The 107,856-nt window shown below is 49.8% G+C and overlaps 4 protein-coding genes, 1 long non-coding RNA gene and 1 pseudogene across 13 annotated transcripts; 2 read left to right on the forward strand and 4 right to left on the reverse strand.

Annotated features, from left to right (window-relative positions):
* Positions 1 to 1,234: 1,234 nt before the first annotated feature.
* On the forward strand, positions 1,235 to 42,367 carry CDIP1 (cell death inducing p53 target 1). 7 transcript variants are annotated; one of them, XM_075564332.1, is made up of 7 exons: positions 1,235 to 1,419; positions 27,689 to 27,756; positions 28,153 to 28,257; positions 28,453 to 28,608; positions 28,909 to 29,182; positions 29,700 to 29,886; positions 30,098 to 30,326. In XM_075564332.1, the coding sequence occupies exons 3-7, from the start codon at positions 28,173 to 28,175 to the stop codon at positions 30,263 to 30,265; spliced, it is 870 nt and encodes a 289-aa protein (XP_075420447.1). In that variant the 5' UTR covers positions 1,235 to 1,419; positions 27,689 to 27,756; positions 28,153 to 28,172; the 3' UTR covers positions 30,266 to 30,326. The 7 variants fall into 7 exon arrangements, with proteins under 7 accessions (XP_075420447.1, XP_075420451.1, XP_075420450.1 ...); XM_075564335.1 differs by lacking the exons at positions 1,235 to 1,419; positions 30,098 to 30,326 and adding exons at positions 1,573 to 1,696; positions 40,937 to 42,367; XM_075564331.1 differs by lacking the exon at positions 1,235 to 1,419 and adding an exon at positions 1,573 to 1,696.
* Positions 30,968 to 54,618, reverse strand: HMOX2 (heme oxygenase 2). Its single transcript, XM_075564329.1, has 6 exons — positions 54,512 to 54,618; positions 34,023 to 34,142; positions 33,076 to 33,193; positions 32,330 to 32,821; positions 31,591 to 31,714; positions 30,968 to 31,508 (listed from the first exon to the last, which is right to left on the reverse strand). The coding sequence occupies exons 2-6, from the start codon at positions 34,106 to 34,108 to the stop codon at positions 31,384 to 31,386; spliced, it is 945 nt and encodes a 314-aa protein (XP_075420444.1). The 5' UTR covers positions 34,109 to 34,142; positions 54,512 to 54,618; the 3' UTR covers positions 30,968 to 31,383.
* Positions 54,619 to 55,217: 599 nt separating this feature from the next.
* Positions 55,218 to 59,196, reverse strand: LOC142462450 (uncharacterized). The gene is made up of 3 exons (XR_012787256.1): positions 59,022 to 59,196; positions 57,880 to 57,961; positions 55,218 to 57,552 (listed from the first exon to the last, which is right to left on the reverse strand). It is a non-coding gene; the product is annotated as an uncharacterized LOC142462450 (long non-coding RNA).
* Positions 58,645 to 67,128, forward strand: NMRAL1 (NmrA like redox sensor 1). The gene is made up of 5 exons (XM_075564330.1): positions 58,645 to 58,867; positions 61,014 to 61,252; positions 63,450 to 63,699; positions 65,787 to 65,977; positions 66,855 to 67,128. Exons 1-5 carry the CDS (start codon positions 58,828 to 58,830, stop codon positions 67,032 to 67,034), a joined length of 900 nt encoding a protein of 299 aa, XP_075420445.1. The 5' UTR covers positions 58,645 to 58,827; the 3' UTR covers positions 67,035 to 67,128.
* A 3,122-nt stretch (positions 67,129 to 70,250) lies between these two features.
* DNAJA3 (DnaJ heat shock protein family (Hsp40) member A3) lies at positions 70,251 to 91,306 on the reverse strand. Of its 3 annotated transcripts, XM_075564339.1 has the most exons (12): positions 91,065 to 91,306; positions 88,103 to 88,236; positions 87,324 to 87,407; positions 85,299 to 85,499; positions 84,423 to 84,575; positions 81,564 to 81,711; positions 80,859 to 80,923; positions 79,332 to 79,460; positions 78,718 to 78,833; positions 77,727 to 77,824; positions 71,774 to 71,878; positions 70,251 to 71,269 (listed from the first exon to the last, which is right to left on the reverse strand). In XM_075564339.1, exons 1-11 carry the CDS (start codon positions 91,273 to 91,275, stop codon positions 71,787 to 71,789), a joined length of 1,431 nt encoding a protein of 476 aa, XP_075420454.1. In that variant the 5' UTR covers positions 91,276 to 91,306; the 3' UTR covers positions 70,251 to 71,269; positions 71,774 to 71,786. The 3 variants fall into 3 exon arrangements, with proteins under 3 accessions (XP_075420454.1, XP_075420456.1, XP_075420455.1); XM_075564341.1 differs by lacking the exon at positions 71,774 to 71,878; XM_075564340.1 differs by lacking the exon at positions 70,251 to 71,269 and having other exon boundaries at positions 71,773 to 71,878.
* Positions 91,307 to 97,765: 6,459 nt separating this feature from the next.
* On the reverse strand, positions 97,766 to 98,598 carry LOC142422786 (KRR1 small subunit processome component homolog pseudogene; annotated as a pseudogene).
* Between the last annotated feature and the right edge of the window lie 9,258 nt (positions 98,599 to 107,856).

The raw sequence follows: 107,856 nt of genomic DNA on the forward strand, positions 1-107,856 counted from the left end.
ATTGTCATATGGTTAATGCTAGTCCACGGTGACCTTATTTATAGAGAACAAAATGTTCCCATGCCATCCTCATAATCTTTGCTGTGTTTGAGCCCATTTTTGGCAGCCACTGAAAAACTTAAACATGTGGTTGGTACTGTTGCCATAGCAATCCTTTAAACGGCTAGTCCAATCATGTAATCAATAGCTTTAGATTCCACCTATAATAAAATTCAAAGTCCTTACAAAATTGGAAGGAGGCCTGGTGGCATAGTGATTACACTGGGGCTGCTACCTGCCAGGTCAGCCAGTGGAAAGCAACAATCTCTCTGTGAGAGAAAGATGAGCTTTTCTATTCCCCTAAAGAACTAGTCTCGGAAACCCACAGGGCAGTTCTACCCTGTCCTCTAGGGTCCCTATGAGTCAGCATTGACTGGATGGCAGTGAGTTCGGGGTATTTTTACAGGATTGGAACCCTGCCCTTGCTCTAACCACGTGTACTTTTCGTGGGGTTTGAGGGCAGGGGCAGTATTTATGTGGTTAATAAACCCAAAACCCAAACTCACTGCCATTGAGTCCATGCTGACTCAGTGACACCTTTTGGATTTCGAAACTGTAACTTCACAGGAGTAGTAAGTTCAGCCTTGCTCTCTTGGAGCTGCTGGTGGTTTCGAACTGCCTACCATGTGGATTACAGCCCAAAAGGTAACCACCATCTCTGTGTGGTTAATAGCTGTATGTAATTCATGGTAAGGAGCTTTAGTGGCAGGTGGTTAAGTGTTGGCCTGTGATCCCAAGGTCAACAATTAGAAACCACCAACGGCTCTGTGCGACAAAGACTGGAGCTTTCTACTCCTATAAACAGATATAGTCTCAGAAATTCAAGGGGCAGTTCTGTCCTGTCTACAGGGTCACTCGAAGTCAGCATCAACTCGTGGCAGTCAGCTTTGGAATGCATGTTAAAGCCAATAAACATGTTGGATAAATGAACAAATGGGAGGAAGACCTTCTTGGTTCTAAGCCTGGTCAATGGCGCTGGCACAGGAAGGGCAGGAGAGCTACCATGAGCTTTTTCCATTTTCCGGTCACCGTTCACGGACTACAAGCCCTGGGGCATCCCACGTGTTCGCAATGGGCTGGCAAGGTGAGGAGGCATGGAAGCCTCTTCTAAGGCTGACGTCATAAGGAGAGTCACGTGTAGTCGCCAGGCCCCGCCTCCATGCTGACCTCATGGCCACGCCCCCGCCGTGACGCCTCCGGCCTCATCCCTTCTCCAAAGTCTACCTGCCTCATCTGACAGAAGCGCGCTCACGAGCTCCTGAGGAGGCTGCTCCCGCCGTTGTGGCGACGGTTGCGGGTGTTGTGCAGACGGTGAGCCGTCGAGGCTCCTTCGGAGACGCCTCCTCGCGGGACCTCCTCCACCGTCTCCCGGAGCGCACGGTACGGGTCGTGCGCGCGCGCTCCCCAGGGTTTGACCTCGGCCAGCGCCGCCCGCTCCCCGCCCCCGCCCGCGGGGCGCGGCATGAATGCCGGGAGCTGTAGTCCCGTTGCTCCTTGGGGCGCGCACCGGGCACGGAGACGGACTACATTTCCCAGCGACGCCTGGGCGCGCGGCTTGCGCGCAACGCCCCACGGGGCTGAGGGGCTCATCCCCCTAGAGCCCAGCGCCCGGCCTGTCCCTGCGTGCTGTTGGCCGAGGGCTCCGCGGCGTCTCGAGGTAAGATGGCCTGGGGCGAATGGCGGGGACGGTTGTCTCTTCCCCGGAGCGCATATGGGATCCAGGCGGCCGTTGAGTTTTCCCGTCGCGACCGTCCGCGGGGCTGTGGAATGTCGCGTTCTCTCACTGCACGGAGGCTGCTGGCGCAGCCGCGGCCAGGGTCCGGGCGTCGCTCTGCGTGGTGGACCGCTGGTGTCGCCCGTCTTCTCCCCAGGGCCTGTTTATCGCACCTCCCTGCGTTTCTGTGATAGGGACGGCGGTGGAAAAATACGTCTTATGTCGTTGGCTTTTCAACGAAAGACGGCGAATGACGAGGCGGGTGACCGTTACCTCAAGGGACAGGTGTCAGGAGGAGGGTCCCCGGGACGGATGCCCCAGTGGAGCTGTGTAGATGACCTTGGCAGCCCAGGAGCCCCCGCCCGTGGTCGCTTCCCCCTCCCCTTCCTGCCTGCACCTGTGAATTGGGAAAGTGGTCCCACACCGCTGTGGGCCTGACCTCGTGCCATCGAGGACCTTGGTGTATTTGAATTCGCAGCGTTATTACTAGATCGGACTAGGGCACCGGACTTCTTCAAGATGTGCATTTGTGTTGCTTTTCAGTCAAAATGCACCCTCAACAAGTGACAAGATGGACTCACTGGCTGACAAGTTTCTTCAAGGCCTTCTCTTAACAACTGCCTGAGATCCTGGTTACAAGGACGTGGCCCACCCCCAGGGGTCTGATTCAGCAGTTACCTGATGTGTCCCAGGAATGTGTATCTAATAAGCTCCCCAGATAATTCTCAGGCCCACTTGGGGTTGAAAACTGTCCTAGAGTGAGGACCGTGGAGAGTCTGGGTGCAGAGGGAGTTTCCTGATGTTTATTTCAGTTTTGCACTTGTTTGGGACTTGCTTGGGGCCTGCCTCCAGGCTGGGAAGGGCAGTACCTGAGCAAGTGTGACTGCTACCTGTGCACTTTGCTTTTCCCTTGAGGCTGACCTAAAAGCTGGGTAGAGAACAGGGTGGCAACTGTGCCTTGCCCTCTGGCCATTTCTGAACAGATTGCTCTTGGTCATTTAGCATCTCATAAGGTATCTTTTTTGTTGTTCTTGTTCCCCCACCATTTATTGATGAACTGTCAAAAGAATTTTTTTCCGTCAAAAGAATCTTACAGTAATTCCCATATATACCCATGTAGAATTAACATTTGGTGGTTCTTTTTCACTTATCTATCCACCCAATGATCTCTTATTTATGCATAATGCTTAAATCACTGCCTAAACCTCTGTATCATTATCTAGAATCTTAGGATTCCTCCTGCTTATTGTTATTTTAAGTAACAGAAGCTCTGAGGTATTGAGTGTCTTGGACTTTAAGCTGTATGGGATAGGCCTCTGCTCTGGAACCAAGTTAAGAGGCAGGGAAGTATTGTTAAAAAGATTTAAAGAGAACAGATCCTGCTGTCTGAACCATTATAAGTGCAGAAAGAGGGAATGTGTGAGAAAGACTTCTTTTCACACACATAACACATGAGTGATGAAACTACATGAAACCATCGATTTATCGTGCTCATGCAGAGACCATGCCCATTTCAGGACAGTCCCAGAAGTTAATCTCATTAGGTTTCATTTGCCCCTCCTCCTATATTGCAGGTAAATCATGTTGTGTTCATTTTCCCTTGTTCTGCTCACGTTTTTTATAGTCTCCTGCTTGATAGTATAGAAATAGTCTGAACGTGTTCATTTTGATCATAATTTTCTAATAAAAGTCTAAGCCAGGGTCAGGAAGTCATGGACCAAGTTTGGCGGTCCCCCAGTAATTGAAATAAGAGCAACCAAGACTGCCACCCAAGACTGCCGCATTAGTGCCACATTGAATGTGAAAGCCTTATTGGATTGTCTTGGGTGAAATAATTAGGTTATGTTAAGTCTATTTCATAGTGTAAATCCTGTCTGCGTGTCAATTGAACACACAGCAATATGCAAGAAAAAATTGGTGTAATGACCTTATAAGAAAACCGCATAGGGATTTGCAAGGCTGGCAAAAAATGTACAGAGGGATGGACAAGTTGTTTGGGTGGGTGGTGGAGAGCGCCCTTGTTCTAAAGGCTGAAGGAGTGCTGGATGGACTGGGCTGCCCCGCTGGCAGTCTGACGTCGGTCTTGCAGATGCTCTCTGCGCCTTGTGGCTCCGTGGGTGTTTGTGGGAGTGCTTAGAGAAGCAAGTTGTGCAGCCCACTTGAAGAACTGGGTGCTGATAAACTAGAGAGTATATCTGGGGGTTTGGTGGTCAGTTTCCTTGATTCTTGGTCACGACCGCTATGTGCCAACCTTGTTCACTTGCTGTGTGACCATAACACTGTTCAAAGCCCATGGATGTATTTTTCCGTCTCGAGGACAGGGATAACAGTGATTCAAGGAGTGGTTTCTTAGTGACATCTCTGCCCTCCCATGGAGTCAGGGAGCACACAGCGCAAGCTCTGTACAGAGCTTTGATCCCCAGTGGGAGAAGTGAAGTGTCTAGTCAGGCCTGCAGCCGTGGGGTGAGGTCATGATATACCCCCGTACAAGTGACCTGGAAATGAAAGGGCACCAAGTAACTGCAGACTGGCTTGTAAGGTGAAGAATTACACCAAGGCCTCCCAAACCCACCCCACTGCCAGCAAGTCATTCTGACTCATGGCAACCCTGTATGGACAGAGTAAAACTATGCCAAAAGATTTCCGAGACTATGAATCTCTATGAAAGCAGACAATCTCAACATTAGCTTGTGTTTAAGGCTCAAAGGGTAGGATTTGCCCCCAAACAAAGATCAGAAAACAGGAAGGAATAGGAGAGGGGCAAACAACCAGCCAATAGGAAAGTTGAAATGATAGTGGGGTGCAGAGTGGGAATTGCAACCAATGAGCTGAAACAAAATGTCTATAGACTGCTAAATGGAAAGGTAACATGTTCTGTAAACTTTCTGCCAAACAATAAAAGGTGAAAAAAGAAAAAATAACCCAAACAGAACCCTGCCTTTTACTGCTGCAGCAGCAGCCATTAGGTGCTATCAAGTTGGTTCTGAGTCATAGTGACCCTGGGCGTAGACACACCACCCTCAAAGGTTAAGCCTCTCCTGGGTCAGACATGGTTTCTTGAGAAGGTACAGTGCCATGGAGTACTGCAGAGGAAAAGGTGCCGGGGGTAGGGGGTTGGGGGGTAGGTGGGGCCGGGATAAGGGTGTGCAATATGGTTGTGCCAACTGCCTCTTGCTCTTCTGGGAATGGTGATACCCTGGGCCCAGTAATGCCTGGACTCCAACTCACAGAGCAGTTGTCCTCTCAGAGCTACACTCCCTGTGCCTATCACAATGAAGCGCACCCCCAGGACTAGAAAGACCTGTATAGACTCTAAATACTGAAAAAATTAAGGTCCCCTAAGGTTAGTGCTCAGCTTCTAACTGAGCGGTTCTCAATTTGTGGGTCGTGACCCTTGGGGGGGGGGTGTCAAATGACCCTTTCACAGGAGTTGCCAGATTCATAACAGTAGCAAAATTACAGTTATGAAGTAGCAATGAAAATAATTTTATGGTTGGGGGGTAGTCACCACAACATGAGGGTCAAGGGATTAGGAAGTTTGAGAACCACTGCTGTAACCAGAAAGTCAGCGGTACAAATCTACCAATTGCTCCCTGCAAGAAGAGGCCTAGTGATCCGCTCCCCTAGAGACGACAGCCTGGGAAACCTATGGGGCAGGCCTACTCTGTCCCGCAGGGTCGCTATGAATTAGAATCGACTTGATGGTACACAACACGGATATTCAAAGTATATGCAATGCCAGACCACAAACACACACACCCACACTCAAATCTGATAACTCTTCAGTTCTTTCCATAAAAGCAGTTTCATGGTGGTGCTTTTTGTAATATCAAACTGTTTATCCAGAAAATATTTCTTGGCATCTTTTTCAAGTGTCTGGGTAAAGACCAGGGAAGGCAGACATAGGTAGACAAAAGTTGCGTTGGGTGAGGCCTAGAAAGAATGTTTTCGTAATTCTAATGAACATTCCCATCACTTATCTGTCAATTTGTCATATTTTGATGGCTTGTGTATTGCTGTATTGTGGTGGCTTATGTGTTGCTGGAAGCTATGCCACCAGTATTTCAAATACCAGCAGGGTTACTTGTAGCAGACGGGTTTCAGCAGAGCTTCCTGACTAAGACAGACTAGTAAGAAGGACTGGCCATCTTTTAAAAAACAAATACAAAAGGCCAGTTAGTCTTTTGAATAGGAGCAGAACACTGCCTGAGAAAGTGCTAGAAGATGAGCCCCTTGGGTTGGAGAGGACTCAAAAATACGACCTTCCCAAACCTTAATGTGGTGGAGGCAAGCTCTCTACAGCCATTCACTGATGGGGTCTGACTCAAAATGAGAAGAAACAACTGCTATCTAGTAATAGTCACGTCACATATGAATCTAAGAAATTGGAAGGCATCAAAAGTGAACTGGAATTCATAAAGATAGTTATCCTATAAATTAGTGAGCTGAAATGGGACAATACTGGCCACTTAAAATCAGACAATCATGACCTATGTCAGGAATGGCTTTGCATTTGTTACTGGAAAAAACCCCAAACTCCAAGAACTGTTCTGAAGTACAATGTGGTCAGTGATAGGATAATAGCCGCCTCCTACATGGAAGACTAGTTCACGTAACTATTCAGATTTATATACCAATCACTGATGCCAAAAATTAATTGAAGTTTTTCACCAATTTTGCGTCTGAAATTGAAGCATTGATAATTACTACATCAAAAAAAATTGCCAGTCAGTCCATTTCAACTCATGATCACCCTATAATTACTGATGGTTGAATTTGAAAATTGGAAATGAAGAGTTAACAGAAAATATGAACTTCAGGGAGTAGGGAGGGAGAGGGAAAATGAGGACCTGATACCAGGGGCTTAAGTAGAGAGCAAATGTTTTGAAAATGATGAGCGAAAAAAAAAAGAAGAAGAAAAGAAAATGATGAACGCAATGAATATATAAATGTGCTTTACAGAATTGATGTATGTATGGACTGTGATAAGAGTTGTATGAGCCCCTAATAAAAAATTAAAGTAATAAACAGAATTATATGAAAATATAAAGCTAAAAAAATTTTTTTTAATCCCAGCCCCAGTCACTAAAAAAAAAGAAGAGAAAAGATGAACTTCATAATAGAAATAATGCTGGAGATCACGTGATAGAATTTTGCAAGACCAACAGCTTATTCATTACAATGAACCTTTTCCCAAATAATATAAGATCAACCATCCATGTAGACCTTGTCAGATGGAGCACGGAACTACAGACTTACTTAACCACCACCAGGTTTATTCTGACTCACCAAATTCCTGTAGGACAGGGTAGACCTGACCCTGTGGGATTCCTGTGGGAAATTCATTAGAAAGCCTCATCTTTTCTCCCATGGTTATTTCAAATTACTGACCTTAAAGTTAGCAGCCCAATTCATAACCACTACACCACCAGGGCTCCACAGATGGAGGTAACAGAAATCAAATCAACTATATTTGTGGAAAGAGATGATAGAGAAGTTCAATATGTCACAATAGGCCTGGGGCTGACTGAGACTGACCACTTGTTCATAATGCAAGTTCAAGTTGAAGCTGAATAAAATTAAAACAAGTCCACAAAAGCCAAAGTATATCCCACCTGAAATTTGAGAACATGTCAAGAATAGAGTCGACAGATTCAACAGTAATAACTGAAGACCATGTGGGTATGGGGTGACATCTAGGACATCACACATGAGGGAAGCAAAAGGTTAAGACTGCAAAGTAAGAAAAGACCAAGTAGATGTCAGAAGAGACTTTTAAACTTGCTCTTGAACATAATGGGTTATGAAGAAGTATTAAAATGAAATGTTGAGCGACCTAAAGTTAGAAAACCAAAAGATTAACACACCAGTTCTTAAGTTGAAAGATCCGAATAAAAAAATTAAGCCTCTGGGTTCGAGCGCTGCCTGGTCGCCTGGGGCTGCTTGGCAAGCCCTCCACCTAGTGCTGGGTGACAGGCAGGGTTAGTTTTCTATCAAAATAAAGTATGGAGGCAAGATTCCGTGTACAGGGTAGTGGACCGTGCATAACTGAAGATGGGAAAGTGGAGAGAATGTGGCTGCTAGATGGAGAACCAGAGCAGGCAGGAAATTGGGAGCAGAGCTCTTATCTTCTCTTGGCTGTGGATACCAAGCTGAGTTAACTCCAAGGACATCCTCAGCCAATGGCAGCAAGGGGATCAAACTGCCTGCCCTTGTATGCCCTTCCAACCCCAAACATCAGAATAACAGCCCTGAGGTTATGGGGAAAGGTGGAGCTGTTAGCAAGATGACTGTATAACCCCACTCAAGGGGTGTGAAAAACAGAATTGTATGTGAAAGATGATAGTGTAGGATATAAGTTATGGTCCAGATAGATAGATAGATAAATGTATGTTCCTGGGGGGTTGCTTGGGGGAGGGAGGAGATAAAGAGGACCCCCGTATCAAGGAGTGCAAGAAGAAAGAACATGTTTTGAAACTGATTGTGGTAGCAATTGTACAGTACTGCTTGATGTGATTGAACTATAAAAGGTTATGTCGTCTGTAAGAGCTCCCAATAAAATGATTTTTAAAAAAAAGCAAGCCTCAAGTTAGAATGTTGAAGGATTCTGTGGGCAAAATAATGAATCAGAAGCATCAGAAGACCACAGAAGACTACGTAGAGTGAGTGTACCAAAAAGAATTGGTTGGACTTTCCGTTTCAGGAGCAGCATATAATCAAGGCCTGATGGTAATGAAGGAAGAAGTGCCAGCTTCACTGAAGGCTTTGGTGAGAAACAAGGCTCCCAGAATTGACAGAATGCCCACTGAGATGTTTAAGAACATGAATGCACGGATGGAAAGCACCCACTTATCTGTGCAAAGAGATGTGAAAGATAGCTACCCAGCTTAACCAACTGAAAGATACCCATTTGTGCCCATTCCACAGTAGAATGCAGAAATTATCAAACAATATTAATATCACATATACCTAAAATTGCGCTCAAGCTCATTCAATAACAGTTGTGTGTGCTTTGTATCAACTTGGCAACATTTTTCACCGCTAGTCCAGTGTGTTGATCTTGCAGCAGCCCATTAGGAGAGCGCAGGCAGCAGCATGTCGCAGCCCAGAAGGTTACTGAATGGCTTGTCCAAGGACTTAAAACAACAGCACCACTTGGCTATAACGCCACTAGGGCAACTGGGTTAGGAATGTCGTAGAAGTCCAGTTAGGTTACCGCCAGCCCTCGCAGGCTCGCTGAGGATGCCTTCTCTCGGGAAGGGGCTGAGATGTGAATTTCAGGAGGCCTAAAAGAAGGGCCTGTGTGTGGAATGCCTGGGAGGGGGGCTGGTTCAGTAGGACTGGAGTGTGGTAAAGAGAGCTGAGGGAACATGGCACCAAGTCTGGACTTCACCCTCTCTGCAGACCTAGCTGGACTAGATACAAGATTGTGCATCCAGGAGTGGAGACTTGCTACTGGCCACAGTTTTAGAGGAGAGAAAAATCTGGACATGAGCCCCAAGAGTAAAGAGCTCAGCTCCTGCCCTGCAGTGCCAGCATCCAGCCAGGCTCTGCTGCTCACCCACACCACACAATGCCTGGTGCTGTGGGGACACCAGCCCAGAGCCCTCCCCTGCCTTACAGGAGCCACACCCCTAGGCCTCAATCCCATCTTTCTCTTGTGTTCCATGGCTGTGAGGGACTCTTCTGCCCCAGGGCTGGGTTTCCTGCAGGATTCAACCAAGGCCCCTTCCTGAAGCCTCTGCGGTGCCAGACACCTGGACACTCTCTAGACTAGGCTCCTGATGGCTTTGCCAGCCATCTTCTGTAAATTCTTCTCTAATCTGATCTTAGCTCCTAGCGAGCTGAGGCACCCTGACAGCAGAACCTGTGAAGTGAGTGACCTCTGAGGTGGTGTCCATGTAGAGGACCCAATGACATAGTGACTGAACTGAAAAACAAACCAACAAGGACATCACTGGACAGCTATCTTTCACATCTCTTTGCACAGAAAAGTGGGTGCTTTCCATCTGTGCATTCATGTTCTTAAACATCTCAGTGGGTCTTTCTGGAGGGCCCTGCATGACTCCCATAGACTGTCCCCCCAGTGGCCTCTGTTCAGCAGCCAGACTTGCATTGCTGGCACCGGAGCTCCCTTCTGTCACCCAGTGTGGTTGAGCTCAGGTTGCTTGTCTTCACCTGCTCTGTCTGGGGCCCCAGTGAACCTGACCTAGAAGAGACAGTACCTGCATAGGGGTGGTTGGCTGGGCCTCTGGAGCTCTCTACCCCTCATAGCTGCCCATTTGATACCAAGGCTTATGGGGACCTGTGTGAGGCCCCAGGCACAGCTGGGAAGTTGGAGAGTGGCAGGGCAGCCATGTAGCCCAAACTTTCCGCGGGCTGGCCATTCATCTCACTCAGAGTCAAAATGGATATCCCTCTGCAGCCATCTGCCCTATTGAGTCTCTCTGCCCTTGGCTCCCTTGTCACCTGATGCTCCAGGCAGGCTTCTGCTCCAGGCCTTGCTACCTCGTCTCCACCGACAGCCACTTGGCACACTCCCTCAGCTCCCTGTAGAGGGCAACCTTTGTACACACTTGCTGTTTCAGCACAGCTTGTTGGCTTGCACAGCCCTCCAGCTCCTGCTGTGTCTCGTGGCTTCACACCACCATCCTTCTTCTCTCACAGGTTCTCTGTCTGTAGATCCAGCTGCTCGCTGAACTTGACATATGACCTCAGGACCATTGCTGGCTGCCATCCAGGGCAGAGGTGGGCAGGCTGAGTCCCTTTCCTGTGAAGCGCTGTACCCCACTAAGACTGACCTGGGGGGCGGTGCACTGCTGGCCTGTGGCTATAATCAAGTGGGCCTTTGGCAATCTGTCTAGTGCCACAATTTATACATTTTTGTATCTTTTGTGATCTCACAGATTAAAATAGCCCCAAGTGTACTGCCATCTAGTGTAGAAAAAACAAACTCACTGCCATCCAGCCAATGGTGACTCATAGTGACCCCCTGTCAGTTTCCGAGACTACAACTTTATGGGAGTAGATAGCCCAGTCTTTCTCCCTTGGAGTTGCTGGTGGTTTTAAACTGCCAACCCTGTGGACTGCAGCCAAATGTGTAACCACTGTACTACCAGGACTCCTCGGTGCAGAAAGGCCTTGGAAAAAAATATGTGTGAGATGTGTTTTGTTCAGGAATGAGTTAGGGTGCTGTGTTAGACAGGGTTCTCTAGAGAGACAAAACCAGATTGCTAGTAATTATATATATATATTTATATAGATATATTTATATAGATATATAACATAAGAAATGAACTGTTAAATGATATACAGATAGATATATAATACACGAAATGAACAGTTAAATTATAAAGCAGTACAAATGGCTTAGTGCAACATACTCCCCTGAGAGAGTTGTGAGACACTAGCAGTCTAGACACTGCCAGTTCAGTGGAATCCATGCTGTGTTTCCAGGTGGAAGAATTCCTTCTTTCAGGACCAGGACCTCCAGGCCTGAGGAGCACAGGGTTGCTGGGACAGAAAGCAAAAATGCTGCAAGTGGATCACTAGGAGTAATAGTGAGTGGTGCCACTCCAGCTTCCACCCTTGGTTCCTGGACCCATGAATTCTGGCTATTGGAGACACAGCACCATATATTGGCCGCTGGTTTAGAGCATATACAGCTTCCTGGAGAACATTGCCCCAGCCCCGCAAGTTGTTGCCACCTAGTTGGCACCATAATTGTGTCTTTAGGAGCCCATTCCATCGTTTTATCAAGCCAGCAGCTTCAGGATGATGAGGAACATGATACGACCAGTGGATTCCATGGGAATGGGCCCATTGCCGCACTGTATTTGCTGTGAAGAGAGTTCCTTGATCTGAAGCAATGCTATGTGGGATGCCATGCCGTTGGATGAGGCATTCTGTAAGTCCACGGATAGAAGTTTTGGCAGGAGCACCACGTGCAGGGAAGGCAAATCTATATCCAGAGTAGGTGTCTATTCCAGTAAGAACAAAACGCTGTCCCCTCCATGATGGAAGTGGTCCTATGCAATCCACCTGCCACCAAGTTGCTGGTTGATCTCCCCGAGGAATGGTCCCATATCTTGGACTTAATGTTGGTTTCTGCTGCTGGCAAATGGGGCACTCAGCAGTGGCAGTGGCCAAGTCAGCCTTGGTGAGTGGAAGTCCATGTTGCTGTGCTCATGCATAACCTCCATCCCTGCCACCATGCCCACTTTGTTCATATGCCCATTGGGTGATAACAGTGGCAGAGGAAAGAGAAGGACCAGTCTCCACAGCGCGTGTCATCTTATCCACTTGATTGTTAAAGTCTCCTCTTCAGAGGTAATCCTTTGGTGAGCGTTCACGTGAGACTCAATTACCTTTACTTTCTTGGCCCATTCAGAGAAGTCTATCCACATACCTCTTCCCCACACCTCCTTGTCACCAATTTTCCAATCATGGTTCTTCCAATTCCCTGACCATCCACCCAAGCTATTAGCCACAGCCCATGAATCAGTATATAATCTCACATCTGGCCGTTTTTCCTTATATGCAAACTGAACCGTCAGGTGCGCTGCTCGAAATTCTGCCCATTGGGAAGATTTCCCTTCACCACTGTCCTTTAGGGAGATCCCAGAAAGGGGCTGTAGTGCTGCTGCTGTCCACTTACGAGTGGCACCTGCATATCGTGCAGAGCCACCAGTAAACTAAGCATAACTTTTTTAGTCTTCAGTTAAAGTATGGTAAGGAACTCCCCAGGAGGCCATAGGTGCAGACTGGGAGAAAGGAGGCAATGTGACAGGAGTGGAGACTGTGGGCATTTGGGCCACTTCTTCATGCAGCTTACTTGTTCCTTCAGGTCCTGCTTTGGCCCGATCTCGTATATGCCACTTCCATTTAACAATGGAGTGTTGCTGCGCATGTCCACCTTTATGATTACATGGGTCAGACAATACCCAGTTCATGATAGGTAATTCAGGCCTCATGGTGACTTGGTGGCCCATGGTGAGGCGTTCAGTCTCCACCAAAGCCCAGTAACAGGCCAAGAGTTGTTTTTCAAAGAGGGAGTAGTTGTCCACAGAGGATGGCAGGACTTTACTCCAAAATCCCAACGGTCTGTGCTGTGATTCACCAATAGGGGTCTGCCAAAGACTCCGTACTGCATCTTTATCTACAACTGACACCTCTAGCACCACTGGGTCAGCTGGATCATATGGTCCCAGTGGCAAAGCAGCTTTCACAGCAGCCTGAACCTGTTTAAGAGCCTCTTCTTGTTCTGGGCCCCACTCAAAATTGGAGGCTTTTCGTGTCACTTGATAAATAGGTCGAAGTAGAACACCCAAGTGAGGGATATGTTGCCTCCAACATCCGAAGAGACCCACTAGGCGTTGTGCCTCTTTTTTAGTCGTTGGGGGTGCTAAATGCAATAGCTTATCCTTCACTTTAATAGGGATATGTCGACATGCCCCACACCACTGGACCCCTAGAAATTTTACTGATGTGGAGGGTGCCTGAATCTTCATTGGGTTAATTTCCCAACCCCTTGTACGTAGATATTGTACCAATGAATCTAGCGTCTTTGATACATCCTCCTTAGTGGGTCCAATCAGCATAGTGTCATCAATATAATGGACCAGTGTGACTTTTTGTGGAATAGACAGGTGATCAAGGTCCCTTCAGACTAAATTATGGCACAGGGCAGAAGAGTTGATGTACCCCTGGGGGAGCTGTGAAAGTATTTTGATGCCCCTACCAGGTGAAGGCAAACTGCTTCTGGTGGTCCTTTGAGACTGGTATTGAGAAGACAGCATTAGCCAGATCATAGCTGCATACCAAGTACTGGGAGAAGTATTAATTTGCTCAAGCAATGTAATCACATCTGGAACAGCAGCTGCAATTGGAGTCACCACCTGGTTAAGTTTACGATAATCCACTGACTGTCATTCTCCAGGATCCATCTGTCTTCTGTATCATCAGCCCATATGTTCCCATCCCATGTTTCAGGGTCCCAACTTTTCCCAATTAATGCCCTTACTTTGGTTTCAGACACTGCTCTAGATCTGCAATTCAGCTGCCCTTGTAATTCAGCCACTCGTATATTGAGACTCTGGACCTGGTTCTCAGCAATGTCAGCTCTTTTACTAGAGGAGAGAAGGCTCTTCTTTGTAGCACACATGGACGTTTTCAAATCCGTTAGTCTGCACCTGAGGCGCGCTTTTGAGGCTCTGAGATCATCCCTCTCCTTAATCACACTTTCCATTGTAAGAAGGACCAGCCAACCAGCTTCTCTATACTTTCCTCCTGGAAAATATCAAACATACGATCACTCACAGCCTCTCCTTTAACCAGCACCTCATCTATCGGTGGTTCTACTTTAGATATTATCTTTACTATTTCGCACCATGGATGAGGAAGAGTAGCAGACTTATCCATGCTTTGGGGTGTAGCAGGGTCCTCCTTCAAAGGAACCCGGCGTCCCCCTCATTCAAGGGATTGTAGGTCTGTAAACTGGCTCAGGTCTTGGAATTGATTGAGCGATCGTGACTGTCTATTCTGCTGTTCACCTGATCTACCATTCTTCCGCCTGTATAGATCACAAGTCAACACTTTACATTAAATGAAGTCTCTTCATGGAAACACACATAAAACAAGGGAGCTTCAAAAAGTTTGATTACGTTGTGATGTAACTTCAGACTTTTTATTTCCCCACAGACTTTTTGAAGTCCCTTGTATTAGTATTCATAAATTGGTGAGATGATTGTGACCAGAGCCTCGTAGAAACCTAGCCCAGTGTTCTGTCTTGGCCAATTCCATGTTCCTGGCAACCTTGCAGACAGAGCACATTGCTTTTAGCTGCTGTTGCCTTGGCTTCTCTCATGGTGACCCATGCACAATGGGGTAAAATCATGCCCCCTCTCCACTGCCCTCCCTGTGATGGGTTGCAGATGGGGCCATTGGGTCCCAGAGGGTTCTCACTGGCAGATGTTGAGGAGCTCATCAGGTTGTTCTTGCCTCATGGCATTCAGCCTTGGACTGTTGTGAAGTTGGAGGTGGCCAGGTACCCTCGCCACCACAGTTACTAAGGCCTGCTGTCCAGCAGATGCAGGGACTTGCTGATTCACTCGCTCTGAATTCCCTTGCCCTCCATCCTTCCTTCACCTCTGTGTCAACAGCTCAACAGGCGGGGGGGGGGGGGCAAGCTCTGTGTGCCTCTGTTTCTGGAAGGGGCCCAGAGGGCTGCCACTGAGGATTCTGGGCCTAGGCGGGCAGCCAGGGCCAGCTTCAGAGCTCTAGTCTCTGCTTCATCCTAAGTCTACAATGGGGATCTTCTCCCTTGCCCATCTCAGGTAGGTGACGACCTCCTGCCAGCTGTCCTGGGAGGACTCCCTGGACAGGCGTGCCCCCCACGCTGTATACCTGGAACCTCATACTGGCTTACAAAGAAAGGACAGGCAGGCAGTCTTGAGGGTTTCTCCTTGGGGCATGTTTTTCCTGTGGGCAAAACCAGATTAGAGCCAGTGCCGCCTTTCTGGATGAAAAAGAAAGATGCATAAATTTAGCACAATTATAATGAACATTTTCAGCAAGGAGTTGATTAGGAACTGCCCATCCAAGGAAAACCAGAAACTTCATCTATAAAATGCTTCTGTGTGTGTGTTTACACGTTTTAAAAAAATCACTCTTGCTCTCCCTACCCACAGAAGCCCTGCTAACGTGTGTGCTGCACGGGGATCTGCCTTTCCAGGTAGACCCACACCACCCTTTTCCTCTCTGGACACAGTCCAGAGAGGAAAGGCCTATGGCTTCATCAGAGCACTGTGTGCGCTGCTTCTTGCTAGCACGCCAGGAACTGACTGTGGCTCACAGGTCAGTGTCTCCAGCAGAGCTGTTCCCAAGGGAAGTCTGTGTTTCCCTGTCAAATGGTAAATGCTTTGATGGAACGGGTGTGCTGTCTTCCCTGGCACCTGGAACTCTAGCCAGACCACCCTGGGCTGGCCAGGTGTCCTGCTCTGGAAGCCTGAACCTAGTTTCCCCTCTCAGATTAGTGCCCCTGGCCAGCATCACTCCAGGATGCCAGGACCCGTTGTGCTGCCCATGAAGAGAGGCCACATCCCCTGACAGGTGGACAGAAGTTCTGAGAAAGAACCAGAGGCTCCAGGAACGTCTGGGCAGCTGAGCTCTTGGGGATCCGTGTGACTGTCCCTGACCTGCAGGGCTTGTGGGCTCTGAGTCTCCTCCCACAACCAGCCTTTGTGGCAATCCTACCTCACCCCACAGCAACTTTTATTGTTTCTAGGAAGTGTGGGTCTATGCCCTGAACTTCTCCTGCAGTCCTTTGGGGCTGGCCTTGTGCTAAGGATAAAGCCCCCCAGGGAAGCCTGGGTCCTGTGGGCCCTGAAGGAAGACCATACCTACCTTCTGTCCTGGTGTGGCCCTGCAAGCCAGGCATCGCCCACCCAGGCAGTCAGCCTGTGCTTCCATCTGCTGCAGGTGGGACGAACAGGGCTGGCTCTGCCAACATTCACCCAGCAGACTGCAGGCCCATATTCAAGCAGGGGTCTGCTTGGCTGATGGGATTTAGAGCAAGGGCTCCAGTTTTGCCTCTCATTCTCGCCCTGATTCCTAGGTCAGTGAGACACTGGAGAGAGTCCTAGAGGGGAGTTCTCAGAATCCGAGGGTGAGAGCTGCCCTCAGAGAAGGCTGTGGGTCACCCCAATTATTAGGATGAGATCTGGCATGCTTACTAGTAGACCTAGGATAGCTGGCTACACCCCGGGAGGTGCTGATCCCTTTCAGGCAGGTGACCCTGGGGGAGAGCCCCTGTGACCATACTCACTGCTGCTTTAGCTCTTCCAGCCCATGGGCGTGCTTGGAGCACTGCTGTCCCAGCCACACGTCCAGTAGAGATGTGAATAAAATCATGGTCAGACAACTGCCTCGGACCAGCAGGTGATGGATCTAGGGGGGCCTCTGGTGCCCACCCCACAAAGACTATGTAGTAAGCCCACCCTGGGGGACTTGGGAAAACAGGACAGCTTCATGGTGGTCCGTAGAGCGGACATATTTTGTGGCAATCCTACCTCACCCCACAGCAACTTTTATCATTTCTAAGAAGTGTGGGTCTGTGCCCTGTATTTCTCCTGCAGCCCTTTGGGGCTGGCCTTGTGCTGAGGATGAAGATCCTGCCCACCCCCCACCCCCGAAGCCTGGGTCATGTGGGCCCTACAGGAAGGCCATACCTATCTTCTGCCCTGGTGTGGCCCTGCAAGCCTGGTCCTGCCCTGACACTCTCTCTTGAGGGGACCTGGGGACCCAGCCAGGCCTACATCCTGTTAGATCTCTCTGGAGTTGTACCTAGGTCCTTGGCTCTGTGCAAGAAAGAATTGACACTGAAGCCTGGCTTGTGATCCAAGTGAGTTTTATGAGAGTTAGAAGAAGTTCCAGGTTTTACACGGCACCCATAGAATTCCTTCTGCAGCGTGGCAGAACCTGCTCTGGGCTCCTGCCTTTACTAGGATTACACGGGGAGACATGGTGGACGACCCCCAGATCGACCCCATTGGCTGAATTGAATTCACCTGGTTCAGGTGGGCCAATCCAGGTCTAGCGCCCACCCATGCCCAACGATGGAAACCTGAGCCTCTGAGTATGTGCAGTGCGCTGCTCTTTGTTCTCCTGCTTGGCTCTCTGGGCTTGCATTAACGGACATTCTCATCCCTGCGTTTTATCTGCCTAACAATCCCAAATTCATTCCAAAACTGGGAGCAGTGCCTATTGGCTCCTATGGCAAAATGGAGAGGCCTGTTGTGGGTCTGTCGCCTGGAGCCTGCCTCCTGGGGACAGACAGACGGAAGAGCCCTGGCTATCGGGGTGAGCACACTGGTCCTCACTGTGGCCCATAGCAGGCTGGCTGGCCCCAGACACTGCTCCTTCCCAGGAGACAGAAAGCCACTTGGACCCAGAGGACAGGCTTTGTAACAGCCTCAGGTCTAGACTAGGCCTGGAGAGAGGACTGCTAGGCTCCCTCTGCTGTGAGAACCTGCTGGGGCTTCTCCCAGAGCAGGGGTGTGTGTGTGGTGGTTGTGGGGGGGTGATCTCTTGTTAGGCTTTCCCATCCCCTTCAGGGTAAGCCTGTTGCAGCCATGGGCAGGGTCACTGACCCTCTGGGAGCTGCCTTGGCACCAGCTGGCTAGGACTGCCGTTCTGTGTGTGCTGTAGTGCATAGGGAACTGTTGGGTCAGTGGAGTGCCAGGCCTGAGAGCAGATGGTGCATGAATTCCTGCCAGCCGGGGAGCCCTGGAATCAGCACTACCCTCAGGGTGCAGCCGCCAGAGCTCTTTCCCCATTCCTTCAAAAAAGCATAGTCACTGTATTTTTACACCATAAACTAGCCTCTGGTTGTACCAGCGCCACTACTTACAGCCCCAGGGCCAGGGACACAGGTGGAGGTGGGGGTAGGACAGTTAATCTGAGGCCAGAACTCCTGAAGGAGTCTCTTTGAAATGTTGACTGACACCCAGGTTGGAAGACTCTCTGGACCTGGGTGCTGCTGGGAGCTGGCTGTCCCCCACTCCCACCTGGGGAGGCAGACCTCTCTGGGAAGGTGGGGGCCCCTACTGCCCTGGGTCACTTCCGCCAGCTCAGAGACACCAGGGCCACCTCCTGTCTCGTCCTTCAGATGAAAACTCCCAAGGACCATAGCTCCTCGGTAGAATGGGGACAGCCGCAGCCCCCACTCCAAGCATCCAGCCAAATACCCAGCTCCCTCCCCCCTCCCCCCCCCACGCACACGTATAGCGTGGCCTCTGGAGCTGTAGTGGATGCCTTAGCTGTAACTTAGCCCTCTCACCACCTTTTAAAGTAGATGGCACCATTCCTCACCCCAACAGGAGGGCTCAGACATTGCCCTCTTCAGCAAAGAACGTTGAGGACATCATCCATGCTTCCAGCTCAGCTTGCAAGGGCAGGACTTCAGGCCAGCTCCTTGTGCCCCCGTATGCTTCATTTCCAGGAACTGCCATCCTGTCTCCTTTAGTTCTCCCATCTGCACCTCAGTGGCAAGACCCCACATTGGGAGACTTGGGGACAGGCTTTCTTATGTATAATGCAGATGGGGCTGGGGAGGGTGGGCAGCAAAGCGGTTTGCCACACGATTCTTGACTGCAGTGTCCCCAACAAACCGTTACTTCTCTCACTCTTGAGAACCCCAGGTCCTCCCAGCTCGTCAGGGAAAACAAACATCCCTCCCCACCAACAAGCGCTGAGCCTTCTGGCTGAGGTAGCTTTTTGGCATGGCTGGGGGAGGCAGGGTGTACACACCTCCATGGTACTTGGGGCTCCTCAAGGCTGAGGCCTGAGCTTCCACCTTGGGAGGCAGAGCCAGTGGCCAAGATACAGGCGGGTTGACATGGCCACTAGGACCAGTGGGGCAGGGAGTGGGTGACCTCTAGAAGTGCCTAGGATTTGGGTAGGCAGGGCAGGCTGAGGGGGACAGAGACCTGTGTGCTGCCGAAGGGAAGGCGGAGTGAAGTACAGATACACACGGGTCTCCTTCTCAGTCCCAGGGAACACCTTCTGAAGAAGTACAGTGGGTGTCAGCCTGAACCGAGGGACACCCTGTCTTCTGTGCCATAGATGGGGCCCTCCCCCTGCAATGCCTGGGACAGGCTTGGGCCTTTTCTACTCTCAGGGGTTCCTCCGTGGCTCCACAGGGCCTCCTCACCACCTGCCTGCTGCCTCCTGCTCATAATTCTTGCACAGTGATGTCTCTTGGGGATAAAGGGGTTCCTGGAATGAGCCACACACACACAATGGAGGCAGTCACCCTCCGAGAAGGGGGAGTTAGGATAATCATGGGCTGTTGTGAGGGGTCTGAGCTTAGCTGTCCTGGTGGCTCTGTTGCCTCACCTGTATTGACAGGTGGTTCCTGTTTTTTCTTGATAGCAACAGGTCGTGGTCTTAGGACCTTAAGGAGTTGTGCTGAAGTTCCCAGCAGGCCATCCCCTCAGGGATTTTCAGATGCCCATCAGGTTGCCCTTCAGCAGCATGGAGGACACAGGTGACTGGATGGTAAAGGGAGTTGGCAACGCTGGTTGTACTGAGGGCATCCGACTGGAGGGAGACACCAGGCATGGAGGCCTGAGGGTGATGGGCCTGGGACACGTGTGTAGTTTTCCTGAGACATTCCCTAGCCACACAGCTCCCGTGCCCAGCGTACAGGTCAGGGAGTTGGTTATTCCGTTGGGTAACCACCAGCATCAGTTTCATTTTGTATCACCTACAAAGAAGCTCTGCATTCATCAGCTGACACTCCCTGCCCCCCCTTTCCATCACTCCAGCAACTACTAATCGACTTCCGGCCTCTCTCGATTGGCTAGTTCTGGGCACTTCAGACCATGTGGCTTCTTTGTGACTGCCCTCTTTTCACTTGGCATATCTCCAAGGTTCACCAAGGGCGTGACATAGGTCAGAACTTCCTTGCCTTTTCTTGCTGGTATATGGTTTGCACAAGGTGGCACAGTGGGAGAAAGGCTGTCAGCTCCTGTAAAAATCTAGTCTTTGGAACCCTAAGGGAGGGGCAGTCCTTCTCTACAGTAAGATTGCTGTGAGTTGGGATCAACTGGATGCCAGTAGGCTAGATGGGTAATAACATCATTCTTCCATCAGCTGATAGATATTTGGGTTGTTTCTGCTCTTCAGCCAGGGAATATGAGAAATGTTGCTACCAATTTTCATCCCCACCGGTCTGGGTGCATGCTCACCAGCGCTTTTGAAGTATAGCCATCTTCTCATTGCCATCGAGTTAATTCTGACGCACAGTGACTCTATAGAACAAGGTAGAACAGCTCCTGTGGGTTTCTTAGATTGTCGCTCTTTATTTATTTATTATTTTAACTCCATTTGGTTTTTGTTTTTAACAGTTTTCCTGGCACACAATTCAGTAGTTCAGTCACATCAAGAAGTGTTGCACAATCATTACCACAATTAGTTTTTGAACAGTTTCTTTCCTCCCCACCACCCCCCTGGGTAAATCATTTTTTAATGAGTTGTGTAATCATCAATTCTCGTGCTCCCCACTCCCGCATACATTGTTTACTCCGCCAACCCCCTCACCCTATCTCTCACCTCCCTGACAAACCTTTGCATCACTTCTTATCTCTGTGCATCTACTTCTGTGCTTCACAAACTGGGAAACCCAACAGAAGTAAAAAACAAAGTGTTATGGATAAATAATAATATAAAGATAAAAATACAAATAATGAGTAAGAACGAAAAGACCACCGTGAGGATTTAAAAGGCCTGGGAGGAAAATTTTGTCATGGAACAAGCAAGAAATACTTGCACCTAGAACAATTTCAGATTGGGTCAATAGGGAGGTCAGCTGACTAAGAATCAAGTTGGTCCAGCATAATCAAACATAATCCAAATTACAATAATCAAGATTATAATAATCTCTGTCTTATAGTAAGGCTATTCAAGACCGTTGCCTGTGGCTAGAGGGGACCTGCTAGCCGCTTAATCTGACTAGATACTCTGAAGATGGGTTTTCGGCTCCCACTGTCCTCTTTAACCTTCTACAAATTGGGTGTTTGCAATTTGGCTCTGATACTTCAATCCTTTTGTCATATTTAAATTTTGTGATTGTTGTCTTTGGATCACACAAGCTTCCTCCATGTGGACTTAGTTGACTCTTCACTTAGATGGCTGCTTATTTGAATACAAACCTTTTTTAAGACCCCAGACACTATTCCAATTGATAGCTGGGCACCATCTACTTTCTTCACCACACTTAGCTGTAGTGCCCTTATCTTCAGTGATTTTTGCATGAAGGTGAATATAGTGCAGGGAGGGCCATGTTATCAGAACTGACTGTTCTTGGGTTGGGGTTAGAGCTCAGTGGGGCCCAGAATCCCCCTGCTTGTTCCTGGGATATGCATGACTCAGGTTTACTTTGGTGGTCATATTAATGGCAAATTCAAAACCCTGTAAGACCAACTACCCCACCAACAGCAAAACCAACTAGCAGACAACAATACAAGCACACAAAAGCAAACTAAAGGCAAAGAAAACAAAAATCTATAGAAACAGAAACATGTAACATTGTCAATCACCTCCCTGGGGTATAAGGTGATTGCACTTGTAACATCATCAGTTTTTCCAGTGATGTCACTCTGGACACTATGGGTATGAGGAGTCTCTGCCAATACAGTGCTACCGTGAGCTGCAACCCATGAGTCAGTGCTCCACATGGTTTGATCTTCCGTTCGATTGAGCTGTTTACCCTAAACATGGGGATTGGTGCATGGGGAAACTTCCTTAATCAATTCTTCTAAGTCCAAATCCCTGCCCAACAGTACAAAACCTGCCATGTGGCTTCAAAGGGGACATCAAGGTACTAAATATATAGTAACTCTGGGTCCCTTTTGATTGGACTCTGTCCAAACCAAGGGTTCCCCCCAAGGTCGTGTGCTTCCACCCCCATCTGAGTACCACAGTCTACAGCTCAAGGGTGCAGGAACCTTTGAGGCAGGGATCAGTTTATCCTGCTGGAGACTGTAACTCTTTACTGGAGCACTGGTAAAGAGTTACCACTGGTGGCTTTGAACTACTAACCTTGTAGTCCAGCAGGTAACCACTATGCCATCAGTGTCCCTTAACCATCTTAGTGACGTGATTGTTCATGGTGGTCTGCTTTACACTGATGGCTGGAGATGCTGAGCCTTTTTTTAAAATCATTTTATTAGGGGCTCGTACAACTCTTATCACAGCCCATACGTACATCAATTGTGTAAAGCACATTTGTACATTGATTACCCTCATCATTCTCAAAACATTTGCTCTACACTTAAGCCGCTAGCATCAGCTCCCCTCCATCCCCGCTCCCCCTCCCTCATGAGCCCTTGATGATTTTAAAATTATTTGTGTCATATCTTACACTCTCCAACTTTTCTGTTGTCCATCCCTCAGGGAGGAGGTTATATATAGATCCTTATAATCGATTCCCCCTTTCCAACCTACCCACCCTCCTCCCTCCCTGTATGGCCTGCCACTCTCACCGCTGTTCCTGAAGGGATCATCCGCCCTGGATTCCCTGTGCTTGCAGTTCCTATCTGTACCAGTGTACATCCTCTGGTCTAGCCAGATTTCTGAGGTAGAATTGGGATCATGATAGTGGGGGTGGAGTGGGGGAGAAAGCATTTACAACTAGAGGAAAGTTGTATGTTTCATTGTTGCTACACTGCATCCTGACTGGCTCTTCTCCTCCCTGTGACCATTCCATAAGGGGGTGTTCAGTTGATGACTGGCTCGGCTTCTCTCCGTGACCACTCTGTAAGGGGGTGTTGAGTACCAATGTGCGTTGGGTCTCCACGCCACACTCCCCCTCATACACAATGATATGATTTTTTTGTTCTGATGATGCCTGATACCTGATCCCTTCGACACCTCATGATCCCACAGGCTGGTGTGCTTCCTCCATGTGAGCATTGTTGCTTCTGAACTAGATGGCCACTTGTTTTCCTTTAAGATCCCAGACATGCTATATCTTTTGATAGCCATGTACCATCAGCTTTCTTCACCACATTTGCTTATGCATCTGCCCTGTCTTAAGCAATTGTGTTGGGAAGGTGAGCATCATGGAATGCCAGTTTAATAGAACAAAGTATTCTTGCGTTGAAGGAGTACTTGAGTGGAGGCCCAATGTCCATCTGCTACATTAATACTAAACCTATACATATATGCACATAGATCTATTTCCACATCATATATATTTACATATGTACATGCCTTTATTTAGACCTCTATAAATGCCCTTTCCTCCTAGTTCTTTCCTATTTCCTTTGACTTTCCTCTTGTCCCACTATCATGTTCAGCCTTCATTTGGGTTTCAGTATTCCTCTCGGTTACATTACCCTTGGTCAGGCCCTACCAGGCCTCCTATACCCCACTCACCACTGATCATTGTTGTTCCCTTGTCCCTGGGTTTGTTAACACCACTTCCTTTCTCCCCACCTCCCCCTCTCCCACGTCCCCCCGGAACTGTCAGTCCCATTGTTTTCTCTTCCAGATTGTTCATCCAGCCTATCTTATTTAGACAGACCTGCGGAGATAATAACATGCACAAAAACAAGACAGAGCAAAGCTAAGCAACAAAATAAAACAACTACAATATCACCACCAAGCCAATGACAAAAATAAAAAATAAACACAAGAAGAAGAAAGAAAAGCTTGTATTTAGTTCAAGGACTGTCTGTTGGCCTTTAGGAGTGTTTTCCGGTCCAGTCTGATGGGGCGCTGAGCCCTGGCCCCAAAGTCTATTGTTGATATTCCCCAGGGACTTTTTAAAAAAAACATTTTATTAGGGGCTCATACAACTCTTATCACAATCCATACATACATCAATTTTATAAAGCATATCTATACATTCTTTGCCCTCATCATTTTCAAAGCATCTGCTCTCTACTTAGGCCCTCTGCATCAGGTCCTCTTTTTTCCCCCTCCCTCTCTGCTCCCCCCTCCCCCATGAGCCCTCGATAATTTATAAATTATTTTGTCATATCCTGCCCTGTCCGACATCTCCCTTCACCCCTCCCCTCTGCTGTCTGTCCCCCAGGGAGGTCACACATAGATCCCTGCAATCAGCTCCCCCTTTCCAACCCACTCACCCTGCACCCTCCCAGTATTGCCCCTCACATCCCCGGTCCTGAAGGTATCATCCGCCCTAGATTCCCTGTGCCTCCAGCTCCCATCTGCACCAGTGTACATCCTCTGCTCTGTCCAGACTTGCAAGGTAGAATTCGGACCATGACAGTTGGAGGGGAGGAGACATTCAGGAACTGGAGGAAAGCTGTATTCATCATCGGTGCTACATTGCACCCTGACTGACTCATCTCCTCCCCTAGACCCCTCTGCAAGGGGATCTCCAGTGGCCGACAAATGGGCTTTGGGTCTCCACTCTGCACTTCCCCCTTCATTCACTATGGTAAGATTTTTTTTTCTTTCTGATGATGCCTTATACCTGATCCCTTTGACACCTCGTGATCGCGTAGGCTGGTGTGCTTCTTCCATGTGGGCTTTATTGCTTCTGAGCTAGATGGCCGCTTGTTTGCCTTCAAGCCTTTAAGATCCCAGACACTATCTCTTTTGATAGCCGGGCACCATCAGCTTTCTTCACCACATTTGCCCATGCACTTGTTTGTCCTCAGCGATCCTATCATGGAGGTGTGCACCCAATGATATGATTTTTTTGTTCTTTGATGCCTGATAACTGATCCCTTCGGAACCATGTGATCACACAGACTGGTGTGTTCTTCCATGTGGGCTTTGTTGCTTCTGAGCTAGATGGCCGCTTGTTTACCTTCAAGCCTTTAAGACCCCAGACGCTATCTCTTTTGATAGCTGGGCACCATCAGCTTTCTTCACATTTGCTTGTTCATCTGCTTTGGCTTCAGCGGTTGTGTCGGGAGGGTGAGCATCACAGAATGCCAATTTAATAGAAGAAAGTATTCATGCATTGAGGGAGTGCTTGAGTAGAGGCCCAAGGTCCTTCCGCCACCTTAATACTGAACCTATAAATATAGGCACATAGATCTATTTCCCCATCCTCATATCTATTTGCATATGTACATGTCTTTGTCTAGGCCTCTATAAATGCCCTTTGCCTCCTAGCTCTTTCCTCTATTTCCCTTGACTTTCCTCCTGTCCCACTATCATGCTCATTCCCCACCAGGGCTTCAGCAAAGCTCTTTGTTACCTTACCCTTGATCATTCCCTACCAGGCCTGCCACACCCACCTCACCACCAATTTGGATCACTTGTTGTTCCCTTGTCCCTGGGTTTGTTAACACCACTTCCTTACCCCCCACTTCCCCCTATCCCACGTCTCCCCAGAATTGTCAGTCCCATTGTTTTTCCTCCAGATAGTTCATCCAGCCTATCCTATTTAGACAGACCTGCGGAGATAATAACATGCACAAAAATAGGACAGAGCAAAACCAAGCAACATTATACAACAAAACAACAAACCACTGACGAAGAAAAAACACATCCAGAAAGAAAAGCTTGTAGTTAGTTCAAGGATCGTTTGTTGGCCTTTAGAAGTGTTTTCCAGTCCAGTCGGTTGGGGCACCATGCTCTGGCCCCAAAGTCCACCTTCAGCATTCCCTGGGGACCTTGCCGCTCTATTCCCTTGCTGTTCCGCTGCACTCCCCCAGTGCTTTGCCTTGGTGTGGTGAGATCAGGTTGGGCGCAATTCCCACAGTGTCTCCAGTACTGTCCCCTGCAGGGCCATGGGTCAGTGAGAGACATCATATCTCATAGTGTGGCTGGTAGACGTCATGTCTCATAGTGGGGCTCATGTGGACCTCTCTGTGGACTGGCTACTATAATTGGGGTCATCATCCTCAGGGCCTGGTGGGCCAGGATGTGCTCCACTCTCTCCAACTCCCCCTTCATCTACTCCTGTTTGCTCCGATCAGATAGATATGTCCCTCTCCTGGAGCTGCAGATTCAATGTCATCTTTTGAAACAAATTCTTCTGCGGGGAAGGACAGGCATCCACTTAGTATTTGGTACTGGGGCCAGCCTCCCAGACCTCTCCACTGGTTCCCTACTCCATGCCGGAATGTTGCATTCACACCCTCTTTCCCTGTGGAGATATAAACAATACCCTCCCCTTGGGTGGGTTAGCCCCCAGGGACTTGCTCTGTGTCCCTTACTGTTCTGTTGCATGCCTCGTTGTGGTGGGATCAGATCAGGTGCAATTCCCACACTGTCTCCGGTGTCCTCCCCTGTAGGGCCATGGGTCAGTGAGGGCTGTCGTGTCTCATAGTGGGCCATGAGCCTCCTTTCTTGTGCTGATCAGCCATTTGTACATCTTTGGAGATCCGTCTATTCCAGTCCTTTGCCCATTTTTTTTTACTGGGTTGTGCTGTCATCTTGAATTTTTTATATAATTTAAGGATGAGTCTCTTCAGACATGCAAGGAGCCACACTGCTTAAGAGCTCAGCTGTTTGCCCAAAGGGTGGCTGTGGGAACCCACCGGCTGTGCCCATTGGAGGGAGAAGGGAGGGACCACGAGGCGAGATGAGACCACCTGCTTAAACCCCATGGGACCATGCTGCTCTGTTCTGTAGCTCCCTGGGTGTTGGGATTGACTTGATGACAGTGGGTCATCCGTCAGCTGTTACCTGTACAATGTTTCTCACATTTGTGGGTCAACTTTTCACTCTCTGGGCAGCATCTGATTTTGATGAAGTCCACCAGTCTTTTCTCTTGGGATGCTTGTGCTCTTGCTGTCCTAGCTTTAGTTCCCTTTGAGTCGGACTTTTCACCACCACCCCAAGAATCGCAGAAACCAGAGTCAGTTTTGACTCAGAGCGACCTTGTAAAAGAGGGTATCACCCCATTGAGACTGTAAGGCTGCAAACCTGTACAGAAGCCACTGCCATTTCCAGTCTCACAGAGTGGCTGCTGGTCTAAAACCAATGACCTTCACATTAGCAGGTTGTTTTTATTTTAACCAGTTCATGTTATTTGATTACTTTCAGTCAGTGCTCTCATTCCAGAACACTCTCAATGTTTGTGTAGCTTCTGAGAGAAGGGAGACTCAGGCTGGGTCCTAGGGGTGGGTGCCTGGGGATTTGGTAAATAGACAAATGAGGAATAACAATCGAGACACTGTCCACCTCTGCCTCTGAGAGCTGTACCCTGAAGAAACTGGGTGCACGCCATGTTGGAACTTGGCCTGCTGTGTGGGGAGACAGGACAGACACCGATAGTCCAGCAATTGCCAGAAGATGACATAGGTTTAGGAAGGGTCGATCCTGAGGGTGGGCTGTGAGGGGTCAGGGTTGTGGGATGATGTCAGTTGACAGGAAGGGTAGGTACCCACATCCTGGTCCCCTGGTACAAATGCTGAAGTCACCACCTGCTCTTTCTCGACACAGCTTCTGAGTTCAGGCCAGGTGAAGTGCCCTTACCTGCTCTGCTTCAGACTCCATCCTAGGAACTTGAGGTAAAACATTTCATAGAAATTTTCTGGTTGGGGGGAGCCCATTCTCACTAGATCTGCCCCCTGCCCCACGCAAATCAGTGACTCCCTCACTGGTTGGGGAGGAAAGCTCTAGAGGTTACATTGCACTTAGCTATGGAGCCTTTGATTCTGTTCCCCACACAGTTCCCTGCCCTGGGCATGCCCATGCCTCCTGCCTTTTGTCCTGTCCTTCCCTGGCACCTTGAGGTGGGGCGGAGGGGTGATGAGGGAGAGCTATGACCCTTCCCAGCATCCTCTAAACCAATTGACAATTAGCTTTGAAGGAAGTAAAAGGTGGTGGCTGAGGGCTACCTACTCCTGGAGTCAGGGTCTTGGGGAGGTGGGTGGGCAGGACTTCTTGGCTGGCTTCCTCTCCAGGTCCAAGAGCAGCAGCGAAGATGTCTAATGAGCCGCCCCCTCCCTATCCTGGGGGCCCGACAGCCCCCCTTCTAGAGGATAAAAGTGGAACACCCTCCACCCCAGGTAGGGGTCTGGCTCCTTAGGGTCCCTGCCACTCACCAATTCCATCTGCTTATACAAGCTGGAGTGCCTCCAACCCCCTGGGTGGGCTTTGGGTCTTCTGCACCTGAGTCTCATTCCAAAGCCCTTACTCATGGACCCCCAAAAGTTCAGGTGGTACCCCCTGCCCCTGCTGAGCCTCATCCCTGCCCCCTCCAGGCCGTGCTTCCCCAGCAGTGGTGCAGCCCCCACCGGGCATGCCTCTGCCCCCAGCTGACATTGGGCCCCCACCCTACGAACCACCCAACCACCCAGTGCTCCAGCCTGGCTTTGTCCCCCCACATGTGAATGCAGACGGTGCCTACGTGCCTCCAGGTAAGTCAGGAAGGGCCCAACTTAACACCAGGGGTTGGGGGAGTTTTGTGGGTGCACCAGCTCCAGGTGGGCCTGCAGGAAGGACCTAGGATTACACAGCCCAGGTGGCCCTGACTCCAGGCTTTGGGAAGCCTGGTTAGGCTCTGACCAGGCATCTGAAATTGAGCTTCTGGTGGTGTTTCAGGGCCTAACAGATGAAGCTAGGAACCTGGGGTAACTGGGTGGCAGGCTGTTGGTGGAGCAGAGGCCCACCCTGACCACCCCACTGCCTCACTGTCTCTGTTGTCTTTCACACTACAGGTTTCTATCCACCTCCAGGACCCCATGCACCCATGGGCTACTACCCTCCTGGGCCCTACCCTCCTGGGCCCTACCCTGGCCCAGGGGGCCACGCTGCCACTGTCCTAGTCCCTTCAGGGGCCGCCACCACAGTGACAGTGCTGCAAGGTGAGATCTTCGAGGGCGCACCTGTGCAGACAGTGTGTCCACATTGCCAGCAGGCCGTCACCACCAAGATTTCCTACGAGATCGGCCTGATGAACTTTGTGCTGGGCTTCTTCTGCTGCTTCATGGGGTAGGTGCAGGGACTGCCAGGGCAGGGCTGCAAGCCTGTGTCCCCAGGCCCGCTGGCTCCATCTGTCCCCTCCCCATCTGCTGCAGATGTGACCTGGGCTGCTGCTTGATCCCCTGCCTCATCAACGACTTTAAGGATGTGACCCACACGTGCCCCAACTGCAAAGCCTACATCTACACGTACAAGCGCCTGTGCTAACTGAGCCCGACTCCCGCCTGCCTGTCTGGTCCTCGTGCTTCCTTCGCCCTTTGCTCATGGCCGCCTCTCCTCCTGCTGGGCCAGAAGCCACTGTGCCACTCCCCAGAAATCTGTGCTCTTCACCTTCTCCTACCCCAGCTTCTGACTGCTGGCAAAACTGCTGGCTGTGGGCCAGGCTGGCGGGTGCCAGGCTGAGCTATAGCCCTGCATGCATGGTTGGTTGGTGGCTAACTGGATAGTCTGGGAAGGATCTGTTTAGCTCAGTCTCTCTGCCGTGGTCCTTGCACCCTCCCCCCACTTCTCCCCTTCCATGCCCGAGGTGTAGGCCAAGGACCCAGCAGCCAGAGCAGCAGCTGCTCACACAGCCTGGGACCACCTGGAGCCTGGCACAGCCCTGGCCTACTGGGCTACTTGGAATCGGTGGGCCTGAGCACGGGGGCCTCTGGTTTGTGTCCGGGTGTGAAGAGCAGCAGAAATGGCAGCAGCTCTGGCCCCCAGACTCTCAGGTAACGAAACCCAGTTCCCAGGAGGGCTGAAGACAGCGCCCTGCAGTCCCCGGTGAATGAATGGGGCCTAGCTAGCCAAGGGGGCTTGTACCTTTGTCTCCAATCCCAGCCCCCTGGAGTCAATGTGCAGACCCCCTCCTGGCCAGGCCACTCTGGATCCCAAGTTTGCTGAGACAGAGGAATCTGTGCATCTTGCACGTGCCATCCCCAGGGTCTCCAGTGCAGACTGAGCCCGGTGGCTGGCGTGTCCCCACTGCAGGAGAGCAGAGGACCCTGGTGGACAGCAGCAATCTATTACCCTCACCTCCCACCCTGTTTGTGTTCTCCTGAGGTCTGTAAACTGCCCGAGCCCCACTACTGCATGGCCCTGTCAACGTGAGTGGTGACCGGCCTCAATGTGTGGTTTCTCATTAAACCGGCCCTGCATCAGCTGCACTGGGCCTCTGCTCTCTTGCCTCCTTATTCTGCGGGCAGGGCCAGGGGCGACAGGCAGCAACAGCAGGTGGGGCATCCTTGGGTTGCCTGGTCTCCACACCACCCAGTGACACATAGATGTTTAAAGTACCAGATACAATAAATCTGGGGCAGGTGACAACAGTGGCTGTAAGAGTGACCCCCCTTGCCCCATACACACCTACACCTAGAAAGCAGTATGCTGGGCATCCTCACTGGGGCAGGCACTGTCACTCTGAGACGCTGAGAGACTGGTGGCTCCCCTGAAACATTTCCCACTGTGCAATCTTTCTGAGTAAAACATCTGTAGAGTGAAACCGGTGAAAGATGTCTGTTAATAAATTTAAGTCATACCTCTATTCTATACTATCAGTGAATTGTTATGAGTTTTAAAGAATCCTATTTTTTTTTTAATTCAAGTGTAGAAACCTCCCAGAGCATTGAGATTAGAAAACCAGTCCCCTGTCACCTTCCTGGGTCTTCCTTGGCTTGTAGGGCAGCTCTGGTCAGATGAATGAGGGGGCTTGGGACAAAGCAGCAGTGGGCTCATCCTGAGGGTGACAATTCCATGAGACACACTACCCCCACCCCACCCTGCAAAAAAAAAAAAGTGCCAGAGAAGATGACAGACAGTGGGGGATCCACTTTATTGAGCACTACAGCATTGATTTACTTAACACAGGCCCAGACCTCCTGGGGTGGGCTAGTGGAGGGCTGCTATCCAGGAAAGGGGGTCCTGGGCCCACAAGGGGCCCTACAGCAGTGCCCTGTGGGCCCCCAGCATTCCTACAAGAGGACAGATGTCTCCTACATGCTGAGTCCCCAGAAGTCCCCAGAGGGTCAGACCCAGGGTTGGAGGTGTGGGGCCCAGGGGGAGGGGCCGAGCCAACTCCACACCAGACGGCAGAGAGGACGCTGCAGGCATAGGCTTAAGCGTCTGGCTTTATTGTTGGTTTTTCTCAGACCAGGTATTAAAAAAGTCACCTGAGGTGGTAGTTCAGTCGGGTAAGGGGTGGGGTTGATGGCCACTAGAAGGTGGGCCCTTCACAGGTAGTACCAGGCTACGAGTCCAGCAGCCAGGGCCACACAGCTAGCAAGGATGAGCTGGAGGCTGGGAGTCAACACAGCCATGGCTGTTCGGAAGGGGCAGCTGCTGCCTTCCAGGGCACCTGGGTGTGGAACCAACAGGACACGGGGTTAGTGGGGCTGTGGCCTTGCCAGTGGGAGGGGCTAGGGAGGTCCCAGACCTACCTTTGTCCTTGGCAGCATAGTAGGGGCACTTGCGCACATCTCCTTTCCCATCGTGCACGGGAAGCCCATCTGTCAGGGTCTCCTGGGCCAACGTGGAGCCCTTCTGGTCCAGCTCACTGAAAATCTGGGAGGTATTCAGAATTTTTACCCTCAGCACAGACTGGGGGCGTTGTGGTGGCCTACCACAGAGGGGTGCCCCTGGATATTTAACCAGGCACCACACCCAGGGCTGGCTGTCCTGCTCGGAGGTAGATCCAGGGACTGAATCCACCAGGGAAAAGGGGTATGAGCACTGGTCCTCCCCAGGGTCTGTAGCAGGCTGGCCCTGTCACCTGCAAGGCTGGCATTTCTCTTCCTCATGTCACCATGCACCCAACACAAACACCTCCCCACCCCCTGGCTCAGCTCCCCTCGGCAGGCTCCTTGTAAGCAGCCTCTCTCTGAACTTACCTGCAGGAACCCCACAGCTGTCCACCCACTCTAGTTCAGAGTCCCCTGTGGAGAGGGAGGAGGCTGTCTCCACCAGCCCTCTCCTGCTGCCCACACCTGCCCCTTCTCTTCACAAGGCTCAGCGGTGGGCACTGGTTCCTAGGTTTACATCCTCTGATGGCCAATTTGGTTTCCTCCATGGCTGGGGACTCTGCAGGTGTATTAATGCCACTGATTCCCTTTTAGAAAACTCTGGATTTGTCCCCTACCTCCCATACCAGATACACAGATGAGTGTGAGCCCCACACACCTGCATGTTGAACTCAAAGGCCCTGTTGGCCTCCTGCACCACCCGCTCTTTGGTCTTCAGATCCAGGTCCAGGGCATTCATCCGGGCCCGGTAGAGCTGCTTGAACTGCTGGGCATTGTCCACATTCTCAAACATGTAGAACTGGGCCCCCTCCCCTGTGCTGGGGAGTTTCAAAGCCCGCTGGGCCACCTTCTTCAGCACTTGGCCCCCTGAGAGGTCCCCCATGTAGCGGGTGTAGGCGTGGGCCACCAGCAGCTCAGGCTCGTGCTGCCCCACATGGTGGATCCGATCCACGTACTTCTGGGCAGCCTTAGAGCACTGCACCTGCTCTTCCCAGTTCTCGCCGAAGAAGTAGGCCATGTCCTTGATGAGTGCTGCCTTCCGGTGCAGCTCCAAGGGGAAGTACAGGGGTGAGAAAGCCGGGTGGTCCTTGTTACGGTCCATTTCCTCCTCCAGGGCCGAGTAGGTAAAGTAAAGTGCAGTGGTGGCCAGCTGTGGGGTGGGGCAGGGTGACTGTGAGAAGGGTCGGCTCCCCCCATCCCAGCCACCCTCTGTACAGCGGAGTGTTCTCTGCAACACAGACGTGTACTTCATTTCCATTACTGTCAGTCCATCTGAGCCCGAAGAACCATAGCTTCCCTCCAGGAAGAGGCAAGAACAAGGCAGGAGGTGGGGGGGGGGCGGGGGAGGGCACTGCCCCAGAGGTGGTCTGGTACATGACCTCTGCAGAGACTGAGGGCCCATACCTTAAAGAGCTCCTTCTTGATGTTGCCTTTCAGGAAGTCTTTGACAAACTGGGTGTTTTCTGCCCGGTCATGCGCTTCCTTAGTCCCCTCCTTCAGGAGCTCTGAGAGGTCGGATATTCTGGGGAGATAATGGGGGCGGGTTGGGAATTAATCCCTCCTCACTCCTAGAAAAATACACGTGCTACCCACTAATGCTAATCCTGCTACAGCACAGAGCCAACGGAGAAGGACTGCATGGAACATCCTTTCAGTGTGAGAGCCGAGCCAGGACGCTGGCCAGGCAGAGACCAAGGGATGGTGTTTGTGCTGCTACAAAAAGGCCTTAGAATGAAGGGGTGGGGGCACCAGTACAGACATAGCAAAGAAGCTGGAGGAGCTCTTGCACACCGCCAACCTCCCCATCCTCATCCCATCTGCTCACTTTAGGAAGATGCTCCCCACTTGGCCCTGGCCAGCATCTCAGGAGGCTAGCCCAGGTCACACAGACATGGGCAGAAGATGGCTTCATTACCAGAATTACTTAAAGTTATAAAAGAACTTTGCCCACGACAGATATAATAAGAGGCTACAAGCAGTGAGGAATAGATGCTTGAAACTGGAGGCTTAGCACCACCAGAGCCCCCAAGCCCAGTCAGAAAAGGGGGAGGTCCCCAATGAAAGGACAAGCAGACTCTCACAAGGGCTAGTGCAGACACAGTGTCTGATTATACTTTCTCACCCTCTAAATGCAACACCACTAAGATTGTGAGAACAAAAAGGGTGGGGACGAGATGTCCCACCTCTGGGTGATGGGAGGACGGGACTCCCCTGGAGCTGCAGGGTGTGTGCACATGTGCGTGCAAGAGTACTCTATCTCTGGGTCCCAGCCACACATCCATGGCCACAGCCCAGGCAGCAGGGACCACGGTCAACCCTCACCCCACAGTAGCCAGCCTCGTCCCACTCACCTGGCCTGGCTCTCCCCATCCAAAGCCCTGGGGCTTGTTTTCTCCGACTCTTCCAGGCCCTCCGATGTCTCCAGTTCAGTGGACATGTTGCTGAATGTAGTTCCCTATGCACACTCCGCCCTGGGGACAAGACACAGTGGTGAAGCAGCAGCACCCCTCCAGGCACTCACTAGCTACTCAGTAGGGCCATTTCTGAATACAAACAGAACTGGATCACAGGATGGATGTGGCACCACTATTGTACGGAAGCAGGCTCTGTCCTTTTGTTTTAATATTGCACTGTGATTATGCAAAAGCATCCTTGTTAATAGCAAACACGCCCAAGCACCTAAGTGCTCACCCTGCAGCTTACTGCATATTCTCCCCCAAGGGGACACTAGCAGGGAGCAAAGCCTGTGAGGGACAATACTGACAGGCTCTGAGGAATGAGAAGACTTCTCTGTACTGCTCTTGCATGTTGCCTGTAAGCTTCAAACCAAGTAAAGTAAAAAATTACCTAAAACACCAGAAAATAATGCACCGCTGTCCTGACAGCCAGGAAAAGCACAGGCTCAGTTCTGAGGTGGTCCAGTGGTGTGGACGGTGGCAGAGTGTGCTTGGAAGGGAGGTTGGCCTGTCCCAGCAACTCTGTTGGAGTCACCCAGCAGCAGGCAGTGCGCTCAGCCCTGCTGCACTAAGGGATAGCACCTGTGGGCCTATCAGTCCCTGCTGCCAGGGCTAAGTCTTTGTCAGCTGGGGAACCAGATCCCACTGCTTGTGCAATAAACCCATGCCACATCCCGGAAGCCTCTGCCCCCGAGGTGCAGGGGCAGCCTTTTTGAAGACCTTTCGACAGCTGCACCGGGGCTAATGAAGCAACCCACAAAGACAGCTACCAGCCTTGGGCAAAGAACATTCTCTGCCCATCCTACCTAGAAGGGGGGGGGAGGAGGGGAAGTACACACCGCCCCCCCCACCCACCCACCATGCAACAGCAGAGGCAGTTCTCTTTGCTCTCTGAAAAGCTGTGTCCTCCTACCTCTTACTGACAAACCCTATTTCTCTCTAGAAACTACTGACATGCCCCATTATGGGGTCCCATCACAAATGAAGGACCTTTGTGGATATTCAACCTTTCAGTAGCAACAAGAGTTGCCCCAACCCACAAAAATCAAAATAGACCACTCTGTGATTCCACTGCAAGAAGTATTCAGAGTACCTTGTACCAAAGCAGGTAACTGGCTGCAGTGACAGAGAAAAAGGACATGTTGAGAAACAGAGGGCCACAGTTCAAACTGCAGCCACAAAGGTCTGCACACAATGCCACCATCAAAACACACCCCACCCCACCTCCACTGACCACAGCTCTGTGTCCAGGGTGCCAAAGGAACCTGGGCAGCTACGGGTGCTTGGCTTTTAGGGAACTCTGTTGTGGAGTTCTAGTGGTACAGTTGTTAAGCACTCAGCTAACTGGAAAGGTTGAAAAGACCAGCTGCTCTCTGGGAAGAGGAGGCATCTGCCTCCATCAAGATTTGCAGCCTTGGGACTCCCATGGGCAGGTCTACTCTCTTACAGCTTCATTAGAAGCAATCAACTCAAGGGTAGGGAATCTGTACTTTTTACCTTATGAAGTTCTTTTATATAAAGATGTCCAATTTCTCAAAAGTGTAGAGAGGGGTGGGAGTGAGGGAAACAGGAAATGAGAGAAACCAGGATCAAGTTAAGCAGCTAAGAGCCTGCGTAAGCCCAGGGGCTTCTTTCTTTGGTTTTTACAAATTCCAGAAAGGTTGATCTGTCCTCTTGTCCACATCCAGAAAAACACTGACCCCTGTTTATAAACTCTACCTCCACAACTCCATAATTCACCTTTGCTGCTCACCTGATCTGACAGAACACCCCTCCAGCGAACAGGTGTCAAGTTCCTGTGGGACTGGGGGATGAACTTGGGGAGCAGGCATGATGTGGTAATCAGCAACCTGGAATTAGAGAAGCTCGACCCACCTCTGATGCATGAGCATTGTGACACTTGGCAGTGACGAGATGGGCCTTACCGGGCCATCAGTAAGACACTCAGCAGCCAGCCTCCCAGCTACTGGCTCTCAGTCTGGGTGTCAGGATCCTGCTAATAACCCACAACCCACACACAAACAACATTTTCTAGAAGGCAATATGTGACAGCTTGCACTAGATGTGGAGGCTGCACTGTCATGGACCGCCCAAGTTGAACTGGAGGCTTAGAAGGCAGAGCGCACCTTCCAGGTGCCAAGGCCAAAACCATTCTCCAATCCTAGCTCAGTCTCCTGGGAACTCTTGTACTGGTGGCAGTACAGACAAAAATCCTACATCAAGGCTAGGTGGAGCACGCACGCACACGCATGCAGAATACACCGTTTAGATTCTAAAATACAAAGTACAAATGTGAATCAGGTATTTGGTTCTACATGAATGGGTAAGAAATTGGGTTTTATCTTTCATTGCTCAAATCTGACTTTGCCCTTTTATCTCTGCCAGGATTTTCTAGCTAACAACTTGTTTGTATCTTCCTTGCTTCAAGCTGGCCTCGAGGGAGAAAGAAGTGGCTGCTTCTGCATGCATTTACAGTTCGAGTAGCCCTAGTCTCTCCTCTAACCCAGTCTGTGACTCTCAGCTCAAAGATCAAATGGTCATAAATGATATACAGTGACTACAGGGACCCCAGCTCGCCCTTTTCCTGGATTACTGGCTCTGGTTCCTTTATTTCTCGTTAAGTGGGGACACTTGCTTCTGTTTTAGGGCCTCCCATAACTAGGCCATTCTTAACATGTCTACAGAATTTCACCAGACCTGAGCAGGCAGAAATGACTTGCCTAGCACAAATGTTATTTTCTGAGTATCTGTTCATATAAGGAGAACACATTCTAACATTCTACCCATCTATCAGTAGGAGAGACAGTAAGGTATACAAGGAAAAACCAGCAGATGATAGGAAGGTGGTGCAGGTAGATGTCTCCTGAGATCCTCCAAAGCCTCCTTGGCTTCATTTTCCTGGTAAACTGGAATTACTGCCTGCCCAGCATCCATGACCACTCGGCAGCTGGAGTGAGATACTGCCACTAAGACCACCTTATTAGGGAACATGAAGAGTTACTACGTTACCAGAGCCAGTGAGAATGAGTTTGCCTTTTTACTAGGCAGCCACCTGCCCTAAGGCGGCACACAGTCAGCTGTCCCTGTGTGCTGTTCAGGCCTCTGAGGACCCCAGGAAACTTCACAGGGGGAGAAGCCCAGTCTGGAAACTCAGCTTTGAGATGAACTTGTTCTCAGCACCATTTAAAAGCTGGCATTTATAAGAACAACCCCCCTGCCTGAGGCCAGTTCTGTACCCACTGGAAGAAGAGGTGTGCAGTGAGGGTGTCCTGTATCTGTCACCTGCAAATAGCCCCTATGGTCTGCGCTGCCCTGTGAGCCGGTGGTTTATAGGGCTCGCCCTTAGTTGACTTGCTGGAGCCCAGCTCTCCTGCTGAATGGGAAAGGGGATGTGGGCCTGAGTCCTGGGTGCTGTGCTTATTTTGTAGTGCCCTGGCTGAGTCAGTGAGGGTCCTCCTCCCAAAGGTGGGCTCTTGCTCCACCTCATATGTATGTGCCGAGGACCACGTGAACTAAGTGTGAGAGAACATTTCATAGATGCTATTGTGGTCCCAGCGTTGGCCTCTTCACTAAGTAAGGTGCCAAGTGTAGTGAGCAACGAAGTGACTGAGAACACTTAAGGAAGATGACAAAGCACATCGAGTCACTCTGGGCGGTCTCACCTGAGGGAACACTTGTTCTTACTAGGGAGGACCGTGGCCACTGCAGACTGAAGACCAGAGAGACAGCTGAGGGCCAGCTACATCTGGGTGGAGGCAGTAGACAGCAAATCAGCTCAAGGGACTTGATGAGAGGGGCCTCTCACCACAGGGAGGATGCATGTTATCCAGGTCAGTAGCTTCTGAAGATTAAGAATGATCTCGGGGCATATCAGTCAGCTGGTACAGCACAGTTCATCATGTTCCACATGCTAGTTTGGCAAGTAGCATCTAAGGCCTTAGGAGTTTATGAGCGGCCATCTAAGATGCATATATTGGGCTCTTCCTGTCTAGAGCATGGGAGAGTGAAGGAAATCAGTGTCATGGAATCAGACAAGACTAATGGTCCACCAAGCCACAGCCACTTCTTCCTCTAGCCTGAGACCAGAAGAACTAGATAGTACCAAGCCACTACCACTAGTGATCAACTTGACCAGGGACACAATAGAAAGTCCTAGTTAGAATGGGAGAAACTGTAGACAAAATTCAAGTGTCGTACAAAAAACCAGACTTGATGGACTAATGGAGACTAGAGGAACCCTGAGATCATCACCCCAAGATACTCTTTTAACCAGGAACTGAAGCCATGCTTAGTGATTACCTTTCAATCAAGTAGATCAGCCTGTAAAACAAACACCACCCTGAAGTGCTATTGTGCTCCTTGGTACAATCAACTATATGAGACCAAATAGACAGTATTTGTCCAGAAGGCAAAGAGGGGCAGGGAAACTCACTGCTATCGCATCCTATAGGACAGATTAGAATTGCCCTTTGGGTTCCCAAGACTGTAAGTAAGTCTTTAAGGGAGTAGAAAGTATCTTCCTCGAGACAGCTGGTGGTTTCGAACTGCTGACCCCAAGGTTAGCAGGCAGCCCAACTCATGGCCCACTATATCACCAGGGCTCCTTTAGAAATGGAAGACACCAAAAAAGAAAAGAAAGAAAGAAATGGAAGAGTGGAAAATGTAGACAGTGTTGACACATTTTCAAAATAGCAACCGAGGTCACAGAACAATCCCTTTATTTTTGTGTAAACTTTCACCTGCAACACAATAAAATGCTCAAAAAATAAGATGAAGAAATGGACTTCGGTCTTCTCAGAGCTCTGGTGCTGCCACTTCTGCACTCCCCTATAATCACTGTGTGAATTCCAGTGCAGTTCGCTGAACGGGCGGCCAGTAACCTCTGGGAGCGGAGCGAGTGAGACAAGAGTGCTGGGAACAGGAAGTCTCCAGAGACACACAGCACTTGGGTCAGAGTCACCCAGTGTGCACTTACACATCTGGGCACAGAGTGACCAGAAATCAAACTGCAAACTAGTTTGAAGGTCAGGAGGTCTGAGACTCCCCTTACAGATGTAAGGTGCTGCGTTGTTCTGGAGGCCTGGATCATCTCTAAACCCTAAGATCGTCCGAATAGGACAAGTCCTGAGAGTTTTAGATCATGGTTTTTGATTTTACTTTTTATTGTGAATTTGATGGGGGTTTACATTGCATCTGGTTGCTGATCTTTTGGAAGTAGATCACCAGGTCTTTCTTCCAAGGCATCTCTGGGTAGACTCCAACTCAACCTTCCTGTCAGCAGTAGAACACTTTGGACCCTTGCTCACCACTAGCTTGCTGAGCAGGCGTTCCAGCAGACTCCAAGGAAGGACCTAAACCTGGGACAAGGGCTGGGCGGGAGCTCCCTGCCACGGGTCCTGAGGCCAGCTGTAGCTTATAGATGCTTCCTGCCACAAACGAAACAAATATAAGACTCCTCGCTGCCTCACCTCGGTCAGAACAAGAACAGATCTGGCTGGGCTGGAGGAGATAAATGATCTTTAGTCTCTCCCATAAGCAGCACTTGGGGACAGGGGCTAGGGGTCAGGGCTGGAATTTTTAAAGGTCAGGACAAGACTAATGGGGAGGCAAAGTGCAGGCACCAAACACAACAAAGGCCTGGTGTGACAGGAAATGCTAATACCTAGGCCATCTCAGGAGACCCATCAAGTAAGAATTAGGAATTCATTCAACTTTGGGACAATACCTCTTGTCCTGTGTATCCTTTGTCAATCACATTTCCCCTCACTCAGGCACACTGTCAACTGAAGTCAGTAGCTACCACTAAATGACACCTGGAGGGGGAAGGATGTGAGCAAAATGCTGCAGCTGAATTTCCACTTTGGAATACTAAGTCATACTCTTGGTTCCTGGGGGCTCTCTCCACCCAGGACAGTGTGGTGTTGAGGGGAGAGCATGGGGTAACTAAGAAGCAACAGAGACCCGAGTACCATATAATATGGCCAAGGTCACTCAGGCAATGGTCATGTTAGGACCAAACCTCCCCTCCAAAAACAGTAGCTGTAGAGTTGACACTGACTCATAGTGACCCTCCAGGATAAGGTAGCACTGCACCCGAGGGTGTCCAAGCTGTCAGAACCCCACAGGGATTACAGAGGCAGACTGCCACATTTTCCTCACAGAAAGTGGCTGGAGGGTTTGAACCACTGGCCTTCCAGTTAGCCATCGAGTGCTTAACCATTGCCCCTACTTTAGGATCAAAACTGAGTTTGTTCTGAATGCCATGTGATCCCACGTTGGCATGTCCACTTGGACACGAGCACTGCGGGAGGCCAGCGCCTTTCCCACCCACTGGTAGGCAGAATTCTCAGGGGGCTCCCAACGCTAGTCTCTGAGGAGTCAATGCTCAGGTTACCAGGAAGCCTCAGAAGCTGCTGTGGCCTCACCCCCAGCACTCACCTTGGCTTACTCAGATTACAAAGTAAGTCAATCTGAGGGTCCCTGGGATGCTCCTTTCGATGGCTAGTGCGGCTAGCAGCCCAGGAAAAGATGGCACATACCCCCACACTTGGTGCCTGCAGCCAGACCTGGCAGGCCTTGGTGGACAATGAAGCCCTGTCTTGGGCACCCCCCTCCCCAGGGGAAGTCACAATAGGGTCTGTCCATCTCTATGGCACCCATCACCACAGTAACTACCACAGTAACGCACAGGAGGGGAAGTTCTGGTTTGTGGACTGAGCCCATTCAAGCTTATGTTGAGACTTTGAAATGTACACAGGGGCTTCAAAGCATTCATGAGAAAATAATTTGTCTTTACCTTTTAATCCTAGGGTTCCAGGAACTTCTGGAAATCCCCTGAACTATTCTGTCTTGGTACAATGGGCAGGAAGTGTATCAACATAAACTTCTAGTAAGACCAGCCACTCCACTGGCGCAGACACTAGTCCATCTGAGGACGTAGCTCCTTTCTCACTTCAGACCTGAGGAGACCTTCACACGTTTACATAGGTCTACAGAGCTGGTGTTACTGCCCAGAAGTGGGGGGAGGGACAAGGGCAAGGACACAAGCCCAGACAACTCCAAGTGCCAGGCCCCATCTGCTCTGGGTCCTGTCTATGGGGGCATGGGAGGCAGCAGCAGCTATTGGGCTGTCTCAGAGGAGTGGCTGCCACCTCGGCACACCAACAGGCCTTGCCTCTACCAGTGGAGCTTTAATGGTTAAGAAATTTGGGATTATTTCTGTGTGGGTGCTGGTGTGTGTGTTGAGTTTTGAGGCTGAAGACTAATGCCTTCAGACTGATCTGCCCTTGTTTTACTTTCTGGTGGCTCCTTCATGCTAAGTGGGACAGAAGAGGCTTGCCCTTCTGTCCCTGTGTGTCTGTGGGGCAGGAGAGACAATGGTCTGTGGGAGGGGCTGGAGCACAGAGGATGTGAAATTACCAGCCGCTGTCACCTCTCACAACCAGAGCTGCTTATCTTCCACACTAGCCTGCCTTGCAGAATGAGCAAGCAGTGACAGAGTCATATTTAACGCAATCCAATGTTTTCAAGATAAAACATCTTCACCACTAGTAGCAAATGGTCAGGAGCTCTGATGACATAGTGGCATTGCTACCCCGCAAGGTCCCCAAGGTCGGCAGTTTCTTACCATGAGTCAGTCCCAACTCAATGGCAGTGAGTTTGGTTTTTGAGTAATAAATTACTTATATCACAACCTCATAATCACATTTAAACCATGAAAACTGAGGTAGTCCGGGAGGAGACAAGCCGGTCAGGGTGCAATGCAGCAATGATGAAACATATAACTTGCCTCTAGTTCCTAAATGCTTCCTCTCCCACCACTATCATGATCCCAATTCTACCTTACAAATCTGGCTAGACCAGAGGATGTACACTAGTATAGATAGGAACTGGAAACACAGGGAATTCAGGGCAGATGATCCCTTCAGGACCAGTGGTATGAGTAGCAATCCTGGGAGGGTGGAGGGAGGATGGGTTGGAAATGGGGAATGGATTACAAAGATCTACATATAACCTCCTCCCTGGAGGATGGACAACAGAAAAGTGGGTGAAGGGAGATGTTGGACAGTGAAAGATATGACAAAATAATCATTTGTAAATTATCAAGGGTTCATGAGGGAGGGGAAAAAGTAAGGAACTGATGCCAGGGGCTTGGGTGGAGAGCAAAAGTTTTGAGAATGGTAAGGGCAATGAATGTACAAATGTGCTTTACACAATTGATGTATTTATGGATTGTAATAAGAGTTGTATGAGCCCTTAATAAAACGATTAAAAAAAAGAAATCTGAAGTAGTTAGTTTATTGTGTCAACCTGGCCCATAAACACATATGGGGTTAATTGAAGGACAGAGGGATAAATGGCTCGGTAAGCCTCCCCTTTCCAGTTCTCGGGTAGTTGGACCAGGGTGTAGCTGCCTTAGCAGTTCCCTGCTTCAGCTGGCAAGGCTCACTTCCTGAAAGACATCCCTGAGGAGAAGCTGCATGGACCTACTCTGATGCAGCTCCGGGTGCTAGAGCAGCTGTGTGGAGACCCCTGCCAGTGCTGGGATGCTTACACGCTCACTGATTCGGCTTTCCTCCTGCAGTCAGTGTCACAGTGTGAGATGGAGGAGGACTTTGTGGATTGGTGTTGGACTTATAGGTTAATGTTGGATTGTGGGCTTTGGCAGCACTGGGTTGGGATTTTTTTGATGTGCACTTAACCTTTATATAAAACTCTCTCTTAAAAAATAATAAAATAAAACTCTCTCTTATTCATGAGTTTCTGTGGATTTGTTTCTCAAAGGTACCCAGACTAACACAAAAACCAAACCTTCTGCCATCAATTCCAACTCCTAAAGACCCTAAGGGACGGAACAGAACTGCCCCATTGGGTTTCCAAAGCCCGAAATCTTTTTTTTTTTTTAAGCCGGAAATCTTAATGGAAGCAGACTCCTGGCTCTGTTCCCGTGGAGCAGCTGGTGACTTCAAACCACAAATCTCTTGGCCAAAGCCAAATGCTTAACCACTGTGTCACTAGGGCTCCTTTATAACTAAATTTACCCACCCTCTGCCAATGGGTAGATTGCAAATCACAGTGACCCTATATAAAGTTTTGGAAACTTTAAAAGAGCAGATGGCCTCACCTTTCTCCCTCAGAGCAGCTGGTGGGTTTGAAATAACAACCTTGAGGTTACACCCAGCCTACGGGGCCACCTGGGCTCCTTATAATCATGCTTAGAACATAGAAAATCAGAATGACCGGTGATTATGTAACACAGTATCTTCAAATCATCTTTCTAAAAAGGTCTTCTAGGCTCCAGCTCCCCCGAGAAGCCCTCCCTGGTGGTGCTCGGCCTGCTCTCCACATGGAGTCTGCACAGCCCCAGCCTCCCTCTCTTCACCAGTGATGAAATTCCTGGAACATAGCCTCCCCACTAAAACTCATAAAGCCCCTGCTGGGAGGAGTAGAACTACTCCTTTGGGTTTCCAAGACTGTTAGTCAAGTAAAATCTACAGAGAACCTACAGGAAGAAGGTTAGCACTAAGAGAAGTATCCAGGGGAAACGTTCTCAAGGAGCCCCTGAGGTGCAGGCACTGCTGTGGGAGTATGGAAGAGGAAGGGCACGTGCCTTGTTTTGTTTCGTGAGGGCAACCCATCAATAAAAAGAAACGTTTGGGTAACTGAAAAAATGTGCAAAAACTGAAAAAGCGATCCTGTGATAAGCTGGATTTGCATTTTATAACTCATGGCCAGCAATCCCCAGCCCAGTGGTTCTCAACTGGGGACCATCGTCCCTGCTACACCAGGGGACATTCAGTAATGTCTGGAGGCATTTTTGGGGTGTCACAACTATTTGCATTCTAGTGGGTATAGCTCAGGGCTCCTGGTCAGTTTGCAATGATGCACAGGGCAGTGCCTCCACAACAAAGCTGAGGCTGCCGCCCCCGCCCTCTGCCGCCCCGGTGCAGAGGTAGTTTTCACAAAGACTCGCATCTGAGCTCCCTCTCAGGCCTTCAGTCATTTACAAAGAAAAGATGACATTTGTTTTGGTACAAAGTTTCCAACCTTACTCAGCACACCTTTATCAAACACCCTTTATAATGCTTTCTGGGGCAAGTGAATTTCAGAAAACACAAGAGGCTACTGGTACCAGGGGCAATTTGGCACTGCCCACAGATGGCAATGAAAAGGATCATCGTGCCTTAACAAAGCCAGGAAATGGTGAAGGCCCCGACAGAAGTGTAGGCTGGATCATAAAACAGGGAGAAATCTGCCATTTACTAGTCTGGTGACTGACTGATCAGGGGACTACAAAACAGGAGAGCTAAGTTCTATGACCAGTTGTACTACCAGGAACTAGAGAGACAGAGAGAGACAGAGAGAGAGAGAGAGAGATAAAAGGTAGCATAGCTCCTAAACACAAGTTCTAGGAAACAATGATGTGGGTGCTTTGGAAGGCCTGATGTTCCATTCGGAGCTACTGGCCCACCGCCATCGAATGGATCCTGATTCACAGAGACCTGTACAGAGTTTCCAAGGCTTTAAATGTTTATGGGACCAGACAGCCTCCTTTTTCTCCCAAGCAACAGTGGTGTGTTTGAACCACTGGCCTTGTGGTTACAGTCCAATACTTACCAAACAGTGCCACCAGGGCTCAGCAAGCCTTTTACATCTCGTCTATTACTTCTAATCCTGTTACTGTGTTTATTTGCATGTTTTCCCAGAGGACAACTCATGTATCCTTATATCTTCCTGCCCAAAACCTGGCCTGTCAGGGTTCTGCTGAGGGAACAAATTATTTAAGGAATTCCAAAAATCCAGAGATTCGCAAAGAGCTGCTGATAAAGAGGACAAGGACAAGTGACAGCGAGTCCTAGAAGTGAGAAAGAGTGCAGAAACGTCTCCTGACTGGGGAGTTCAGCATGTAATACTTTGCACTTAGGTGACTCCTCTGGCTACAGGCGAGTTGAAGGGGAAAGAAAGGAAGCCTTTCTGCCCTGGTAGAGACAGGGCTCCAGAGAGCTCGCCTTTCAGCTGCTGTTCCAAGGTCTCTGAAAGCCTGATTAGAGTAATGGAAATGTTACAGGGAAATCTTTACTAGTCAAGGAAACCAATGCTTGCCAGCACGCCTGCACCTTACCACGTGACACACGGACACTGTGGCTGGGGGTGGGGAGGAATCTTTTATTCCCTCTAGTTTTCCTTGTACACGGCTTTGGTCCTCTTCATGTTTGTGCCTGTAAGGAAGGGATCAGCGGCAAGAAGCCAATGGCTCTACGATTTCCTAACAAACCCAGTCTGTCTGAAGGTACACTGTGAAGGAAACACACCAGAGGATTACAGTTGATCATTACCGCCAGGGGAAAAACCGCAAACCTGTGATCACAATTTCCTGAAGAGAAAAAAGGAGAGGCTTGCTTCTAAGACTGAATTAACTTCTTCCATCTTTTCAAGTGAGGTGGTGCCTAGAAAGACACTAATCCCAAGATACATAAATGTTCGCCCATAATTCCCCCAGGATGTCTACTATTGACTGAGGATATGGACATTCATGGTCCACAAATACTCAGTGCCTTCAAACGATGCTATAGGACACAATAAAACTCCTCCTTCAGGGTTTCCGAGACTGTACATCTGTACAGGAGCAGAAAGCATCATCTTTCTTCCTTGGAGCAGCAGGTGGTCTCAAACAGCTGACCTTGCAGTTAGCAGCCAAACATATATTCCACTACACTACCAGGGCTCCATTATTGTGGTTCGTTACCATGGAACTGAGGCCAGCTGCTGAGACTCCATGTACGCAGAGGAGAGCTACTCCAGAGGGTTTTCATGGCAGTGACCTTCTGGAAGCAGATTGCAGGCCTGCCTTCCAAGGTGAGTGAGAGCTGAACTGCCAACCTTTTGGCTGGTAGTCAGGGGCTCAGAGGACATGCTTAGGCAATAATTAATACGTAACCTCAGAAAAGGAAGACAAGATGGGGAGGGTAACTGTCCCACAGCTCATCAGTCAGAGAAGCAGAAAGTAGGCACTTTGGAACTCAGCAAGTTACACACAACCCTTTTTTCCAAATCAAAGGGCACACAGAAGGCCAACATTTAAGACACAGAGGTGGAGCTTCTGTAATTGGGGGAAGGTAAGAATTCGGGAGCTCAGCTTCCAAACCCTACCTAGTTTGTGCCCCTGTGGTCTAGGCTAGGACGTTTGCTTACATAGGCAGCAGGCATTTGGTTTCCAGATGTACTAGATGTTTACAGAAACAGTGGGAAGCTAGTCCTGAACCAGCCACCATCATCAGGCCAACCTGGGGCTTTGCAGCAGTGGGAAGGCTGCCTCTGCTTTTCCACACTTCACTTCCAACAGCCCAACAAGCACCTTCCAGAAAACCTCCCCAAAGCCCATGATTTGTACATCTACAAGTCACTCCCTCAGCCACTGTGTGCTTAGGGCTTTGCCTGCATTCGCTCTATCTAATCAGCTGCACTTTACTGTAAGGTCCCTGTGGGCGGACATGAGCCTTGCTTGCTTTGTCCTCACCCATTCTAGCCTATTAGGGTGCTTTAGCCCTGAGCAGTGTCCAGTGTTCCAGGAACCAGATTAGACCACAGTATACACATGGGGACACACTGTTCTTTGGATGAACATTCATGCACATCCCATGACAGTTGGTGTTCCATGAAGGCTGCTTGTTTACAAAGGAATGTCCCTAAGGGATTCTGTTGATGACATGCTATCCACGTAACTGAAAACTACAGAGACCTGAGCCTCTTTGGTTATAAGTCCCTTAGAGGGTATGAGGAAAGCTACAGAGACTTCAGGAAGATCACATATAAAAAAGGAACATTGTCCATACCAGAGGATCCCCAGCCCAGTAGTTCTCAACTGGGGACCATTGGCCCTGCTACACCAGGGGACATTCAGTAATTCACAATTCCCCACAAGTTTATCTATTGTCCCAGAATTCCAGGTTAGAAATCCCTGCCTCAAGACACCCCTTATGAATGTGTCCTCTTTGTGACTCTTGGGCTCTCAGGGGATTCACCAGCTATCTCCTCTCTCTGGCCCCTTTTGGTCCTCTGTTACCTCCTCCCCTCTTTCCTTCCAGTTCTGCCACTGACCAATCCCGGGGTTCAATTCAAGTTCTCCCTCTTCCTCTGTTGCTCAGTGTACTTCAACTTCCCTGTCACCCAGAACAGAGTGTTAGGATGACAGCCACCAGTTTTGCCAACTCAGAGGGGTCTGGAAGTATGCTGGGGTATTATTGGCTGTCTTTGTCCATCTTCTCACCGCCCAGTACTCTGCACACCGCAAACGTTCAAAGCAGACTTACCAGGTGGCAGTTATTTCTGCTGTCACTCTAATGCCTTTTGGCATTGAGCCTTTTTTTTAGCATGTGGACATGGGATTGGAAGGGCCACACGGAGAGGCGGAAAAGCATAACCGGCAGCAGGGAGTCAGCCCTGGGGTAGTGAATTACTTGCTATGGCCCTTCTAGCCACAGTCCTCTGTTTCACGATAAATTACAGGCCTATCCTCTATGCCTATGGTTACTGTCTCATTTTGGTGCACTGCCCATTATATTAATGAGACAGGACTGTTATTAGGTGCTGTCAAGTTGATTCTGACTCACAGAAACCGTATGTACAGCAGAACAAAACACTACCCAGTCTGGCACCATCCTCACAATCGCCCTTCCGTTTGAGGCCACATCAAGTATATCTGAATAGGTGTGCGTAGACAAAGTTTGCTCTTGCTCTGGATCAGGTTCTTGAGACTTAAGACAGCAGCCTGTCATCTGACTCAAACTGTCAGCTTCCCCAGCACTGTGAGTCAATGACCCTTGTCTAACCTGCTAATCTAGGGTGAGCAGCCCTTGCAACCAGTAAATGAGGGGAACCCTCCAGACTAACATCTGACCCACAGATTCACAACCTACCAGCTCCACAACTGTCTAAGTCATATCCTTTGACAGTTTGTGAGTTCTGTGTGATGCCACAGCAAATTACAAAATCCTAAAAAAGAAGGGGGAGGGGAGGATCCCTGGAGGCATAGTGGGCTAAACAATGAGCTCCTAACCACAAGGTCAGTGATTTGAACCTATCAGCTGCTACAAGGGAGAAAGATGAGGCTGTCTACTTCTGTGATGACTTAAAGTCTCAAAAACTCACAGGGGAATTCTACTCTGCCCTATAAGGTTCTATATAGGTTAAAGATGATGGAGCAGAAGGCCTGATCTTTCTCCCATGGAGTGGCTAGTGGGTTTGAACTGCTGACCTTGGGGTTATGTGGGATACAGAAAGATTTTTCCCCAGGTTGTTCCCCATTTTGTATACCCAAACCTAGGAAGCTGCTTGCAACACATGGTAAATGACTACTTTGGGGTCAACACAAGCTGCTTACCCCACTGAGGGCATCAGCCTCCATCTAAAGCAATCAGATCCTATTGTCTGTCCCATTATGGGTGGGACCCACTCTCTGCTGATAAGGATAGTGGATTGTATTCCTGAAGGAGAGCTCAAAGACAAGGTCAAGTCAACTCAAGGAAGACCAAGGTTAGGCTGCCATCTTGAATCTAGGGTCCACTCATCTAGTCCCTCCCCTTCCTATTTCATCTACACCCTTAGCATATCCCCTGCTGTCGTTCGTATGCCTATTGTACAGCCCCTTCCTGTTCCGATGTGGTTACTTGTAATCAGAAGGGCTTGCACGGCCCCCTATATATCTATAAGCCGTGACTACAAATATATCCTCTCCTACTCTCATCTCTCACCTCCACATGGACCACCAAGAGGGGCTGACATGAGCATGCTACCATAAAATGTGCTGGCTCCTTTATTCTATCTTCTCTCCTACCTTTCCTGTCTTCTATGACTTTACTATGATCTTTATAATATTATAGCCGTACAATTGCACCTACAGACCCCCACGGATGTTAGAGGCTGGTTTACTCTAACAGGATTAGCAGCCCAACATGTAGCCACTAGGCCACCAGGGTCCCTGAAGGTCCTCCAGAATGCCTTTTTCTTTTTTAAACGTTTTATTAGGGGCTCATACAACTCTTATTACAATCCATACATACACCAATAGTGTAAAGCACATCTGTACATTCATTGCCCTCATCATTCTCAAAGCATCTGCTCTCCACGTAAGCCCTTGGCATCAGGTTCTCTTTTTTTAGTAGCCTTTTTTCTGCAAACACAAAAGTTCTTACAAAGCAGAACCACCAGATGCTGACCACAGACATTTGAAAATTCTGCTGAGGTTAATAAAAACCCCGGTGTGTGGTAGAGGAATGGAGCCTTTTCCAAGCTATTTTCTAATTAGTAGTATAGCCTCTCTCCTGCCTTCCTGGAGAAGATGAAGGGAGTGAAGGTTTGACGCCTCCTCTCCTCACAGTGAGCCTGGCCCAGCTACTACTTGATGTTGCCTTTGTCCGGCCCTTCTCCCAGTGCACACTCTGTGCACATGACTTTTCCCTTGTCTTTCTGCCTCCATGCCACACTGCCCTGGAGACAGTTCCCAAGGGTAGCGCTTAGCACCCCCCATGGTCTAAGCAGGAGAATAGCAGACCAGAAATACAGTTTCACAGGTGACATTCCATGTGATCTATCACTTGCAACAAACATCATGCTCGTGGTCTCTATGGCCACAAGGATAGGAAAGATCTTGCTCTGAATTTCAAGTAGTTGGAGATTTAGAGGCTAAGACCCACTGCCCTCAAGGCGATTCTGAATTATAGCAACCCTATAGGGCAGGGTTAGGGTTTCCAAATCGGTAAATCTTCGTGGAAGCAGACTGCCTGTGTCATCTTTGTCCCCAGTGTCGCTGGTGAGCTCAAACCACGGATCTCAATTAGCAGCCCAATATTTAACCCACGGCACCACCAGGGCTCCTCCAGAGGGAAAGAGAGATGGGGAAATAAAACAAAAGTAACATGATGAGATAAGTGCACCATACTGTAAATTCTAACTGTGCATTACAACAGTGCTGAACTTGGAGTCGTACGTTCCAAATTTTCTGGGGCAGATCTGTATCAAGTACCCCGTCCCACAACCCCTTCAGGGGACCCATACTCTCAGACCATGGGTCTATTCCAGTGTTTGGCTTCAAAAAAGTGTGATCACCACAGCTCCTGATGAAGCAGGCCAGCCAAGTCCCTTAGCCAAACCACAGGGGCAGCTTGTTTTGGTCATGCCAATCAGTACCTTCTTGTACCACATGGAGAAGGACTCAGGTAAATGACAGACGGCTTCAACACAATACAGATGAGAGAGAACACAATGCAATAGACTAAGAACTCTCGCCAGGAGGAAGATATGAAGCTTGGAAAAATTTTAAAAGTTGGGATGAGGTGCATGACACCTCCCCTACCCTCTGCCATACCCTTTTAAAGTTACTGGGAACCATTCCAATAATTAGACCGATGAGACTTCTGGAAAGAAAACAAATCTATTCCTGTGACATCCCCCTCCCCAAAGCAGCAGGACGGGACTCCCCTTCTGCTTGGCCTGGGATCTAAAAGCTGAAAGGACAGTTGTCACCCTACAACAATCCCTTCTTTCTTTCCTCTTCTGCTGTTCCTTCACTCTTGTAGCCTATTCACTTACCTCTCTGCCCTTCTCGAGCCTCCGTTCCTCCCCACTTCAGTCTTGCCTATGCTCTTGACAATGAAAACCCCTGGGAAACTCAAAAAATATACATTCCCAGGCCCAATCCCAACCTTCTCCAAACAGAAATGTTTAGAAACCCCTGTCTGAGATCAATTCCTTGCACTCAAAGGCTCCAAAGACTTCTCGGGTGCATTGGGTATTACCCTCAGAGTTAAGATTTCGAAACTGAGGCTCCAAAGGTTTCAAGGCGTTGCTCTTAGTAAAAGATAAAACTGGCACAACTTCCTCCTTTTTTCTCTTTCAGGAAACCAAATAATTTCTTTTTCTGCTCCTTATAGTTTAAATTCATATGCATATATTTAGATTCATGTATATGTAGAACAAAATGCCTAGTGTTGGAATAGCTGCCAGTGAGAGGAACCAAAAAGGTTACAAACTGAGGAATGAGCAGAACTATGCCCCTTACAGTTGTCATTTGGGGATGCGCACACAGATCTGGTCCATCTGGAGACTCTCATCCTGGATACAGAAGGCCACATTTTAAAAATCTGCAGCCATTTCTACTCCATAAGCAAACTAGACAGTACTTAATTTCCTCTTAGAATTGTTGCCTAAAATGGACTGATCACCTTAAAGAAATGCATGTTTGCTAAAAGGCTTTCAAATTATATCCCAACAACAGACAAGGCCTATAACGTGACAACCACCACCACGGAGGGAGGGGCGTGCCTTCAGTATCATCAACCAGATGAAACTAAGAGGGCAGCGTTTGTCCAAAAACAAAGCTCGGGGAAAAAAATAAAAATAAAAAAACAAAGCTTGGAAGACAGGTAGGGACAAGAAAGAACAAATGGAGATGGAGAATTCAGAGAAGTAGGAAGAACGCTGTTCCACTGTGGTGACTGCAACCAAGGTCATGAAACTGAATGTATATAAACCGGTGGCTCTGCTTTGGAGACTTTCACCCCAAACTAAAAAAAAGCTCAAAAATAAGGCCTTATGGAAACCTGTTCCATGGAAAGAACCTCTAAGACTGAATTCCTGTTTTCACCTGCCTAATAAACTGCTCAGAACATTGCTGAGCAAGGATGTGACTATCGATGTGATTGATATGAAGACCCAGAGGAGTTCCCATTTCTGATTCTGTTGGTCATGATCACTGATGCCTCAGATGCAGTCTTTTGACGAGCTGTTTGTAACTGAATCCTCTTTACAATGGCGGAACATTATGCTCTCATCAGAACACATTGATGATTCAGAACACATCAATAAACATCATTGCATATTCTGTAAAGTATGTAATGTTGTTAGATCAGCCCATCAATTACCGGCTGCCATATATCAGTACCTTGTGTGTAAAATTTATTAGACATTTTAAAAGCAAACTTTAGAGTGACTCAGCTGCCTTCATTCATTAGCTTTAAAATATAAAATATGTCATCCCATGGACGGCAACATGTTATGGGAAGTATCTGGAGTTGATAAAGAAAAGTAAACTATACAGCAGACAATATTAACACCAGTGTGCTTACCAGAATGAAATGCCTTCCGGGGTATCAAAAAAAGGGGAGACCTTGATACAAGCAGTTAACTTAATGATTCCAACTAAAGATTCACCTTTCTCTTGTTGGTGGAAAGAATTCACTGGTAATGGTGTGCCTTCTTAACAGCACAAAAATATCCTGAGAAATTATTCAGATTACAATAAAAAAACAGAACTTTCATCCTACGGTTTGGCAGAAAACAAAGCTAGTAATTTAAAAGCAGATGAACTTCGCTATGTTGAGTACAGAATAATAGAGGGAAAAAAGAGTACACTGGAGAAAAAAAATTACACTGAATGCCTGTGTATAACTTTTTAGTTACCCCTGCATTGGTCTGCTAATCCCACCAGCCACTCCACGGACAAAAGATGAGACTCCGTTTCTGTAAAGATTTATAGCTTTGCCAAGCCCTATAAAGGGTTGCTATGATTTGGGATTCACTGAATGGCAGGGGGTTGGATTGAGGGGGGGTTATGTTATACAAATGATATACAACGATGTAATCTAGAACTCCAGTTTTCATCTCTTTTCTCTCCAAGAGGTTAAAAAATCAATTCTAAATTTTACACCAAAACACACTCACTCATCCAATATTTGGTGCAACCCTGATACAGAGCTAAGTAGTCCTATGAAATATCCACTTTGAAAAGCAACCACCCCACCCCCAGCCCCCAAATCAAGAGCAGCCTTAAAGCCTTAGCTGCCTAGAGGGTAAATTAAAGACATGAACACTTCACTGTTTGGAACTCATCTTCTATGGGCCTAGGTCACTTGACTCTGGTAACTCACAGCTTATTGGCCAAGCTAAAGGGGAAAAAAGGAAATCAAATGGGAATCACAGGATTTCCTTTACATCCCCAGTGAATGTGCTCATTCATTCAATGAATGTGTTTCCGAGGTTTCTCCAATTCCCACACCCTCATTAGTTTGATAGCCCCCCCCACCCAAGAGTTTATTGGAAATCTCTTTTCAAATTTCACCAAGTAAACATGAAAATGTCCTCACGAACTTTAATCTCCTGGTAAGCAAATGTTCTATCTTTATAATGCTTCTTGGAAAACACTTAAGGGGCAAAACAGACTTCCTAACACGGTCCTTATCTCCCACTACTCTCACCCACAGGAAGAAAAATGGAAAAATTTCACAAAGGAGTAAAAATGAACCACGAAAATAAATAAATTACACACACACACACTGGCTAAAGGCATGCCAGCCATTCAAATGCACAGAATCAGTAAGCTCCTGTTCCAGTCTATTTGCGCTTCGCAAGGAAGAAGGAAGGCAGTTTAGGTGAGCTCATCTACTTCCAATTCCAGCAATGCGCTTGAGCGCACCAAATTTGGAGGGTAGGCCAGTCGCAGGATCTGCGACTCATCCTAAATTCACTGCTCAGGTGGGCAACGATCAACTCCCAGGATTGCTGGCATCTTTGCGGGTGGGGCTCAACAATACACGGCAGGCCTTTGTGCATTGTCTGAATCACACGCGCCTAGGCTGGTTCAGGGCGACGTCGTCACCACACACAGAGGAGGGGACACCCCGGCTCCTCAAAACCCTTCCCAATGGCGTGACACAGCCGGGGCTGAGCCTACACCTACGCTCTGACCTGGCAGGTGGACCGGTCCAAATTAACGAGCTGCCCCGCGAGCTGAGTGAGCCCTCCCTGCCTGGCTCTCGGCGGCCCCGGGCATGCCAAGGGTCACGCGTGTCGCAGTCGAGACTTTGATTCAATGGTCACTTCCGATGGACGGGAGTCAAGGGAAGGGCGAAACCTCCGCGCATGCCAACGGTCCCCATCTCCGACGCCGGTCCCCGCAGGCCCAAGAACGCAGAGATCCCGCGTCAGAAGCTGCCACCCTGATGCGGTGTCACGGTCCCCTCTCCCGAAGACCCCGTGACACGAGAAGGGAGTGGGCCCAACCTACACGAACCCAAGTGGCCGTCGGGCCTGCCCAGCTGCCCGCTAAGGGGTCCTCGGGAAAGCAGGGTCTCCTCGGCTGCCACGCCCACGCGCAGCCGGTCCCACTGGGGTCCCTCCCCCAGCCGCACCCCGTTTCCGGTCGCCCCCCACCCCTCAGCGCCCCTGGGCGGCCCTTCTCTCGCCACGGAGGCCCCCCGCATTCTGGCCCGCCTGGGTCTCCTTTCGGGCGCACGCCGGGCCCGCCGCGGGCTGGGCTTCGAGGGCCAGGCAGGGATCGAGGGCCGAGGACCCGGGAGGAAAGCTCTGAAGGGCGCGGGCCACTCACTCACCAGCCGCCACCAGCCGCCGGTGCGCAGTCCCTCAGCCCGTGACTCACTCCCTCAGGCGCTGCGGCCGCCGCAGCCGAGCGGGCGACGGGAAGGCGGCCAGACGTAGCCACGCAGCGCGCGGGGCGGGGCCTGCGGAGCCAAGCGGCGCGGGGGCGGGGCCTGCGCAAGGCCCTCCCCCTTGCTGGAAACACCTGGCACCTGGCGCTGTTATCTGTTGAATACCTAAGAGGTTGTCCTTGGGTTACGCGCTTTTTCCGCCCAGCCTCTCATCTACTCGTATTGTATCCACTCAGTTATGCCAGAAACCGAGCTGTCAACCTAAAATATTATCGTCTTCGCACCTTGTCAGGTCCTGTAACCTGTTTTTTGTGAGGTCTTCCTGGGAAAGCGCTGTCCTTATCGCCATTGCACCAGCCCTCTATCTGGTCTCCCAGCTTCTCCTGACCTCATTCTTCAAACAGCAGCCAGAATGCTTTCTTTCTTTTTAAATCATTTTATTGGGGGCTCATACAACTCATCACAATCCATCCATCCATACATACATACATTGTGTCAAGCGCATTTGTACATTTGTTGCCATCATCATTCTCAAAACATTTGCTTTCTACTTGAGCCCTTGGTATCAGCTCCTCATTTTCTCCCTCCCCCAGAACGCTCTTTCAAAAGTCAAAATAGAACGTTACTCCTCTCCTCATTGCTTAAACCCTTCCAACTAGGACAAATGTCAAAATTCAGGCTGTGACCTGCAATTGGGCTCCCCCTCGCTCCTCTCTCAACTCCCTGAACTAGACTGTGCCACCCCCTCTTCAGACTCACCTGCAGCACCTTTTGTTCCTTCAGTCAGGCTACAGATTAAAGGCGAGGCTAGACATAATGTCCAGTGGACTTTAGACGTCATCAAGAGAGACTCAAACCAAACCAAATGCACTGCCATGGAGTCAGTTCTGACTCATGGCGACGGTATAGGGCCCCTAAAACTGTGAGACAAATAATTTCTGTCCTATAAAGCCACGTCGGCATTGTTTGTTAAGGCAGCAATCAAACAAAACTCGCCGCCATCGAGTCAATTCTGACTCCTAGCAACCCGATAGCACAGGGTAAAACTACCCTGTGAGTTTCCAATGAGTTTCTAAGACCGTAACCCTTTACAGGAATAGAAAGCCCATCTTTCTCCTGTTAAGTGGCTGGTGGTTTTGAACTGCTGACCTTATTGTTAGCCGAACTCATAACCACTACGCCACTAGGGCTTCTCTAGTTACCTGAAACAGGTTGATCTCTCTTTTCCTTTTTGTAATCTACCAAGGTTATTATATGTATTTCTACACATTCATGTGGAAGTGTGTACATGCAATCAAAAGCTCTTGAAGGTTGACATACTAGAATGACTGCAAGAGGTCAAGGGTCACTTTTTTTGTTTGTTTCTTTTTTTAAAACATTATATTAGGGGCTCATACAACTCTTATCACAATCCATACATATACATACATCAGTTGTATAAAGCACATCCGCACATTCCCTGCCCCAGGTCACTTTTGTCTTATCCTTATTTACTTTTTAAAATAAGAATGCATGAATCCCTTTTGCATTATTGAACTAGCTAAGGTGAAGGGGGAAATAATATTCTGAGGGAGAAGATATTAAAAAAGTGGGGGAAGATCAGGCCAAACTCTTGGGAGATTTGGTAAGTCGTTTAAATTGATGAATACAAACATTTTGGTCTGAAGTGTAAGCCCTCACCTATTTCACAATAAAAAGATCAAAGAAAACCAAAATTAAAAACAATAGAATACATTATAAGGAAAGGAAATACACCCTTTCTCGCTCTCCTCCCGACAACTGTCACATACAATAGACTGCAATTGAATGGCCGCGAGGGTTCAAGTCAGATAAAGTGACATAATGCAGGGCGTAGCTGGTGTGTGCCACCCATGAGGGGCCCAGGTAAGGGCTCCCACTGTTATCTACGTTACTGTCTGTCACTGCGCAGGGTGAACTATGGAGTGCTTTGTCAGATATGAAGTCACACAGAAAGTGCTGAGTCATAATGGGATATACAAGTCAGTAACCAAATCCCTCCTCCCAGGCCCCTGCGTTGTGGACTGCGTGGGGCTTAGTCTTAGTTATCGAGTGCTGGTACAACAGGGGGTGGCTTCAGCGGAATGTGCACCCTCACAGTTAGGAGGCTGGAAGTCTGAATTTAAGATCATAGTTCTAAGGGGAAGGCTGTCTCTCTTTGTTGGCTCTGGGGGAAAGTCGTTGCCTTCTTTTCAACTTCTGCTCCGGAGCGATCTCCACTTGGCCTTCCATCTGTCTTCCTCCAGCTCTGCTTGCTCACTGGCATGTCGAATCTTTTTTATATCACAGCAGACATTGATTTAGGACACACCCTACACAATTGACTGCTAACAAAACCCATTACGGAACAGCCTCTGGGCACCAGTGCCACTGGCTGACAGCCAAGCATAAGAGATGCCGTTCCCTGCCACTTTTTGCTTGATTTCCAAGCTGCTGGTTCTGGTGGTGTAGTGGGTTATGTGGGCTTCTATCCTCAAGGTCAACCATTCAAATCCACCAGCTGCTCCGAGAAAGATGCTGCCAGCTAATTGCTCCCATAAATGATTTACAGTCTCAGAAACCCAGAGGGGGCAGTTCTGTGTTCCATAGCGTCTCCATGAATCGGAATCGACCTGATAATACTGGGTTTGGCTCAATAAGCCAAAAGGTGCTGAGTCCCAACATGGTGCTGGGAGTTACTCTGACTTTAATCTGGGGACCAGAACTGACATGGTGGGCATGCAACCAACAAAGAGCCCCACGCTTGGACAAATGTTCTGCTGATGCCATCTTCGTCACTGTTGACCCCGGATTCAGCATTTCCATGTGACAGCAGGCCCTGCAGATGAGCAGCTGGGAACTTTGGATCTTGTGACCCAACCCCATGCAACTGAAGGAAGGCTAACCAAATTGTATCCGCTGAATATGCACTTGAGTTCCACGGACTGGGTATCGATGGAATTCCTGATCCGTGCTGGGAGGGAGAGCTACAGAGACAAATAAGGCCGGGACTAGGGGTTAGGAAAGGCTTGTTGAAGGAAGTGCCCATGTGGAATCCTAAGGGGTGAGCTGAAGTTAGGTGGTGATCTGAGCACAGAGGCACGACAATAAGGTGGGGAGGAGATTACCAGGGGTTTACACAAGATAAAAACATGATTAAATGTTGTCTTCATTCATAAATACAAATATTCTCCTCCCAAAACAACAACAAAAAACCCTCAGGGCTATTGAGTCAATTCCAAATCATAAGTAAATATGAATGCATGCTTATAAGGTAATAAACAGATTTTATAATACAGGTCAGTGATTCGAACCTTTGACCCGTCAGCCACTCGGCAGAAGAACGAGGCAGCCAGCAGTCGCCTTGGTGAAGATTGCAGCCTGTTGAGTCGGGATCTACAGCAGAGCAGTGGGTTTTCAGAAGAGGATGCCTTTTGTCATTATTGAGTTTTAGTTCAAAACAACAACAACAAAAAAGACACTTTTCTGTTAACAACAACAAAAAATAATGCAAACACGTTCAAGTTGTATGGACCCGGACATGTGTCAGTCAGACGTCCCAGAGCTAACTGGCCAATCTCAGGAAGTTGAGTCTGCATACAGGTGAGGGTGTGGGTTTGCTTTGCCCAGGTGACATAGAGAGTGGTTAGGGGCTGGCCCACGAGCCTCTCCGTGGGAGAAACATGAGGCTTTCTACTCTCATCAAGAGTTAAGTCTCCTAAACCCAGAGGGGCAGTGGGGTGCTGGGCTGTTTGGCTTTGTTTGGCGCCCTTTAAGCTGTCACCCAGCTCCGATTGGCGCTGCCTTCGCTTTCCGCCCGCCGGAGCCTGGCCTTCCGGGGGTCGGCGGGAGCCGGAACCTACCATCTGCGCCGCGGGGGCGCGCGGCGCGGGGTGGGGCGCGGGGTGCGGGCCGCGGGGTGCGGGCAGCGGGGCGGCCGCGCGTCTTTGCACAGCCTGCGCCGGGGGTGACGGGCCCGGTGCGTGCGGGCTGGCGGCTGCGGGCGACGGCCGGCGCCCCCCGCCCCCCGCGGGCGCCCCCCCCCCGCGCGCAATGGGTCCTCCTTGAAGCAATCTCGGGGTCTGGGTCCCAGCCGCCTTTCCCATCCGCGCGGCTGCAGGGGCGCCGGGGGCCGCCGGGGACGGGGTGGACGGCCAGGGGCCGCGTGGGTAAGATATCGGGGTAGCCCCTTCTCGGCTCGGGCCGGACAAGGACCCTTCGTGACCCCGTGCCTCCCACGACCCCCATCCGCTCCTGCCCGCATGGCGGATAAGAAACTGGTGGTGGTGTTCGGAGCCACAGGTGAGCGAGACCCCACACTCCGCGCCCAGGGGCCCAAACGGGACGCCCCGAGGCAGGGAACCGGCTCGCCTGGGGTTGGTTCTCCCCAGCGCCCCCCACCCCGAGGGGTGAAACAGCCCGATGGCAGGTTCCTTAACTGTTAAAGATGAGTTACCTGAACTTAATATATGTAGTCTCCGAGTCGTTTCCATACAGTGACCCAAGAGGAGAGACTAGACAGAGCCAACTGCTCCCCAAGACGTCAGAAGCCCACAGCCTCACCGTTCTTCCACCGAGGGGCTGGTGGGCGCGAACCTATGCCACGAGGCCAGGGAAAGGAAGTCTTTCCACCGCTCTCTGCGCCCGCCCGCCCTCCACCCACCACTGTTTCTCTCCTGCTCGGGCAGACTGCCCAGATAACATTTAATCAAATGGTGGTGTATTCTTTTGCCTCCACGTGATTTCCTCTCAGATGCTTACAACAGCAAATCGAAGGGAGGGGGGAACCGGGAGGGAGGGGGAAAAGAGACCTGATGCAAAGGGCTCAAGTGGAGAGCAAATGCTTTGAGAATGATGAGGGCAAAGAATGTACAGATGTGCTTTACACAATTGATGTATGCATAGATTGTGAGAAGAGTTGTATGAGCCCCTAATAAAATGTTTAAAACAACAACAGCAGGAAATCGAAAAGCATTGCTCCCGGGTTCCCGTTCATGTGCGCACAGATGTGGTCCATACAAACGGTGTTTAAGGTTGTCTTTGGGGCCCGTGGACAGCTGCGGACAAGTTCTCTCGGTCATGCACGGACCTTAGTCTCTTCACCCCAAACTCACTACCGTGGGGTTCATGGCAACCCACAGCAGCACTATAGCGCAGGGTAGAACTGCCCCTTTGAGTTTCAGACTAGCTTTTTATAGGCGTCGAAAGCCCCATCTTCAGAGGAGCAGCTGGTGGTTGGCAGTCCAATGCTTCCCTACTACCCCACGCAGGCTCCACTTAGTCTCTGTAGGACGCCTTCGAGGTCCGCCCACAAGGTTATGACTATTGATCTTTGGGATTCCCAAGGGGTCATCGTGGTAGGTTTTTTTCAGCGGACTTGGGATGACCATGGGGGCTTGTTATACAGAAGTTTTAAGAAGAGTCTGCTAATGGGTCCTGAATCTCATTTTGTTTTGTTTAAAAAGCATTTCTTTTATTGATTGTAATTTGGGTTGAGGTGTACAGAGTAGATCAGTTCTCCATTCGGTTCAGACACGTTTTATTCCATCTCATTGGCTGTAATCCCCGTAATGTTAACATCACTTCCTGTCTTCCTCCCTGTGTCTGTTGCTTTCCAGTCCTCTTTTCTTATCCCTTCCAGCCTTCTGAACCTGGTCCTGAGGCAAATCCTGCCTTTTTGACTGCCAATGGTTGATTAAGGAAGTATCAGCCTACCTAATGTTAGCCCCTCTTAGCCAACCAACCAAAGCTCCCAACTCACAGCCACCCTAAAGGATAGGGTAGACCTGTCCCTCTGTTTCTGAGACTAACTACAAGAGTAGAAAGGCCTGTTTTTAATCCCTTGAAGTGGCTGGTGGTTTTGAACTTCCAACCTTGTGGTTACAAGCCCGATGCATAACCACCATGCCACCAGGGCTCCCATAATCCCCTTATAAACCTGCCTGTGGTAGGGCTCACAGGGGTGAATTGCATTTAGAGGGTGAGGAAAATGTTCTAAACATGTTCATAGTTGTATAGCTCTGAATACGCTCTTATAGCCATCGAGTTGATGCTGACTCATAGCGACCCCTGTGGACAGGGTAGTATTGCCTCTGTGGGTTTATGAGATTGTAGCTCTTTTCGGGAGTAGAAAGCCTCATCTTTGTCCCAGAGTGGCTGGTGGTTTTGAACGGCTGACCTTGTGAATAGCCCAGCATATAATCCATTACACCACCAGGGCTGCTTGGGAATACACTAAAAACTACAAAACTCTACTTTAAAAGGACACAGTAAGTGAATTAACACCTCAGTCAAGCAATTCTTTTTAAACAGCTGAAGGGTGTCTTGGAAATCATCTGTGAATGTCTCTTGGGAGTTTCTTGCTCTAGTAAAACATATTCTTGGGATATAGTCGCCTTGAGGGTCTCTAAGCACCTCTGACCTTGGAAGTCTTTCTGGTGTATTGCAGGTGCCCAGGGGGGCTCGGTGGCTCGGACTCTGCTGGAAGATGGGACATTCACGGTCCGAGTGGTGACCCGGGATCCTGGGCAGCAGGCTGCGAAGGCACTGAGGCTGCAAGGTGCAGAAGTGGTACAGGGAGACCAGAATGACCAGGCCAGCATGGAGCTGGCCCTGACCGGGGCCTACGCCACCTTCATCGTGACCAACTACTGGGAGAACCTCAGCCAGGAGCAGGAGGTTAAGCAGGTGAGCTAAGAGCTGGGCACCTTGGAAGAATCTCTCCTTCAGGTTGCCAGCAGGAGCTGAGCGCACACGTCTCTGCCTACTTGCTCCATTTTCTTGGCGATGGGAGGGAGGGGGCTGTGTTCTCATGCAGTGACTTGCGTTCTAAGGCTCCCGTGGGTGAGCTGTAGAGAATTGGGAGCCTCAGGTGGAAGTCCTGCCTCTTCCAGAATGCATTGTCTGGCTTCAAACCTGCTTCTTTCTCTCTCTCCTGGTTGTTGCCCTTCGTAAATGTCGGGACAGGACCTCCGTCTAAAAAATGTGGGCTTTGACCCTATTCTTGGAGAGGAGTGGAACGGAAGCCCCTTACAAGTGGAAAAAGACAGCCCTCTGGTTGTTGTAGCTCTCATCTGACAAGCTGGCCTAGTGTCGTGGGGCTGCCGATCAAAAGTAGCACCACAGCCATCTGGTGCTCCACATTCTTGAAGCTTCCTCGCCGCCATGGACAGGACAGAGTAGAATTGCCCCTGTGGGTTTTCAAAGCTGTAACTTCTTGTTTGTTTTCTAACATTTTATTGGGGGCTCGGTACAACTCATCACAATCCATCCATCTATCCATTGTGTCAAGCACACTTGTACATTTGTTGCCAATCCTCATTTTCAAAACATTTTCTTTCTACTTGAGCCCTTGGTATCAGCTCCTCATTCTGCCTCCTTCCCCCTCCCCGCCCTCCCTCCCTCATGAACCCTTGATAATTTATAAGTTGTTGTTTTTTTTTCGTGTTTTACACTGACCGATGTCTCCCTTCACCCACTTTTCTGTTGTCCACCCCCCTGGGAGGGGGTTATAGGTAGATTATTTTGGTCAGTTCCCTCTATCTCTCCCCACCTTCTCCTTACTCTCCTGGTATGGCTACCCTCAATATTGGTCCTGAGGAATATATCTATCTGTCCTGGATTCCTATGTTTCCAGCTCTTACCTGTACCCATGTACATGCTCTGGTTTAGCCGGATTTGTAAGGTAGAATTGGGGTCATGATAGTGGAGGTGGGGGAGCACTAAAGAACTAGAGGATTGTGGTAAGAGTTGTTTGAGTCCCTAATAAAATGTAAAAGAAGAAAAGAGAAAAAAATGATTAGGGCAAAGACTGTACAGATGTGCTTTATACAATTGATGTATGTATATGTATGAACTGTGAAAAGAATTGTATCAGCCCCAATAAATTGTTAAAATAAAAAAAAAATTAAAAAAAGAACTAGAGGAAAGTTCTGTGTTTCAACAGTGCTGTACTACACCCTGACTGGCTCATCTCCCCACGATCCTTCTGTAAGGGGATGTCTAGTTGTCTACAGATGGGCTTTGGGTCCCCACTCCATACTTCCCCTCATTCACAATGATAGGATTTTTTGTTCTGGGTCTTTGATGCCTGATCCCTGATCCCATCGATACCTCATGATCACACAGGCTGGTGTCAAAGCTATAAATCTTTACAGGAATAGAAAACCTCCAGAGTCCAGAGACCCTAGGGGAAGATCCTTCCGTGCCTCTTCCCAGCTCTGGTAGCGCCAAACTCCCACCTCTCCCTCCATCTTGCCATGGTGTTCTGGGTGCCCTTTGTCTCTCTTAGAAGGACCCTTGTCATGGGGTTTCGGGTTCACTCAAACCATCCAGGGTGCTCTGAGTTTGAGATCTGTAACTTAAGTACCTCTGCAAAGACTTTTTCCAAATATCACAGGTTAGGACCTGGGGAATGGGTCTGTGTTTTTGGAGGCTGCCTTTCAACCTGTTAGCTAACCTTGTGTGGCAGGGATACTGTCCCCATCTAGCTGGTGAGGTCAGTGGTTATAGCACTTGACCTGATTCACTCCGCCAGGAAACTGCAGCGCTGGACTGGGGTGGTCAGCCTGAGGGCTAGTCCCTTCCCAGTCAAGCCCCTGGGACTGTCTGAAGGAGGCTTGGCACAGGCTCATCCAGGGCAGGCAGAAGACGCCCACTCAGCCAACCTGCCCACCCTCATATCGCCCACCGATGGGCTGCCAAAAAGTCGACCCACCCAGGAAGGTAGTGAAGGGACCATGCAGCCAGCAGGTGGTGCTGTCTATACTGTCAAGAGGGGGAGAAGGCTGGCACTCGGCATTGCTGGACGGGGCACGTCTCACTGCAGAAAGCCAGCATGCGATTGAGGACCCACTGCTTTCTTCCCTCTTTGCCTGCCCACCAGGGGAAGCTGCTGGCCGACCTGGCCAAACGCCTGGGCCTCCGCTACGTGGTCTACAGTGGCCTGGAGAATATCCAGAAGCTAACGGGCGGGAAGCTGTGCGTGGGCCACTTTGATGGCAAAGGCCAGGTGGAGGAGTACTTCCGGGCCATTGGCGTTCCCATGATCAGCGTGCGGTTACCTTGCTACTTTGAGAACCTCTTATCGTATTTCCTACCCAAGAAAGCACCGGATGGAAAGAGCTACCTGCTGAGTGAGTGCCCTGCACCCCCACCCATTCTGCTCTCATTCATCTGTTGAGATGGAATTCCAGCCCCCTGGGACTCGGCAGGTGTGGCTGGCTAAAGCGTGCTCATCCTCAGAGGGTCTGCGTTCGAGCCCCGGCCCTCATGTTACCTCAGTGGCTCTGAACAAGTGATTGAACCTCGCTGGGCCTCAGCTTCCACTTCTGTGGAATGGGCAGAAGGCGAGTTCATAGAGGGTGATGAGAAAACGGGCCTCGGTGGTGGTTCTGCCAGGATCTGTCACTAGCAAAGCTTTATAGAAAACGGCGCAGCTGTTGTCACTTCTAGGTGCCCTCGTGGTGCAGTGGTTACAGTAGTTGATTGCTAACCAGAAGGTTGGTGGTTCAAGCCCACTAGCTGCTCTGAGGAAGAGAGGTTGGGCAGCCTGCTTCCAGAAAGAGAGCTGTGAGTCAGATTCCACTTGATTGCAATAGGCTGATCCTTCTGCAAAATGAAAATCTGAAAGACCTGTTCAATTGTATATTTCCCAAGGTAGAAAAACTCACTCTGCTCAAGGCCAATGAGCAGATTCCAACTCAGAGCAGCCCGGAAGGGCAGGCGAGAAGCACCCTTCACAGTCAGACTGCTTCTTAGACACCAGGTGGCAAGGCTTGGTCTCGCCTGCTTCAGACATGTCATCAGGAGGGACCAGTCCCTAGAAAGGCAAAGACTCGGGTCAACAGAGAAGAACCCCTGTTACGAGATGGATGGACACAGTGGCTGCCAGCCACAGGCGCAACCATGACCACTGTGAACACGGCGCAGGACCAGACGGCGTCTTGTTGTGTTGAGCCCCTGACAACAGCAGTTTTGATGGAATCTGACTGCCACATCTTTCTCTCTCCCGGTGCCTGGTGGGTTCGTACCGTCAACCTCTCTATTAGCAGCTTAGCGGTAAACCACTGCACCACTGGGGACTGCATAGGTCTAAAGTGAGATGCTCTCAAGGCCCGAGGTGGCGGGAGCGGTGGCTTGTCCTGCCCACCGGGCACTGTGGAAACCCTGCGTGCCCTCGCCTGTGGGTGCACTAGTGGTTGCCAGTAAGTCTGGGAGTGTCTTACCTCTCTGAGAACAGAGCCTCGTGGCAGCACATTGGTGCCACTCTCGATGGTGGCCAAGGCTGTGGTCCCAAACATACCCCAGTCCACTCTCATTGGGTGCTTCCTCCTTACCGCCCCCTGCCTAGTCCCAATGGGCAGCCACAGTGACCCTTATTAGTGTGGCAATGAGAGGCCAGTGGTCCCCATTGGGCTACACATCTGGCTTCCTTCAGGACAACCCTCTGCTTCTTCCTCATCCACGGAACCACACCTGGGAGTTCCAAGTCATTCTTCAATTCAGCAGACACAAGGAGGCTTCAGAAAACTTCTAGAAATGCAATTAAGAGATGATTGAATTTCCCCCATTAACTTGATGACACTCCCTTAGACTTACATAGTACAGGCCAAGCCAGGGTGAGGGCCTATGATCCAATCCAATCTGGGGGACCACAGCCTCCGCCCCTTCTCAGCAGCAGCGTTTAAAGCAGTGGTTCTCAACCTTCCTAATGCTGAGACCCTTTCATACAGTTCCTCTTGTTGTGGTGACCCTCCCAACCATAAAATTATTTCTGTTGCTACTTCATAACTGTAACTTTGCTACTGTTATGAATTGGGCGATCCCCGTGAAAGGGTTGTTGGACACCCCCCAAAGGGGTCGCGACCCATAAGTTGAGAACCGCTGTTTTAAAGCCTTTTCGTGCCTCTTCTCCACTGTTCCTCTGTTCAGCCTTGATAGGATGGGCAGTCCACGGTGTGGGTGCCCAGCCCGAGGACATAATAACCAAGCCTCAGTGCATTTGGGTGACAGGCCCAAGGCGTAGAGCTGGTAGGTAGTAGGGTTCAGACTGCACCCCAGGGTCCTGGCCCGTCCCGCCACCATTTTCTCCACCCTGCCACCAGTTTGACAAATGCTCTCAGCCCTGCCACAGCAGGGAACTGACTGCCTGGTGGGAAAACCAGCTGCATCTGCTGCCCAGCCTGTGTGGCAGTGCCCGTGTCCTCCTCTCCCCTTACAGGCCTGCCCATGGGCGACATCCCCATGGACGGCATGGCTGTGGCAGACCTGGGCCCAGTGGTGCTCAGCTTGCTGAAGGCCCCCGAAGAATACGTCGGCCAGGACATTGGGCTCAGTACCTGCAGGCACACCCCAGCGGAGTATGCAGCCCTCCTGTCTAAGCATCTCGGCCAGGCTGTGCATGATGCCAAGGTAGGTACCCCATGGCAGCGAGTGGGGGGGCTCCCAGTTCCCACCAAGGGGTGGAGTGGCCTTAGTTAGCTGTTCCTAAGTCCTTAAGGGGAGAATATCTGTAGGACCAGCCTGCCCCACCCCATCCTGATGATGGTCAAGGTCAGCTCAGGATGACCAACCTTTATGCCACGTGGTTACACATTGGGCTGCATGGTCAGCTGTTCGAAATCACCAGCAGTTCCTCGAGAGAAAGACAAGGCTTTCTACTCCAGTAACGTGTTAATCAGGGAAACTCTGCCCTCCAGGGCTGCTGTGAGTTGGCATCGGCTGACTGGATGGCAGTGAGTTTGCTTGGGTTATTTTTAGTTCACAGAGTCCTGGTGGCCTTGGTAGGTTCAACGCTTAGCAATGAACCACAAGCTCAGCAGTTCAAACCCACCAGCAGTACCTCTACGGGGGACATGTGAGGCTGTGTGCTTCAGTCAATTCATTCATATCCAGTGGAGGGGTCCTCTTCAGTCAGTAGGAGGAGGAGGAGGAAGAGGAGTTGGCCGCAGCGGGTTTGGTTTTGGCTTTACTAGGCTTGACCACGTTAGGGCTGGACCAGTAGGCTGAGGAATTCCCGTTCTTCAGGGAAGGGGAACAGATTTCAGAGTAAGAAAGTGATATGGCTCATCGAGAATGGTGGTGTCCAGACGCCCGTCTTCTTGGAGGGTTTTCTAAGGAGCGGTAGGCGAGAATGTTAGTTAGCAGGGGACCTGGGCACCAAGAGTGGGATCTGGCAAGCAAGCAGCAGCCGGGGACTCCATGCTCACTCAGCCTAACCCCCCCCCACCCCGACCTCACCTGGGGTGCTGCATACTGGGTCTTGGAATAGACTCCCCTCTACTTCTAGACGACTCCGGAGGAATATGAGAAGCTCGGCTTCCCGGGGGCCCAGTACCTAGCCAACATGTTCCGTTTCTACGCCCTGAAACCCGACCGCAACATTGGATTGACCCTGAGACTCAACCCCAGGGCCAGGACCCTGGACCAGTGGCTGGAGCAGCACAAAGGGGACTTTGCCCAGCTCTGAAAAACCTAGGAGTGGGGGGAGCGGGGAGCACAGGGTCAAGAGGATTGTGTGGTTTTTTTCCTTTGTTAAAAATAAAGGCTAAAAAAAAAATAAAGGCTATTGTTCTTACAGATGGTTTCTAGGAGAAAAGGGCTTTGTTTCTGAGACTTGGTCTAGGCTGGCAGCTGCTGGGCTGGAGTCAGCATTAAGAGCAAGCAAGACGCCAATGGACGGTTTGAGGGAGCCATGCTCAGAGCCGGGCGGACCCAGTGGCTGCAACAACGGGGTTCAAGCACAACCACTGTGAGGCTGCCACGGGCCCTGCCTGGCCATGCTTCCTTCTCCTGCACTGTGGGAAACAGAAGGATTTCTCCCAAGTCGTCTCACCCAAATGTATGCCAAACTTAGCTGCTTGCGAATGTCTATACACTTGGAGGTCATCAGAAGTAGGTAAGGGGTCATTCTGCCTAAGGGTTATCAGCCTTCTAGAGCAGGCAGACACCACTGTTTATCTCACAACAAGTAGGGCCCACTCCCTTCTGATTGTGTCTTTGTAGGAGACCTCAGAGAGGTCAAACCTGCCCTAGGATGACCAAGGCTAGGCTGCATCATGAATCTAGGGTCCACCCATCTTGTCACATGTACACCTCTAGACCCTCCCAATCCTATGGGCACACCCCTAGCTCATCCCCTTCCGGTCTTGCTTACGCCTATTGTACATCCCCTTCCTACGCTGTGTATGCCTATGGTACTGCCCCTTCCTGTGGTGTCTGGTGACCTGTAATGATGCCCCCAAAGGAGATATAACCCATGGTGAGCAATAAGGTGGGGGCTTTCCTGCTCTCGCCACCGGTCTCCTCCCACGAGGACCACCAAGCAGAGCTGAGGTGAGCATGCTACCATGAGTTGTCTGACTCCATTATTCCAATCTCTCCTCTACCTCTCATGCTGTGACTTTACTATAATCTTTACTTATTATCGCTGTACAGTAGCGCCTGCGCCGGACCTGTGATGATTTGTGGGGGACCTTTCTCTCCCCACATTGGACGTGGGTCGAAATGGGGCAAGACTCACTGGAGGGCAGCTCATTAGTCATCCAGTAAGGTGTGTCATCTTCTTGGGACCAGGTGTCCTGTAAATGATGCTTCAGTCAAATGTGTGACAGACTGCGGTGGTCCAGGGGATTCCTTTCCACTGTATTCAGAATTCTGGAAGTGGTGGTGGTGGGGGGGGGGTGCACACATCTCCAGGGAGCTGGTAAGGTGGGGCACTTGGCCATTAAGTTAGAGCAGACATGTCTCCTCACCGACTTGTGGGTGCAGCCCTGCCCAGAGGTGACCTTCAAGATGGGTTGGAAGCCTTGGCCGAGTCTAAGGGGAACCAGGAAGCACACATCTTAGGATCAAGCGCTCTCCGTCAAAGGGCAACGTTGGCCCGGAGACCAGGTTCAGAAGGCAGGAAGGGTCAGGAGGGGCGGGAGGGAAGAGTGGTGGTACACACCAAGGGGGTTAGTGACACGGAACAGAATGTTCACGGGTTGAGCAGGGTGGTGACTTGCTGTGGAAACATCTCATTCCCTTCAAGTTGCTGGCTCCTAGCCGCCCTGTGGGGCAGGGTAGAACAGCCCTCTGAGTTTCTGAGACTAGTTCTGACGGAAGGAGAAAGTCGGAGCCGCTGGTGTGAACTGCCGGCCTTGCTCCACTGTGCCACCAGAACCCCTTTCCAAATCTCAATAAGCGTTGAATCATGGGGGGCTGTTGGAAAGGCCAAGGCTAGTGGCAAAGCTAGGACCCCCACTCAATCCCATTGAGGGAATGGGGTGCTGTCTGCGCCCAGGTCGGTGGGGCTGGCAACGGAATGGCATTCCTAGCCTGCAGTGTGCTGTGGGTAGGTGGACCGTTCAGAGGTTCCACCTTTAACTCCCTGTAACCCTGGCAAGTCAGTGGGGGCACATGGAGCCCAGGCCGTCTGCCCAAGTCTCCTTCGATGTGCAGCTCCGTAAACTGTCTCATGGACTGTGCGACCAGCCCCGGGGTCTCCCTGGCCGACACACCTCAGTGGTGAGCACTCATGCCCTTCCACCTCCATGCCCAACCCCGACAAGGGACCAACAGTAAAGGGTGACAGAGAACTGGGGACAGGACAGGACAAACGGGCCAAGGGGTGTTCAAAGTGCAGTTGAGTCAGAGGTCAGCTAGTAGGCCCTGGGAGACGGAAACCACACCTATGGGTGGGACCACGCTGCCCTATCAATCACTGACCAGGTCCTGAGGTGGCCTGCAGGTGGGGGTCTGACTCAGACCTGCGGGGGGGGGTGGGGTGGCCTGCAACTCTCAGGAAGAGGTCCATCTCCCCAGTGATCTTTCCAATCCCCACCCTCCACCTCACACTGCACCCCAAACTCCACATTGGTCTAGAAGACGCTGGTCACGGGGCCAGCCCTGGAAGAAACCACCCCAACCGAGCCTGGGGTTGGTCTTTAAGGCCACAGCGGCTGGGCGACCACTTTCTGGTCATGTAAGGGAGTCACTCCAGGGACCACAACCCACCCCTCTCTCTAGGTGGACGTCTCTGGGTCCCAAACCCAAGTTGATCTAAGTGAACGGCCCCACGATCTGGACCAGTACCTTTCAAAGATTTGTTGCAGGAATGAGGGTACAGGCCGGCCCGGGTTATGGATATCCAAATGACGGACAGAGCCTACTTGCCCTTGAATGCTATGTACACCTGCCCTCGGAACCGATAGAATAACAGAACCGACCTCTACTTGCAATGAGTCTTCACAATTGCACGGGCCCTATCCGCCTATTCTGCCTACACGTTCTTCAAAGACCAGTCAAGAACGGGTCTCATTTGTAACTCAGGGCCATCCCTGAGGGTGCCTGGGGAGTCTTTTTAGTCCGCTGACTCAGTCCAAGACTCTTCTCATCCGATCCAGCTCCTGCCTCCCGATCTGCTGGCCCAGACACCTGAACTGTGTGCTAAGTGGGCAGGTTACTAGGGCTTCTGGGAGAAGCAGTCTGCTGCGCGCGGACCCCCCGCCCCCCCTAAAAAAAAAGGCCAAGTGATGGAGGGGAGAAACTGAGTGAGAGCCGGGCCATGAGGCTGTACCCGTCCCTCACACAGCGGGCTGAGGCTGACTGGCTTGCTGGAGAAGGCAGATGGAGGTGACCCCGTGGCAAATGTCAGTCACACAAAACCCTTTCAAGGAAGAAATGACCACAATTTTAGGTTTTAAATATCTTTTGCAGTAGATTATCTTATTTACATTGATACAGACTCATTTTACATTCTTCAATCATACTAGTAGATGCTGGGTTTTCATGAATGAAGACGAAGAGAAAGGGAACGGTGGGGAAACGTTCTTCATTAACCCGTTAACCTGTCCGCGGTAGTGTGGGGGTCTGAGACACGTGGCTGCAGTGTCCAACTGAGCTGGGGCGGTGGGGACGGTGTGTTCAGCCAGGCCCTTCGGGGCTTGCCTACATTGTGCTGCCCTGTCCTGAGCAGCCTTTTTACTAGAGAAGAGAGTCTTTGCTCGAGAACTGAGAGACCCTCCTGAAAGCAGACAGCAGCAGTGGTGAGACCCCAACAGGCAGAGGCTGGTCAGCATTAAGGAGGCCACAAAACTGGGCCCCTGACCAGTGCAGCGGGTGGCAGGCTGTGACCAAGAGGAGGGGCGGGCGGCACAGGCACTCTTGCCTGAAACAGAATGGGGACGTCGTGGTGGAGAGGAGGGATGTCTATTGGCCCTCGAGTTGGAAGTGAGAGTTCCTGAGCCCCTGGGTCTTGCTGAGCTCCCCACTTTCAAACTGCTGGGTACCTTTGGGAATTAAAGACAAACCGAGAGCGTGTGTCACCCAGCGGAACCTGTGGGTGGGGGTGAGAGGCTGGAGGTGTGCAGGACAGCTTCTGGGGAAGGTTCGTCGGGACACCCCAGAAGTTTGCTGAGAGAAAAACCAATCCACTCAAGACTCGATGCAGCTCAGGGTTCGTCTTTAAGCTGTGAACGCAGCCTTTAATTCTTCACTTAAGACCTCCACCCCTTCAGCCCAGAGTTAGTGCTGTCTCACGCTGCCCTGAGCCAAACGCTATCACCCTAAGGTTCTACATCTTACTGCCCGGGGCCTGTGCAGGGCGCCCCTGGCTTGGGGAGGCGCTGTGGTGATCTTGCTGCAGCGGAGCTGGTCCAGGGCCTCATCCAGGCCATGCGGAGCGGCAGCCACGTCCAGACTAGTTTCCAGTGGACCGTTTTCCTGCCAGAAGAGACAGACAGTTACATGACAGGAGCACACTGCTGTGGGCGTACTTTTACTGATCCCTGAGAGCAGGAGAGGGTTGAGAATCCCTCACGAGGGGCAAGCAGGAAGTGACAGTGGGCAAAGCACCGAACAGCCACTGCCAAAGCTCCTGGGGCCTGTACTCGGGCTGACAGGAAATCCAGGCACTCTGAGTTGTAGGCCTGGCTCTGCTGCATTTCGCCCTTGGTGACTGTGAGCAGCCTGGCTCCATCCAGGCCCCGCCCAAACAGTCTCTCCAAAAGCCAGCCCTGAAAATCTGGCCGCCCTGCCTCCATTCGCCAAATGCAAAAGCCTCAACGGGCCTGGTCGCAGCTGGACCGCTCCTGAGACAGCACTGCACCGGGTCCCCAGATGGAGGGGTGGGTGGGTGGGTGTGAGTGCTGATACAGGACAGTGAGAGAAAGGAGGCCGGTGGGAAGGGTAACAAAGGACAAAACAAAACCTTGGTGGTTTTCCTACCTCAGCTGGGCTATCAGGAGGTAAACATTTTCTTAAGTTTGGAAAGGAAGCCCTCCTTGTCCTGCCTAGCCTCGCCTCCTGTAGAGCTATCCACGGGCCTGCCACCTGGGCACAAAGAGCAGAGAGAACTGGGGTCAGAGGCACAGGCAACACACCCTGGTCCCCGCCGGCCCCCACCAAGCCTAGCCTCCCAGGGCTCAGCACTCAGAAACCACCAGGCCCCATCAGAAAAGGGTAAGGGACTGCCTCCAGTCGGCAGAGGCTACCTGACCTGTCAAGACCACGAAGCCGCTCAGAACCCGTGTTTACTCCTAGGGCTTTGCCAGGGGCCACCACAGAGAAACAGCTACTTCCGGCTGATTCTTGTTTTCACCAACAACCACACGACATGAAGGGGATTGAAATAGAATTGTCCCACAACCTTTCTGAAGCCCCTTATTTAGCCAAGGGCCAAGAGGGCTTACGGCAGAACACACAGCTTACAGGTTAGCCCACACAATCCTTAGGGTAACCTAACTGGTGAGGCTTATAGAGGCCAGGCAGTTCACTCCAGGTCACAGAGGGAGAACCTCATGGTGTCCATCTGTAAAGATTAGGGTCTAAAAAACCCCATGGGCAGTTCCACTCTGTCACTTGGGTTGACAGAGCTGGCATCGACTCAGGGGCACATAACAACAGAACAAAGGAGGTACCATCTACTCAACTGCCTGAGCTCGAACCCAGGCAGCCTGACTCCCAAGCTGAACTCTTGGCTATCACTGGGCTCCTAGCTTTAAGGGAGATAGCAAAGAGATGATCCCATATCTTGGCCAACCAACTAGATTCCACTCTCCTGACCAGCGAGGGTCACCGTGCTGCCCCAACTGCAGCCGTCAGTGTGTGTGCACTCACACCTACAACTCAGAGAGCACGCTTCCAAGCCTCCCACATGCAACCACCTCTCCAAATGCCCTGGAAACTGAGGGTCTGGCATGAAAACGGAGGGGCAGACGTCTCAGTCAAACACCCTTTGTGCCTTTATATCCCTGCTTCCGTTTTGGGAATGAATGTGTGTGTGTGTGTGTGTGTGTGTGTGCACATCTTAAATGACGGACAATGTAGTCATGTTTACGTAATATTATGATATGAATGTTCTGTTCTCAGAAAGGATGCTTGTAAATAAAGTTATAGTTTACAACTAAGGAAATGATTTTTAAAATGCTCTGGAAAAGAGTAAAAAATGTTCCCCCAAAGATATTTATGCAAAAATGTTCTAAATTGCGTTAAGTTTATCTCCAGAAAGTCTACAATGGACAGACATTGAACAAGTTCACCTTTGACTCATATAGCCCTCACCTTTCTGATATAAGAATTCCTCTCTCAGGTTTCAGAGCATGTTACTAAGAATACAAACCAACCCTCAAGAAAAACCCCTCATTTCTCTCCTTAGAGTTTTTGTTATTTTTTTTTTTTCTTTTTTATTAGGCAAGTTTTTGTTATTTTTAACACTGGCATATTTGCTATCAGAAGTGGGATTTGGAAGTGAATTACTTTCTACAAGCCACAAAGTGACAAGAATCCAGGCTCCACTTAAGCTCTCTGCCTGTAGACTTCAGGAGTCATACTAAAGTAAATAGCTTCTCAAATAAAGCTCTGCTCTCTTATGTCAACAATGTTCATGTATTATGACAGTTTGTTCCTTATGACTGTCTCAATATGGGCTATGCTAAGCCTAAAACAGCAGCTGACTTTCCTAGTGGGATTCTGGCGAAGAACTAAGCACTAGGCCTTGAGGCCTGGTAGGCCTTGATCAAGGGCGAGAGGAGTTACTGAAACCCAATGGAGGCTGAGCATGACAGTGGGACAGGAGGAGAGTAAAAGGAAATAGAGGAGAGAACTACGAGGCAAAGGGCATTTACAGAGGTCTAAATACAGGCATGTACATATGTAAACATATTTATATATGATGATGGGGAAATAGATCTATGTGCATATATTTATAGGTTTAGTATTAAGGTAGTAGATGAACATTGGGCCTCCACTCAAGTACTCCCTCAACACAAGAACACTTTGTTCTATTAGCCTGGCATTCAATGATGCTCGCCTTCCCCACATGATCGCTGATGACCAAGCAGGTGCATAAGCAAATGTGGTGAAGAAAGTTGATGGTGCCCGGCTATCAAAAGATATAGCATATGGGGTCTTAAAGGATTCAACTTAAACAAGTGGCCATCTAGCTCAGAAGCAACGAAGCCCACATGGAAGAAGCACACCAGCTTGTGTGATCATGAGGTATCGATAGGATCAAGTATCAGGCATCAAAGACCCAGAACAAAAAATCTTATTGTGAATGAGGGGAAGTGCGGAGTGTAGTCAATTGGACATCCCTTTACAGAAGGGTCACAGGAAGGGAATGAGCCAGGCAGGGTGCAGTATAGCACCGATTAAACATACGACTTTCCTCTAGGTTTTTAATGCTTCCACCACCCCCACCCCCCCACTATCATGACCTCAACCCTCCCATACAAATCTGGCTGGACCAGAGCATGTACACAGGTACTGAATAAGAGCTGGAAACACGGAATCCAGGACAGATAAACCCCTCAGGACCAATATTGAGAGTAACCACACCAGGAGGGGAAGGGGAAGGTGGGGGGAAAGGGGAACCAATCACAATGATCTACCTATATAACCCCCTCCCAGTGGGATGAACAACAGAAAAGTAGGTGACAGGAGACAAGGATTAGTATAAGACATGAAGAAATAATAATTTATAAATTATCAAGGGTTCATGAGGGAGGGAGGGTTGGGGAAAAATGATAAGCTGATACTAAGGGCTCAAGTAGAAGGAAAATATTTTCTAAATGATGATGGCAATAAATGTACAAATGTGCTCGACACAATGGATAGATAGGTTGTGATAAGAGTTGTACACGGTCCGAATAAAATGATTTGAAAAAAAAAGAAATAAGCACACTACGCCTTGTTTGTATTTCGATCTTTGTTTGAGCTTCTTCACAAGTTTGTCAAACTGGAAGCCACATTGGTTCCTCTTTTGGTCAGTTGGTGTGTCTGTGAGTAGTTTAAAGCTGATTAAACAGAAATGCCTGATATCATGAAGAATTTAAGATTCTTGTTAAAGTTTTCCAGTCTGGACTTCTTGATTTATAGTGTCTAGGCTGTAAGAAAATCGGGCAAAGGGAAATCTCTAAAAAGGAAAGAGGTGATTTAAGCCATAAACAAACAAAAATTAGGAATTCATGATTGGAGAAATTTAGACTCTCAGAGAATACCTTCTGGTGCTCCCAGCATTGAGAACACCTGGAGCAAAATCACAAGCTCTTTAAGACAGGCTGTTGCGTGGCCTTGAGAGACCTTACAAAGGACTCTCTAGAATATGCGATGACTATACTTTTACAAAACCCCCGATTACTAAGACTAAGACTGCCACCACCACGCTCACATCCAGCATACTGATTGGAGGTTCATGTTCAACACACAGTGCATTAAGTATCCTAAAAGTAATTTAGAAGTAAAAAAAAAAAAGTTCAATGATCACTTTGGGAAAAATGAGTTTCCACTGGTTTCTTTTCTCTCCACTTTACAATGTCCTTCTTAGATAACTTCTGGATTAATGCTCACTTTTCATGAAAAAGTCTAAACACAATCCTCCCACTAGAGGCTCTAGCAAATAAATGTAGCTTATCTGTTTTTTTACCCCCTGAAATTGAATCAGTGTCATCTGAGAATTGTTGAAACTGGGTTCCCCACATTGGTCTCTCATCACTTTCCTATTTGCGCTGGTGTCATAAACCCAGAGTTTATAAAGCTTTGTGTTTCATTTTGTCCTGCGTGTTCTCTGGTCTGTACTTTTGTTTTAGTATCAAGAATACCATGCTTGACATTTCCATAGCGCAATCTAAAACCTCGGTTCTTTTCTGAGACAAACAGCTCCTGCTCCTTGCCTATAATCTGGGCTTTTAATTTTTTTTTTAATTTTAACAATTTATTGGGGCTCATACAATTCTTTTCACAGTTCATATATATACATACATCAATTGTATAAAGCACATCTGTACAGTCTTTGCCCTAATCATTTTTTTCTCTTTTCTTCTTTTACATTTTATTAGGGACTCATACAACTCTTACCACAATCCATACATATACATACATCAATTGTATAAAGCACATCCATACATTCCCTGCCCCAATCATTCTCAAGGCATTTGCTCTCCACTTAAGCCCCTTGCATCAGGTCCTCTTTTTTTTCCCCTCCTCCCTCCCCCTTCCCCCCTCCCTCATATGCCCTTGGTAATTTATACATCGTTGTTTTGTCATATCTTGCCCTATCCGGAGTCTCCCTTCCCCCCTTCTCTGCTGTCCCTCTCCCAGGGAAGAGGTCACATGTGGATCCTTGTAATGCTTTTAATTTAAGTAGTACTTGCCGATGAAAATCAAAGGCTGTGCCTTCATCATGGGCTACAACTCAATGTAAAGAAAACAAACATCCTCACAGCTCAAAGACAAGATGATAGGCGGAGAAAAACATTTAAGTTATCAAAAATTCCATGTTGCTGGAATCACAATCAAATTTCACAGAAGCAGCACGTCGCCTTGGGCATGTCTGGTGGCTGTTCCACGGTAGGGGAGTCTAACCAGACAGCACTTGCCTCCAGAGGCCTATCACCTTTTAAGGTCAAAGTGCTTTCTGAGGGTTACACAACACCTAGTGTTGTAAGGAAGAAATCCTGATGAGGAGGAGAGTGCGGAGTGGAGACCCAAAGCCCATTTGAAGGTCACTGGACATCCCTTTACAGAAGGGTCTCGGGGAGGAGACAATCCAGTCAGGGTGTGATGTAGCAATGATGAAAAATACAACTTTCCTCTAGTTCCTAAATGCGTCCTCCTCCCCCACTATCTGATCCCAATTCTACCTTTCAAGTCTGGCTAGACCAGAGGATGTACACTGGTACAGACAGGAACCAGAAACACAGGGAATCCAGGACGGATGATTCCTTTAGGACCAGTGGTGAGAGTAGTGATAATGGGAGGGTGGATTGGAAAGGGGGAACTGATTATAAGGATCTACATGTGACCTTCTCCCTGGGAGCACTCAATAGGCTGGGGTGGGTGGGTGGGACAGGTAATCTGCGTCTTCAAATGGCTCGTGTGGGTGCCAAGTAGCGTTCCCTCTGAGGTTATTACAACCTTCGTGCACCTCTACCCTAAGAACCCGTGCACGGCAGGTGAACGCAAATGGTTTCTTGGGTAACTAGCTCACGAGTTCTCATAGGTGCTCAAAATAAAGGCAGTTCAGTGTCTGCTATATATATATTTTTTAATCTGGCTGGGAATCGAAATTTTATTTTTTTCTTTTTCTCAAAACTTTCCTTAGACGGCCACTATGGAATGACACTGCCATCTGTGAGGCTGCTACGGTGGGACCCGCCCTTACACCTGGCTTCTGGCCACCCTTCCTCTTCACTGGGAAGCTAGCCCAGCTCCTGTGCTAATCTACTGACTCTCAGCTCGGGCAGGCAGCATCCAATACTTGGGAAAAACATGTAGCTGAGCCAGAGCCAATGTCCCACCGGAAGAGGGGTTGCCGTGGTGACTTCCAGCTCAGAGTAAGCAATGCACCAGTCTACTGCCCGGCAGCCTCGGAGTCTGCTGTGCTCCTGCCCCAGGCATAAACTCACATGGCACTCTGGGTGAGGACTTGGGGTCTTTTCATCCCACCAGGCCTGAGGCTTTGATGAGGAGCTCCCTCGCAGAGTGTGCCCAGGGCTACGGGACAGGCAGCAGAACCAAGGCTAGAGCTCAGAACACCAGCTCTCAGGGCAAACAGCTGGGGAAGGCCCCGGTGCTCTCACCTTGACCGGCTCACATGCAGACAGCAAGGAAGGGGCCCAGCCAGCCCCGATACCCTTTGTCCAAGCTTCACCACATCCCACCCTCCTGAGTACCATCTTACCAGTGCTCGTGTTGGTGACACCGTTCACCGTCCCTTCCACGTCCGTCTCGTCCTCGGCATAGCTCAGGATCAGGCCCTGCTGCCGGCTCGTCAGCCTCCTGTAGACCAAGCAGAGTCGGTGCTAAGGCCCTCCTCCAGCAACCCCAGGGCAGCCAGCCCCCCACAAGCCTGCACCTGACTCTAGGCAGAGGAGCTGGAAGCACAAGTGTTGAGGCAGAGGTGAATGAAGGAAACCCCAGAAGCTCCCACCTTGTGTGCCACTATTCTGGCTGCCGTGCCTTGCTCGGCTACACTAGATACGGCTGTCCCTCAGAGAATAGTGGTTTTGTGTGTGCACACATGCATGTGTGCAAATGCAAGCATGTGTGTAAATCAGCTAAGAGAGTACCTAATCTAATTAAAAGGTGAGGGCTCTCAGGCGAGCCCTCTCAAGGGAGGCAGGTGCTGGTGCCTGGCCCCTGGGGACGTGCCACCACATGCCAGGATCTGCTCGGCCTCGGCCTCTCCCAGCCAGCACGGACCCTCGAAAGCAGGCACCACGGCCACAATGGCAGTCCTGCATCCCCGCTCTGCAGCAGCTGTCCTGGAGTGCTGCTCACTTAACCTCCCGGGAAGGCACCTGTGCTGTCCTGTAAAGTTGCCCGGAGTCAGAGTTGACTCCATGGTGGCAGGCTCAACGACTGGCTGAGTCTGGGCAGCGCAAAGGGTTAACACGCTCAGTGACTGACACAAGTCCACCTGGAGTACCCTGGAAGAAACAGGTGGCAATCTACTCCCCACACTCGGTCAGCAGAGCTCCTACGGGGTGCACTCAGTTACAACGCAGCACACGTGACACTGAGTCAAGGCTCTGTCAACTCAAAGGCACCCAGTACCGACCCACAGGCTGCCACTCTTCTTATGAGGACCCAAGCAGGAAGTCCCTGCCCACAGTGGGGAGCCAGCTCCGAGGAGACACAGCTCCTGCTGACACTCGGCCCAGAGCACTTACTTGGGAATTCGGATCTTGATGTGGATGTAGTGGTCGCCGTAGCCATAGCTATTGATCCGGGGGATGCCTTTTCCACCCATCCGGATCTTCTGGTCAGTCTGGGTTCCCGGGGGGATCTGCAGAGATGGACAGAAGACATCATGGCTCTCCTATACCAAGCACGCCCACCGTGCTGCCTGCGGTCATCAAGCTCACTTCTCTAGAGAGGAGACCTGGCTAAGCCAGGAAGCCCGCCAAGAAGGGCCTGCAGTCAGTACTGGGTGCCAGCAATCTCAGGAGATGAGGATAGGGGGTGAGGACAGGAGGGCGCCGCTGCTGACACAGGTTTCCCAGTACCCCCTGCCCCTTGTATGGCTCCGGAGACACCAGAAACAGCCTCAAGAAGCACAGTTAGGGAATGGGATGCGTTGGGGCCAAGGGAGGTCACAAGAAGTGCTGCTGCTATTGACCTCAAAGGTGGGCAGGACAGAGTAGACTGTGTCCACCCTTGAGCACACCTGAGATCCACCTGCCAGACAAAGGAAAGGCCTGTGACTAAGGTCTTGGGGGTGTGGTGTACCTCCCAGGACTCCCCACATCCCTCACTCACCCCAGGGTCCAGGCCCCACACTCACCGTCACATTGATGGTCTCATACAGGCCCTGAGCTCGGGCCGTGCCCCCCAAGAGGGCCTGGGCCACAGAGATGAAGAGGTCTGAATGGATGTCTGCGCCGTCTCTCCTGAACACAGGGCTTTTCTGCACCTGAAGCCACAGACCAGAGAGGTCACTGTCTATCACCACGGGCAGACGACCCTCAGCCCCTCGAGCGCCCCGCAGGCCTCACTGTGCAGTGCAGAGGGAGGGAGGGCGCTGTGTTGTCAGTCAAGGGAAGTCTGCCCACCTGGAATACTGCAACGGGAAGGGTCAGGCCTTGTGAATACACTCAGTGGTGGAGAATCGTGGAGAAGAGGAGAAAGCAAACTTGGCTTTGGAAATACTACCACCATACTTCGCTAAAAACAACAGACAGACTCATCTATGGAGATCACGGGGCTGACATTGTCCCTGGTGGCCAGTGGACAGACAGTGGGCACTAGCGCGGTTGACTGTGTGTCGCAAAGATGTTCTCTGCCAGGGAGTGACCCTTAAAAGCGGCAAAGATGGCAAGGATTTGTCTCAAGTACTTGGAGGTGCTGTCAGAAGTGACCAGTCCCTGGAGAAGGACATGAAGCTTGGTAAAGCACAGAGGCAGCGGAAAGGAGGCAGGCCTTCAGAGATGGACCAACACCGTGGCTACAGCTCGTACACGTGACGGAGGTGAGGGCGCGGCAGCAGTCACCTCCCTTCTCTGACTGCATTCTACAGTGGGGACAATCTGAGTCCTGCCTTCACCGTGGGTGGCTCCGTCTACTGGGCTCATGGTTGCATTTCTGTTGTCTCTGCTTTCAGCTACATGAGGTCTCATATATCAACATGCAAAGTGCGGCCACCACACGGTTAAGAGTCAAAAATAAACAAAGGCCCGGACACTGGGGATCCCTCCTGGGTCCTGGGCTCAGTTTGTCACTCCTGTGAGCATCTTCTTATGCTTACCACCCACGAGGAGGTGGGGTGAGGAAAGAAGAGAGAATGGAATCTTCCACAAACTCTTTGCCTGCAACACACCATGACCCATGTCCTCGAGCCACTGCTCTCCCTGCTGCTGACTGTGGCCCAGTCTTGTGAACACCTGTGGCCCAGTCCCTTCTGACTGCTCGGGAGCCTTCTGCACAACCACAGCTCCAAGTGCTCTGCGCCCTTTTATTACAGGGCAGTGAGGGGTCGTATGCACAAGTGTGTTCCCAGATGTGCTCCTGGTCTACCCACATGGGCTTCCATTAAGTAAGAATGGGGGGTTTCTTCAAAGCCATCAAAGGCTTTCACAACACTAAGGTCAAGTTCGCCTTCAAATCTAGTGTATGTACAAAACAGCTAGTCTTCCACACTTCTATCCCATCAGCAACTGATTGGTGTCAATCATCAGAACACCCAGGAAACAGTGCCCTTCAGCGAGTGTGCCCCATGTCCCTGAAGAGGAAGCCCACGGGGAGAGCCCTGCCCCCATGGAGTCCCCACCTGGACCCTTCCCACCCTGAGGTGACGAGGACATGGGACACCTACCCGGAAGGTGACAAAGATCTCTCTTTTTCCCACGGGCATCCTCACAGTCTGGCCATCCTCAACGCCTGCAGGAAAGAATAGCACTTAGTCAGGACCCCACCTCTTAGCTTCTTAGGGTGTTCCCAGCCCAGCTCCATGCTCCGGCCCGGGCTGCCCAGCTCACTCCTGCTGCCTGGTGATGAGGGGCCAGAGGCAACCAAGCTATCCCCCGAGTTCCACCCTGCCCCATCAGGAAGCAACCAGAGCAATCTTGCTCACTGGACCAAATTCCCTGGGTGTGGCCAGGCCATGCAGGGCGGGTGGGTATACAGTCTAGTAAGACAGCCTGATCACGGATAAGACAGGTGAGCATGTGCAGGGCCTCATTCCTATATGCAGGCTGATGGGCTCCTCCCTGGGGATTGGCAATGAGCCACAGACCCAGGGAGCAACATGTGTGAAGGGAATCTTCCTCCGGGGCTCCAGCAGGAAGTTCAGATAGGACTGCAGAGCAGGGAACCAGGGGCAGTGATAAGAGGGGAGGGAAGGGGAGATGGTGTTCACCTTCCTGGAACAGTATGGTGGGTGGCGAAGACCAGAGCGGCAGGGGCACAGCGGGGCATCTGTCCCCCAACCTGGTGCAGACAGGGTGAGCAATATGCACCATGCACCATGGGCCCAGTTCCACCTCCCCTTCCCACCCCATGCACAGGCAGCAGGACCCACCAGCAGGCACTGGGATCACCACTCTCTTCCTCTGCTTGGCCTGCCCTGTCCCTCGGCAGACTACACACGGGGTTGTGATGAGGGAGCCTCGGCCGCCGCACCGCCGGCAGGTGGAACGCATCACAAATGGGCCCGTGTTTATGGTTTCCTGACAGACAGAAGAGAGGAGGAGCTTGAGGGTCTGGGAGGAGCAGGCCAATTCACGGCAGATGTGTCTCCTGCTCCAGGGACTCCCGGGACTTCCTAGAGCTGAGCAACTGTGGCATTTTAGGATCACTCCCCTTTAATGCCAGGTGCCTTGGGGTCATAGTGGTTACATGTTGGGCTGACACCCACAAGGTCTGCAGTTCAGATAGGACTTTCTGTTCCTGTAAACAGCCTCAGAAACCCACAGGGGCAGCTCTACCCTGTCCTAAAGGGCTGCTATGAGTCAGCATCAACCAGACAGCAATGAGTTTTTCTTGCAATGCCGAAAGTGAGTTAGGAAAACACAGATCAAAGGGAACAATGAACACCAGATGCCCACCTGCCCCTGACCCAGGCTAGTATCTGTTGGCTGAGCCTGCTCCAATAGAAGTGAGGTGAGCCGAGCCGAGCCAAGAATAATCTATCAACGGTAGTGACTGGGCTCCTAACTGCAGCCAAGCCAGAGATCCGTATCTGTAACCCACTACACCACCAGGGCTTGCTCTGACGTAGCTATCTAGGGGTGTGTGTGCGTGTGTGTGCGCGTGTATCTACATCCACAGACGATGACACTTATGGAGATACAGGTATACACACAAACACACATGTGCTTGTATTTCCTGGTCTGGAGAGCCCGCTTAGAAGCACTGCGATTCTCCTAGCAAGGAGCACACCCACGGCACAAGTCTTGGTTTCTAATGACACTCGACACTCGTAAGAATTAGGGTCCCTTGGAGCAATGACTGATCCCATGGCTGGGGGCGGTGAAAGTGCGAGTTGAGCCTACCACCAACTCCTTTTGGTTAGAGTAGCAAGCACTGAGAGGACAATGGGGCCTTGTCATAAACACACAGGGCCAGCCTGAAGGGACTTCCACTGGCCAGATCAGGGACGCTCTGAACATCAGAGAAAGCCACCATCCTGGTGACAGCCCAGTGATGGGAAGAAGACCCCATGTGCTCACACTGACAAACAGAGGAACAAGAGAATGGCCAAGAAGGGGAAGTCTTTGCTGTCAGCTGAACGCCAACGGTGAAATGTAGAAGGCATGCTAGGAGGGAGGGGGGGAGAGGGAGGGAGGGAGGGAGGGAGAGGGAGAGAGAGATAGGGAGTGGTCACCATTTTGCAGCCATCACATTAATCACTGATTTAAACTAGAATGATCAATGGATGTGGTGCTCTGGGAAGGGAAAGGGGCCTCTAGGAAATGATCCTGGGGTTCGAAGAGGAACGGGAATGCTGATGATGGAAAAGCCTGATGGGCACTGCCTTCATCTGACCACGGCATGTCCACCAGCACGGTGATGAACACACTGGCATCCTGTGACTCCCAGGGTGCACTGGGAAGGGCTGAGCACCACTACTATGGTGTATCTGCTAAACCCACAAGGACTGAACCCTATTAGAAAAAATACCAGATGAACCCAAGTGTGTCGGGGGAGGACGACACATTCTACAAGGTAACTAACTGCCCTTAGAAGAAAGGCCTGGCAGTCCACTGGCGAGAATCGGCAAAACACCCAGTCCCATCCCAGGTAGCATTTTTCCTGGTCTTCGGGGGAATGCCATGAGTGGGGAGCCAGCTCCATAGCAGCTGAGCTCCCCCAGAGCCAGACAGTTGGAAACGGCTGGGGTGAGGTGGGAAGAGCAATGGAAGTGGAGGTACTGACCAACTTGAAGACAGAGGGTTTAGAGAAGTCTAGTGATGGAGACGTGAACTTTCAGTGACCAGAAATCTCTGAGGATTCTGTGGGGGCAGGAATGCCTATGTCACACCTGATGGGCAGGGGTGTTCCACCCTGGCCTGAGGAGGCACAGCACCAGGCTCCTCTTAGCAGCGGTTCTACTTCACTGGCTGTCCTGAGTGGAAGACCTGTCCGCCTATGAAAAACACCCAGACGTTTTTACGAGATGTGAGAGCTAGCCAGTTGTGTTCACAGGTCATGAATCAGAGGATTAAAGGTTTGTACTGCTTCCCTCAAATCAATTCAACACCTGGTCTGTAATTTTCAAAACCACCAGGGTCATGAGAGAAAAGCAGGCTCGGGAAGAGTTCCAGGTGAGGCGAGTGGAGACGTGATCACTAATGCAACGCTGCTCCTGGACCAGAGGGAAACAGCTGTGGAAACCATCGTGAGGATAATCTTTAGATTTTCACTGAGATAACGCTAGTGCGTCAACACTTTTCACAACAGTGCTGTAGTCAAGTGAGAGAATGTTCCAGTTCACAGTCATGCACCTGAAGTACCTGGAAACAAAACCAAAGGTGCAAGCCAGTGGCTTACAGCAACCCGGTGCACCTCAGAGTAGAACTGGGCTCCACAGGGTCTCCACCAACAATCGACAGGACAAGGAGCAGAGCAGAAATGACAGAACAACTGGTGCACCTGGGTGGACGGTCTAAGGGAGCACTGCAGGCTTCCCCTAGCTATTAAATGCTCCCAAGAAGAAAAAATTACCCCAAAAGGGAAAAGAGATGAGGGCCAACTAACAGCAAGCCTGGGTTCTTTCCCTGCCACCAAACCACACTGCCCCCACCAGATTTCCCTTGCTGTGTCTCTCCTGAGACCAGATGGTGCTGGATGAAAGGGGACCACGCAGAGCCCCAGGCACTGGTGAACGAAGGTCCAGACGCAGCAGGGCATGCACAGGTCGGCGCCCCAGCCCCCTTACCATGCCGGAGCCGCCGCAGTAGTGGCAGTGTTGCACCTTGGTGCCAGGCTCATTCCCTTTGCCATCACAGCGCTCGCACGTGTCAGTGATGTTCACGGTAAACTCCTTGTTGACACCCTTGGCCGCTTGGTTGAAGGTCAAGTCCATGATGTACTAAAGAGACCAAGGGGCAGGCCAGTCACCTTCCTCCTCACCATGATGAGGTGGGACTCGTCCTGGGGGAGGCCTGCTCCTTGGGGTTAATAAGAGGTTAGACAGGGCTCAACTGATGTGATTTTCAGTAAGTTGGAGATAGCCCCGGATCACTTCTGCACAGAACACCTGAACACGTGCTGTCCTGAATCGCTGCCCTAATTTATGTCATGAAAAAACGCCCCTCTCACTTTAGCTCTAGAGGCAGACCTCGTTTACTGAACTTCCCAGACGGCGAGTTTACTCACGGAGGGTCTGGTGCCCCCTGGCATCGAGCAAGGCCACCGGTGCCATCTGTCCACCAGCGTGTGCTCATCACGTTCCTGTGTCCTATTTCGGTCATTCTCACACTATCGCAAACCTTTGCATGCTGTTACTATTAGACCAAGGCTAGTGAAAGCACAACCTCTGGTGAGAGCAGCGCACTGAAACTCGCCTTGACGCAGCATCTGGTCTGCTGCAGGGCCCGGAGCAGAGCCTGGAACGGCACCTCTCGGGTCTGACAGGGGACCCCGGAAGGAGGCCAGCTGCCAGTGATCTCTGAAAATCTTATGGAAAGACTATCTGGTCAAAGCGGAAGTCCTCGTTATGACGCGTGGAAGGTGCAGGCGTGGTTCAATGTCTGCCTTCAAGAGGCAGGGGTTAAAAACTTGAGCGCGTCTTCTAAGTGAGGCACTCACTCACCTCCTGGGGCTGATCGAACACGCTCTGGAAATCTCCAAACGATGATGACGAGAACTCCCCAAAGATCTTCCGGAACAGCTCCTCGGGGTCAACAGAGGGGCCACCCCTCCAGTAGCTCTGGCCGGAGCTGCCGGCCCCGGCATCAAAGCCCGCTGCGCCGTACGCATCATACTGCTTTCGCTTCACTTCGTCACTCAGCACCTGCCAGAGGGAAGGCAGGAGAGTCATGGGCCTTGGCCTGTCTTCCTCCCGGGCACAGGGGCACAGACACAGTCACACAAGGTCAACCAGTCACAGCACTCACTAGGTGGCCACTGTGCCCAAAGGAGTAACACATCTCATACCATGTGGCCAACGCACTCACGATGGACCAAGACCTAAATGTAAAACCGCTCCCTGCCATCGAGTCGATGCCGACTCCTAGGGACCCGAGGGGACTGAGCAGAACTGCCCTTGAGGGTCTCCAGAGCTGTACGTCTTTGTGGGAGCAGAAAGTCCAGGTTCTCCCACACATAATGTGAACCCTAAAACTATAAACACCATCGATGAAAACCAGGGTTCCTAATGTGGAAGGAAAAACAAAAGTGATTCAGGGCGTGAGAATGTCTGCACAGTGTGAAGGTCACCAACGTGTGGCAGCACTGCTCATGCAGGGACTGAAGGGCTTATGATCTGCGGTGTACGCACACGCTAAACAACAACAGAGATGGCAGGAAGTCATGGAGGCAGGGCGGGGCTCTGACATCAGCACCTCAAAAAGGAGATGGCCAAAGGGAAAATGAAAGTGTGGGAGTCTGGCTCCCCTTTTCAAGTTGAATGGAAGCTACCAGGGGCTATCCTTGATGGAAAAACGTCTCCAGGGGTAGCCTCTGACCTGCGACCTCTCGAGCAAACTGCACCCTGCTGGAGCCCTTGTCCACAGACTACTGTGTGTTCATATCGCTGGAGACAAAAGACCAGCAAGTGCCAGTAATGGTGGCACCAAGAGAAGAGTGGGGGACAGACCCACTCACCCAGCATCACCGTGTACCGAACTGCTGAGAGGGGGGCCCCCAGGCAGGGAGCAACGAAGGGCTGGAAGAAGCAGTCTCCCCTCTGACTTCTTTAGCTGTGTACTGTCCTTCTCACCTCTCCCTTTCAAATGAAGAAAGTGCTGGCCAAGAGAGGGAGACTTTCTGGAGACACGGGTCAAAAGGCGGACTGAAGTGACACACAGACCCCAATGTGGGCAGAGAGGAAAGCAGCAGGGAGCCAGTCACGTAGAGCTAGCCACCCGCAAGGGAAAAGGAGGAAGGAAGCCCTGCCTGACACAGGTCAGCCAGCCAGCCAGTCGGAGACTGGCTCGGGGTCCCATCCTCTCAAGGAGAGGAAGCAGACAGCGGACGACTACCAGGACAGCCTGGGGATGCTGCTTACAATCCCTTACTTTCCTTTGCAGTAATGTCCCTCTGCTTCCGACATTGGGAGAAAGAGGAGGCTTTCTGCTCCCATAAAGAGTTAGTCTCGGAAACCCACAGGCTCACTATTAGTCAGAATGATTCTGCTTCTTTGGTTGAGCAGGTTCTGAAAGTCTTTCTGCATAATCAGCTGGTTCGGAGAGCTGGAGAGAAACTGCTGTTTGAAACGCATGCATCCCATGAGCTGTGGCTATGTCCCATGACCAGGACTCGGCACTCAGTGAGCAGTCCTGAAGCAGCGCTGTTCTCCTGTGTGGCTGCCAGGTCCCGTAGCTACCTAATACCCCCATCTCCTGAACCCTGGGAACTGGGAGAGAGCTAACAAGGCAGTCCCCTCTGCACAGGCACCCGCGCCAGGTGCTTTGCCTCTCTGAGGACATCTGACACCTATCGATTCCCACCATCGCCGACAGAGCTGGTGCACTAGGCAGGGTTCAGTGATTGACCTTGGGGAGCTATGCTGAGACAGTGAGCCCCAGGAAACCCAACAGGTGGCCTTGTCCACCATGGGATGGCCTCAGACTGACACACACAGGGACAGCCACTGCACACACACTAGTCACAGTACCTCGTAGGCCTCCGCCAGCTGGGAGAACTTCTCCTTGGCTTTGGGGTCATCCTTGTTGGTGTCTGGGTGGTATTTCTTGGCAAGCTAAGGGGCAGAACATGGCAGATGGTCAAGGACACAGAGTAGTTATCCCAGGAGTTCCCAGCACCAAGCACAACAAGGCAGGGAGGAGCCCTAGTCGGTGCCGTCGTGATGCGCTGGGCTGCTCATAATCACCAGCCACTCCACCGGAGCAAGATGGGGCTTTCTACTCCGGCATTTCCAGTGTCAGAAACACAGTTCGACCCTAACCTAGAGGGTCATTATGAGCCGACGACCCACTGAGCTGTTTTGGACTAGGAGCATGGCAAGCTCATCACTTCTCGGTTATGGGAACCACACACTGCTACCTTAATGCCGAGAATGACCATTTAAAATGCTCACCAGGGTGTCTACTCAGATTCAGAGGGAACAGAACACAGAGAATTGCAAAACCAGCTCTGGAGAATGGAGATTTGTCCCCATCTCTGCCTCTCCTTCCCGCCCTCTGCCCCCAAGTTTTAGTTAGTCTTTTCTCTCTGTAAACTTTGCGTGGTGATTTGGGTGAACGGCTATACAGAGGCTGGTTTCCCATCTAACGCTTTACACACATTTTTATTCATTCAGCCACAGCTGTCCCAGCATCACCCGGTGGGGAAGCCTGTCCAGTGAACCACCTCTAGGCTGCATGGTGCCTGTGGGGGCTGGCACACGGGCCGCCGACCATGGCATTCATTCTCCAACCAGACTTCTGCACGGACCTGGTAATAGGCTTTCTTGATGTCTTTCTGGCTGGCATTCCGCGGTACTCCCAGGATCTGGTAAAAATCTTCTTTGGCCAAAAGGCTGCTTGTGTGGAAGGCGGCAGTACAAACAAAGGGGTAGTTTTTAATTCCTAAAGAAGAAGGGGGAAAAAAAGAAAGAAGATCCCTCTGCGAATGTGCTCAACCAGAGGACACGGTGAGTCAGCTGCCAAGCAGAACACCAGGAGAGAGCTGCCGAAGGGTCATGGACAAATTCCATTCTCTTTCAAGTTTCCCATGAACTTTTGGGAGCCCTTCATATACGGGCTCAAGAATGGAGGGTCCAGCTTCAGGACGTTCTCTGGCAAGCACACCTGCCCAGTCTCACTGTTGTTGAGTTGATTACAATGCACGGCGACCCCAGAACACAGAGTAGAACTGCTCTAATCAGTGGTCACCAGAGCTCCTTGGCACCGTTCTCAACTCACCCACTGCCATGGAGTCAATCCCAGCCCACAGCAAGACAGTCCATCTCTGTGGGAGCAGTAGCCCATGTTTCTCCTGGCGGGTTTCACCAGCTGGCCTTGCTGCCCAGCAGCTAGCCCAGAACGCCATCAGGGCTCCTGAGGAACCACAGTAGTCTGTGACTGCAGACCTGGTGTGTGCATGTGAGACCTGGTGTGCGAGGTCCCATATGAACATTTGAAGCCAAGTTGATGGCTTTAGGTGTGCCTAAGAGACAAGAGTCCCCCCTGAAGGATGTCACCGGTCACATGCATTCACCTGTGGCAGAATGCACCCACCAGGGCTATGGGCTCAGCTGGGGGAAAAGAGAGCCTCTGTCCTTTTGAGAACAGTCCTTAAAGATCTGATGGTTCCTCTTATGGCACCTGAAGCAATCCAGGCATAACACGAACACATCATGTATTAAGAGTTGCAAGCTCCTGGAGGAGTTCAGATTTGAACAAAGAGAAACAGTCAACTACTTATTGAAAGCAACTGCTCCTGCCTGGCACTTTGAAGTGAACAAAGATCACCTGACACCCCTCCAAATAATCTTGAGGAAAGCTAGACAAACAAGGGAGCAGGTTACTGCCAGAGACAAGAGAAAATATGGGTGGCAGCTAGACAATCTTAAAAAGGGATTCACTGACCAAACCCACACCTGGCTAGCTGTTCCGGCTGTACCCATCCCAATGCCTGGACCATGGGTGGCCCTCCATAAATGTGTGAGGAAAGGAAGACATTTTTATGGTTAAGGAAAGAGAGGCTCGACAGCGTTGAACAAGTCACCTAGCTCCACGGATGGAGGCTGGTCTGTCTGCCCCCAAGCCCAGGCTCTTTTCTGTACCCTACAAAATTAATCACAATTACCGACACCTCACCGTTAGCTTCCTAACAACACCGTTGCTGTGTGCCATCAAGTTGGTTCCGACTCCAAAGCCAGTCTTGGAGTGGAGTGGAACGGATTCCAATGCACGGCAACCCTACGTGACAGAGCAGAAGTGTCCCATGAGGTTTCCTAGGTTGCCAGGTCTTTTCTCCCATGGCAGTAGTGGTCACTTTGAACTGCTGGCCTTTCAGTTAGCAACCGAGGGCTGAACCACTTAACAAGTCTACCGCTTATAAATTACCTTGATCAAGGCCTTTCATTAATCATCTTTTTGAGTTGACGTGGAGTTGATGGTAGATGCCCTTGAGACTGTTTGGACTCACGGGAGCGTCATGTAACAGGGGTAGGGAACGTCAGGCCCACAAGCCACAGAAGGCCTATGAACCAGGTAACAGCACACGACTTACCAAAGAGAGATCGTTACAGCCACCACATTACAGGTAAGTTAATTAAATGTTTGACCAGCATGGCCCGAAAGTGATGTTATAAATATCCAATGGTCCTTGACAGAGAAAAGGTTCCCCAGGCCTGCCATTCAGTGAAAGACATGATGCAGACTAACTAACACATCCATCAATGATGCAGCAGCACATTTCACAGCGAGGCTTCACCACTTCTCAACGTCATGAACTTCTACAAACTGCTGAATGTCTCTAGGCCTCAACTTCTTAAATCCACCAAATGAAATTAAAAACAGTACCCATCACATGGAATGGCGCCCGGGTGGTGTAATGGGTTACAAACTGGACTGCTAACCAATAGGTCAGAGACTCACCAGCCACTCTGAGGGAGAAAGACAGGCTTTCTGCTCCCATAAAATGTACAGCCTTAGACACCCACAGGAGCAGTTCTACTTTCTCCTCTAGGGTCACTAGGAGTTAAAATCGACTTCATGGCAGTGTGTTTGGTTGGACCATAGGGAAATAATCCATGTGTGGTACACAGGCAGTGCCCAAGGAATGCCAGATTGTGGGATTCCACTGGGCAGCAGACGGTATTTTGGGTTAGTGTCACCACGGCTAATTTAAGGAATTCCTAAAAGGTCTGTGAAGCAGCGTGCCATTTGGTTGCCAACCATGCTGCAGCGGGGAAGGCTTTAATTAAATTACAGCTCTGGGCAAGTCCTCTTTTCCGACTTGTGACCTTGGACAGGTCACTTCCTCTACAAGAACCTCCAGTTTCCCGTTCTGTAAAATAGGGGTGCTGGTCTGATCTTGCTCGGTTGTCTGGATCTGTCTAGCAGCAGGTGCACTGTCACCGCCACAGGCTGGAAAGCGAGGAGGTGGGGTGGGGAGGGAGGGGAGCATAGGCAGGCCCAGAAGCGCTTCCAGAAATGTTGACAGAGAGGTGAAGGGTCACGGCCTCCAGAGCGTTTTCGCTGCCCCGGGCAGGGGCCCCAGGCTGCTCTCCAAGCCTTGGCTGCCAAGCGACCACATGGGCCTCACTAGCGCCTGCTTTCCAGTGTCCTCAGCAAATCTAGCCCCAGTTGAAAGTGACCCTTCCACCCCGTTCCCCGCGTAGGCAAAACTAGGCGAGTCGCCCCTTTCAGGCCCTGGCACCCCTCTCGGCGCCGGCGCCTACGCTCACCTGTGAGGCTGACACCGGGTCTCAATGTCAGCAGCGCCCCCGGGCCTCGAGCTCCCGGCGGACGCGCAAAGGCGGTGACGCTCAGCTTGCGACCCAGGCACGCCCGGACTGCACCCTCCCTGGACGGCTGGGCCCCTCTCCCCGCTGCAGCCGGCAGCCGCGGGGTCCCCACAGCCACCAGCAGCCAGCGTGAGGAGCACCGCGCCGCCATCTTGGCCCGGGGACACTGCGCCTGCGCCACCCGGTTCCAGGACCGCGCGAAGGCGCGCACGCACGCGCATTACGACGCCTCTGTCGGGACCGGGGCCTCTGCGCGCGCACGCAGAGACACAAGTTTGCGCATGCGCTACCGCCATCAATACCTTTTCCCGGTATCTCACGGTAAAATGAGGTTAGCTCTGAAGAGCGCTTACCTTGGAGAATCTTGTCCTTTTGTGCTGGATGACCAAACACTGCACTTTACCTGCGGTAGGACGTGCCTGAGTGCAGCCTCAGGGAGCTGGTCTAAGGCCCCAGACAAATGGGACTACAAGTCCCGGCATGCAGTGCAGCAGTCATTCCCAGCATGCAGTGCTCATGATCCTTTGCCCTGACCCTGACTTACATCTTGCTTGGGTATTACGCATCCGGCCACTTTTCAACTACGTGGCTCCCTCTCTGCCCCTAAGTCTCAACATTTCGAGCTCACATTCTGTCACCCTGATTTCACCATGAAAAAGATCTCTCAGCTTGCTCCTTCGCGTATTCCAAAAATCCTCCAAACTCTCCTATCGAGTCGATGCTGACTCATAGTAATACTATAGAACCGCCCTTGTGGTTTCCAAGACTAACGCTTTAGGTGAACAGAAAGCCCTGTTCTTCTGCGGAGCTTCCGGATTAGGTTTCTCCGGCTAAGAGTGTGTTTATTCCAGATTGACAGCCAAGCTACCCCCAAAAGATTAAAGAATCTTGTAAGCAACTAGTCCACGTCCTGCACGGTCTTCAATATTGGGGATACGATGATGATGATACACTGTTCTGGAACAGCACACAATGACAATGAATCTAGAGAGGAAAAAACTGAGCAAATAGCATAGGTACAGGCAGTGTCAAAGGCAAACAGGTGAGGGGTGTCAGACAAGGCTTTTGAGAGGTTATAAACATTCCCGATAAGCGTTGAGCATCAGGTAAAGGTGGCGTGAAAGAATATTCCAAGTAGCAAGAACATCAAGCAAATGTTCACATAAGTGCAAACCTTTACAGCACTAAACTTAGGGTTGGAAAAAAGTTGGAAAAGTAGACCTGGAGGGTGACGAGATTTTGTCTCACGTACTTTGGACACCACGCCATGGGAAAGGGCAGCATGTTTGGTAAAGGGTAGGGTCAGCAGAAAAGAGGAGGACCGTCAAGGAGATGTGGCGACACTGGGCTCAAATCTAAGGACTGTGAGGGCGGCAGGAAATGGTTTGGGTCTGTTGTTCACAGGAGTCACTGTGAGTCAGAGCCGACTTAGCGGCATCTCACAACAGCCTGGTTTGGGGGACCTCTAAGCCTTGCAAAGGACTTTCAAATGTCATAGCCCCAGCAATAGGAAGGAATCTTGAGTTCTTGGACCGAGGGCTCAGTGTCTGTGCTTTTCCACCTTTCCAGGTGGAGGATTTAAACTGTTAATCACCATGGGGAAATGGTTTGAGGGATAAACGAAAATGCTGGAAACTGAGGAAGTTGCAAAGCCTGCAAAGTTATCACATTGGCGAGCCTTCCCTCTTGGAGGGCCTTGCGCTGAGGTAATAAATGAAAATCCCTTCATCTGGGGCTCTCCACTTTTATTCTGCAGATTGTGCTTCTGAACCAGCTCCCCTTCGCGAAGCCTACAGATAAAGTTACAGTCACAGGTACCAGGGGATTGGACTTGAATAGGCTTGTTTTGTTTTTTAATCATTTTATTGGGGGCTCATACAACTCTTATCACAATCCATACATACATCAATTCTGTAAAGCGCATTTGCACATTCATTGCCCTCATTCTCAAAGCATTTGCTCTCCACTTAAACCCCTGACATCAGCTCCTCATTTTCCCCCTCCCTCCCCACTCCCTCCTCCCTCATGAACCCTTGATAATTCATAAACCATTATTTTGTCATATCTTGCCCTGTCCGATATGTCCGTTCACTCACTTTTCTGTTGTCTGTCCCCCAGGGAGGAGGTCACATGTAGATCCTTGTAATCTGTTCCCTCTTTCCAACCCATTCTCGCTCTACCCTCCTAGTATCGCCACTCACACCACTGGTCCTGGAGGGATCATCCGCCCTGGATTCCCTGGGTTTCCAGTTCCTCTCTATACCAGTGTACATCCTCGGTCTAGCCAGACTTGCAAGGTAGAATTCGGATCATGATAGTGGGGACGGGGGGAAGGAAGTATTTAGGAACTAGAGGAAAGTTGCTACATCGCACCTTGAGCTTTTTAAAATTTTAATGCAAAGCACCTCATGACTGTGGAGAGTGCAGAAACATTTAACTGTGCCTTCTGATAACCATTTACAGTCTACACGGAGCTTTCTGTTTCTCTTTTGTTATTATTGAAATCTTTGAGGTAGGCAAGGCAATGTTTATTCCCATTGCTACACATTTTCCCCTGCCTGCCCACCTGCAAAAAAAAAAGAGCTCTGAAAGATGAAGACTTGCTCAAGATCACCCAGGTAGCCAGGTGAACCAACATCCAAGCTTAGGTCTTCCAACAATGATTTTTCAATTACTATTGAAGGAGCCCTGGTGGTGCAGTGGGTTCACTGTAAGGTCAGCAGTTCAAAACCACCAGCTGCTTTCCCAAAGAAAAATGAGGCGTTCAGATCCCTTAAGGATTTACAGCCTTGAAAGCCCACAAGAGCAGTTATACTGTGTCCTATAAGCTACTATGAGTCGAATTGACTAGATGTCAATGAAAGGAAAAGTTTAGCCTAGCTCATGATAGTTTACAAAATATTTCATGCTTCACTGTTGACTTCTCACAACAAAAGGGAGGCTGAGACCCACTTACAAACTGTTTTCTCGCCTTCCATAAATTTCCTTGGTGGTAGGCCGTCAGTGGCTCCATCCCCGGCCTGTGACCAGTGGCCAAGATGGGCACACAGCCCTTGGGACCCATAGGGAGCAGGTCTACTCGGCCCTAGAGGGTTGCTGACTCAGAATTGACTAGTTGGCCATAGGTAGGCCATTCAGCGGTAGAATTCTCACCTTCCTTACAAGAGATCTGGGCTCATTTAACAGCCAGTACACCTGGTGTGCAGCCCCCACCCGTCAGTGGAAGTGTGTGTGTTGGGCTGAGGCCAAATAGCTTTCAATAAGGCTTCCAGCTAAGATGGACTTGGAAGAAAGTCCTCGTGATCCACTTCCCCAAAAAATCAACCAATGAATCCTTTGTGGGTCACAGCGATCTGATGCCTTTGTACATGGCATGTAGGTAGCATGCCACTGGACCCTCTGGAATGTCCTGAGTGGACAGGATTTATGAGAGCATGGAGGATTAAGTTCGGCTTTCAGGGAGCATTGCTGAAGAGATGAGGGTCCACTCTGTGATGTATCCTGACATCAGTGGTGTAAAGGGGGTGGCCAGTGGCTGCAATTGTTCCAATTTGGGGGGAAAGAAGTTAGAGGAGTTAGGAACCCTCCCTGGTAGGCTGAAGAGTTCAGAGGGAATTAAAACCTAGCTCAAGATTTCTTTCCTCCCCAAGGAGTTTGGGGACAAGCCTCCAACTTACTCACTCTCTCACTGATACCATTGAGTCAATTCCTACTCATATAGAACCTTTGAGACAGAGCAGAGTTGCTCCTATGGATCTCCGAGATGGTAACTTAATTGGGATACAAAGCCTGGTGTTTCTTTCTCCCTTATCAGAGTGGCTGGTGTTTTTGAACTACTGACTTTGCGATTAGTGGGCCAACGAGTAACCCAGTATGCCATCAGGACTACCTACAATCCCCTAAAGGGGCGTGGACTAAGTGACCCAGATGTCTCTGGGTGTCAATTCAGTCATAGGGACCCATTCCCGTGGAAGAAGACAAGCTGATTCTTTGCTTCCGTCACTGGGTATTACCCAAAAGGCTCTCGAGAAACCACAGGCATCTTCTCTTACAGCTAAATGTTATTCTTCGCAAATGAGATTTCAATTTAAGCAAGGTTTTGCCAATTTGAGAAATGATAGCCATTCTTTAGAAGGAAAACAAAAAAGGCAAGACAAAATTGCTAACAGTCTCCAGGTTCCAAGAACGCCGGGGTCCAACTCCCTTTGAGAAACAGAAAAAAAAATTTTTTTTGAAGTGCATTGTGGTGGGGGTGGGGGGGACATGAGGGTTTGCCTAATGACTAAAATGTGTCTTGTTGCATGATTATTCACCTCCTGAGTCTTCCTGCACCAGCCCTGAAATGCAACAAGGCAGTTTACGTATCAACACTCATTTCAAGAAGGACTCGGGGGGCAGAACACTTGCTCTGAGGAGGGTGTTGTTAGCTCCTAGTCAGTCTCCTTCACTCCCTTCACAGGCAAACGCAATTTTCAGAAACCATGGTCCTCACAGCAAGCTTACTGGACACGGTGCTGAGAACAGCTTTCCTTTGGCATCGGTTTACAACTAGAAGGCGGTATGAGCTTGTAAAACCTTCCGTGCGCTTTCTGTTTACCTCCCTCCTCTTTCACCTGGAGCCTTTTCTTTCTGCTGAGTGAAGTGTGGAGTTTCATAGAGGGCCTTCACTACTATAGACCCCCACATCCTTGCTTGTTGTTATTCTTGGGAGCAGAGCTGTGGACTGACAGAAGAACAAACAATTCTGTCCTTGAAAGAAGTGCACCTGGGAAGAACTACAGCCAGAATGCTCCTTAGAAGTGACGGTGGCAACACATCATTTCATATACCTTGCACATGTTATCAGGAGAGACCAGTCCCTGGAAAAGCACAGCACGCTTGGTTAAGTCCTTGTTAGGTGCAGTGGCGTTGGTTCCGACTCAGAGACCCTGTGTACAAGAGAACAAAACGCTACCTGGTCTGGCCCCATCCCCCCATTGTGCTTATGTTTGAGGCCGCATGGCAGCCACTGCATGGATCCATCTTATTGAAGGTTTTCCTTCGCCCCTTTCCTTTACCACGCAGTTTGTCCTTTTCCAGGGACTGGTCTAACCTAATAACATCCAAAGTACGGGAGACAAAGTCACGCCATCCATTCTGGTTGTTAGGTAGTTTAGCTTAGGGACTGGGGCATCCATTACGCATGCTCAGAGGCTCAGGTTTCCAGCCAGGAAGGTGAGGTACACCTGGGTGGGAGCTCCACCTGGATTGACCCACCTAGGCCAGGTGAAATTCAGTTCAGTCAATGAGGTCGATCAGGGTCATCTACCACGCCTGCAGGTGGGATAATTGAAAAAGCAGGAGCCCAGAGCCGACCTTGTGCCTTCCCGAGCAGCTTCTAGGGAGGAGTGAGGGGTCCTGCGGGTGCCTGCATAAAACTGAAGCTTCTGGGATTACAAACCCAGCTTCAGCATGAATTGGTTCTAGTGTGGAGCCCAAGGGCTGAGGTATCTCTATCTCCAGAGAGATCTAACATCATGGTGGTCCCATGTAACTCGGATATATACGGTAAGCGGGCGCTCCTATCCTGGACTCTCAGCGTAACTGGAAAGGATGCCAGGCTGAACTCTTACCTGCAAAACACCGTGGAGGTCGATGGCTCCCCGAACCGGCTCCCGGGGATACTCGTAATGTATTGCCGCAGCCCCATCCTTTTGTGTCATCTTTTCGCCTTTTCGTAGTGATGTGTGGGATTTTATGTCTGCCTTTCTGTGCCTGCCTTCCGCAGGCTGGATTTCTGGGAGGGGCTGGAACGCTGTTGCCTGCAGGCTGGGAGGATTGCGATTCCCAAAGCCTTTTCGAGTCTCAGTGGTGTGCTTTGTGCTCAGGCATAAAGGAAACCCTGCTGGTTTCTGCAGGACTCTGGCTGTGGTGACTGGCCCCGTGCTGGCTTTCGGCTAGGCTTCAAGCTGTGGTCGCCATTTTCCAGACCACATGACTCGGTTCCCTGACAGCCTGGTGCCACTGGGTGTCCGTCAATTTGGCAGCGGGGCAAGAGAGCATCCCTGGCCAGGATGGTAGTTCACTGCTCCAAACACCACGTGGAGGGGCAGTGCCTAGGTAGCTGGTTGCTTAGAGCCTGGGAGTTAGCCCCTGCTCTAGTCCCCGGGTCAAATGTTTCCCTTTTTCCCTCCATTCCCTGTAGCTTTCTCCTGGTTTTTCAAACAAGCTGCCTTAGTGTTCTACCGGTGTATGTTTGTTCCTTGCTACTGGCTGGTTTTGCGTTGCCCAGGCCTAGGCCAAAGGCGTTTGGAAGCCAAACCCAGTAACTGTTAACTTTTGCCTTTTACTGATGCTGCCTCCGGCCCTTTTGGAGACAGCGATTTTTTTTTTTTTAATTCTAACCTGTGGTACAAGTCATCAGATTTTATTGAGAATTTCAATGTCTAAACAATAGTTCATTTTTAAAAAATTCTGTATGAAACCTAAAAAATGGCTTCTAAAATTATGCTGAGATCCAACATAGATGACACATATTCTGGTTTGTAGTACAAAATCTTGCAAAAACCACATGAATAATTTATGTATAGAGAACTTTTCAGGAAACAAAAGCTCAAAAAAAAAATCAAAGTATTTCTTCTTAAAGATAAGACAACTAATGCCTAGCACACCTCAAAATCCTTTACAAGAGGAGGCAGCTTAATAACTTCTAGTCCAAGGGCTCCCATTTGGATGTTTTTTCCTTGTTTTTTTTTTCCCTTTGCTTCCATCTTAAGTTGAAGTTCCTCAGCTGTCAGGGCTCCCAGTTTCTTATTCTTGGCTTTCTTAACCTTTTCCTTGACACAGCCACATTGATTTTAGTTTCTGTAGAAGCTTCCTTAGGTTTCACAACTGGTTTTTCTTTAGGTGGAATAAAAGCTTTCTTCTTGTCTCTTACTGAGAGCTTCTGCTTGTTTAGCCTTTATGGCTTCCATCCTCTGTCGTTTCCTCTGACTTGCCTTCAGAAAGTATTCACCACTAGCCAAGTCTTTGTCAATCTGACTTTCTGGCTGTAGTGGTGGGAATGGTGTATATTCTTTCTTAACAGTTTTTTCCTTTGGTTCCTTGTGCTTATTCACATTTTTATATTTGAACTGTGGCAAAAATCTTTCCCAACTCTGTGATCTTAATTCAGAATCTTTTGCCAACTCTCATTTAATCATTAAAGTTTTATGTTGTATATTGGATGAATATCCTTCATAGTATCCAGGACTACTTTCTGAACCTTCAATGTAGATTCTTTGGGGCCAATAAGGCGCTGTCTTTTACAAATCTTTATTTCGTACTAAAGAGCCTATTTTAATGATGTCACATGCAACATCATCCTGAAGAATTCTTATTGCCTGCTCAAATGAAACACTCCTGGCGAAAAGCTTTATTAGGTCTCTGGCTCTGTTGTACGAACAGTCATGCTGCCCTCAATCAGGTCCAAGGTTGCGTTAACATGCTCAGTCATCCGGCTTTGCCTTCTGGTCACGAAACTATTTGGCCACAATATCTTTTTTTAAAAAACATTTTATTAGGGGCTTACAACTCTTATCACAATCCATACATACATCAATTGTGTACAGCACATTTGTACATCCATTGCCCTCATCATTCTCAAAACATTTGCTTTCCACTTAAGCCCCTGGAATCAGCTCCTCATTTTTTCCCCTCCCTCACCACTCCCTCCTCCCTCATGAACTCTTGATATTTTATAAGTTATTATTTTGTCATATCTTGCCCTGTCCGACGTCTCCCTTCACCCACTTTTGTTGTCTGTCTCCCAGGGAGGAGGTTATATATAGATCCTTGTAATCAGTTTCCCCTTTCCAACCCACCCTCTCTCCACCCTCCCAGTATCGCCACTCACACCACTGGTCCTGAAGGGATCATCTACCCTGAATTCCCTGTGTTTCCAGTTCCTGTCTGTACCAGTGTACATCCTCTGGTCTAGTCATATTTGTAAGGTAGAATTGGGATCTTGATAGTGTGTAGGGAGGAAGCAATTAGGAACTAGAGGAAAGTTGTATGTTTCATGGTTGCTACATCTCACCCTGGCTGGCTCATCTCCTCCCTGAGACCTTTCTGTACGGGGATGTCTAGTGGCCTACAAATGGGTTTTGGGTCTCCATTCCACACTCCCCCTACCCTTCATTCACAGTATGAGTTTTTGTTCTGATGATGCCTGATAACTGATCCTTTCAGAACCTCGTGATCACACACGCTAGTGTGCTTCTTCCATGTGGGCTTTGTTGCTTCTGAGCTACATGGCCACTTGTTAACCTTCAAGCCTTTAAGACCCCAGACGCTATATCTTGATAGCCGGGCACCATGAGCTTTCTTCGCCACATTTGGTTAGGCACCTGCTTTGTCTTCAGTGGTTGGGTCGGGAAGGTGAGCATCATGGAATGCTAATTTAATAGAACAAAGTATTGCACTGAGGGAGTACTTGAGTGGAGCCCCAAAGTCCATCTGCTACCTTAATACTAAATCTAGAAATATATGCACATAGTTATATTTCCCCATCCTCACATATAAATATATTTGCATATGTACATGCCTTTATTTAGACCTCTATAAATGCCTTTGTCCTCTATTTCCTTTGACTTTCCTCTAGTCCCACTATCATGTTCATTCTTCATTAGGGTTTCAGTAGTTCCTCTTGGTTACATTACCCTTGGTCATGCCCTACCAGGTCCTCTACACCCTCCTCAACACCCATTTGGATCACTTGTTCACTTGTCCCTTGGTTTTTTAACACCACTGCCTTTCCCCCCACCTTCCCCTCTCCCATGTCCCCCGGAACTGTCTGTCCCATTGTTTTTTCTTCCAGATTGTTCATACAGCCTGTTTTATTTAGACAGACCTACTTGGCCACAGTATCTTTTAGATACTATTAGAGAACGGAGAATTGTGGCCAGAGAATGGTACACTTTTCCTTCCAACCCTGATTCAGCTAGAACATTTTTGTGGAATGATGGGAAAGTTGGCGGAGAGGCTGTTTGTTAGAGCATTTTTCCTTTTGAGAAGCAGGAGGGACCTTCATTCCCAGTGTACTCAGGACCCCATAGGGGACCTTGGACTTAGGGGTAACTATTCCCCCAGCTCTGAACATTCTACCCATGGTAGAGGCAGCAAGGTTATTTGGTCTCCAGGGCAATTTACAAGCCTTTACTCTAATTGAACTCAAGCAAATTTAAAATGACTTGGGCAGTTACTCCAACAAACCCAAACAGTACACAGAACACTTCCAGCACCTCACCTTAGCCTATGATTTAAACTGGAAGGATGTAATGGTCATACTGGGACAGACTGACAGACTTTGAAAAAGAACAAGTACTCAAAGGCCCTAGGAAGTTTGCAGAGGAGTTACATGTGATGAATGAAAAGTACACTGTAGGGGAAACTGCTGTGCCTTTAACAGACCCTGCTTGGAATCATAGTGAGCCTCAGGACAAGTGGGCATGGGAACATTTCCTGGTGTGCATCACAAATGGACTAAAGGCAGGTAGGCAAAAGGCCATTAATTATGTCAAAGTAACCGCGATTCACCAGAGACCTATGGAGTCTCCTGTAAGCTTTTTAAAGCAGCTAAAGGAGGCCTGGAAGAATCATACTGTGTCAGGGGAAGCCAGCCCCTAACACATCAGTATGGGTCCATTAGGCACAATTGTACAGCGATAAGTAAAGATCATAGTAAAGTTATGGAGAGCAAGAGAGAGAGAAGTGTTGAAATAAATGGAGTCACATGTGATTCATGGTAGCATGCTCACCTCTGTTCCACTTGATGGTCCACATGGAAGGGGAGAGAGATTTAATGCTAGCCCAGGCCTTTTATATTCTCTGGGGACGTGCAAGCCCCCTAATTACAGGTGAGGACATACTTCACTGGAAGGGGCTGTCCTATGGGTAATACAGTAAATGAGAGGGGGGTGGTCTAGGGATATACACGCAATAGGAAGGGGAGGGATTGGGGTTATACATGTGACAAGATGGGCAGATCCTAGGTTTAGGATGGGGGCTTAAATTTGACCTACTCTCTAGATCTCCATAGGAACCATTATCAGTAGGGTGTAAACCCCACCTACTGGAGCCAGATAGATGTCTGCAGGCGTCCATTGTCTTTAACAGCAGGGAGTGGGGCCTGCCATATAGTCTGGCAACTGATCGCCCTCTGTGAGCATCTGACCTCCCCCCACAATACTGCTATAGAAAAAGAATCCTATGAGGGGCAAGTCTTAAGCAGGGACAAGTTTCTCACACAGGCTGTACCAGACATTCGCAAGAAGGTCCAAAAACTAGTACAGAAACCTGAAGGAGCTACCCTAGAGGAGATCGTTGCTTGTGCTAATATGGTTTTTTACAATACGGAGCAGGAAGGGGAGGTTTGAGCCCGGGAGAAGGAGAGAAGGAAGGACGTCACGTCCGGCATGTCCAGATATTGGCTGCACTTAATAACTGATACCTGTCAAATGCCTCCCAGGTTTCTCAGACCTTTGAACCAGGTACCAAGTGCTACATTTGTCGGCGACCAGGTCATTGGGCTAGGAACTGCCCTAACCAGAACAAGCCCAGCAGCAAGAGATAACTGTTACTGGTCTGGAGCCTAGGATAAACATTGGTGTGGCAGGTAGGTCAGTAAATTTCATTTTAGATACTGGGGCCACCTTTTCTGTCCTTCTTTCATTCCCTAGACTCCTGGCACCCCATACCTGCTCCACCCTGGGAGTGTCAGGAAAACCTGTAGTTAAACATTTTACTGAACCTCTCAGATGCCTATAGGATAACTTCTATTTTTCTCATAGCTTCCTAGTAATCCCTGAATGTCCAGCTCCTCTCCTAGGCTGAGATACACTGTCCAAGCTACACACCTTCATAGGCATTGGGCCTCATCGTCATCCCGCTACAGCTTTCCAAATATTCCTCACAGTGGAGGAGCCACAGATTCCCCCACAGGAACCATGGGAACAAGCCATAACTCCTGAAGTTTGGGACACAAGAGTCCCTGGCAAAGCTAAGTGTGCTATCCCTGTAAAAATTTTCCTAAAATGTCCTACCCAGTTTCCCCATCAGCGACAGTGTCCTTTAAAGCCTGAAGCCATCAAAGGATTACAACTCCTTATTAGTAAGTTCCTCCAACATGGATTTTTGGTCCCTGTTAACTCCCTCTGTAACATCCCCATATTACCAGTTAAAAGAAAAGATGGGTCTTATCAGCTGGTCCAAGATCTTAGGATCATAAATGAAGCAGTGATCCCACTCCACCCAGTAGGGCCAAACCCCTGTACCCTCGTAGGGGAAATTGTGAATGCTTTTACCCCCGTTCCTGTGTTTACAGTGAACAAATACTCATGCCTGATAATCCTAAGATTTTTTCCTGTGACACTAACCTAACTTCAAGGACACTGCCACCTCACAATCTTACTCTTGTCTCACTTAAACTGTTCACCTGTTTGTCCATTTGTTTTTCCAGAAGTTCTCAGGTTGCCAAGGCCTCTGACCAAGTGTGCCAGCTTCAGGACCACCATCTCCTGGACCACCTCAACCTTATCCATCCTAGCCCTGAATGGACAACCCCTTCCAACAGAGTAGGAAGGGTATGGACCCAAAGCTCCACTTCGCCCCTTTTGTCAGCAGGAAGTAGCTAGAGATGTCGTCGCCCAGTACCCCAAAGATTTGGGTCCATATCTCTTCAGGGGAAATGTTAGGTAGTTTAGCTTAGGGACTGGGGTGTCCATTATGCAAGCCCAGAGGTCCGAGCTACCGGCCCATGAAGAAGTGATATACTGTGCATGGTCAGAGGCTCAGGTTTCTGGCCAGGAAGGAGAGGTATACCTGGGTGGATGCTGCACCTGGATTGACCCACCTAGGCCAGGTAAATTCAATTCAGCAAATGGGGTCAACCAGAGTTGTCCACCACGCCTCCCTGCGTAAACCTGAAACTTCTGACTCTCATAAAACTTGGATCACAAACTAGGCTTTGGTGTGAATTCTTTCTCGCATGGAGCCAAGAACCAAGGGATATCTATCCCCAGAGAGATCTAACACTTCCCAGATAGATCTAGTTCTTTTGGCCATCCATGGCACTTTTCTGATTCTTTGCCAGCACCATATTTCAAATACTCCGATTCTTCTTCAGTCTTCCTTAATCAATATCCAATCCATTTTCACATGCAGATGAGGTAATTGGAAATACCATGTCTTGGGTCAGGAACAATTTCATCCTCAAGGTTAACATCTTTGCTTTTTGACACTTTTAAGAGGTCTTGAGAGGTAATATGAGGCATGAGGACAAACAGAAAAAGTTAAGAGGCTGTAACAGCTCTTTTTTTTTTGGATGACTTTTCCATAGTCTTCTTTTTTTTTTTTTTTTAAATTTTAACAATTTATTGGGGCTCATACAATTCTTTTCACAGTTCATATATATACATACATCAATTGTATAAAGCACATCTGTACAGTCTTTGCCCTAATCATTTTTTTCTCTTTTCTTCTTTTACATTTTATTAGGGACTCATACAACTCTTACCACAATCCACACATATACATACATCAACTGTATAAAGCACATCCATACATTCCCTGCCCCAATCATTCTCAAGGCATTTGCTCTCCACTTAAGCCCCTTGCATCAGGTCCTCTTTTTTTCCCCTCCTCCCTCCCCCATCCCCTTCCCCCCTCCCTCATATGCCCTTGGTAATTTATACATCGTTGTTTTGTCATATCGCTGTAACAGCTCTTTATTAGAAAAGAAGCTCCCGGACGAGGTTCCGTGGGCTAGCAAGTAGCCCAGGGAAGCTGCACCCAGAAGCCAGGACATAGGTTCTTCAAGGGGAGATGAAGAATGTCTGGAACAGGGGTCCTCAAACTAAGGCCCATGGACCACATGTGGCCCACCGGGTGCTTTTGCCTCCACTGCCTGTCCTGCTTAGCAGCCGACTGGTCCAGTGTGCATAGGAATTTGTTCATAGTTTTTTTTAAAACTATAGTCTGGCCCTCCAGTGGTCTGAGGGACAGTGAACTGGCCCTATTTTAAAAGTTTGAGGACCCCTAGTCTGGAATGTAAGGCAATCAGCAGAGGGGGCTTGGCCACTCCGAAAATCGTTTGTCGACTTCTGGCGGTTTCCCTTGTATTCAGAACATCTGATCTCCCTTTCTGGTACTGGTTGACTTTTGCCTTTTGTTCTGGCTTGCTTTCGGTCTTGGGGTGTTCAGCCTTTGCTTTCCAGCTCCCATGCAGATACTTGTGCAGTGAATTTACCCAATGTAATGTGTCATTTGATTTCTTGGCTGCTGCCTCCCTGGGCACTGATTGTGGACTCAAGCGCGATCAAACCCTTGACAACTTTAATCTTTTCTCCATTTGTCATGCATTGACCACCTGATCCTGTGTGAGCGCATACACATGCACTCTGACACCAGGGTTCCTTCTCACACACACACAGGCCCATGAAGAGCGCAAGACACTGTAAAGACTGCTGCTCAGGACCACCATTCATCCGGAGCCCACTGGGCACTGCCCCAAACAAACTCGGATGGCAGGAAAGGAGGAGGAGTAATGGAAACAGGAAACCCAGGGAGGAGGTGGGAAGAGCGCTGCTGTGACCAAGGTCACAAATCAACATGTGTACATTGTTGAATGGAAAACAAATAGGCGCTGTAACCTTTCGCACAAACCAACACAATGTTACAAAGCCTAACAGAGTGGAGTGGTCAGGTATAAGACAGGTGGACTTTCATGTCAGCAGTGCTACTTGGCTCCAGCCCACAGCCCCAGTGATGCCTGTGCATCCAGTTTTCCAAGAGATGCCAAAATACAGGTTTTTATTGCCCAAATCAAACTCGCTGCCGTTGAGTGGATTCTGACTCATAGCGACCTTACAGGACAGCTTAGAACTGTCCTGTGGATTTCTGAGGTTGTAACTCCTGACTGGCATGGAAAGCCTGGTCTTTCTCCCACGGAGCAGCTGGTGGTTTCTAACTGCTGGTTTCTAACTGCTGACCTTGTAGTTAGCAGCCCAATGTGTAATCACTATGCCACCAGGGCTCCTAAGTTTTGATTAAATACACCAAGTTTGAAAACACCATGTGAACCAGGTGAGGCACCCATAAGAAACAAGCAGTTTGTGATCAGCTACTACTGTAAAGGTTGGGGTTCAAATCCCACCAAGTGGCACCGCAGAAGACCCGGTGATCTGCTTTTTTAAGATGACAGCTGTACTCGAGTTTAAAATTCTTACTAAAGTTTGTGGATACAGTGAAAACCCTACATCCTAGATCTACACAAATGTGGACTCCATTGAATTCTTCTAATCATTAACGGGCAGCATAAATGGCTTTGCCCTCAGGCACAATATGTTTGAAAGTGTATTGTTCCCAGGGAGGGGCAGTCTAGTCCTTACAGCAGTGGTTCTCAACCTTCCTAATGCCTCAACCCTTTAATACAGTCCCGCATGTGGTGACTCCCAACCACAAAGTTATTTTTGTTGCTATTTCATAACTAATTTTGCTACTGTTATGAATCATAGATATCTGATATGCTGGATGTATTTTCATTGTAACAAAATGGACGTAATGAAAGCATAGTGATTAATCACAAACTATAATTATATATTGTGAAATATTTATTTCTAATTGTCTTGAAAGTTTGTCTTGAAGAATGGTATAGCCTGGGTAACAGTCTTAATGCTGGGTACCCGTATGTGGGCAGACCAGCCTGGAGAGGAGTGTGTCTCGGTTCCTAAGACCATCAGAAATAATGTTTTCTGATGGTCTTAGGCAACCCGTGAAGGGGTTGTGACCCACAAGTTGAGAACCACTGCCTTAAAGACTTGCGTGGGTGTGCCCTTGATGGAAATGGGTATTGGTTCACATGAACAGCCCTGGTGGCTTGGTGGTTACACAAGCTGATAATAGCAGGTGAGCAGTTCAAGAACACCAGATCAGGAGCCCTCAAACTACGGCCCGCGGGCCACATGCAACCCACCGAGGACATTTATCCGGCCCGCCAGGTGTTTTTGGCACCACTGCCTGTCCTCCTTAGCAACTGACAAGAATTTGTAGGTTTTTTTTAAAACTATAGTCCAGTTCTCCAACGGTCTGAGGGACAGTGAACTGGCCCCCGGTTTTAAAAGTTTGAGGACCCCTGCACCAGATGATCCTCAGGAGAAAAAGGAGGCTTTCTACTCCTGTGGTCTCAGAAACTCTCAGGGGTCTGAGTCAGAATCCAATTCACACGAGGCAGTGAGTTTGAGGGTCTCGTGGTCAGGAGTCAGGCCCTGACTCCCTTGGTCAGAGGGCCCTGAACCAACTCATTAGCTCTTCTGTCTGGCATGACATGTGTCCCAGTCATGGTCTCACTCTTGATTCTGTAGTCCTACCTGTGACTGATATATTGATGAATCACCTGGTATAAATCACCTATTTAAGCTGAGGCTTTCTGTAAATCCTTGGACACCAAATGACCTCATGCTGGTGATCTCTCTCATTCATATGATTTGTCTTGGTCTTGTCTTTGTCTTGTTTAAGTCTTAGTACAAGTGTCTCTGTAAATTAAATTTGGATTTGGAGTCTTGAGGAGCCTGCCGGTATGGTGGGTTATGCATTGGGCTGTTAACCACAAAGTCAGCAGGTTAAACTTACCAGCTATTCCTCAGGAGAAAGAGGCGGCTTTCTGTTCCCAAAAAGATTTATATCCTTGGGAGCCCACCAGGGAAGTTGTTCTGTCCATCGAGGTGATATGGGTCAAATTGACTAGATAACACAGGTTTCTTTTAGCCCCTACAACACAGCTAAGGAAACTCTGTAGAGCAGTTCTATTCTCTTGCACACAAGGTTTTTGTGAACCCTCATCTACGTGAAGGTGGCATATTCGTGCTTAGGGTCACTTTGAGTTGGAAGTGATCCAATGGCACCAAACAAAATGACAACCCTCTATTTCCCTTTGTTTTTAAAATTTAATCGTTTTATTAGGGGCTTATACAACTATTATCACAATCGATACACACATCAATTGTGTAAAGCCCATTTGTACATTTATTGCCTTCATCATTCTCAAAACACTTGCTCTCCATTTAAGCTCTGGCATCAGGTCCTCATTTTCCCCTCCCTCCCCGCTCCCCACTCCCTCATGAACCCTTAATAACTTATAAATTATTTTGTCATATCTTGCCCTGTCCGATGTCTCCCTTCACCCACTATTCTATTGTCCGTCCCCCAGGGAGGAAGTCACATGTAGATCCTTGTAATCAGTTCCCCCTTTCCAACCCACCTTCTCTCTACCCTCCCAGTATCACCACTCACACAACTGGTCCTGAAGGGATCATCCACCCTGGATTCCCTGTGTTTCCAGTTCCTATCTGTACCAGTGTCCATCCTCTGGTCTAGCTAGACTTGCAAGGTAGAATTGGGATCATGATAGTGGGGGGTGGGAGGGTGGAAGAAGCATTTAGGAACTAGAGAAAAGTATGTTTTTGTCGTTGCTACATCACACCCTGACTGGCTCGTCTCTTCCCTGAGTCCCTTCTGTAAGGGGATGTCCAATTGCTTAGAGATGGGCCTTGGGTCTCTACTCCACATTTCCTCTCATTAACAATGATATGATTTTTGTTCTGATGATGCCTGATACCTGATCCCTTCGATAACTCGTGATCACGCAGGCTGGTGTGTTTCTTCCATGTGAGCTTTGTTGCTTCTGAGCTAGATGGCTGCTTGTTTACCTTCAAGCCTT

Source organism: Tenrec ecaudatus, chromosome 12 (assembly GCF_050624435.1).
Source record: "Tenrec ecaudatus isolate mTenEca1 chromosome 12, mTenEca1.hap1, whole genome shotgun sequence".
Classification (NCBI taxonomy): domain Eukaryota; kingdom Metazoa; phylum Chordata; class Mammalia; order Afrosoricida; family Tenrecidae; genus Tenrec; species Tenrec ecaudatus.

Bases quoted from the DNA above. Each gene is read 5' to 3' on its own strand.
- DNAJA3 (XM_075564339.1), bottom strand. From the start codon at position 91,275: ATGGCGGCGCGGTGCTCCTCACGCTGGCTGCTGGTGGCTGTGGGGACC. The intron at 84,576-85,298 runs GTGAGTGAGTGC...TGGTCTCTTTAG, and splicing joins TGTTCGATCAGCCCCAGGAG to TACATCATGGACTTGACCTT. The intron at 77,825-78,717 runs GTAAGTGCTCTG...CTTGGTCTACAG, and splicing joins ATCAAGATCCGAATTCCCAA to GAGGCTGACGAGCCGGCAGC.
- NMRAL1 (XM_075564330.1), top strand. From the start codon at position 58,828: ATGGCGGATAAGAAACTGGTGGTGGTGTTCGGAGCCACAG. The intron at 63,700-65,786 runs GTGAGTGCCCTG...CTCCCCTTACAG, and splicing joins TGGAAAGAGCTACCTGCTGA to GCCTGCCCATGGGCGACATC. The intron at 65,978-66,854 runs GTAGGTACCCCA...CTCTACTTCTAG, and splicing joins AGGCTGTGCATGATGCCAAG to ACGACTCCGGAGGAATATGA.
- CDIP1 (XM_075564332.1), top strand. From the start codon at position 28,173: ATGTCTAATGAGCCGCCCCCTCCCTATCCTGGGGGCCCGACAGCCCCC. The intron at 28,258-28,452 runs GTAGGGGTCTGG...TGCCCCCTCCAG, and splicing joins TGGAACACCCTCCACCCCAG to GCCGTGCTTCCCCAGCAGTG. The intron at 29,183-29,699 runs GTAGGTGCAGGG...TCCATGCCCGAG, and splicing joins TTCTTCTGCTGCTTCATGGG to GTGTAGGCCAAGGACCCAGC.
- HMOX2 (XM_075564329.1), bottom strand. From the start codon at position 34,108: ATGTCCACTGAACTGGAGACATCGGAGGGCCTGGAAGAGTCGGAGAAA. The intron at 32,822-33,075 runs GTATGGGCCCTC...CCCACCCCACAG, and splicing joins TCAAGAAGGAGCTCTTTAAG to CTGGCCACCACTGCACTTTA. The intron at 31,509-31,590 runs GTAGGTCTGGGA...TTCCACACCCAG, and splicing joins CTATGCTGCCAAGGACAAAG to GTGCCCTGGAAGGCAGCAGC.